Genomic DNA, 144179 nt, shown 5'->3' on the forward strand with positions numbered 1-144179 from the left:
AATTTGCATCCTGGTGTTACTACCTAGGAGTACTCTCCTATGTTTCAAAACTACCAGTAATTGGGGCTCACTGTAATCTCCATACATTTTATTCCTGAAAAATTCTGGTGGTATTGATTTCTTTACACTGAGCTGGTCCCTTTCTCCTAGCGGATTTCATGAGACCTTGCATGTCAGCCCAATATTTCTCCCTTGTGACAATCTTACATGCATTGAACCTAACCTCGTGTAGCACCCAAGTCTTCTCTCTTCTGGGTTAATCATTCCTAGATCCTTCAGCCATTTCTTAGGCAAAACACCTTAGGGACCAAACATTTAAATAGTTTACAGAATCCAGGCAAGTAAAATAGAGGAGTTAAGTGGGCCAACTCTCTGCACTAAACATACAGAAATATTATTCACTTACACTTAGAAGTATTCAATTTTTCTCTTTTTGATAAACGTTAATGCAGAGAGATATCTATCTACTAGAAGAAGAGTGTCACACATCTGAGGGTAATTGATAACTGACTGGCTGTCTTAGTGCTGAGGAGACACATGCAAGTGACAGTCTGAGTCCAGCTGGGAGTGTATACCCTACCTAAAGCAGCAGGTCTTCTCCTCTCTGGCCCATGATTGCTTCATGGGAAAACAGAACAGTATAATTAGTTCTTCTGATTGTTTATGATTAAAAAACAAAACCAATCAGATTCCAGATTTGTATGTGACATAGTCTGAATTTTAGATGTAAATTCAATTCATGTTTGAAACCCTGTTTGGGCTGAACAAAGTGGCAGTTCCCCCATTCTGCCTCCAAGTTAATCAAACCTGCTTGTTTCCTTCAGTGTGCTCCAGGAAGCCCATCTCTTTCTTGGCATATGCTTCTCAACTCAGGATGCTATTTTCCTGCTCTTGTGTGGTCAGTGTGGATTAAAGTCATTCTAGATAAATTGACATCTAAATTTCCTAAACCATTGGGAGGGGTGGGGGAAAGATAGAAAGAAACACAATCTCATACTGGACTCATACTGAATTTCCTGAATCCTACAATCTCCAAACCATTTTTTGGGTGGGTGGGTGTGGGGTCATGTTGAAATATTGTTTCCTTGATCCTGTTCCAAGCACTCATGAAACTTTTGACACAGGATCAGAAGTTTAAATGACCAAAACTACCTCTTAGGTAAGGGGCAGTACCTTGGCAGAGAGGCATGGAAATGCTTTTGTCAACCCAGCTGGAACGAAAATAGCCAACCCTTGGTTACTGATCCCCATTAAGGCAATTTATAATATTTCTTTCCAAGGGATGACAAGGATACATTCCTGTATGGAGCCCAGCAACTCCCACTGACCTCAGTCCCCTAGACCCTCCATCTTCCTTCTTTTATTCTGTATGGTTGGTTTTGGAGGAGGAGGGTCATGCTATTTACGATGACCATGGGCTTATCCTCTGGGGATTTCAGGATAGACTATGCTGGACTTCCATGCATTGGTTGCCCTGTGGTGTGCTCATATCTCACTCAGTCTCATGGAATAAGAAGCAGAAGAGAAATCAGAGGATACATTATCTTTAAAGGCCACGCTATGGCTGTATATTTAACTTTGCAGTAAGAGAATGGGAGAGGAGAAACCTGACTCAGGGAAAATCAGCTCCACTCTGAGTTGGGGCTGAATCACTCTGTTAATTGGTATGTATGCATGAGTAGAAAGCTTACAGAATTCTGGTGTCAGGGGACCCTCTGCCAATAGACACTGATCTTCCTCCAGAAAGATGCACACAATATATACAATCTCTGTATGCAGATATATAATTACAGCAAAAACAGGAAACAATGAAAGCCAATGTGGTCAATAGTTAAAGGATGGAATCATCTCTCATGCTCAGCAGGCTGCTAGTATCAGCATAGTTGTAATGAGCTTGGTTGCTATGGTATGCTTAACTTGAATGATTAATAATGCATTTGAAGTCTGTTTTTGTCCATTCTGTATAAGTAAACACATTAAGGTTTACATATATACACAGATATATGCACATTGAAGCTGAGTTTCTGGGATATCAGTTAGAATGTGGGTTTCCATGGGGCACCTGGATGGCTCAGTCCATTGTGCATGTAACTCTTGATTTTGGCTCAGGTCATGATCCCAGGGTTGTGGGATCAAGGTCTGAATCAGGCTCAGCGCTGAGTGTAGAGCCTGCTTAAAATTCTCTCTCTCCCTCCCTCTGTCCCTCTCCCTGATCACATGCTCTCTCTTTCTCTCTCTCTCTCAAAGGAAAAAAAAATGTGGGTTTCCACAAACCTGTTGCAAATTTCACTGCAAACTCTCTCCTTCATTTCCCCTAAACTCTTATGAGTTTTTTTTTGTATTTCCTCCCTGCATTATCAGATGGTGCTTTACACAGCATGTAGATCTCAGCATAGTGACATGGAGCTGCTGGCTTCAGCTGGGAGTGTGGCATCTGTGATCCTTTCATGACTGCCTGGAGAATGAAATAAGGGCCCCAGGTGTTGCCTGTGACATCAGTGCAGGAAGAAAGAGTATATTCCAGTCTGTTTATAGACTATATGGTTGCCCAGGTTTCCCAGACACCTGCAACCTCCTTTTCCCCATTGTTAAAGGGGCATCTTAATATTTACTCTACTGGGCTCCAGTGACCACTAAATGAAAACTATGCATGTGAAACAGAAGAGGCTTTGTAGATGCCAAGAATTTCTGTTAACAAGCACTGGTAGCCTGATAGGGGCCAACAGCTGCTATTAACAGCTGCACTGAATATAAATGAAGATAAGCTGGAACAGACAAAGGTTTGGAACCTCTGGGATGTTGCTCTTAAATCCAGATAACCAAACCATACTGTAAAGTGTGTATATCACAGAGTGTTTTATAGACAAGGCTTTGTTGATTGTTATGGAGAAAATCCCAGTGTTGTAAAGGGGGTTATAATAATGACATCTCTTTATTTTAAGACTAAGAATACTTCATGATAAATAATATGAATGGGTTTTCATAACATTCAGTAAATCAAGGAAACAATGACCTCTGACATCTGCTTTCTTGTTGACTCTCAGCTCCACAGAACATTCCACTGTTAAATGAGATAAATAAATAGGCAGTGTTAGCAATATGGAACTGGAAATGGTTGAGCAAAACTCAACCACTCCATGGTTGCTGGAGCCTGCTGTCTGTGCTACCTGGGAAAGGTCCTTGGGGGAGAGTCCTGGCTTTTCACTGATGACAGACCAAGAGTGAACAAGTAAAGGGAGCCTGCGTGACTCAGTTGGTTAAGCATCTGACTTCTGCTTAGGTCATGATCTCACCATGCTTGATCTCAGGCTCTGTGCTGGCAGCTCAGAGCCTGGAGCTTGCTTCAGATTCTGTCTCCCCCTCTCTCTGACCCTCTGTTGCTTGTTCTTTCTCTCAAAAATAAATAAGTAACCCTAAAAAAAAGAGTGAACAAGAGAATGAGGCATTTTTTGTTCCTATAGAACATGAGCTGCCATGGATCTTTAGGGGAAATTAGGGAGAGAGTTTGCAGTGAAATTTGCAACAGAACAGACTTGATGCTGGGCCAGCACAGGCTAGATCCTGGGGTGTTCACAAAGGTCATCCATAGCTGGAGTGGGAAAAAGCGTGAGGATGGGTGGGGGGTGGGGACTGTACACCATGTCCACCCCTTCTCCTTGGCAGGAGAATGAAATATGGCCCTTTTTGAAAAGTGGCTGAATCCTGGTCTAAAAATAAAAAGAAGGGAATAACACGGTGTCAGTTCACACTTTTGATACCTGCAGTGTGCCAGCACTCTTCCTCCATCCTCACATCTGATATCATCTGCTTGGGCAACAGGAGACACAGAACATTCATTCACTTGGAGCCACAGGACTGAGCTTGAGGCTTGCTCTTACACTGGTTAGCTGGGTTCCTTGTGCAAACTCCTAACCTCCCTTTTTTCAGTGAACTTAAATGCACTCCTTTGTTGAGCAAGGAGAATGATACCAAAAGAACAGTGCACAGGAGGTGCCCACCTCAATGGTCTCAGCCTCTGTCTGATATGTAGGGGAATGGTTGGCTGATCTGGCTGGCCAGACATCAAAGGGGACAATCTCTGTCTGGCAACCTCCTGAATCCTCTGAACTTTTGGATTCTTTCATTTTTTATTCCTTAAACAAACAAACAAACAAACAAATCCACCCCCCCCAAAAAACAAACAACAACAAAAAGGCCCTTTTATTCCCATGTGCATATAGACTTTCTCGTGTTTTTGCCTGCCCCATACACCTCAATTCAGCAAGTGACTGAAAATTTACACCATGCTTGTCTAACACACATCATTGGCTGATTGAGATTTCATTAACACCAACAATTTAATGTTTCTTCTGAGACATTGTGTAATTCCATTCAGTAAAAAGGCACCGATAAAGGACAAAAAATAAAGCAAGAAGGCATAACTGAAAGGTGAGTAAATCCTTGGATAGTTTTTTAGGACTACTGCTACAAAAGCAGATGAATTGTGCATGGACTGATACATATTCATGGAACTGTTTTTTGACAAAGTAAACACTTTGGTCCAAAGTCCAACTTGTTTACATTTGCTTCTTGCTCTAAAAAGTGAAAAATGGGGTTGTCTGGGTGGCTCATTTGGTTGAGCATCCAACTCTTGATTTTGGCTCAGGTCATGATTCCAGGGTGGGGGATAGAGCCCTCCATCAGGCTCTGCACAGAGCATGGAGCCTGCTTAAGATTCTGTCTGTCTGCCTGTCTCTCTCTCTCTCTCTCTGCCCCTACTCCCTCCTTCTCACGTGCTCTCTCTTCTTCTCTCAAATAAAAAATATAAACAAACAAACAAACAAACAAACAAATAAATAATGAAGTGTGTGTGAAAAATATCATTTGATCATTGGCTACCTGTTTCTATTGATTGAAATATGATGATTCATATGACCATCATCTTAACTACTGGCAAAGGAACATCAACATAAAGATGTTTTCTCCCTTGGAGCTTACACAGTAATTGGGAGGTCAATTATGTAATTGGATGATGCAGGTGTACCTTGGTTAGCTAGAAACACAGGGTGGTAAATAAACTATTAGGGGGGATTCTTAACTCAGCTCAAGAACAGCATCTAGTGAAGAACAGCAGGAGCTGGAGTGGGGCTGGTAGAGTGGAAAGAGAGGAGTATGCCTCTTGCCTTGGGATGTGTTGTGGCTGGGAAGTTCTCTGTGACTGGGGAATACATTATGGAACATGTAATGATGAGTGATGAGGTTGGGTTCATCTGAAGGAGATAACACTTATCTGATAGGAACAGGGAGGCACTGATGGAGCTTAGGCTGGAGTACCATGGCTATACCTGTGCTATAGAAAGCTCCCTTTAGGTGCTACATGGATAACAGGCTTGAGGAATGTATTGGATTATTGGGGTTTCAGAGACCAGTTTTTAAGTCTATTGTATAATCAAGGCAATAATTTATGAGGCCATGAACTGAGGTAATGTCGTAGGGACGCAGAGCATGGGGGACAAGGATCATATTTGTTATCTTGCCTGAACACACTTCGGTAAGCTCTGTATCCAAATAAACGCAGAACAGAGAATACATAGCAGTTTTTTTTTTCTTTTTCAAAAAGTTATAAACAGTTGAAATAGGAGTGGATAATAAAGTATGACATTTTAATACCATTGTAGAGAACCCAGCTTCAGAACACGGGGGGAGGTACCACGTTACACTGACACAATGACAAAAAGAACATAGCTTTAGGTGATGAAATTACACTTATTAAACAAAGACCCTAACTTAGGCACCACATTCCATTTGACAGGGAGCCAAAAACAGATGGTACATTGCAATTTACTGGACTACAGTTTTCCAAAAGTATGTCAACTTGGAACTTGGAATCCTTCAATTTGCCAAATGCTGACAACTCATCCTGCCTATTCCACTGCTTATTAATATGCATCCACCTCAGCTGTTTAGATTTTAATTATAGAAGAAATACAAACATATGGTAAAAAATTGAAAGAAATAATTAGAGAAGAGTATAAATTGAAAAAGGAAATGTATCCTTCCCTACTTCTACTTTCTTATTTTTTAGCTATCACTACAATTAATATTTTGTGGATTCTTTCACATTTTAATGATTATAAAATGTTCATACATATATACATGTTAGGTGGACATCCCCGTACATCTTTGTTTAGCTGGAAGGAAACTAATTCTCAGAAGTAGAACCTTGTGTCTAAGACTGTGTTCACTAAATTTTTAATAGTTTTCACAAAACTATTCTCCCAAAATATTGCATAAATTCCTCTCTTATCCACAACTATTAATTTATTAATGCCAATTTATTAATTCCAATATCACTCTTGCACAGTGATATTTCATTGTGATTTAATTTGTATTTCCCTAATATGATGTTGTGCATATTTTCACCTGCTTGTATGCCATCCATACATCTTCTTTGGTGAAATGCTGTGCAGATCTTTTGCTCATTTGTTATTGGGTCATTAGTTTTCTTTTTCTTTTTTCTTCTCTTCTCTTTTCTTTTCCTTTTTTTTAAGCTTTTAATTTAAATTCCAGTTAGTTAACATATGGTGTAATATTAGTTTCAGGAATATAATTTAGTGATTAATCACTTAACCTATAACATCCAGTTCTCATCACAAAAAACGTCCTCCTAATACCCATCACTCATTTATCCCATTCCACACCCACTTCCCTCCCTCCTTCCCTATAGTTAAGAATCTCTTATGGTTTGCTTCCCTCTCTGTTTTTTTCCCCTACGTTCATCTGTTTTGTTTCTTAAATTCCACACATGAGTGGAATCATATGGTATTTGTCTTTCTCTGACTGACTTATTTCACTTAGCATAATACACTCTAGCTCCACCCACATCATTGCAAATGGCAAGATTTCATTTTTTCTGATGGTTGAGTTATATTCCATTATGTATATGTATACCACATCTTCTTCACCTATTCATCAGTTGATGAACATTTGAGCTCTTTCCATAATTTGGCTATTGTTAATAAACATTGGGGTGCATGTGCTCCTTCGAATCAGTATATTTGTATCCTTTAGACAAATACCTAGTAGTGAAATTGCTGGGTCAGGGTAGTTTTATTTCTAATTTTTTGGGGAACCTTCACACTGTTTTCCAGAGTGGCTGCACTGGTTTTCATTCCCGCCAACACTGTAAGAGGGTTTCCCTTTCTCCACATCCTCGCCAATACCTATTATTTCCCTTTAGGCATTCTGACAGGTGTGAGGTGATATCTCACTGTAGTTTTGATTCATTTCCCTGATGGGTCATTAGTTTTTTAATTGGGTTCTGGAAGTTCTTCATGCATTCAGTACATAATATTTTTGTCTTATATGTTTTGCAAATATTGTCTCCTAGTCTGTGGTTTATATTTTTATTGTCATAAAAATGTGTGTTGTGAAACAGAAATTTTTAGATTCTGATAATTCCTAATTTATTAATTTATTTTTAATGGATTATGTTTTTGGCATTATATCTAAGAAATCATTGCCTAACCCAAAGTCACAAAGATTTTTCTCCATGCTTTCATGAAGCTTCATAGGTTTAGGTTTTACTTTTAGGTCTATTGTGCATAATTTTAGCATAAGATACCAAATAATAAGATATGGGAAAAGATTGTGCGTGTGTGTGTGTGTGTGTGTGTTTGTGTGTGTGTGCGTGTGTGTATTTGTGTGTTTTGCATATAGACATCCAATTGTTCCAGAACAATTTTTTGAGAAGTCTAATTTCTTCCCCTGTATAAAAAGTCATTGACCACATATGTATAAACAGGTCTATCTCTAGATTCTATTATATAGGCATACCTCATTTTATAGCATATTGCTATACTACACTTGACAAATATTGCATTTTTATAAACTAAAGGTTTGTGACAACCCTGTGTCAAGCAAATCTATTGGCACCAGTTTTTCCAACAACATTTGCTCACTTCATGTCTCTGTCACATTTTGGTAATTCTCACAATATTTCAAACTTTTCCATTATTATTATAATTGTTATGGTGTTATGTGATCAGTGATTACAACTTGCTGAAAGCTCAGAGGATGGTTACCATTTTTAGCAATAAAGCGTTTAAAACTTTTAAAATATTTATTTATTTATTTATTTATTTATTTATTATTATTTTTTTATATATATGAAATTTATTGACCAATTGGTTTCCATACAACACCCAGTGCTCATCCCAAAAGGTGCCCTCCTCAATACCCATCACCCACCCTCCCCTCCCTCCCAACCCCCATCAACCCTCAGTTTGTTCTCAGTTTTTAACAGTCTCTTATGCTTTGGCTCTCTCCCACTCTAACCTCTTTTTTTTTTTTTCCTTCCGCTCCCCCATGGGTTCCTGTTAAGTTTCTCAGGATCCACATAAGAGTGAAACCATATGGTATCTGTCTTTCTCTGTATGGCTTATTTCACTTAACATCACACTCTCCAGTTCCATCCACGTTGCTACAAAAGGCCATATTTCATTCTTTCTCATTGCCACGTAATATTCCATTGGGTATATATACCACAATTTCTTTATCCATTCATCAGTTGATGGATATTTAGGCTCTTTACATAATTTGGCTATTGTTGAGAGTGCTGCTATGAACATTGGGGTACAAGTGGCCCTATGCATCAGTACTCCTGTATCCCTTGGATAAATTCCTAGCAGTGCTATTGCTGGGTCATAGGGTAGGTCTATTTTTAATTTTCTGAGGAACCTCCACACTGCTTTCCAGAGCGGCTGCACCAATTTGCATTCCCACCAACAGTGCAAGAGGGTTCCTGTTTCTCCACATCTTCTCCAGCATCTATAGTCTCCTGATTTGTTCATTTTGGACACTCTGACTGGCGTGGGGTGATACCTGAGTGTGGTTTTGATTTGTATTTCCCTGATAAGGAGCGACGCTGAACTTCTTTTCATGTGCCTGTTGGCCATCCGGATGTCTCCTTTAGAAAAGTGTCTATTCATGTTTTCTGCCCATTTCTTCACTGGGTTATTTGTTTTTCGGGTGTGGAGTTTGGTGAGCTCTTTATAGATTTTGGATACTAGCCCTTTGTCCGATATGTCATTTGCGAATATCTTTTCCCATTCCGTTGGTTGCCTTTTAGTTTTGTTGGTTGCTTCCTTTGATGTGCAGAAGCTTTTTATCTTCATAAGGTCCCAGTAATTCATTTTTGCTTTTAATTCCCTTGCCTTTGGGGATGTGTCAAGTAAGAGATTGCTACGGCTGAGGTCAGAGAGGTCTTTTCCTGCTTTCTCCTCTAAGGTTTTGATGGTTTCCTGTCTCACATTCATGTCCTTTATCCATTTTGAGTTTATTTTTGTGAATGGTGTGAGAAAGTGGTCTAGTTTCAACCTTCTGCATGTTGCTGTCCAGTTCTCCCAGCACCATTTGTTAAAGAGGCTGTCTTTTTTCCATTGGATGTTCTTTCCTGCTTTGTCAAAGATGAGTTGGCCATACGTTTGTGGGTCTAGTTCTGGGGTTTCTATTCTATTCCATTGGTCTATGTGTCTGTTTTGGTGCCAATACCATGCTGTCTTGATGATGACAGCTTTGTAGTAGAGGCTAAAGTCTGGGATTGTGATGCCTCCTGCTTTGGTCTTCTTCTTCAAAATTCCTTTGGCTAGTCGGGGCCTTTTGTGGTTCCATATGAATTTTAGGATTGCTTGTTCTAGTTTCGAGAAGAATGTTGGTGCAATTTTGATTGGGATTGCATTGAATGTGTAGATAGCTTTGGGTAGTATTGACATTTTGACAATATTTATTATTCTAATCCATGAGCAGGGAATGTCTTTCCATTTCTTTAAATCTTCTTCAATTACCTTCATAAGCTTTCTATAGTTTTCAGCATACAGATCCTTTACATCTTTGGTTAGATTTATTCCTAGGTATTTTATGCTTCTTGGTGCAATTGTGAATGGGATCAGTTTCTTTGTCTTTCTGTTGCTTCATTGTTAGTGTATAAGAATGCAACTGGTTTCTGTACATTGATTTTGTATCCTGAAACTTTGCTGAATTCATGTATCAGTTCTAGCAGACTTTTGGTGGAGTCTATTGGATTTTCCATGTATAATATCATGTCATCTGCAAAAAGCGAAAGCTTGACTTCATCTTTGCCAATTTTGATGCCTTTGATTTCCTTTTGTTGTCTGATTGCTGATGCTAGAACGTCCAACACTATGTTAAACAACAGCGGTGAGAGTGGGCATCCCTGTCGTGTTCCTGATCTCAGGGAAAAAGCTCTCAGTTTTTTCCCATTGAGGATGATGTTAGCTGTGGGCTTTTCATAAATGACTTTTATGATCTTTAAGTGTGTTCCTTCTATCCCGACTTTCTCAAGGGTTTTTATTAAGAAAGGGTGCTGGATTTTGTCAAAGGCCTTTTCTGCATCGATTGACAGGATCATATGGTTCCCTCTTTTTTTTGTTGTTAATGTGATGTATCACGTTGATTGATTTGCGAATGTTGAACCAGCCCTGCATCCCAGGAATGAATCCCACTTGATCATGGTGAATAATTCTTTTTATATGCCGTTGAATTCGATTTGCTAGTATCTTATTGAGAATTTTTGCATCCATATTCATCAGGGATATTGGCCTGTAGTTCTCTTTTTTTACTGGGTCTCTGTCTGGTTTAGGAATCAAAGTAATACTGGCTTCATAGAATTAGTCTGGAAGTTTTCCTTCCCTTTCTATTTCTTGGAATAGCTTGAGAAGGATAGGTATTATCTCTGCTTGAAACGTCTGGTAGAACTCCCCTGGGAAGCCATCTGGTCCTAGACTCTTATTGGTTGGGAGATTTTTGATAACCGATTCAATTTCTTCACTGGTTATGGGTCTGTTCAAGCTTTCTATTTCCTCCTGATTGAGTTTTGGAAGAGTGTGGGTGTTCAGGAATTTGTCCATTTCTTCCAGGTTGTCCAGTTTGTTGGCATATAATTTTTCATAGTATTCCCTGATAATTGTTTGTATCTCTGAGGGATTGGTTGTAATAATTCCATTTTCATTCATGATTTTATCTATTTGGGTCATCTCCCTTTTCTTTTTGAGAAGCCTGGCTAGAGGTTTGTCAATTTTGTTTATTTTTTCAAAAAACCAACCCTTGGTTTCGTTGATCTGCTCTACAGTTTTTTTAGATTCTATATTGTTTATTTCTGCTCTGATCTTTATTATTTCTCTTCTTCTGCTGGGTTTAGGCTGCCTTTGCTGTTCTGCTTCTAGTTCCTTTAGGTGTGCTGTTAGATTTTGTATTTGGGATTTTTCTTGTTTCTTGAGATAGGCCTGGATTGCAATGTATTTGCCTCTCAGGACTGCCTTTGCTGCATCCCAAAGCGTTTGGATTGTTGTATTTTCATTTTCGTTTGTTTCCATATATTTTTTAATTTCTTCTCTAATTGCCTGGTTGACCCACTCATTTGTTAGTAGGGTGTTCTTTAACCTCCATGCTTTTGGAGGTTTTCCAGACTTTTTTCTGTGGTTGATTTCAAGCTTCATAGCATTGTGGTCTGAAAGTATGCATGGTATAATTTCAATTCTTGTAAACTTATGAAGGGCTGTTTTGTGACCCAGTATATGATCTATCTTGGAGAATGTTCCATGTGCACTCGAGAAGAAAGTATATTCTGGTGCTTTGGGATGCAGAGTTCTAAATATATCTGTCAAGTCCATCTCATCCAATGTGTCATTCAGGGCCCTTGATTCTTTATTGACCATGTGTCTAGATGATCTATCCATTTCTGTAAGTGGGGTGTAAAAGTCCCCTGCAATTACCACATTCTTATCGATAAGGTTGCTTATGTTTATGAGTAATTGTTTTATATATTTGGGGGCTCCGGTATTTGGCACATAGACATTTATAATTGTTAGCTCTTCCTGATGGATAGACCCTGTAACTATTATATAATGTCCTTCTTCATCTCTTGTTACAGCCTTTAATTTAAAGTCTAGTTTGTCTGATATAAGTATGGCTACTCCAGCTTTCTTTTGGCTTCCAGTAGCATGGTAAATAGTTCTCCATCCCCTCACTCTCCATCTAAAGGTGTCCTCAGGTCTAAAATGAGTCTCTTGTAGACAGCAAATCGATGGGTCTTGTTTTTTTATCCATTCTGATACCCTATGTATTTTGGTTGGCGCATTTAACCCATTTACATTCAGTGTTATTATAGAAAGATACGGGTTTAGAGTCATTGTGATGTCTGTATGTTTTATGCTTGTAGTGACGTCTCTGGGACTTTGTCTCACAGGGTCCCCCTTAGGATCTCTTGTAGGGCTGGTTTAGTGGTGACAAATTCCTTCAGTTTTTGTTTGTTTGGGAAGACCTTTATCTCTCCTTCCATTCTAAATGACAGACTTGCTGGATAAAGGATTCTCGGCTGCATATTTTTTCTGTCTAGCACACTGAAAATCTCGTGCCAATTCTTTCTGGCCTGCCAAGTTTCAAAAGAGAGATCAGTCGTGAGTCTTATAGGTCTCCCTTTATATGTGAGGGCACGTTTACCCCTTGCTGCTTTCAGAATTTTCTCTTTATCCTTGTATTTTGTCAGTTTCACTATGATATGTCGTGCAGAAGATCAATTCAAGTTATGTCTGAAGGGAGTTCTCTGTGCCTCTTGGATTTCAATGCCTTTTTCCTTCCCTAGTTCAGGGAAGTTCTCAGCTATTATTTCTTCAAGTACCCCTTCAGCACCTTTCCCTCTCTCTTCCTCCTCTGGGATACCAATTATGCATATATTATTTCTTTTTAGTGTATCACTTAGTTCTCTAATTTTCCCCTCATACTCCTGGATTTTTTTATCTCTCTTTTTCTCAGCTTCCTCTTTTTCCATAACTTTATCTTCTAGTTCACCTATTCTCTCCTCTGCCTCTTCCATCCGAGCCGTGGTGGTTTCCATTTTGTTTTTCTTTTCATTTAAAGCGTTTTTCAGCTCCTCGTGACTGTTCCTGAGTCCCTTGATCTCTGTAGCAAGAGATTCTCTGCTGTCCTGTATACTGTTTTCAAGCCCAGCGATTAATTTTATGACTATTATTCTAAATTCACTTTCTGTTATATTATTTAAATCCTTTTTGATTAGCTCATTAGCTGTTGTTATTTCCTGGAGATTCTTCTGAGGGGAATTCTTCCGCTTGGTCATTTTGGATAGTCCCTGGTGTGGTGAGGACCTGCAGGGCACTTCCCCTGTGCTGTGGTGTATAACTGGAGTTGGTGGGCAGGGCCGCAGTCCGACCTGATGTCTGCCCCCAGCCCACCGCTGGGGCCACAGTCAGACTGGTGTGTGCCTTCTCTTCCCCTCTCCTAGGGGCGGGATTCACTGTGGGGTGGCGTGGCCCATGTGGGCTACTTGCACCCTGCCAGGCTTGTGATGCTGGGGATCTGGCGTATTAGCTGGGGTGGGTAGGCAAGGTGCACGGGGGCAGGAGGGGCGGGCTTAGCTCACTTCTCCTTAGGTGATCCACTTCAGGAGGTGCCCTGTGGCAGCAGGAGGGAGTCAGATCCGCTGCAGGAGGTTTGGCTCCGCAGAAGCACAGAGTTGGGTGTTTGCGCTGAGCGAGCAAGTTCCCCGGCAGGAACTGGTTCCCTTTGGGATTTTGGCTGGGGGATGGGCGGGGGAGATGGCGCTGGCGAGCGCCTTTGTTCCCCACCAAACTGAGCTCTGTCATTCGGGGGCTCAGCAGCTCTCCCTCCCTTTGTCCTACAACCTTCCTGCTTTCTGAGCAGAGCTGTTAACTTATGACCTCCCAGACGCTAAGTCGTGCTTGCTGTGGGAACACAGTCCGTCAGGCCCCTCCGCTTTTGCAAGCCAGACGCGGGGGCTCTGCTTGGCCGGTGAGCCGCCCCTCCGCCCTGCCTCTCTCCCGCCAGTCTGTGGAGCGCGCCTCGCCGCCCTTCCTACCCTCTTCCGTGGGCCTCTCGTGCACTTGGCTCTGGCGACTCTGTTCTGCTAAACCTCTGGCGGTTTTCTGGGTTATTTAGGCAGGTGTAGGTGGAATCTAAGTGATCAGCAGGACATGCGGTGAGCCCAGTGTCCTCCTACGCCGCCATCTTCCAGGAAATTCCAAGCATCTGATTCTTGATTTCAGCTCAGGTCATGATCTTGTAGTTCATGAGTTCAAGCCCCACGTCAGGTTCTGCACTAATAGTGCAGAACCTGCTTGAAATTCTCTGTCTCCCTCTTTCTCTCTCTCTGCCCCTCCCCTGCTCACTCTCTCCTAAAATATTTATTTTTGAGAGAGAGAGAGAGAGAGACAGAGACAGAGACAGAAAGAATGAGTAGGGGAGGGGCAGAGAGAGAGGGAGCACAGAATCTGAAGCAGGGCCCAGGCTGTGAGCTGTCAGCACAGAGTCCCATGCAGGGCTCAAACTCAGGAACTGGGAGAACATGACCTGAGCCAAAGTTAGTTGCTTAACCAACGAGCCACCCAAGTGACCCAAGCATTTTAAAATTAAGATATGTACATTGTTTTTTTTAAACATAATGTTATTGAACACTTAATAGTCTACTATATATTATCAACAACTTTTATATGCACCCAGAAACCAAAAAAAAAAAATATTTGGTCACTCTATTGCCATATTAGCTTTACTTTGGTGGTCTGGAATCAAACCCACAATATGCCACGGTGCCTCTCTTTGTTCTTTGTGTCTATCATTCTAACAATACCACACCATCCTGACTAATATAAGTTGTCAGTAGGTTTTTAAGTGAGATAGTGACAGTCCTCCAAATATATTCTTTGTTTTCAGAATTACTTTGGATGTTCTAGTTCCTTTTACTTTCCATATAAACTTAATATTGGTATATTATAATATTGGATATTGGCTTTAATTGTGTTTAATTTATAGATTCATTTTCAGAAATGTCTTCCAATACATGAGTTTACTACAGCTATATGCATTTGCCTTCATTGGTTTCTACTTAATTATTTAGTTAACTATTAATTAAATGAATGTTTTGTAGTTTTCAGATTTCAAACACTGTGCATATTTTGTTAGATACCTCTTTCATGTTTTGGAGTGGTGTTGAAAGTGGTATTTTTTAAATCTCAATTTCCAGTTTTTCATTGCTAGTAGGTACATATATATATGTGTGTGTGTGTGTGTGTGTGTGTGTGTGTATAATTGATTTTTGAATATGACCTTATATCTTATGACTGGGCTAAACTCACTTGTTCTAGTACTTTTTTTTTTTATTGCAGATTCCTTGGCATTGTGTATGTAGATAATTATGTTATCTGTGAAAAGTGACACTTTTATATCTTCCTTTCCAACACTTATCCCTTTTATTTTTTTTTCTTGCCTCATTGCACTGACTAGAACCTCCAGAAGTGGTGCAAGTGTAACTCTGCTTTGTTTCTGAACTTAGGAGCAAAGCATGCAATTTTTTGCTATTAAGTATGTGGTTAAGCTGTAGCCTTTTCATAGATGTCCTTTATTAGGTTGAATAAGTCCCTTTCTGTTCCTAATTTGCTGAGAATTTTTATCATGAATGGATATTGAAATTTTTTGAGTGATTTTTTTTTCTATTTATTGAAACCATCATGTCTTTTTCTTCTTTATTCAGTTGATATGATGGATTACATTCTGAATGTTAAACCAGGAACATAAACTTGCTATAAATCTTAATCATGATTTATTATTTTCTACATTTAAGGTGGGTTTCTTATAAACAGTATATAGTTGAGTCATATTTTTCTAAATCTAGTTTTTAGTGTTCTTTTCTAATACATATGTTTAGATCATTTACATTTAATGTAATTAGTGAGATTGTTAAATTTTGTTCTACCATTTTAAAATTTGTTTTCTATTTAGTCTGTCTGGTTTCTGCTCCGCTATTCCAACTGTACTGTCTATGCATTATTTCAGTATTTTTAGTATATCATTTTCCTTATTTTTTGGATATTTTTTAAAAATTTTGTTCATTTTAATGGTTGCTCCAGGGATTATAATATGCATACATAACCTTTCAGTTTCCTTAGAGTTCATATTTTCACATCAGGTAAAAGCAAAAGACTCATAATCATATTTGTCATTAATACTCCTTCCAATTATGTTATAATTTTCCTATAGAGCACAATAACATAGAAGATGCTACCATACATAAAAAATAAACATAAAAAATAAAAAGAAAATGCCACCATACAATGTTATAAGTTTTGCTTTCAATAGTCTTATATATTTTATTTTGTTATTTTATTTTATATTATTTTATAGAGAAAGAAAGTGCAAGGAGGAGGGGCAGAGGGAGAGAGAGAGAGAGAGAGAGAGAGAGAGAGAGAGAGAGAGAGAATCTTAAGCAGTCTTCATGCCCTGCATGGAGTCTGACATGGAGCTCAATCCACCACCCTGGGATCATGACCTGAGCCAAAAATCAAGAGTTGGATGCTTAGACTACTGAGCCACTCAGACACCCCAAGTCTTATATATTTTAAAGACTTTTAAAAGTGAAAAACAGTGTTTTATTATTAATTAAGTATAACTGACATATATTGTTATATTAGGTTCAAATATATGACATAGGGATGCAATTTTATATATTATTCAATGCTTACCATGATTAGTCACCATCTGTCATCATATAATGTTATAATATTATTGATCATATTCCCTATGCTGTACTTTTCATCTCCATGACTTATTTTATAACTGGAAGTTTGTACCTCTTAATCGCTTTCATCTATTTCACCCATTCCTCTCCACACACCCACTCTGGCAACCACCAGTTCTCTGTATTTTAGAGTTTGGGTTTTGTTTCTTTGTTTGTTTGATGAATAACATAATTTAACCTATATTTGGAATATTAAAAACAAAAAAAATTGTTTTTTATATTTATCCAAACACAATCATTTCTGAAGCAGTTCTTTTATTCCTTAAATTCAAATATCCCTTTAATCCTGAAGTATGTCCTTTAAATTGTTCTTAAAAGAAATTCTGCTGGTGACAAATTGTCTCAACTTTTTCATTTGAGAATACATTTACTTTTCCTTCAGTCTTGAGAGATTCTTTTGCTGGGTATAGAATTCTGGGTTAAGACTCCTTTTCTTTCAACTCTTTCAGTGGTTATGTTTCACTGTTTTCTGGCTTGTATGCTTTCTTTTCTTTTTTTTTTCTTTCACTCTATTGAAATATAATTGACATAATGACATTGTGTGAGTTTAAGGTGTACAATATGGTGATTGTATATACATATGTATTGTGAAATAATTACCACCGTAAGATTCCTGAGCATATCCATCACCTCACATGTTACTGTGTGTGTGTGTGTGTGTGTGTGTGTGTGTGTGTGTGTATGGTGAGAATTTTAAAATTGACTCACTCAGTAACTTTCAAATACACAAAATGATATTATTAATTATAGTCACCATGCTGTACATTAGAATCTCAGAACTTATTCATCTTATAACTGGAAATTTGTGCCTTTTCACCATTTCCCTTATACTCCTGCCAGTGCCAAACACTAATATACCCTCTATTTTTCTGCATTTGGGTGTTTTGAAGATTCTACTTGTAAGAGAAATCATATGATATTTGTCTTTTTCTCTCTGACTTATTTCAGTTTGGCCCTAAAGGTCCATCCATGTTATCACAAATTGAAAGATTTTCTTCCTTTTATGGATGCATACTATTCCATCGTTTCCATTGTAATACACACACACACACACACACACACACACACACAAATATGTATATTTGTTTATCCATCAGGAACCTAAGTGGTTTTATGTATGGCTATGGTAAATAAGGTCTGCAGGTTTCCTGATGAGAAATATGTGGTAATTTGTACCATTGTTACTCTGTATGTCTTCCTTTTTCTGTAGTTGTTCACATGATTTTCCTTTATCTTTGCTTTTGAGAAGTTTGATTTTGTGTTTGGGCATGCTTTTATTTAAGTTTATCTCATTTGAGGTTCAATGAACTTGAATCTGTACATTTATGAATTTCAACAGCTTGGGAAAGTTCAGGGTCATTATGAATACAGTTTTTTCTTCACCAATTTCTTTCTCTTCTTTTGCTAGCATTCCAGTGATGTGAGTGTTAGACAAATGTATCATTAATATTTTTTCCACATAAATTGCACTTCCTCAAAGTTCTATTTATTTTTTCTACACGTTTCTCTCTTCTCTTTATTTAAAAATTTTTTTAATTTAATTTTTAAATTTACATCCAAATTAGTTAGCATATAGTGCAACACTAATTTCAGTAGATTCCTTAATTCCCCTTACACATTTAGCCCATCCCCCCTCCTACTGCTCCTCCAGTAACCCTCTGTTTGTTCTCCATATTTAAGAGTCTCTTATGTTTTGTCCCCCCCCTCGTTTTTATATTATTTTTGATTCTCTTCCCTTGTGTTCATCTATTCTGTGACTTTAAGTCTTCATATGAGTGAAGTCATATGATATTTGTCTTTCTCTGACTAATGTCACTTAGCATAATACGCTCTAGTTCTATCCACATAGTTGCAAATGACAAGATTTCATTCTTTTTGATTGCGAAGTAATACTCCATTTTGTGTGTGTGTGTGTGTGTGTGTGTGTGTGTGTATCACATCTTCTTTATCCATTCAATCATCAGTGGACATTTGGGTTCTTTCCATACTTTGGCTATTGTTGATAGTGCAGCTATAAACATTAGGGTGCATGTGTCCCTTTGGAACAGCATACCTGTATCCCTTGTATAAATAGAAAGTAGTACAATTGCTGGGTCATAGGGTTGTTCTATTTTTAATTTTTTGAGGAAACTCCATACTGTTTTGCAGAGTGGCTGCACCAGCTTGCATTCCCACCAACAATGCAAAAGAGATCCTCTTTCTCCCCATTCTTGCCAACATCTGTTGTTGCCTGAGCTGTTGATGTTAGCCATTTTGACAGGTTTAAGGTGGTATCTCATTGTGGTTTTGATTTGTATTTCTCTGATGATGAGTGATGTTTCATGTGTCAGTTGGCCATCTGGATGTCTTCTTTGGAGAAGTGCCTATTCATGTCTTCTGCCAATTTCTTCACTGGATTATTTGTATTTTGGGTGCTGAGTTTCATAAGTTCTTTGTAGATTTTTGATACTAACCCTTTATATGATATATCATTTGCAAATATCTTATCCCATTCTGTAGGTTGCCTTTTAGTTTTGCTGATTATTCGCTTCGCTGTGCAGAAGCTTTTTATTTTGATGAGGTCCCAGTAGTTCATTTTTGCTTTTGTTTCCCTTTCTCTCTGAAGATTTTGATGGCTTCCTGTCTTACATTGAGGTCTTTCATCCATTTTGAGTTTATTTCTGTGTATGGTGTAAGAAAGTGGTCCAGGTTCATTCTTCTACATGTCGCTGTCCAGTTTTCCCAGCACCACTTTCTGAAGAGACCGTCTTTATTCAATTGGATATTCTTTCCTGCTTTGTCAAAAATTAGTTGGCCATATGTTTGTGGGTCCATTTCTGGGTTCTCCATTCTGTTCCATTGATCTAAGTGTCTGCTTTTGTGCCAGTACCATACTGTCTTGATGATTACAGCCTTGTGGGATAGCTTGAAGTGTGGGATTCTAATGCCTTCTGTTTTGGTTTTTTTTTTCAAGATTACTTTGGCTATTCTGGGTCTTTTGTGGTTCCTTACAAATTTTAGAATTATTTGTTCTAGCTCTATGAAGAATGATGGTGTTATTTTAATGGGGATTGCATTGAATATGTAGATTGATTTGGGTAGTATCCACATTTTAACAATATTTGTTCTTCCTGTCCAGGAAGGTGGAATCTTTTTCCATTTATTTGTGTCTTCTTCAATTTCTTTCATAATTTTTCTATAGTTTTGAGTGTATAGATTTTTAACCTTTTTGGTTAGATTTATTCCTATGTATTTTATGGGTTTTGGTGCAACTCTAAATGGAAGTGGTTCTTTGATTTCTCTTTCTGTTGCTTCATTGTCGGTTTATAGACATGCAACTGATTTCTGTGCATTGATTTTATATCCTGCAACTTTGCTGAATTCATGGATCAGTTCTAGCAGTTTTTGGGTAGAATATTTTGGGTTTTCCATATAGAGTATCATGTCATCTGTGAAGAGTGAAAGTTTGGCCTCCTTCTGGCTGATTTGGATGCCTTTTATTTCTTTGTGTTGTCTGATTGCAGAGGTTAAGACTTCCAATACTATGTTGAATAAAAGTGGCAAGAGTGGATATCCTGTATTTTTCCTGACCTTAGGGGGAAAGCTCTCAGTTTTTTCCCCATTGAGGATGATATTAGCATTGGGTCTTTTGTGTATGGCTTTTATGATCTTGAGGTAGGATTCTTCTATCCCTACTTTCTTGAGGGTTTTTGTCAAGAAAGGATGCTGTATTTTGTCAAAAGCTTTCTCTGCATCTATTGAAAGGATCATATGGTTCTTGTCCTTTCTTTTATTGATGTGATGAATCACATTGTTTTGCAGATATTGAATCAGCCCTGCATCCCAGGTATAAATCCCATTTGCTCGTGATGAATAATTTTTTGATGTATTGTTGAATCAGGTCGTCTAATATCTTGTGGAGGATTTTTGAATCCATGTTCATCAGGGAAATTGGTCTACAGTTCTCCTTTTTAGTGGGGCCTCTGTCCGGTTTTGGAATCAAGGTAATGCTAGCTTCATGAAAGAGTTGGAAGTTTGCCTTCCATTTCTAATTTTTGGAACAGCCTCAAGAGAATAGGTGTTAACTCTTCTTTAAATGTTTGGTAGAATTTCCCTGGAAAGACACCTGGCCCTGGACTCTTGTTTTTTGGGGATATTTTTGATTACTAATTTGATATCTTTACTGGTTATGGGTCTGTTCAAATTTTATTTCTTCCTGTTTCAGTTTTGTTAGTGTATATGTTTCTAGGAATTTGTCCATTTCTTCCAGATTGGCCATTTTATTTGCATATAATTGCTCATAATATTTTCTTATTATTGTTACTGCTGTGTTCGTTGTAATCTCTCCTCTTTCATTCTTGATTTTACTTATTTAGGTCCTTTCCTTTTTCGTTTTGATCAAACTGGCTAGTGGTTTATCAATTTTGTTAATTCTTTTAAAGAACCAGCTTCTGGTTTCATTGATCTGTTCTACTGTTTTTTGTTTGTTTGTTTGTTTGTTTTTGTTTTTTGTGTGTGTTTTTTTTTGTTTGTTTCAATAGCATTAATTCCTGTTCTAATCTTTGTTATTTCCTGTCTTCTGGTTTTGGATTTTATTTGCTGTTCTTTTTCCAGCTCCTTAAGGTGTAAGGTTAGGTTGTGTATCTGAGATCTTTCTTCCTTCTTTAGGAAGGCCTGGATTGGTATATACTTCCCTCTAATGACCGTCTTTGCTGCGTCCCAGAGGTTTTGGGTTGTAGTATTATCATTTTAATTGACTTCCATATACTTTTTAATTTCCTCTTTAACTGCTTGGTTACCCCATTCATTCTTTAGTAGGATTTTCTTCAGTCTCCAAGTATTTGTTAACTTTTCCAATTTTTTCCTGTGGTCAATTTCGAGTTTCATAGCATTGTGGTCTAAAAATATGCATGGTATGATCTCGATCTTTTTGTAATTATGTAGGGCTGATTTATGTTCCAGCATATGGTGTATTCTGGAGAACATTCCATGTGCACTGGAGAAGAATGTATATTCTGCTGCTTTAGGATGAAATGTTCTGAATATATTTGTTAAATCCATCTGGTCCAGTGTGTCATTCAAAGCTTTTGTTTCCTTGTTGATTTTTTGATTAGGTGATCTGTCCATTGCTGTGAGTGGGGTGTTGAATTCTCCTACTATTATGGCATTACCATCAATGAGTTTCTTTATGTTTGTGATTAACTGATTTATATATTTGGGTGCTCTCACATTTGGTGCATAAATGTTTACGATTGTTAGGTCTTCTTGGAGGATAGACCCCTTAATTATGATACAATATCCTTCTTCATCTCTTGATACAGTCTTTATTTTAAAGTCTAGATTGTCTGATATAAGTATGGCTACTCCTGCTTTCTTTTGTTGACCATTAGCATGATAGATGGTTCTCCATCCCCTTACTGAAGGTGTCTTTAGGTCTAAAGTGGGTCTCTTGGAAACAGCATATAGATGGGTCTTAGTTTCTTATCCATTCTGTTACCCTACATCTTTTGATTGAAGCATTGAGTCCATTGACATTTAGAGTGAGTACTGAAAGATATGAATTTTTTGCCATTATGATGCTTGTAGAGTTGGAGTTTCTGGTGGTGTTCTCTGGTCCTTTCTAGTCTTTGTTGCTTTTGGTCTTCATTTATTTGTCTTTTTTTTTCACCTTTTCTCCCCTCAGAGAGGCCCCCTTAAAATTTCTTGCAAGGCTGGTTGAGTGGTCACAAATTCCTTTAATATTTGTCTGGGAAACGTTTTATCTCTCCTTCTATTTTGAATGACAGCCTTGCTGGATAAAGAATTCTTGGCTGCATATTTTTCTGATTCAGCACATTATATATATTCTGCCACACTCATTTGTGGCCTGTCAAGTTTCTGTGTATAGGTCTGCTGCAAACCTGATCTGTCTTCCTTTATAGGTTAGGGACTTTTTTTTCCCTTGCTGATTTCATGATTCTTTCCTTGCCTGAGTATTTTGTGAATTTGACTATGATATGCCTTGTTGAGGGTCGGTTTTTGTTGAATCTAATGAGAGTCCTCTGTGCTTCCTGGATTTTGATGTCTGTGTCTTTCCCCAGGTTAGGAATGTTTCCACTATGATTTGCTCACATAACACTTCTACCGGTATTTTTCTCTCTTCCTCTTCTGGGACCTCTATGATTCTGATGTTGTTCCCTTTTGATGAGTCACTTATTTCTTTAATTCTTAAATCGTGCTCTTTTAACCTTAATATCCCTCCTTTTTCTGCTTCATTATTCTCCATAAGTTTGTCCTCTATATCGCTGATTCTCTGTTCTGCCTCATCCATCCCTGCCACCGTGACAGCCTTTCAAAATTGCAGCTCATTTATAGCATTTTTTATTTCATCCTGACTAGCTTTTACTTCTTTTATCTCCACAGAAAGGGATTCTAATCTATTTTAGACTCCAGCTAGTATTCTTATTATCGTGATTCCAAATTCTAGTTCAGATATCTTGCTTGTATCTGTGTTGGTTAACTCCCTGGGTTTCGATTCTTCCTGCTCTTTCTTTTGGGGTGAATACCTTCATTTTATTTTTTTTGAAGGGATAAAAGAATTAATTAGGTAAAAAAATTAAAATTAAAAAATATTAAAATTTAAAAATTAAAAACAAACACACACAATAAAATAGAATAAATGATGCTTGATCCTAGGTGTGTTTTGGTCTGGGTGTTGAAAAGGGCTTGATATATTAGAAAAAAAGGAGGAAAGAATAAAAAAGAAAATCATCTGATAATTTTAAAGAAATGAATACACTGAAGTAGATTAAAATGAAATGCTGGAAGTAAAATAGGATTTGAAAAAAATTACAGAAAAGTAAAAAACTATGGTTGAAAAAAATTAAAGAAAATTTTTAATAAAAATTGAAAATAAAAATGAATTTTTTTCTCTTTCTGTATTCAAGAAAAATGAAAGAAACGAAAAAGAGAATAAAGAACAAAGAAAAAAGAAAAAATAAAGAAAATTGAACAAATGGATCAGCGAACAGACTGATATACGACTGAAACTACTTCATTTTCACCTACTAGTCAATCTATGAAGTGGTTTATAGTTCATAAACTAAGCAGGCAGAGAGACTTGTGTTCCTGAAGAGCGAGGTTGGCCCAGTTGGGTGGGGCTTATTATAAACGGCTCCATTCTCCACTAGATGGTGCTGCTTAGCTTACTGGGGTGGATTGTTGAGGAGATTGTAGGTGTGTATGCACATGTGTGGGAGCAGTGAAAATAGCGTCACCTAGCTACCCCGTCTCTAGTATCAGAACTCTGTTCTCCCTATCAGCAATTGAGCACCCATCCTTTGTTTTCAGCTTCCATCCACTCCCCGCCTTTACACAGTCTGTGACCAAGCCCCAGGCAACATCTCCCTCCTGAGTTTTGTCTCCAATGCGGCTGTTTTTCCCAACCCCTTACTTCTGAGGTACTGTGGCTTAGACCAGTTCTGCCCCTCAGCAGGAGGGTCTCACCCAGCAATGGTCAGGTGCCAGGCTGCACCCAGGAATGCTTGCGGGACCGTGCTGCTGGTGATGCCCAGAGACTGTAGCCAGGTGCCAGCCCTCCCCAGAAAAAGTTCATGAGATATTTCAGCAGCAGCATTTCAGGGATTATGGAAAATCACAACACTCATCTGGTACCAGGCTTCACCCTTAATGACCTTGTTCCAGCACCCGCAAATGTTGTTGTTCTCCTGGGTCCACTGGGGCCTTGCCTTTGGGGGACCCACACAGCCTCTACCAGGTGTCATCCCAGCAGGGGAACTGCCTCTCCCCCTGTGGCCTGAAGAATCCCTGACTCCACTCAGCTCTTGGGGATTTGCCTTCCCACCCGAGCACTGCTAGGTATTGAGCTGTGGAGTTTTAGACTCTACGCTCCCTCTGTTTATAGTCTTAATGGAATTTAAACCCTCTCCTTTCTCCTTTCTCCTTTCTCCTTTCTCCTTTCTCTTTTCTTTCTCCCTTTTTAGTTCAATCCCTGTGGCTGTTTCTACTTTTTCACTTTCTCTACAGCTACTTTTGGGGCGGTGCTTTTCCCATATTCTCCCCCTGCCCTGCCCTGTCTCCATCCTCTCTCCCCATGCAAAAGCACCTCCCTACCCTCCACAGCTTATCTCTCCCTCAGTTCATCTCTTTGCACCATGTACCTGCTGAATTCTGTGGTTCGGATTGTGCAGATTGTTGTGTTAATCCGTAGATAAGTTTCCTAGGTGTGCAGTATGGTTTAGTGTTGGTCTGTCTGTATTTCATGGACCTGAGACACACAAAAAAAGTTTCCATGCTGTTCCTCCATCTTGGTTCCTCCTCTCTTCTCTTTAGATTGATAATTTACATTGACTTATCTTCAAATTTGCTGATTCTTTAGTCATCTCTATTCTGCTTTTGAGGCCATCTAGTGAATGTTTTATTACAAATATTGTATTTTAAAGTTTTTAAATTATCATTTGCTTCTTTTTTTAGTTTTTATTTCTCTGCTGAAAACAGTTTTCAATCTATTTCAATTGTGTATCTTTATCTCATTGATATAGTTACATTTCCTTCTTTAAAGTCTTCGAGTATTATATTGAGCTGTTTTAGTCCTGTTAAAATTCCTGGGAAATGTTAATATTTTCACTTTAACAGCCCATCAATCCAGATAGGTCCAATATTTGGTTCTATCCTATTTTTTGTGAATTCTGGTTCCAATCTTAGATTTGTTCCAAACATTTTGTTTCACTCTTTTGGTTCTATTCTTCACATGTGTCACTAATATGTTCATTTAAGATTTCAGTGATGATTGGGGCACCTGAGTGGCTCATTGGGTTGAGTGTGAGATTCTTGATTTCAGCTTAGTCATGATCTCAGAGTAATGGGACCGAGTGCCATGTCAGACTCTGCACTGGATAAGATTCTCTCTGTCTCCCCCTACCCCTTTACCTGGATAATGCACTCTCTCTCTCTCTTTATCTCTCTCAAAATTAAAAACAAAAAAAGATTTAGGTGATGATTTAAATCTTTTTATTTTTATTTTTTAAGGTTTATTTACTTTTGAGAGAGAGAGAGACAGAGTGTGAGCAGGGAAGGGGCAGAGAAAGAGGGAGAGACAGGATCTGAAGCAGGCTCCAGGCTCTTAGCTGTCAGTACATGTGAAGCTCAAACTCACCAACTGTGAGATCTTGACCTGAGTTGAAGTAAGAGGCTTAACCAACTGAGCCACCCAGGCACTCCAGTGATGATTTAAATCTTAGTTTGATTCTCAAGCCTTTGATATTTTGTTTTGGGTATGTCCTGCACATTCTGTAGCTCAGGGATATGTGGGCTTATACACAGAATTAAGGAATCCCCTTCTTCAGCTGTCTCTTCCATTGGATTACCCACTTTGTTCTGAAAGGGTGCTCGTTCTGGTTCCTCTGGCTAGAAAAAATTTAAGTATTTTGCCATTGCTGCAGCAACAGCTCCATTGTAGGGGCCTACTCTTGGGGAAAAACTACAGGAATAAAAAAAGGTAACTAAATATACACACACACAGAGGCTACTTCTACTATCTTCAAATCACAAAAGACACTTTTCATGATTCCTCTAGGTAAAATGGTGGAGTTTTTCTCAGAGTTTTAGCCTTCTTAGCTGATGCATGATTTCACAGTGGGAATACTCACTTAAAAGCCATGAGAATAAAATGGTATGAGAACTTCACCCCCTTCCAGGTTGCTACTCAAGTTTTAGCTCCTTTCCACATTCCACCTGCTTTTGTTTACATAATTGACAGTTTTCAGGTAGTTACTTATTGTATTTTGTCCAGACATTTTAGTTGTAATTATAGGGGGAGAGAGACCAGAAAGAGCTCACTCAATTTCAGTAGGAACTGGAAACCTTTTTGTTATAATTTTATTTCTTCTTTTAAATTATAAGTGAAGTCATCTGTGATTGTTGTTAGTCAAATTTTTGTTCATATGTTTTCTTCCATTCATTTTTTTTTGGATGTTTGAAATCAAATATCTTCATTTGTAGCATGGTAATATAAAGTTTTCCCCCCAATTGTTCCAATAATTTGCATTAAAAGTATGAGTTTGGGGGCGCCTGGGTGGCGCAGTCGGTTAAGCGTCCGACTTCAGCCAGGTCACGATCTCGCGGTCCGTGAGTTCGAGCCCTGCGTCAGGCTCTGGGCTGATGGCTCAGAGCCTGGAGCCTGTTTCCGATTCTGTGTCTCCCTCTCTCTCTGCCCCTCCCCCGTTCATGCTCTGTCTCTCTCTGTCCCAAAAATAAATAAACGTTGAAAAAAAAATAAAAAAAAAGTATGAGTTTGTATAATTTTTCCCTAGCAAGTATTTTGATTTAAAAAATGTTTTAATAGACTTTACTTTTTAGAGCAGCTTTAGGTTTAAAGCAAAAATGAAAGTTCCCATATACTCCCCTCCTTCCCCCATATGCATAGTCTCCTCCACTGTGAACATTCCGTACAAGTGGTACATTCTTTACAATTGATAAACCTACATTGACACATCCTTATCATCCAGACTCTATAGCTTATGTTAGAGCTCACTCTTGGGTGCACTCTGTGGGTATGGACAATTGCATAATAACCATTAGTATTGTACAGAGTAGTTTCAATGTCCTAAAAATCTATTCTTCTCTCTTGCTTTCCATTAACTCTAACTTTCCATTAACTTTTAATGGTGGTCTTTGTGTGTAATTATTAGTTTTTAATATAATTTTCTAATAATCCCACTTAGTAAAGTGTTTTATACCTGTTATTATTGTAACTGATTTCTCTGTTACTGTACAAGGATGTAAGCATATCATTTATAAATAATGATAATTTTGCCACATACTTTCCAGTATTTTCATTTCCTTCACTTATTCCTCTTATGAAATTGTTTTGACTAGAATATTCAGAAAAAGTAATAATAGTGGTGAAAGTTTTCATCCCTGCTGTATTTCTGTCTCAAAATTGAGGAATTATAGGAGAGGATAATTTAGGCAAAGGACTAATTATTAAAAGTGTAAGCAGGGATTTGGCAAAACATCAAGGGAAGATGGCCTATCCTGGGCTAGTAAAAGTGGGAAGCTTTGTCTTCTAGGCCAGAAGTTCTACAAGGAGTGCTGTGCAGTAATCGACCCCATGGGGAGTGCTCTAAGGAGAAGACCACCTAGGCAGACAATATCATGGTCTTCCTTTCTTTTCAGTTAAACATTACTGAAAGGTAAACAGAATAATGTAATATACTCACCACCCACAATGACCAACTGTTAACATTTTAACATGATTTATTCGAATCCAACAAAAATCCCATTACAGATACATTTTCAATCTTCCTCCCTTTGTTCTTCCTTTCCCAGGCCTAATTCTTCCCTTTGTCTCCAGAGGTATTCACTATTGCACATTTTTGTGTATTTATACTTTTCACATAGATGTAGATACGGAATAAAACCTGTGGAAAAGCATTTTTTTGAACATTGAAGAAACGAGTTTTTTGAACACTGATTGTTATTGTTTTAGAAGATCTCAATTTAGAAAAATTATTTTAAAAATTGTTTCATCAGGGGCAGTAACATGAGGATAGAAGTGCAGAGATCCATATGTTTAGGCCCACCTCCGTCACTAACTGTAGGAGGATGTTGGGCAAGTCACTAAACCTATGTTCTTTGAACTTCATTTTCTTTTAATATATTGGTAAAACATTTCAGGCTTTGTGAGCCATAGTCTCTATGCCAACTACCCAGCCCTGTTATTGTAGTGTAAATGCACCCATAAATATGTAAATTGAGTGTGGTCACATTCTAACAACATTTTGCTTATGAACATTGAAATTTGAATTTCATATAATTTTCACATGCCAGAAAATATTATTCTTCTTTCCATTTATTTCAACCATTGAAAAAGGTAAAATCCTTTTCTTAGATCTGGACAAAAAGAGGGAGTTGACCAGAATTGGCTCATGGGACATAGTTTGCTGAATCTGTGCTCCCAGAAGTTTAGCAATTGTTAATATTATTTACATATTTTATGTGTAAAACACTTAAATGTAAGAAATGACATTTCTCGAGGTATAAATATTTCAGTACATGTCTGCTAAGAATAAAAATGTTTTCCTACCTAACTACAATGCTATTACCATAACTAAAGAAATTAACGCTTATTCTTGAATATTATTTAATTTTTGAACCATACTGAATTTGACTTACTGTCCCCCATGTGTTCTCTAGCATGTTTTTCTCCTAATAAGCATCTATCCAAAGTTTACTCATTAAATTGCATTTTAATGAGTCTATAGTCTCTTTTAATCTAGAATAGTCCATGCTTTCCCCCCATGATCTTTAGTTTTGAAAAGTCTGAAAGTATCTTTACCGTGTCCAACATTCTGGATTTGTAGATTATTTTTCCTTGTTGGATAATGTGTCCCTCTATTTGTCATGTTTTCTGTGAACTGACAGATCTAGGTGATTTTTTTAGATTCAGGGTAAACTTTTGGCAAGAATGTTTCATAGATGATGCTGTGTGCTTCACGTTCATTAGGAAGCAAATAACACCTGTTGTCCCAGGTGGTGACTAGCAGATTCTCCATCATGAAGATACATTGTCCTTTTGCAATTAGCAATGATTCTCTGCAGGGACTCTTTGGCACCTTCAAATACCTTGTTTTTCAACCACCATTCCTCTAATGGCTTGGGTATTCAGTAATCCTCATCTGAATCATTATATTGAAAAATTATTTTTAAATGCTTTAAGGGAAAGGGATATTTAATTCAAAGGGATGTACAGGAATCACCACTACTCGGTAGAAATTATTTCTAAAATACGTTCATGTGAGACAGCTGTCCTGGTCTTACCTATTGAGGGCATCTGTGCCCGGACTCAAGGTGGTAAAAGGCAGAGGGAGAATGAGAAGCCATGCCCACAGATTGGTTTTATAAAAGATTCGAGGCATTTGTAAGAAATCTCCACCTTCCTTCTGCTGTCACCATGACAACATAAGTAAGCCTGGCTAGAACCTTCCCATGGCATTTAGGTCCTTCTATGCTTAGGCTCCCAGTCCTATTAAGTGGAATGTCCTTGATGTTTATTATATTCAGATTAAATATAAATTTCAGGGGAGCTGAAGGAGGGATGGCATGTCAAGATGTGTGCTGTGGACCCTACGTTTCACCAAAGATGGCCTCATCACAATTTCTTCTTTACTTAAAATGGTAAGGTTATTATTTGGTACAGTAGTATTAGCTACTTGTTATTTTAAAGGTACTTTTTTCCATTGTTTGGCATTGCACTTGATTTGATGGTGTTCATGTAAAAAAGAGAGAAAATACTTTTTGGAGAAATCAAGCATCTAAGTGTAGGAAAGAAAACTTGGGAAGACTTTAGAACAGTATAGAGTAGAAATGCTTCTATCTATGTGTCCCACACAAAAAAGCTAAAATCCCACCCCTGGATATTGTATACACAACAAACATAAGACTTGGAAAGGTGGAGAGGAAAAGGCAACCCTCTAGGAACCTTAGGACTGTGAGAGGTCATATCCCTGAGTTCTTTCAGTTTTCTTTTTGCCTCATATATGCTGGACCACATTCTGGAGAAGTCAGTAACCCAGAAATGTCAATGAGGACAGAAGAAAAATTCCAAGAAAAGCTTGCTTGCCCCTATTTAAAGGGCCAGAAAAGGCGTAGCCTAGAAAGTCAGAGAATTTTAGACAAAACCCCAGCCAAACACCACAGTAAAACCACAGACCCACCCCAGTATCAGCTCTCCAGTGGGGGACCTGACCCCCCCCACACCCACCCAGCAGTAATGAGGTACCCCAGTCCTGGGTTTTGATATCAGATTCTCATTATGAAAAATGCAACAATGGAGGAAACAGGGTGAAGGATACTCAGGACCTCTCTGTGCTATTTTTGCAACGTTCTATGGATTTATCAATTAATTAATTTTAAATTGATGTATAATTGACATACAATGTTATAATAGTTTCAGGTGTACAGCATAGTGATTTGACAATTCTATACATTACCCAGTGCTCACCCCGATAAGTGTAGTTAACCATCAGCTATGACAGTATTATTGACTATATTCCCTATGCTGTGCTTACCATATCCATGATTTATTTATTTTTATAACTGGAAGTTTGTACCTCTTAATCCCCTTTACCTATTTTGCCCATCCCCCCACACTCTTCCCCTCTAGCAACCACCAGTTTATTCTTTGTATTTATGATATATATTTTTTTGTAATTTCGAAGTGAAAAGTTAAGTTAAAAAGGCCAACTGTTGGGTAATTAAAAAAAAAAAATTCATCTCGGTGCTCTCTAGTCCCTTCAGTGTGCATTGACCAGGTTCAGTGTCTTATAGCAAAACAGTTAGAATAAATAGCTGCTTGCCTATTTAATTCTGGTACAGTGTCCCTAAATAATAGGTTTGAAGGACTGACATTTAGAACTGGGAAAATTCAATTTTAAATGGAAGATTTAAGGGAAAATTTGGTGTTTCTATGGAAAATTAGGTTATGTTTATAAGCAAAAGCATCCAAAAGAGAAGGCTATCGAGGGCAAATATAGGAAGCCATGGAAACACTTTTATAACAAAACTCCATTCATTTCAAGAAAAATTAACACGGTTTCCCTTTCTTTATTTATTTCAATATACTTTAATACAAAATGTAAGTAAGAACAAGGACTGCTGAGAGGGATATTAACAAAGAGAGCTCTGCTTTCAGCCTACAGAAAATATTTACTTAGCACCTACTTACTACTCTAGGACACATCAGCAACCACAAGAGGTAAGTCTCCCGTGTTCGTGGATATTGGGAATGCTCACATCTAGGGTGCAGCCTGGAACCTTCTAGAAGCAAAGTAATGTGACAATTCAGGGTTTCTAGCCTGAAACAGAACAAAACATAACAACCATGAATACCTATGAAGGCTATAATGTGGACAGTGGATTAAACTTGCCTTTCCTAATTAGAATTATGGAAAATGACAAGGAAGTTTTCTAGCCTCCAGAATTATTCACAAAGAAACAGACTGACACAAGAACTGTTCATCACCCTTTCATTACACATTTTTTGAGCAAGAGAGGGATTACATTTTGTAAAGACTGTGGTTCAGAAGGAAATGTGATGAGTGAAAGCAGGGCATGAAGGACCAGTCATAGTTCTGGATGAACAGTGTGGCATTGAGCACACACTGTCAAAGCACAGCCAAATGTCTGAGACCCTTTTGACTTTTTCTGTGAGGGCTTCCAGGTGTAACACAGGAGGCAGTTCAATTTGACTCTTGGATCAATAGCAAACAATTTTTTAGTATATATAAATACCATCGACTATTTGCCTTCTAATTATACTTGCTCAATCTGGCAACCCCAGTTGCATTGCACCCCTATTCCAGCCCCTTTGTTCTATAGATAGCACCTGTAGCTCCTCAGTAAGAAAAAAAATAAGGTCAGAATATTGCTGGAGCCCATTTGCCCTCAGTACAGACAGCCTGGGGTGCTTGAGAATTGACCTTCTCCCAGAGCAGTCTTAGCCAACTACCAAATGGTACAGGAGACACGACAACCCAGCTGTCACCTTGTGTGGAGACAGGTCTGAAGTGTAATTCATATATCAGAGCTCCCCAGAGGACAAGGCTCAGGCTGGGGCTTTGTCTGAAATTGCACCTTTGTTTGGTTCCTTCCTCTTCCCTCTTTTGCTCCCCCCAATTGTGCTTTCCCACAATTCTTGTGGAAGAAATTACTTAATAAATGATGGGCATATTAATCTTATCATTAGGGTCCACTTCTGGGGAACTCAGCAATGACAGTCCTGAAATAAGAGATGTGAATATACATTTGGCCTTGAAGAATTTGTCCCCGTGGTAAAATACATTGCCTAAATAGATAAGAATGCTAGAAATTCCTTCCTCAAATTATTGTTTGATGTCAGTATATTTGTCTTTGAGTAAAATCTGAGAATCCAACAGTGTTGTCTATAAAAGGAAAGTCTTTGATAGTTAAAAGTATTATATCCAAGAGAAGAGCCAAGAGTCTTAAACATACCATCTATTGAAGAGCAGGGCCTGGCCTTTCATCTCTTGCAAGATCTCACCCACAGACTGTCCACCCAGATGACCTTGGAGGCTCTGACTGGGGGAACCTGGCCACTCCTCTAGGGACACCTAAATTTAGCACATCACAAAACTTGAATTATGCAATCAGAGCTTTGTGGATGAAGGGTCAGTGAAATGCCAAAGATCCTCATCTAATAATTATCTTTGTAAAATTATCTTCTTGTGAAATATGTTAACATGATTTTAGTTCTTTGTTTGCTTTTTCTGGTCTTATCACAAAATGGGTTCCAGGAAACTTTGATAATCTTTCCCTCACACCCACCCTCAACCCCTTACTGATGCTTAGCTGGATTTGCACAGAAAGGAAAAAATTAGATCTAGAAAAATGTAGTATCCTTAGGAAGCATGAGTAAATTACTGAGTTTCCATTTATTGAATACCAACAAAATACTAAATACTTTATTACTTAGTATATGTTATTTCATTTATTATTCTTGTATACATTTTATAGAATGGGAAATAAAGACTTCAAGAAATAAAGAACTTACCCAAGTTCATTTAACATGTAACCTTGCACAAAATTGTCCACCTAAAAAATAAACCCAGAAAGGTGCTCTAAAATAAAAGCATATTTCTTCAGCTCCCACTGGTGGTCTCAGCTTCACTTTCCATGATTTATTTTTTGTATATAAAGCTTGAATGTGTGCAGTCAGTATTTCAATGGCCAACTATAATGTATGCATACTGCAGAAGAAATAAGAGAAATATAAGGTTTTCAGGGATATAAGACTTCTGCAGATAAAACAGAGCAAAAAGATAACACAGTCTCCTTGCTTTGGATGAAAAGGGAATTGTCCCCATACAAGTAAAAGGGGGCTTATTTTGGATGAACATGTTTGTTATTCAACAAAGGCATCATCAAACATAAACTGGAATAAAACACCCTCTATGCCAGGAGATTTCACAGTTCTGGCATATTGTCTGAGCTATCACTGCACTGATGAGCTTATCTTTTAATATCCAGCAGCACACTGAGACACACCCATGCAGTATCCCAACAAATTTCTTGCTTAAGTGTTATAGAAACTTGTTTACCCTTCAATTTTTTTTTAATTTTTGCTTTCCACTCTCAAGATTGCACCAAGAGGATGACTGACCTATTTTTGCTGCAGTGTTTGATTTGCTTTTAATTATAGCAATTACAGTGCCCTAATCACTGGCATCATCCCCAGGATGTTTTTTTTTTTTTTTTTTCTTAATGTTATTGTTACTCAGATTACACAGCTTTGGTGCCAGCGTGAAGCTTGCTAATGATCTAGGGATGGTGCTAGTGGTCTTAGGGATGCATTAGAGGTCAGTGAGAGCCCTTTTTTAAAGATTTCTCCCGTGGCTTCTGAGCTGACCTCATTGTGGAGAGCTGCCCTTTGGCATGGCCTTGGGAAACCTGAGTTGCCTTGATAATTTCCTGGAAAAAGAAGGATTCATTTAGGAGACCCAGAAGAGTAAGCCATTTGAGTTCTACAGAATAGAGTTTTCAGAGTGAAATTAAAATTTTTCCAGAAAAAAAAAAACTGTTTTCTAGATGTCTTGTTCTATTTCTCTCCCCTCCTTTCCTGTCTTCCTATTCTTAATCTCTGTCTTAGTCAGTTTAGAGAGCTGTAACAAATATGCCATAGACTGGGTGACTTAAACAATGAACACATATTTCCCACAGTTTCAGAGGCTGTGAAGAGCAGGTCAAGGTGCTGGCAGGTGTGGTGTCTGGTGAGGCCCTCTCCCTGGTTAGCAGACCAGCTCTCTTCTTTTTGTAACCTCACATGGCAGACAGCAGTGAGAGTAAGCAAACTCTCTTCTGTCTCTTCTTATTAGGCCATTCATGCTGTCATGAGGGTTCCATCTTCATGACCAAATTGCTTCCCACAGGTTCTATCTCTAAATGCCATCAAACTGGGGATTAGGATTTCAACATATGAATTTTGAGAGAACAGAAACATTCAGTTAATAACAGTCTCCAAATTCAAAACGTTTATTGAAAACATGTATAGAATTGCTAGCAATAATAATAATAGATTTATGGGGGCTAACTATATGCAAGTATTAACTCCTTTCATCTTCCCATCAATCCCAGGAGGTAGGGACTCTTAACATCCCTGTTTTTAAGATAGGAAGCCTGCCTCAGAGACAGGATACATAACTTTTCTGCATTTCAGGGCTGGATTCCAATTCAAGTGATCTGTGACCCCTCCAGTGAACTCTTCTCATGCCAGGATGCAGTAGGGGCACCCATTAGTGTAAAGAGACATGTCAGGGTAAGCTCCATTCTCATGAGGCTCAGGGGAGGCTGGGAGTCTAACATAACAAAGCTTTACCACTCATTGGGAAACCAGCCTCAAGTTAATTAAATTGATAGTATAGAAAAAAAGGGTGGCGATTAATGCTTTTTATTCTTCTGGTTTGATGAATTGTACACAGTCAAATCTAATTAATTTTCACCTTCACAATGGTGGAATGATGAGTCACTGCTCTTTATAGAAAGGCTGAGCACAGAACCCTACCTAACCCAACTTATTTTTTAAGCCCCCTTCTGTATATGGAAGCACTAATTTAGTTAGAGATTGTTGATACACTAATTACAATCACACTCACCTACTCATTAGAGTAACTCCTCCAAGGAATTACTCTATGCTTTTAAATCTGTACTAATTGCAGGTCTATTTTTAAAGTACAACACAATGATAAAGAATAAGACAGACCTGGGTTGGAATAAAGACTCTTCAGATTACTGACTCTGTAATTTTAGATAAGTTACTTAGCCTCTACGAGTCTCAGTTTCTTAACCTGTAAAATGGGGATAATCATGTTCTTCCCTGGTCTGAAGGCTTTGAGGAAGAAATGACAGCCAACCCCCTCCCCCCCCAACAGTGCTACAATAAGTTTACAGTATAAGTTTCTGGTCCGTACTCTTGCATTTAACTGATTTGGATTTTCACTTTTTGCTAATTTCAGCTGATCTCCTTTCAATAAACACAACCAGAACAGGATTTTTCATTTCTTGTTGTTGGACTAGCAGTATAGCTTTCTTTCTATGGAAGTCTAATGTGTAGTGATTTTTATGGCATGCTATTGAAGCCAGTTTAACTGTAAAATGGTGAAACTGGTTTCAGAAGTGAGACTGGAGCCTTTGCAAATTGGTAAGTATAGAGTAATGTGTCTCCCATGACATCAATTAGTCTAATTTTAAGGAGGCTATATGGATTTTTGTGTCTTTATCCAGGCATCTTTTGTTCTTTGATATTTGGAAGAGATTTTTCTTGCCTTTTTGGGGGGTATTTCAAGAGAATAATCCTTAGTCTTTATTAAGTGGCTTTTTTTGACCATCTACTCTATGAAGCACAGGGATTTGTCAGACACTTGTTCAAGGTTGTCTTTCAATCTAAATGAAGGTAGAGCATAGTGAGTTTTCCAGGGGAAGTAAGGCAAAGTGCAGAGAGGTTCAAATATGTGAGGACTCAATCCGGCTGAGGGGTGAGGGAAAATCTAATGGAGAAGATTTGTTTGAAACATGAGTTGAAGATCAAGAAGGGTCTTGGTAGCCTGAAAGGAAAAGGCAGGAAATCCCAGAAGAAAGTCTTTAACAGCAATGACACAAATATGGGAAACTCTGGCAAATGCTTAGCCATCACAGAAAGGTGACAGTTCTTTGCAGCAGAGGGAAGCTGCAATGCAGAATATGGGATTCAACTTGTAAGAAATGTTGATTGAGCTATTACCAGATTTTGAGAGCTGCCATTCATTAGAGGGGATGTTTCTTGTGGCCCAGGAATTGTGAGCTATAGACCTCTGTTCTTGCTGTCCATGAGCTTCAAGTCCCCAGATGCTAGGATTCCTGGGAGGGTATAAGAGCATCACCTATTTTGATTTGCCAGCTGGGGGACAGCTAAGCTTACCCCAAGGATGTTAGAAAAGAGATGGATGAAATGGATGAAACAGGTCAGGTTAGATGGAGCAGAATGTGAAAAAGTGAGAGAGAACTTGGTGATTTGGAGAGCTGAAAATAGTTTGGTTTTCTTAAAAAAACTGAGGCAATTTATTAACATAGCATCACTTGTTCTAATGCTTCTTATTGGCAGCTGGAAGAGATCTGGGCTGTCAACATCGATTTGAGACACTTTACCAAATGTAAGTTGAAAGCAAGAAAGGAATAAGATCCTCCCAGTGAATATGTGGCTCATGAGTTGTAGGCCTAGGGCATCTGTGAGAAACCAGTGCTGGAGGGACCAGTGTGGTTATACAGGCAGGACAAAATCTACAAACGGAAGTTGGGTAAAGACAGTGCACTGGCACTCTCTACCTTCACCTCACCTTCTTTCCAGTGTGAGAACTTAGAGAGGGTAAAAGTAAAAACAATCCAAAATATTTCCCAGAGGCTTACATGCAAGGATATTGAGATACACCAATGCAGTACATGGACAGTTGCAGGAAATAGAGGCTATATTCCTCCTGCTGGCACTACTGGTGAACAATCTGTGAAGTCATGGGTGTTGGTGGCAGTTAAAGTGGCTGGAATAAGCTTTCCAATGTGTAGTCACCAACTTTGTACATTCCTAGAGGCAGGTGTGGAGGACACAAGTGTGGCAGCTGCATTTTCCTTATCTCTAAGATCATTGCTTTGGTGATGTACTCTCAAACCCTGATCCCATGGGAGACCACTGACTTCTGCTTTTCTAGTCCATCTGTGAATTTTGTTAAGAAACTAATATCCTAGATTAAAATCTTTTTTTTTCTTCTCAAAATGCCTAGAATTTCTGTATTCTTTCATGGAACTGGGATTGGTAAAAGAACTTTGAGGAAGCCCAGAGAAGAGACTATTTCAACAAGGAGGGTATGTGCTACAGTATCACATGTCACCAAGAGCTAATAAAAGTAAGAAGCAGGGGTGCCTGCGTGGCTCAGTCAATTAAACATCTGACTGTTGATTTCAGCTCAGATCATGATCTCAGGTCATGAGTTCTGGCCCTGCGTTGGGCTCTGTGCTGACAGCGGGAGCCTGCTTGGGATTCTTTCTCTTCCCCTCATGCATGGTCTCTCTGCCTCACTCATGGGCTCTCTTTCTCACTCTCTCTCTCTCAAAATAAATGAATAAACAAACATTTTTTAAAAAGTAAGAAGCAAAATATTTTTACTGTATTTGCAAGTTGTGTTCTATCAAACAGGCTCCCATGGTGCCATAGGTCAGGCAGCAGGGCCACCTGGACAGGTGCCTGCCCCATGACAGGCTGACAATTTTGTGCTCCTTCAGTGTTCCTTAATTAACAATGTTTTTTTTTCTATTAATAGATATTAATGCATATATCAGCTATTACCTAAGTCTGTTCATTGGACTCTTCCAAAACAAAATCTTTTTGTATGATAGCATTTTAAAGATGGAAAAATTAATGAAGACTCTGCTGGGGATATAGAGAAGGTTTATGCTGCATAAAGATTTCACATGGGGACATTTTTTATAGACATACTTCCTTCCCAAGATTCTTTGTTTCAGCAGCATAGCTACTATGTCGGCTCTGCCTTTCTCTTGCCTCAGCTTTCAAACCAAAAAGCCCTTAAATCTTCCTTTCCAGATTGCTTCTCCTCCTTTTAAAAATCTCTTTTTATTTCATTCAGAGCAATTTAGCATTGTAGAAGCATCAGTCTCCAAGCCTGCATACATCCACCATTAGTTAATACTTGTAAGTATGCCTAATTTGCTCTGATTAATCCAAGTTTCTAGGATCAGTTCTCCCTACATGCCAGTGGGCCATTGTAAAAGTCAACAAAAAAAATTTGCCTGTTAAGTGTTCAAATCCATATAAAGAATTTATTACATTCACTGAACAGGCATAGAAACAATATGCATTTCATTGGTTATATAAGAAGACTCCAGTAAATACTTGTGTTAATTGGTATGATATTTCTAATTTTTTATCATGAGTTTTAGTGCTTCCTTATAAGGAAATGGGTAATGGAGAAAAAATGAAAGTTGTTAGCAAATGGGGTCAAGGAATCAAGAGGCTAGATTTTGCATGGGTCATCTGTAAGAATGGTGAAGTTAATAGCATCACTGTGGGTGGAAAGGAGGGTAGTGGACTAAGGGCTAATTTGTTTAATGAATAAGTGAGAGCACCGGGGGGAGGAATGGATGGCAAGAATTTGGAGAGATAGATGGTAGCAGAAGAGAGTTTTTACATGACTATGGAGGAGTATTACTATGAAAATTACATTGGGGAGGAAGAAAGATCCTCATGATACTGATGTTTGGGGAAATAAAGATAGTGTCCAGGTTATCAAACAATATGTAAAAGAACAATAATCAGGGCTTGTTTAGGAAGCTAGGTCAGTGGTCCAGAAATGAAACAATGAGGGAGTTAAGCATGTCAGTAAGAGGGTTTGAGCAGAGGATGTGCTATGTGCTAAATTCTGTGTTAGGAATGCTTCTATCATATAATTTCAATGGCAGTCGGTATTGAAAAAGAGGTCAGGATAAGATGGAGTTGTGTGGTAAAAAACTCTCAAATTTCATAGTAGAGAACAATACAAGTTGAATGCAGGTTTATGCAAAGCCCAATGGTGGCCAGAGGGGGTCTTCTCCATGATGTGAATCTGGGCCAGAATTCCTCCATCTTGTGATACTCCTATCTTATTGCTTCTTCCAACTGAAGGCAATGTATAGAATAGTAAATTGTGTGGGTTTTTAACTGTGTAAGAAAAAAAGAAATACTATAAGAAAAATAGGGATAAACAAAAGAAAATAGTTAACTACAGAGTGTGGCAAGCAGTGGAGTGAAGGGGATAAGGCTGGGATGGAGACACCTTTGAAAATACTTTTAAGATGATTTTGACGTTTGAACTATGTATATGTGGGTATGCATATGTGCATATATGTGTTGGTATATATGTTCATCCATAAATATATAAAATATCTAAAACGTTAAGTCAAAGAAAAAAAATAAGCCCTAATACTGAACACAAACAGAAACAAATCTAAATATATAAAATTGATAACAAATATATAGAGAAAATTATCAGTTTATGTAATCCTTAATATAGTTCTCTAAACAGGTTTTGTAATGTATATTCTATAGGCAATGAGAACTAAAAATAATTTTTAAAACTCGTTTGGTAGTTTTATTGTTAGTAATAATATTGGTGTTGTAATTTTGAAATTTTTAATGAATATTACAGGATAAAGCAAATGAATAAAAGTGTAAACATTATTATTTTTTTTCTGTTTGTCTGTTATTTTTTTTAATATATGAAATTTATTGACCAATTGGTTTCCATACAACACCCAGTGCTCATCCCAAAAGGTGCCCTCCTCAATACCCATCACCAACCCTCTCCTCCCTCCCACCCCCATCAACCCTCAGTTTGTTCTCAGTTTTTAACAGTCTTTTATGCTTTGGCTCTCTCCCACTCTAACCTCTTTTTTTTTTTTCCTTCCCCTCCACCATGGGTTCCTGTTAAGTTTCTCAGGATCTACATAAGAGTGAAACCATATGGTATCTGTCTTTCTCTGTATGGCTTATTTCACTTAGCATCACACTCTCCAGTTCCATCCACGTTGCTACAAAAGGCCATATTTCATTTTTTCTCATTGCCACGTAGTATTCCATTGTGTATATAAACCACAATTTCTTTATCCATTCATCAGTTGATGGACATTTAGGCTCTTTCCATAGTTTGGCTATTGTTGAGAGTGCTGCTATGAACATTGGGGTACAAGTGGCCCTATGCATCAGTACTCCTGTATCCCTTGGATAAATTCCTAGCAGTGCTACTGCTGGGTCATAGGGTAGGTCTATTTTTAATTTTCTGAGGAACCTCCACACTGCTTTCCAGAGCGGCTGCACCACTTTGCATTCCCACCAACAGTGCAAGAGGGTTCCCGTTTCTCCACATCCTCTCCAGCATCTATAGTCTCCTGATTTGTTCATTTTGGCCACTCTGACTGGCGTGAGGTGATACCTGAGTGTGGTTTTGATTTGTATTTCCCTGATAAGGAGCGACGCTGAACATCTTTTCATGTGCCTGTTGGCCATCCGGATGTCTTCTTTAGAGAAGTGTCTATTCATGTTTTCTGCCCATTTCTTCACTGGGTTATTTGTTTTTTGGGTGTGGAGTTTGGTGAGCTCTTTATAGATTTTTGGATACTAGCCCTTTGTCTGATATGTCATTTGCGAATATCTTTTCCCATTCCGTTGGTTGCCTTTTAGTTTTGTTGGTTGTTCCCTTTGCTGTGTAGAAGCTTTTTATCTTCATACGGTCCCAGTAATTCACTTTTGCTTTTAATTCCCTTGCCTTTGGGGATGTGTCAAGTAAGAGATTGCTACGGCTGAGGTCAGACAGGTCTTTTCCTGCTTTCTCCTCTAAGGTTTTGATGGTTTCCTGTCTCACATTCATGTCCTTTATCCATTTTGAGTTTATTTTTGTGAATGGTGTGAGAAAGTGATGTAGTTTCAACCTTCTGCATGTTGCTGCCCACTTCTCCCAGCACCATTTGTTAAAGAGGCTGTCTTTTTTCCATTGGATGTTCTTTCCTGCTTTGTCAAAGATGAGTTGGCCATACGTTTGTGGGTCTAGTTCTGGGGTTTCTATTCTATTCCATTGGTCTATGTGTCTGTTTTGGTGCCAATACCATGCTGTCTTGATGATGACAGCTTTGTAGTAGAGGCTAAAGTCTGGGATTGTGATGCCTCCTGCTTTGGTCTTCTTCTTCTAAATTCCTTTGGCTAGTCGGGGCCTTTTGTGGTTCCATATGAATTTTAGGATTGCTTGTTCTAGTTTCGAGAAGAATGTTGGTGCAATTTTGATTGGGATTGCATTGAATGTGTAGATAGCTTTGGGTAGTATTGACATTTTGACAATATTTATTTTTCCAATCCATGAGCAGGGACTGTCTTTCCATTTCTTTAAATCTTCTTCAATTTCCTTCATAAGCTTTCTATAGTTTTCAGCATACAGATCCTTTACATCTTTGGTTAGATTTATTCCTGGGTATTTTATGCTTCTTGGTGCAATTGTGAATGGGATCAGTTTCTTTATTTGTCTTTCTGTTGCTTCATTGTTAGTGTATAAGAATGCAACTGATTTCTGTACATTGATTTTGTATCCTGCAACTTTGCTGAATTCCTGTATCAGTTCTAGCAGACTTTTGGTGGAGTCTATCGGATTTTCCATGTATAATATCATGTCATCTGCAAAAAGCGAAAGCTTGACTTCATCTTTGCCAATTTTGATGCCTTTGATCTCCTTTTGTTGTCTGATTGCTGATGCTAGAACTTCCAGCACTATGTTAAACAGCAGCGGTGAGAGTGGGCATGCTTGTCGTGTTCCTGATCTCAGGGAAAAAGCTCTCAGTTTTTCCCCATTGAGGATGATGTTAGCTGTGGGCTTTTCATAAATGGCTTTTATGATCTTTAAGTATGTTCCTTCTATCCCGACTTTCTCAAGGGTTTTTATGAAGAAATGGTGCTGGATTTTGTCGAAGGCCTTTTCTGCATCGATTGACAGGATCATATGGTTCTTCTCTTTTTTTTTGTTAATGTGATGTATCACGTTGATTGATTTGCGAATGTTGAACCAGCCCTGCATCCCAGGAATGAATCCCACTTGATCATGGTGAATAATTCTTTTTATATGCCGTTGAATTCGATTTGCTAGTATCTTATTGAGAACTTTTGCATCCATATTCATCAGGGATATTGGCCTGTAGTTCTCTTTTTTTACTGGGTCTCTGTCTGGTTTAGGAATCAAAGTAATACTGGCTTCATAGAATTAGTCTGGAAGTTTTCCTTCCCTTTCTATTTCTTGGAATAGCTTGAGAAGGATAGGTATTATCTCTGCTTTAAACGTCTGGTAGAACTCCCCTGGGAAGCCATCTGGTCCTGGACTCTTATTTGTTGGGAGATTTTTGATAACCGATTCAATTTCTTCGCTGGTTATGGGTCTGTTCAAGCTTTCTATTTCCTCCTGATTGAGTTTTGGAAGAGTGTGGGTGTTCAGGAATTTGTCCATTTCTTCCAGGTTGTCCAGTTTGTTGGCATATAATTTTTCATAGTATTCCCTGATAATTGTTTGTATCTCTGAGGGATTGGTTGTAATAATTCCATTTTCATTCATGATTTTATCTATTTGGGTCATCTCCCTTTTCTTTTTGAGAAGCCTGGCTAGAGGTTTGTCAATTTTGTTTATTTTTTCAAAAAACCAGCTCTTGGTTTTGTTGATCTGCTCTACAGTTTTTTTAAATTCTATATTGTTTATTTCTGCTCTGATCTTTATTATTTCTCTTCTTCTGCTGGGTTTAGGCTGCCTTTGCTGTTCTGCTTCTAGTTCCTTTAGGTGTGCTGTTAGATTTTGTATTTGGGATTTTTCTTGTTTCTTGAGATAGGCCTGGATTGCAATGTATTTTCCTCTCAGGACTGCCTTCGCTGTGTCCCAAAGCGTTTAGATTGTTGTATTTTCATTTTCGTTTGTTTCCATATATTTTTTAATTTCTTCTCTAAGTGCCTGGTAGACCCACTCATTCGTTAGTAGGGTGTTCTTTAACCTCCATGCTTTTGGAGGTTTTCCAGACTTTTTTCTGTGGTTGATTTCAAGCTTCATAGCATTGTGGTCTGAAAGTATGCATGGTATAATTTCAATTCTTGTAAACTTATGAAGGGCTGTTTTGTGACCCAGTATATGATCTATCTTGGAGAATGTTCCATGTGCACTCAAGAAGAAAGTATATTCTGTTGCTTTGGGATGTAGAGTTCTAAATATATCTGTCAAGTCCATCTGATCCAATGTCTCATTCAGGGTCCTTGTTTCTTTATTGACCGTGTGTCTAGATGATCTATCCATTTCTGTAAGTGGAGTGTTAAAGTCCCCTGCAATTACCTCATTCTTATCAATAAGGTTGCTTACGTTTATGAGTAATTGTTTTATATATTTGGGGGCTCCGGTATTCGGCGCATAGACATTTATAATTGTTAGCTCTTCCTGATGGATAGACCCTGTAACTATTATATAATGTCCTTCTTCATCTCTTGTTACAGCCTTTAATTTAAAGTCTAGTTTGTCTGATATAAGTATGGCTACTCCAGCTTTCTTTTGGCTTCCAGTCGCATGATAAATAGTTCTCCATCCCCTCACTCTCAATCTATAGGTGTCCTCAGGTCTAAAATGAGTCTCTTGTAGACAGCAAATCGATGGGTCTTGTTTTTTTATCCATTCTGATACCCTATGTCTTTTGGTTGGCGCATTTAATCCATTTACATTCAGTGTTATTATAGAAAGATACGGGTTTAGAGTCATTGTGATGTCTGTACGTTTTATGCTTGTAGTGATGTCTCTGGGACTTTGTCTCACAGGGTCCCCCTTAGGATCTCTTGTAGGGCTGGTTTAGTGGTGACAAATTCCTTCAGTTTTTGTTTGTTTGGGAAGACCTTTATCTCTCCTTCTAGTCTAAATGACAGACTTGCTGGATAAAGGATTCTTGGCTGCATATTTTTTCTGTCTAGCACCCTGAAAATCTCGTGCCAATTCTTTCTGGCCTGCCAAGTTTCAAAAGAGAGATCAGTCACGAGTCTTATAGGTCTCCCTTCATATGTGAGGGCACGTTTACCCCTTGCTGCTTTCAGAATTTTCTCTTTATCCTTGTATTTTGCCAGTTTCACTATGATATGTTGTGCAGAAGATCGATTCAAGTTACGTCTGAAGGGAGTTCTCTGTGCCTCTTGGATTTCAATGCCTTTTTCCTTCCCCAGTTCAGGGAAGTTCTCAGCTATTATTTCTTCAAGTACCCCTTCAGCACCTTTCCCTCTCTCTTCCTCCTCTGGGATACCAATTATGCGTATATTATTTCTTTTTAGTGTATCACTTAATTCTCTAATTTTCCCCTCATACTCCTGGATTTTTTTATCTCTCTTTTTCTCAGCTTCCTCTTTTTCCATAACTTTATCTTCTAGTTCACCTATTCTCTCCTCTGCCTCTTCAAGCCGAGCTGTGGTGGTTTCCATTTTGTTATGCATTTCGTTTAAAGCGTTTTTCAGCTCCTCATGACTGTTCCTGAGTCCCTTGATCTCTGTAGCAAGAGATTCTCTGCTGTCCTGTATACTGTTTTCAAGCCCAGCGATTAATTTTATGACTATTATTCTAAATTCACTTTCTGTTATATTATTTAAATCCTTTTTGATCTGCTCATTAGCTGTTGTTATTTCCTGGAGATTCTTCTGAGGGGAATTCTTCCTCTTGGTCATTTTGGATAGTCCCTGGCGTGGTGAGGACCTGCAGGGCACTTCCCCTGTGCTGTGGTGTATAACTGGAGTTGGTGGGCGGGGCCGCAGTCAGACCTGATGTCTGCCCCCAGCCCACCGCTGGGGCCACAGTCAGACTGGTGTGTGCCTTCTCTTCCCCTCTCCTAGGGGCGGGATTCACTGTGGGGTGGCGGGGCCCGTGTTGGCTACTTGCACCCTGCCAGGCTTGTGATGCTGGGGATCTGGCGTATTAGCTGGGGTGGGTAGGCAAGGTGCACGGGGGCAGGAGGGGCAGGCTTAGCTCACTTCTCCTTAGGTGATCCACTTCAGGAGGGGCCCTGTGGCAGCGGGAGGGAGTCAGATCCGCTGCCGGAGGTTTGGCTCTGCAGAAGCACAGAGTTGGGTGTTTGGGCGGAGCGAGTAAGTTCCCTGGCAGGAACTGGTTCTCTTTGGGATTTTGGCTGGGGGATGGGCGGGGGAGATTGCGCTGGCGAGCGCCTTCGTTCCCCACCAAACTGAGCTCTGTCGTCAGGGGGCTCAGCAGCTCTCCCTCCCTTTGTCCTCCAGCCTTCCTGCTTCCCGAGCAGAGCTGTTAACTTATGACCTCCCAGACGCTAAGTCGCGCTTGTTGTGGGAACACAGTCCGTCAGGCCCCTCCGCTTTTGCAAGCCAGACTCGGGGGCTCTGCTTGGCCGGCGAGCCGCTCCTCCACCCCGGCTCCCTCCCGCCAGTCAGTGGAGCGCGCACCGCCTCGCCGCCCTTCCTACCCTCTTCCGTGGGCCTCTCGTCTGCGTTTGGCTCCGGCGACTCTGTTCTGCTAATCCTCTGGCGGTTGTCTGGGTTATTTAGGCAGGTGTAGGTGGAATCTAAGTGATCAGCAGGACATGTGGTGAGCCCAGCGTCCTCCTAAGCCGCCATCTTGAACCTCAAGCTCAAAAGTGTAAACATTATTAAGAATCAAGAGTTTAAGATTCAACTTTAAAAGATTAAATAAAACAAGGAAGGTAAGAAAAATTGGAAATAGGGGTATGAACTCCCAGTTGCTTCTTTTAAAAAATATCTCCTAGTTCTGTCCACTGAAAGGGCCCAGAAGCAAAGACATGTCAGTAGCAATGAATCTACACAGTATCTAGTTTCCCACATAGAAGTGACTAGGCCTCCTTTGTGAAATGCTGAGTCGAGGTTGGGGCAGGAAAAGAATGAGTCTGAAGTATCATGTTGAGCCAGAAAGCAAGCTAGTACAGAAAGACTCATCAAGTAACGTCAGAAAGACTTGGGCACCAGTTTGAAAAGACTCATGCAGCAGGAATTGGGACAATTTAAACATCAAAAAGATTAACTAATGTAATTGATAGCAGCATCTTATGGCTGGTAAATAGTATTTTCCATGAGGGCTGTGTGTGTATATGTGTGTGTATGTGCATGTGTGTTTGTGTGTGTGTTCTCTCATGCTCTGCCCTCCTAATACAATGTAACAGAAAGTCTTCCTACAGGAGATGAAGGGTTTACTTTTCTTTCCCTTGAACCTAGATCAGTTTTTGTGGCTACTTGGACCTGGAGAAAATGAGTGACTTCTGAAGCTAAGTCATAAAAAAGATAAAGCTTAAAGCCTATCTCTTTCCTTTCCTTCCTAATGCTTGCCCTTGACACCACACTGTGAGGAAGCCAAAACAGTTATATTCAGAGAGACCACCTGAAGAGGACTGTGTGGATAGGAACTGAGGTACCTAGCCAACAGCTAGGATCAACAGTCAGACATGTGAGTGAATGGCCCTTCAGATCATTCTAGTTCCTATCCTTCAATTTGCCAACTGAGATGTGCAGAGACAAGCCATTCCTGCTGTGCTCTGTTCAGAGGCCTAACCCATATAATCAGTAAAAACAATAAATGATTGTTTCATGCCAGTGCATTCTGAGATAATTTTTATTTATTTATTTATATTACTTTTAAAAATTGTGATAAAATATGCATAACATAAAATTTACCATCTTAAATTTTTTTTTTTTAACGTTTATTTATTTTTGGGACAGAGAGAGACAGAGCATGAACGGGGGAGGGGCAGAGAGAGAGGGAGACACAGAATTGGAAACAGGCTCCAGGCTCTGAGCCATCAGCCCAGAGCCCGACGCGGGGCTCGAACTCACGGACCGCGAGATCGTGACCTGGCTGAAGTCGGACGCTTAACCGACTGCGCCACCCAGGCGCCCCTAAAATTTACCATCTTAACTATTTTTAAGTGTACAGTTCATTGGCAGTAGGTGTATTTACATTGTTGGGCAGTCATTGCTGCCAATCATTTCCAGAACTCTTTCATGTTCCCAAACTAAAACACTTCACCCTTTAAATAATAACTCTCCATTTCTCACTACCCCTGGCAACCACCATTCTACTTTCTGTCTCTATGGATGCAACTACTCGAGGCACCTTATATAAGTGGAATCATTTAGTACTTGTCCTTTTGTGACTGGCTTATTTAACTTAGATTAATATCTTCAAGCTTCATCCATGTTGTAGCATGTGTCAGAGTTGCCTTTCTTTTTAAGACCAAATAACATTCCATTGCAAGTGTACACACACACACACACACACACATACACACACGTATATATATACTTTATTTTATTTTCCATCGGTATAACATTTTACACAGCCATAATAACTAAAACAAACACAAAATAAACAAAAATTCATGAGTTCAGAATGCTATTCCAAAAAACAGAAAAATAGGAAATCTCTTCTGTATAAAAGAAAATCACCTAATAAATGCAAAAACAATAATATGATGTGAAAATATCTTGAAAATCCAAATATAAAACCTGATTTGAGCAAGAATTATCAATGGATGCTGAAATTGTTATGTGAAAGATTTTTGGGGAGCAGTGTGTATCTAATGCTGACAAAATATTATCTCACCAAATCCATATGGATTTCAAAAAGGAAGATATAGTGTTAAAGCTGACAGATCAAGTAGTTACCACCTTAACTAAAAGATTATGGTTAGCATTAACTATGATGGGCAAACTGACATTATACACTTTCCATTGTACCTGTGTAACCTGTGTAGTATTTTTGCCAAAATGCCTAATCCAGAAGTATCACATCTCTAGATATAACTTAGAATTCATGGAGAAAATCAAGATGACAAAAACGTACATGAGGAATCATACAAATCCAGAATGTGGAACAGTCTATCCTGGACTTTCAGAAAGTGAATATCTGGATAAGTGGAGGAAGGTTCTAGATTCTAGATTCTAAAAAACTAAAGAGGTTTAATAGTTTGATGCATGCATGAACTTTGATTGGATTATTCCTGTGAATCAGGAGAAAAAAATAACTATAAAGCAAATTCTGGGTATAATTTGGAAAATGTGAATATGGAATGTGTATTAAATGATATTAGAAAATTATGGTATTCTTACAGGCTAAGACATATTTGGAGCTCAAATATTGGAATACCTACAACATAATTTCCAATGAGTTTGAACATACACCACAAATGCACATATATTTAGAGATAAAGCAAATAGGGCAAGATGTTAACAAGTGTTGAATCTAGATGAAGAGTACTTTGACCTTCATTATATTCTTCTTCCAACTCCTTTGTATGTCTGAAAAGTTTTATAATAAATTATTGGAAAAAATAATAATAAATCCAGGAATATTGAACAATCCCAACTAGTGTGGAGAGATAGGCTATTTATTTGGTCAATCTGAAGGCCTACTGTTCATACTGAAGTCTATTTGAATACCCATTCTCTGTATCTTGTGAGATGACCCACTATTTGTTGTAAACTCTAGTACTAGGGGTTTTTAGGAGATAGGATTTTACAGTAGTTCTCTCTCTCTTACTTTCTGAAAGAGGGTCTGGGAAATATTTGATTGAATTTCTTTTCATTTGACCCTATTATCTGGTAATTTCCACAGTCAGCCTACTTTCTGTTTATTTTCTCTCTACCACAATAAAAATCATCACTATAATTATTTGTTTACATTGTTCTAATCATGATACTTAACATCATGGTACAATATCTGTATAACAGTAAAATATAATCTCTAGAAATTGCTGTTAACATCTGATTCTAGGGATGGAATTCAAGTTTCTCAATTTTAGGATCAATTTGTTTTTTCTTTCCCCTATCCTTTTATAAACCTAAGAATAATTTTGGGAGCCTTATTAAAATTCATATTTTGGGTCCTACATCCAAAGATCTGTTTTGATAGGTCTGAGCTCAGACTCTGAGGTCTGCATTTTTAACCAGCAGTCAGGTGATCCTGAAGGCATCCACACTTTAAAAAGTATTACAATATTTTAGTTTGAAAGGGAGTCCATGACACAGAGGAAAAACCTAAACAAGGTCTGTGTTGGTAAGCTGATTTATTGGCAGGGGGCGGGCATGCTGAGGGTTGAAGCTAATGAAACCAGGGAGAGAAGTACAAGACATAGCACTTGTTGGGCTGGAGCTTTTTGTCATGATGATGATGAATGGATTGGGGCCAGTGTTGGATGGGTGTTGGCTGTGGCTAGAGGAGGGATTTTCAGAATACATTACTTGGGTTTGGGGCAGTGTTCAGTGATTGCAAGGCAGAGTGGAGACTATCCCTGCTCCAGAAAGAAAGGAACCTCCCTTCTGAGTTGAGTGCATTTGGGCAGGTGCTTTCACAAACAACATTCCTTTAAGCCCTATTGGAATTTATTCAAATAGGAAGATGTTATTATTTTTCCCATTTATAGATGAAAATAGGTTCAGAGACATTAAATAACATTTTCAGGGTTATGGCAAGTGATGGGTTTTCCACTCATTAGCACTTCCCACTGTGCCATGTTATTCCAGAGTAGAAGCCATTGGAACCTGGAAAGCTTGGATGTGTGTTTGTGAAGCACTAGATGTAGCTGTTAGAACACAGACAGAACTGGGTCCTTTGATTTCTTCATTTGAAAACAGGAAGAAGTATCATACCTCCTTCACATTGTCATTGTGAAGATAAAATAAAATAAAACAATGCTCATTAAGCCTTGATATGGTCCCTAGCATATTTTAAATATTCAGTAAATATTAGTTATTATGTTATGTAGCTAGGAAATCTGGTGATGGTGGCAGGAGGAGTGGAGAATAAGGTAAACTCTCCCTTTGTTCTATCTTTATCATTTAAAAACTGAGACCTGAGAAGAGGTGGAAATAGAAACAAACTGACAAATCTGGTATCTAGCAATTCTTTGAAAATAGTGTTCAATGTAAAGAAAAACTTGCATACTTGCCTGATCTTTCCATCGTGTCTATGAAATGCAGGGCACCTGTAGGCTGCCTTTGTCCCCTTCTGAGCCTCCCAGGAGCATCTTGTAAAGTGCTTGTCAAGCAACAGGTCCTCAGTGCAGTGACCTTGAGCTGGCTAAAGTCAATACAATGAAGAGTATTTCAAGATTTCTCTGCATTGCTGTCTCGTTTTACATCTTCCTCTGCTCCTGTTTTATTCTCTTTCAGACAGCCTCATTTTGATTCCTTTTACACTCTCTGCTATTTACTCTGCTGAAACTAATTTTTACCTCCATTTTTATGCCCTTATTTAAAAATTGTCCCCAAACTCTAGCCCTGCCAGACAGATAAATCTGACTATTGAAAAATGTTAAAATTATGTTTGATTTCATTTGAGTCTGTGTGTGAAAAATAAATGGGGACAAGATGAAGGACATATTCTTCATTTGTAGTTGTTTCATTTGAGAAAATAAATAAACACGGTTACTAATTTGGAAAGTTGGATCCTAAAGAAAAAATCCAATCTTGATGATTCAATATTAGCATTATTTATAGACAGCTAAAGCATGAGTTTGACAGTTTGTAAATCTGTGTTAATAAAATCAATAGCATTTCACATAAGAATATTTTTAGTTTGATACTCATGCAATTTAACAATACTGTATCCTTTTTACTTTTATTACTTCATTTTAGTCTCTGTGCTTTGCTGTCATTAATGTACATTAGTTACTATGGCAATGACAGTGTAAAAGATGTGGAAGGCACACAGTGATACCCAAGGCTACAAATGAGACACGATTTATATGCCAGATGAACACTAGAGCATAGGATATGAAATTATTAAGGAAGTGACTTCTATAAATTCCTTTTGTAAATATTGTGGATTTTCTGCTTGATTGTGTGATGAATAAATTTAAATTAGACCATTATTATTCACCACTCATTGCATAAAGCAGCATCCCTGAATGTTTTCTATTTGATTGTGACACCATCCTTTGATGCAGCATTTTTTGGTAACCTTCCCCATGTTTTCTGATGACATTCTGAGAGATTATCTTTTGGGCTGAGATTTACTGTTGTTCATTCAAGCAAATACCGAATGCTTGTAGGTCAAAGATGTTCACATGGATTTTATGGTGTAGAAAATGTTTCATCATTGTTGTAGTGGTTGTGATTAACAGTTTAATAGTGAATTCAGTAGAAACAATCCACTGTATGGAATGGTGAAGCAGGGAGAGCAGCAAGATCATATTTTTCTCCTTGAGGAACACTTAACCATCTACTCCATTGTTTGCCACACTGCACGCGAGGAAGGACCAAATCAGAGAAAGGGCAAAAATGCTATTTCAAATTACATGTTCCTCCTTGTCTCTTTATCCACTTCTGCCATGATGTGTAGGGCATTCAGCAACCAAGTACCATCACTGAGGGTGGGGATGTTGCCTTTTTACACAGCCAAGCCATGCTTTTTCCCACCAACACACAGCAACTGAAAATAGTACAACTTAATCATCATCTGGAAGATCAGAATTGTACTTTTTTTTTCAATTGTATTCAATTTCTCCTGGTTGGTCTTAATTCTTACATCTGCTTACCTCCCTGTCAAATGGATGGATTTTCCTATCTAAATGTATTTCACGTATCACAACATCTATTGTCGTACATGTCCATTTGTCAAGAATTAGGAATACTTTCCACAGAAGACATACATGTATATAGGACCATTTTGATTACCTATGAATGCCTGAGGAAGAAGTGAGATGGCAAGAAGATTTGAGCACCAATGGTACCAAATTTCTAATTAGAACAAGAACAATTTCAGGAATAAAAGAGTTCATGGCACAAGAAGTGGATAAAACAGATGTTGTTACAAAACACCTAGAAAAAAATTCAGACAAATAGTCACTGATATAGAAGCTTCAACATTTAAAGTTCTCTAGCAGTGATGTAAAGTTAGAAGATATATAAAGTTAGTAGAGACAGGAAATGTTAGATTGATTGTTAGAATAACATAAGAGACAATGAACCATGATTATATTTAGAAGGGAAAAATTCAATAGTCAACAAGGCAGGTGGAATATGCCTGTTCAAAACCAAGAACATGTAGTTTTTGTCTGCAAAAAAAAAAAAAAAAAAACCTTTCCATAGTTATAATACTACTCCCGAGATGTAGATTGTGTACCCTCAGCTCTTAAAACATATCCATCCTTTGAGTTAGAAGGAACATTTGCTTTATTGCATTTATTAAGTTATTAAGTTATTCTCTTTATGCATTTCCATTTATTTCTTCCTTTATTTTTATTTTTTTTTGTGTGTCTTTACTTTGAGAGAGAGACAGAGTACAAGTGGGGGAGGGGAAGAGAGAGAGGGAGACACGGAATCTGAAGCAGGCTCCAAACTGTGAACTGTCAGCACAGAGCCTGATGTGGGGCTTGAACTCATGAACTGTGAGGTCATGACCTGAGCTGAAGTCAGATGCCTAACCTACTGAGCCACGCAAGCGCCCCTGTATTTCCATTTAGAATCCGTGTACATGAACATCAAAATAGCTCGGTTTTACTTTTGTAGGTGCTTGAGTTCTTTTCCAACCTTGAACCCTCAAAGAATTTCAAGGACTGTAGTTTTAGGTTATGTCACCATAGACCAATCATTCACAGGAGTTTCATCAGGAGATGTCCCATCTCAACAGCAGATGACAAGTTATATCTGGTTACCAACTCTTTTCTTTACCAGCTTTTTATGTGACTGGAGATACTTCATCTTAATTTATTCATATGAGATGTGTGATGTTTGTGTGTGTGAAAGCCAGCAATTTATTCGATATTGGCATTTGACCAGTAGAGGCAAGATAGTCCTGAAATTGAGACAGGACTTCCTAAAACCAAAGATCCTGCTAACAAAAATCTCCATTTTAGTTGCCTTTGAGGATAGTAATGATTACTTCTGGTTGTTTAAATTAAATGCTATACATGCTTTGGCTTTGCTTGGTGACCACCACCCCAAAGCAATAAGTGAATAAATAAATGAAACATTGTCCATACAGGAGATGCTCACAACATGTGCTGAGTTGGATGTCATTTTATCAATGAAGTTTTTCATAGGTTCTTCAAGGAACCTGTTAAATGCTACCTGTGACCATTTCCCTAGAAATCCTTAAGTACTTCAGTGACATGTGAAACAGTCTGCTATAGTGGAAAGAGCTTTGGGTTTGCAGTCAGATTCAAGGTTCATCTTCTTTCACTAAGAACCTCACTTTAGGCAAGCCAGTTCTTTCCAGAGCCTTATCCTCTGGTAAATTGTGATAATTCTTGCCCTGCCTCTCTCACAATAGTTGTGAGAACAAAAAGCCTCAGTGGAGAACATGCTTTGAAAATGTGTGCTTTTTGGTGGATCTATTTATGCATATTTTATATAAGAATTCATTCTGGTTGTTTTATTTTTTTCCCAGTGATTCTGTTTCAGTCCCCAAGTTTTCTCTGTTCTATTCCTCCACAAAGTTCTCTACCCATCTCAACTGCTCTAGAAGAAACTATAAGAGTATTTTTTCCTGTGTATACTATGGAATAGTAATATGCATTACATAATTAAAAATTGACCCCATGACCAAAATATGTCTGGGAAATTTTATGTTAAAGAAAGTTAAGAAATGTTCTTCTACTGAGGGCTTTCTGTATCTCTGGTATGGCAATATGTTGTAAATCTCCAAAAGGTGAGTGTAGGATATAGCATCCAAATGTCCCTGAGCTTATCTGCTTGAGCCTCTTACTCCCCAAAAAACACTTTCCATAAACAGATTTCTAAGGAACCCTCTTGAGAGGTAAAGCTCTCTTTCATGCCTCCAGATCATTTTACATCATGACACATGCAGAAGGGGATAATATTTGCCCAGATGGGCAGTGACAGAAGAGTTTGCTGTGGCTAGATGGCATGGTCTAGGGGCTCCATACAGCCTCATTGAGGGTTCAGAGGAGCCACATTCAAGGCACACTTGCCACTCCTTCCTTTATGGCATGAATTTGCACAGGCACACAAGCTAGACAGCTCTGCTCTGTCAGATTTTTTCCCTATTTTAAATATAACCACAAACCATTAACTTGAGGCTGTTGGTGTGATGATATCATTTCGTCCTAACTTTCCTCCTCTTCTGGCTCTGAGGCTTTGTAATAGCTGCACTGAGGCAAGAAACTCTCACAGCTAGGCACAACTGTGGTCAAACAACGACCACTTTTTTTTTTCCTTCCTTCAACCTCATCAGAAAAGTTAGAGTGATGCTATTCAAAACATAAATGCCATGGTGACCTTTCTGCCAAATACTCATTCACCCAATCCATTCACCCACGATGGGCTTTTGCACTCACCCTTCCCTCAGACTAAATGCTTTCCTTTTTTTTTTCTTTGCAGAGGAAATGCTAAATGCTCTTCAGGGCTAAACTCTTGTCCTTCAGGGTGGCTCTCTCTGACTGTTGGCTGAAGCAGGCCCCTACTTCTGATGTTCTCTCTCAGAGCATGAGCCAGACCATTGCCCCTTTGAACCCCTTGTTTGTCAATTTCATTGCATCTCTCCCAGGGGGCCCACTAGTTTCTTTCAGTATTTTCTTGTCAATGCTTGGCACTTTGGTACTTGATAAACATTTTTTTGAATGGATGAAAGAATGAAAGGAGTACTCAAAGATAAATCACATGCAGATATTTCCTACTAGGAGCTTCCAAGCCATCTGGGGAAACACTTATGTGCACAACTATGCTGTGAGAAGTGAGGCCTTGGCAAATGAAACTGGAACACACTAAGTACTACAGAAGCACGGTGGTCAGTGGCGTAGGGAGAGATGACTGTGAAGTCTGAAAAGCATCACGAAACAGGTGACATATGAGTTCTTAAAGGACTGCACATCTGGAAGGGTGCTCTTAGGGGTTTAAGAAAAGTGGAAGACATATTAAATCTTCCCTGAATAAATCAGCTATCAAGGGGCTGACCACATGTTAAATATTGTCAGCATTTAAACTTATATGAATAAAAATAGATAATTAGAAAACACATTTCCTGGTATTATGTATATAACTTGAGTGTCATCTGTCCTTAATCTAAAGAGAATGTTATGCTTGCCTGCTACAGAATGACCAATGCATCAACATTTATCTTTTCAAGCCATTTCTTCCCTTCTCTTCCCTTCCGTTCCCTTCCCTTCCGTTCCCTTCCCTTCCCTTCTCACCCTTCTCTTTCCTTCCCTCCCCTCCCCTTCTTCCTTCCTTCCTTCTTTCCTTCCTTCCTAAAAAAAAATATTTATTCCTAAAAAAATCTACCCCAAAACAATTTGTTTCTTATTGAATTATGTTAACACCTTTATTTAAAAATCAACTGATCCTATACATGTGATTATATTTTGTGTGAATCCATCATGATGCATTAATCCATATGCCTATTCTTATGTTAATACCACACTGTCTTGATTAGTAAATCTTGAACCCTGTTAGTGCACCTTCTCTAATTTTGTTCTCCTTCATCAAATTTGTTTGGCTATTCTAAGTTCTTTGCATGTTTATATAAATTTTAGGATCAGTTTATCAATTTTTATTAAAGAGGTATCAGTATTTTGATTAGCACTGAGTTTAATTTATAGTTCAATACGTAATCTATAGATCAATATGACACATTAACAGTATTTCATCTTCTAATCTGTAAACATAATATAGCTCTTGATTTCCTTGTCTTCGATCATTTTTATCAGTCATGTTTTATAGTTTTAATGTGTATCCCTTCACTGATTTTTCTGTATTGACCTTATATTCTGTGGTCTTACTAAATTCACTTATTTTAATAGCTGTTTGTTTAGGTAAATTCATGTGTTCCCTTTCCATATCATCTTCCAGCCTTCCCAAACCAGTCCTCAGGAGTGGTTCACCAGGCAACATTGCCACTATTCCCACTAGGAAACATTATTGAAATATTTTCTTGACATGGTTACCAATCTCTGCATATGGCTGGTGTGCTGCAAACTGTGATCGCTAAAAGTAGAGCCGGTAGTGGAGGGTAGGCCTGGAGCAAAGCCCCATTTCCTGGTCTCCCCAGACTGGTGAAAGAATATCTAGAACACCTAGCTCAATACCCAGCTCTAATAAGGAAGGGCTCAGTAAGTGGTTGATTTAATTATTATAACTATTAGAATTGTTCATATGATTATTTTTGTTATTATATAAAAATTGAGTTTTGGGAAATTTAAATCAGAGACAAAACATCATGTATTTTTTTCTTCTTCTTAGCCAACTCTAGAGCATTACTGCAACATGGTGGGTCTTTCCTCTAACTAGGGGTGCCCCACCTTGGGAGCAGTCAGAGAAGTGGGAAGGTCAGACAAGGCAAACAATAGACGGGCTGCTTCTGGGTAGGCATCTTCCTGATCTGGCTTTCAAGTGAAGTATCTCTCCTGTAAAGGCTATCTGCCTGATATCTCTCCTTGGTGCTGTTGCATTTCTACAACTGTCCATCTGTTGTCCGGCACAAGAAGGGTTTTAAGAGCATAGTCCATGAGATTTCCCACCCACGATGCTGGAGAGACTTGGAATCACTGCATCCCACAGCTCACCCTCAGGCACCCAACTTCTGTCATAGTGTGTAAGGCTTGGCCAGGTATTTATAGTCTTTCTTCCCCCAAAACAAAGCCCAGCTGATTATCCATGCTAATGATTTCAAGCAGTGAAGGCTGAAGTGGTCTCCATGGTGATGATTTACGCTTGGGTCTCCTAGGAGACAATTACACGTGTGACAGACTTCAGATTCATTTTACTGCCCCAAATGTGCAGTGATTTTCCTTTTACACTGAACCATGCCCAGAATTCGTAAGTTAAAATTTAATTTTTTCTAACAATTTTTTTCCCATGGCGTAAAAAAGATGAATATTCCAAAGAGGAAAGAGAGGCCTTAAAGGTAAGAAAAAACATACTGTTTCTTGCATTATATTATAAATAACCTGAAAGAGAAAGTGATGAGCCCAAGGTGAGGTGTTTATGTTGAACTTTGGGGAGAGTTTGGTCCAGTAAATTAGGTTCTCTATTTAAATTTGGTATTTACTTCAATTTGATTTGAGGTAATTTATAACACACAGCTCTGATTGTGGCTGGGTTTAAGAACATGAGAGACTTCATACACAGTATTTATTAACAGACTGAAGTTGCTAATCACCACCAAAGTTGTTGCCTTTCCAGTGTCAGAAGCATGGAATTTCTTGGCCAAAGCACAGAAATATGTCATCCGGGCACAAAATTCCATTTATCTGAAAGAACAGACATGAGCCAAGTTAACAGAGATAGGCCTCACAGAGTGACACCCCGAGATTCCTGTGAGGGGTCAGTGCTGAAACATAAAGGTGGGACAGGAATGGTGGTGGCAAAATACCATGTGTGTCTAATCAGGAAACCTTTTCTGTTTTTTTGCAAAAATAAGAACTGGTTCATCTCACATTCATCCACAAGAGGGCTACCTGTTATTGTTCCTTGCTGCAAAATCACTCTGCAGCACTTCAGAAAGACAAGAAGGCAGATGGTACCAGGGCTGGTACAGAGGGTGGATAGCAGCCCACAGTCAACGGCTCTTCTTCTGTTTGGGTCAATACAATCCAGGACATATTTTTTAATACCTATAGTGGACCAGATGCCTTGCAAGGACATAGAATGGCTGATTTCTTCTTTCCAGAAGGTCATCTTCTATTCAGAAGCCACAACTGTAATGAAATGAGGTGGCTGCTATACCAATGCATGTTCTAAGTGTTTGGGAGCTCAAAGAAGGGAATGATGGATTTTTCCTGGAAGGAGGTTGAGGGTAGTGTGGAAAGTGTGATGAAGGAAGAAGGATGAAGGAAGCCCTTAGAGAAAGGGTCATATTTGAACAAGTTGTCAAAGAACAAGTTTAGATTCATCCATTGCTTGAGTCCAGGAAGGTGGTTGTAGGAATTGAGTTCAGATTGAGCAAAGGCTCAATAGTGCCTAAGTGCCTGGCACGATAAATTGAGTATCTGGATGTCTGAAATCCATGCCGTGCTCTGGGTTTCACTATATCTCCTTATATGGCATTGTGACTCTAGTAGCCTATCTCTTGGACTAGACTATGAGGTCCCAGAGAGCAAGGCTTTTGTTTCAATCTCCTTTGACTGACACATAAAATATATTCAAATTTGTTGAATAAAAAATTGAAATAATGAATAAATAAATGTCAGTATAATTCATGCAAAAATAAGAAATTTCATTCATTGATTTTTTTTTTTTTTTTTTTTTAATTTTTTTTTTTTCAACGTTTATTTATTTTTGGGACAGAGAGAGACAGAGCATGAACGGGGGAGGGGCAGAGAGAGAGGGAGACACAGAATCGGAAACAGGCTCCAGGGTCTGAGCCATCAGCCCAGAGCCCGACGCGGGGCTCGAACTCACGGACCGCGAGATCGTGACCTGGCTGAAGTCGGACGCTTAACCGACTGCGCCACCCAGGCGCCCCTCATTCATTGATTTTAAGATGGTCATTAGTTACAATAGATCAGGACACAAGGTTCCAGATTTTTTTCTTATCAAGCCTGTTATTGGGGTGCCTGGGTGGCTCAGTTGGTTGAGCATCCGACTTCAGCTCAGGTCATTATCTCACAGTTCGTGTGTTCAAGCCCCGTGTCAGGCTCTGTGCTAACAGCTCAGAGCCTGGAGCCTGCTTTGGATTCTTTGTTTCCCTATCTCTGCCCCTCCCCTGCTTGAACTCTCTTTCTTAAAAATAAATAAACATTAAAAAACAGTTTTAAAAAGTCTGTAATTTAGCATATGAAAAAATTGCACCATAAATCTACTGCACCTCATGTCTGGCTAGCCATTTTCCCAGTGTTTTCCTTTGTTTGTTTGTTTAATAAGAAATAGAGTAACCAAATATGGGTTGCTTGACTCCTATAAATCCTCCCTTAGTTGCAATTCAATTAGGGGAACTTACATTATTTTGGTAGTATATTTATGTGATCCATGAACACATGTGCACACACACAGGAAGAACCCACTATGCCATGCAGCTTTGACAGCTTATGTGCTGATATCAATTAAAAGAGAACCGAAAGAGTATCAAGAATGCATTGCTATTTGTATCACATCTCTCTTCCATTTTCTCTAGTGAACCAATTACCTGGGATGAAGTTTATACCTTTTAATTAGCCGAATTATTCAATATGCCGGCACATCAACCCATACACAAATGGAAAAAAAAAATTAACTGTTGGACCAAAGCAAAAATTAAGCAAAAACATTTATACATATGTATAAAACAGACCAATTTCATAGTATTCGACTTGAATAAAAATTAACATTATGAATAGAATGTTTAAAAATATATCAGGACATGTTCTCTGTAGTGATGCAGACACAATATTTGTGAGCTGTAGTTGGACACTTAGGATAGTTTTCTTTTCCTGAGATTTACCAGGAAACATTACTAAGAGCAGAAGACCTGGAATATAAGCTTTAACAAACCTTTAAAAATTCATGTCAGTAAAATGATCCTAGTTCAATAAAGTCAGAATTAGAATGAAAAACTCCAGAAATAAAACTTATGATTTGAATCTGACGGATTGCATATATATTTTTATGGTATTTTGATGGAATATGAGAGAAAGTATAGTTTTAAGAATAAACACCAGAATTAGAACTACAAGGAAGGGAGGAAGAGTGGAAGGAAATAAGGAAGGAAGGAAAGAAAAAGAAATGGGAGAAAAGAGTAACAACTTTAAAACTATACAAAGGATGAAAATAACTCTGTGACTTTAGTGGCTGCTGGGCTATACATCCAACAGGATGCTACATAGCTGCCTGGAAAAGATTCTTCTGCCACATGTAAGGTTGTAATAAAAATTGTGTGCATATTTCTAAACTGGTGATGGCCATTGAGGGTACATGGTAGTAACAGAAACAATTACAACAGTCTTGAAGGTAACTCCATATTAAAAACAGTAAATAATTTATCCAAAGTTAATAAGAACAAACTGAGGTATATTAACCCAAGACCTCCTGATTTTCTAATTCATGTTATTGTCCATTGTATAAAATAGTCAAAATTTAGATCAGAGAAACAATGAAGTAAAAGAGACTTTGGTTCGTGTTTCTTGAAGAATAAGTACCATGTGTGTCTGTTCCATTTGTGTTTGGAATACCTACATCTATTAATATGGAGTATTTTCCAAACTGCATATTCTTGGGTCAACCTCAAGCCAATGAATCAGAATCTCTGATGATACAGCTAAGGGCACCACATTTTAAGTTTACCACTTGATGGATACGTACACTGAAGCTTGGGAACCACTGACCTAATCAAAATAAAGAAGTCACTGAGAATCTGTAATATTGAAGGTGAGCAATGGTACACCAGGGCGGAATGGGGAGGGATGATCAATGTGCTAACTCCATTTCCCATCAAGGATGTAGTGCATTCTTGGATTTGATTTTATAGCTTCACCAGTTTTTAGATTTTTTTTCTTAATAATGAGGCACATGCTGATACTCTGCCTGAATGCTCCTGCGTTTGGAGCTGTTTCCTAACTCTGGACCTATAAATGGATCAAGTAACCCAATATCACAGTCTTTTTAAAAATTGTTTTTAATATTGTTTTTATTTTTAAGAGAAAAGGAGTGGGGGGAGGGGTCAGAGAAAGAGACAGAATCCAAAGCAGGCTCAAGGCTCCGAGTTGTTAACACAGAGCCTGGGGTTGAACCCACAAACTGCGAGATCATGACCCAAGCCGAAGTTGGACTGACGCTTAACCAGCTGAGCCACCCAGGCATTCCACCAATATCACAATCTTTATGTGAATATTTTATGTTGTCACTTACAGAAAAGATTACTTAACATAGTCACAACTAATTATTTAAATTAAAGTTAAAAATTTCATTCCAAGTATACTTAGGGAGCTATTTACAATCATTCAATTAAATTTGTATGCTAAATACAGTACCAGTTCTAAACAGTTGCATGATGGCAACAAGAAGCTATTTTATTTATTTAAATAATATTTATTTATTTATTTATTTATTTATTTATTTATTTATTTATTTTTCAATATATGAAGTTTATTGTCAAATTGGTTTCCATACAACACCCAGTGCTCATCCCAAAGGGTGCCCTCCCCACCCACCCTCCCCTCCCTCCCACCCCCCCCATCAACCCTCAGTTTGTTCTCAGTTTTTAAGAGTCTCTTATGCTTTGGCTGTCTCCCACTCTAACCTCTTTTTTTTCCCTTGTATTCCATTGTGTATATAAACCACAATTTCTTTATCCATTCGTCAGTTGATGGACATTTAGGCTCTTTCCATAATTTGGCTATTGCTGACAGAGTGCTGCTATAAACATTGGGGTACAAGTGCCCATATGCATCAGTACTCCTGTATCCCCTGGGTAAATTCCTAGCAGTGCTACTGCTGGGTCATAGGGTAGGTCTCTTTTTAATTTTTTGAGGAACCTCCACACTGTTGTCCAGAGTTGCTGGAATGTACCAGTTTGCATTCCCACCAACAGTGCAGGAGGGTTCCCATTTCTCCACATCCTCTCCAGCATCTAGCGTCTCCTGATGTGTTCATTTTAGCCACTCTGGTGTGAGGTGATATCTTAGTGTGGATTTGATTTGTATTTCCCTGCTGAGGAGTGACGTTGAGCATCTGTTCATGTGCCTGTTGGCCATCAGGATGTCTTCTTTAGAGAAGTGTTTATTCATGTCTTCTGCCCATTTCTTCACTGGATTATTTGCTTTTCGGGTGTGGAGTTTGGTGAGTTCTTTATAGATTTTGGATACTAGCCCTTTGTCTGATATGTCATTTGCAAATATCTTTTCCCATTCCTTCGGTTGCCTTTTGTTTTGTTGATTGTTTCCTTTGAAGTGCAGAAGCTTTTTATCTTGATGAGGTCCCAATAGTTCATTTTTGCTTTTAATTCCCTTGCCTTTGGAGATGTGTCAAGTAAGAAATTGCTGCGGCTGAGGTCAGAGAGGTTTTTTTCCTGCTTTCTCCTCTAAGGTTTTGATGGTTTCCTGTCTCACATTCAGGTCCTTCATCCATTCTGAGTTTGTTTTTGTGAATGGTGTAAGAAAGTGGTCTAGTTTCATCCTTCTGCATGTTGCTGTCCAGTTCTCCCAGCACCATTTGTTAAAGAGACTGTCTTTTTTTCCATTGGATGTTCTTTACTGCTTTGTCAAAGATTAGTTGGCCATACTTTTGTGGGTCTAGTTCTGGGGTTTCTATTATAATCCATTGGTCTATGTGTCTGTTTTTGTGCCAATACCATGCTGTCTTGATGATGACAGCTTTGTAGTAGAGGCTAAAGTCTGGGATTGTGATGCCTCCTGCTTTGGTCTTCTTCAAAATTACTTTGGCTATTCAGGGCCTTTTGTGGTTCCATATGAATTTTAGGATTGCTTGTTCTAGTTTCGAGAAGAATGCTGGTGCAATTTTGATTGGGATTGCATTGAATGTGTAGATAGCTTTGGGTAGTATTAACATTTTGCCAATATTTATTCTTCCAATCCATGAGCACGGAATGTTTTTCCATTTCTTTATATCTTCTTCAATTTCCTTCTTAAGCTTTCTATAGTTTACAGCATACAGATCTTTTACATCTTTGGTTAGGTTTATTCCTTGGTATTTTATGCTTCTTGGTATAATTGTGAATGGTGTCAGTTGCTTTATTTGTCTTTCTGTTGCTTCATTATTAGTGTACAAGAATGCAACTAATTTTTCCACGTTGATTTTGTATCCTGCGTCTTTTCTAAATTCATGTATCAGTTCTAGCAGACTTTTGGTGGATTCTATCAGATTTTCCATGTATAATATCATGTCATCTGCAAAAAGTGAAAGCTTGACTTCATCTTTGCCAATTTTGATGCCTTTGATTTCCTTTTGTTGTCTGATTGCTGATGCTAGAACTTCCAACAGTATGTGAAACAACACCAGTGACAGTGAACATCCCTGTGGTGTTCCTGATCTCAGAGAGAAAGCTGTCAGTTTTTCCCCATGGGGATGATATTAGCTGTGGGCTTTTCACAAATGGCTTTTGTGATGTTTAAGTATGTTCCTTCTATCCCAACTTTCTTGAGGGTTTTTATTAAGAAAGTATGCTGAATTTTGTCAAATACTTTTTCTGCGTCAATTGAGAGGATCATATGGTTCTTATCTTTTATTTTATTGATGTGATGTATCATATTTATTGATTGGCGAATGTTGAACCAGCCCTGCATCCCAGGAATGAATCCCACTTGATCACGGTGAATTCTTTTTATATGCTGTAGGATTCGGTTTGCTAGTATCTTATTGAGAATTTTTGCATCCATATTCATCAGGGATATTGGCCTCTAGTTCTCTTTTTCTACTGGGTCTCTGTCTGGTTTAGGAATGAAAGTAATGCTGGCTTCATAGAATGGGTCTAGAAGTTTTCCTTCCCTTTCTGTTTTTTGCAATAGCTTGAGAAGGCTAGGTATTATCTCCACTTTAAATGTCTGGTAGAACTCCCCTCAGAAGCCATCTGGTCCTGGACTCTTATTTGTTGGGAGATTTTGATAATTGATTCAATTTCTTTGCTGGTGATGGGTCTGTTCAAGCTTTCTGTTTCTTCCTGTTTGAGTTTTGGAAATGTGTGGGTGTTTAGGAATTTGTCCATTTTTTTCAGGTTGTCCAGTTTGTTGGCATATAATTTTTCATACTATTCCCTGATAATTGCTTGTATTTCAAAAGGATTGGTTGTAATAAATCCATTTTCATTCATGATTTTATCTATTTGGGTCTTCTCCCTTTTCTTTTTGTGGAGCCTGACTAGAGGTTTATCCATTTTATTTTTTCAAAAAACCCACTCTTGGTTTCATTGATCTGTTCTACAGTTTTTTAGATTCTGTATTGTTTATTTCTGCTCTGATCTTTATTATTTCTCTTCTTCTGCTGGTTTTGGGGTGTCTTTGCTGTTCTGCTTCTATTTCCTTTAGATGTTCTGCTACATTTTGTATTTGGGATTTTTCTTGTTTCTTGAGATAGGCCTGGATTGCAATGTATTTTCCTCTCAGGACTGCTTTTGCTGCATCCCAAAGCGTTTGGATTGTTGTATTTTCATTTTAATTTGTTTCCATATATTTCTTAATTTCTTCTTTAATTTTGGTTGACCCATTCATTCTTTAGTGGGGTTAAATGTTCTTTAACCTCCATGCTTTTGGAGGTTTTCCAGACTTTATCCTGTGGTTGATTTCAAGCTTCATAGCACTGTGGTCTGAAAGTGTGCATGGTATGATCTCAATTATTTTATGCTTATGAAGGGCTGTTTTGTGACCCAGTCAGTATGTGATCTATCTTGGAGAATGTTCCATGTGTACTCGAGAAGAAAGTATATTCTTTTGCTTTGGGATGCAGAGTTCTAAATATATCTGTCAAGTGCATCTGATCCAATGTATCATTCAGGGCCCTTGTTTCCTTATTGATCCTGTTTCTAGATGATCTATCCATTTCTGTAAGCTCAGTATTAACGTCACCTGCAGCTACCACATTCTTATCAATAAGGTTGCTTATGTTTGTGAGTAATTGTTTTATATATTTGGGGGCTCCTGTATTTGGTTCATAGACATTTATAATTGTTAGCTCTTCCTGATGGATAGACCCTATAATTATTATATATTGCCCTTCTTCATCTCTTATTACAGCCTTTAATTTAAAGTCTGGTTTGTCTGATATAAGTATGGCTACTCCCACTTTCTTTTGAATTCCAGCAGCATGATAGATAGTTCTCCATCCCCTCACTTTCAATCTGAAGGTGTCCTCAGGTCCAAAATGAGATTCTTGTAGACAGCAAATAGATAGGTCTTGTTTTTTTAATCCATTCAGATACCCTGTGTCTTTTGGTTGGAGCATTTAGTCCATTTACGTCCAGTGTTATTATAGAGAGATATGGGTTTAGAGTCATTGTGATGTCTATAGGTTTCATGGTTGTAGTGATGTCTCTGGTACTTTGTCTCACAGGATCCCCCTTAGGATCTCTTGTAGTGCTGGTTTAATGGTGACGAATTCCTTCAATTTTTGTTTGTTTGGGAAGATCTTTATCTCTCCTTCTATTCTAAATGACAGACTTGTAGGATAAAGGATTCTTGGTTGCATATTTTTTCTGTTCATCACATTGAAGATCTTGTGCCATTCCTTTCTGGCGTGCCAAGTTTCAGTAGATCACTAGTCTTATAGGTCTCCTTTATATGTTAGAGCATGTTTATCCCTAGCTGCTTTCAGAATTTTCTCTTTATCCTTGTATTTTGCCAGTTTGACTATATGTCATGCAGAACATTGATTCAAGTTACGTCTGAAGCGAGTTCTCTGTGCCTCTTGGATTTCAATGCATTTTTCCTTCCCCAGATCAGGGAAGTTCTCAGCTATGATTTCTTCAAGTATACCTTCCGTCCCTTTCTCTCTCTCTTCTTCCTCTGGAATCCCAATTATGCATATATTATTATGTTTTATCGTATCACTTAATTCTCTAATTCTCCCCTCATACTCCTGGATTTTTTTATTTCTTTTTATCTCAGCTTCCTCTTTTTCCATAATTTTATCTTCTAATTCATCTGTTCTCTCCTTTGCCTCTTAAATCCGAGCTGTGGTCGCCTCCATTTTATTTTGCAGCTCATTTATAATATTTTTTAGCTCCTCCTGACTGTTTCTTAGTTCCTTGATCTCTGTAGCAATAGATGCTCTGCTGTCCTCTATATTTTTTTCAAGTCCAGAGATTAATTTCATGACTATTATTTTAAATTCATTTTCTGTTACATTGTTTAAATCATTTGTGATAAGTCCATTAGCTGTCGCTACTTCCTGGAGTTTCTTTTGAAGAGAATTCTTCCGTTTTGCCATTTTGGATAGTCCCTGAATTGGCGCAAAACTGTAGGCCTCTTCCTCTGTGCTGTCTGGAGTAACTTGCATTGGTGGGTGGGGTGTAGTCAGACCTGATATCTGCCCCCAGCCCACTGCTGGGACCATAGTCAGACTCGTGTGTACCTTATCTTCACCTCTCCCAGAGGCAGGACTCACTGTGGAGTGGTGTGGCCCCTGTCTGGGCTACTTGCACACTGCCAGGCTTGTGGTGCTTCTTCTATGGGATCTGGCACATTAGCTGGGGTGGATCTGCAATGTGCACAGGGACAGGAGGGGCAGACTCAGCTCATTTTGCCTTCGGTGGTCCACTTCGGGAGGGTCCCTGCGGCACTGGGACGGAGGCACACCCATCCCTTTGGAGGGATGGATCCACAGAAGCACAGCTGTGTGTGTTTGCAAGGTGCAAGCAAGTTCCCTGATGGGAACTGGTTCCCTTTGGGATTTTGGCTGGGGGATAGGTGAGTGAGATGGCACTTCCCAGCACCTTTGTTCTCTGTTAAGCTGAACTCTGTCCTCCAGGGCTCAACAACTCTCCCCCCTGTTGTCCTCTAGCCCTCCCGCTCTCAGAGCAGAGCTATTGACTTATAACATTCCAGATTTGAAGTCCCGCTGGCTGTCAGAACACATTCATTCCAGCCCTTCCGCTTTTGCAAGCAAGACTCTGGATCTCTGCCTTGCAGGGTGGACTGTCCATCCACTGTCCTGGCTCTCTCCCACCCGTCTGTGTAGTGCGCACTGCCCTCTGCCCTTCCTACCCTCTTCTGTGGGCCTCTTGTCTACGCTTGGCTCTGGAGAATCCGTTCTGCTAGTCTTCTGGCAGTTTTCTGGGTTATTTAGGCTGATGTGGGTGGAATCTAAGTGATCAGCAGGACACGGTGAGCCCAGTGTCCTCCTATGCTGCCATCTTCCCTGCTCTTCACAATTCATTTAAACTATGTCCCAGGTAACAGTAACTAGATAAATATGTGAAGTAGTGCTGTTATTGGGACTTTCTTCAATGATGGGAATGTTCTGGATCTAGGCTTCCAATATGAGAGCCACTAGCAACATTTAACAATCAAAATGTACCTAGTGCAACAGAGAAACTAAATTTTAATTTTACTTAATGTAAATTGAAATGGACGTTTGTAGTTAACTACTGCTACATTGGCAGGTGCAGCTCTCTAAGGTAGTTTCGTCCAAGTAAACTAGTCCAGATGCTTAAGATGTTTCCCCTTTACAACATGGCATGTTTTAAAAGTACATATGTAAGAAGGTGGTATAAAAGTAGTTTCCTAAACGAATTTTCATGAAAGAAAATTTAACATCGTATAAATGAAATGTAGACAATTTTACACAATGCAAGGTTGAAAAACATCTCTAACTTTGGGAATGTACCAATGTCAAACTGTTCTAGGATTGCCATGTTGAGCTACAGGACTTGAGTAAATATACCACTTTGGCTAATAACTGGTTTCTTCTAAAGTGTCCAGATGTTCCTATATTCATTAATTCTAATAAGAGATTAATTTTGAGGCAGGAAATAAGGACTTGAATTCAGGTAAGGGAGAAAAAAAAGCTCCAAATTTAAAAAATTTTTTTTTTTCGGAATTAAAATTATGTTTGGACTCTTCTCATTTACTGGATATAGAATTATAGCTTGACAATTCTTTTAGCACATACAAATATGTCATACCACTTTCTTCTGGCTCCCACAATTTCTCATAAGGAATCCATTGTCATTCAATTTTTTTTTCCTATAGCTAAATTGCTATTTCTCACACTTTCAAAAAACATTTTTTTTCATTGAGTTTAGTTTTCAGAAGTTTGACTATTATGGGTCTTGGGGTGGATTATTTCAAGTTCATCCAGTTCTGATTTGTGCAGCCTCATGTTTCTCCAGGTTTACGGCCTTTGCAAAATTTGGGATGTTTTCAGCCAATATTTCTTTGAGTGTTTTTTTGAGCTTCTCCTTCCCCACCCAGCCTTCATCAACACTTGAGGAAAGGAACACTTCCTCATAAGGAATGGGTGAGGTAGGAGTTGTAGCTCCACAGTAGACCTCTGCTGATGTCACCTTGGCTAGAATGCATATAACTGCCTTTACTGCTATCCATATGGCCTCTACGGGGATGAGAGAGGTGTGGTGTGGTCTTATTACTACTGGACAGTGATGGAAGTCCTGAATATCCTTCAGCTCTCCTCTGATTCAGCCACAGCTGGAAGAGGTGCTTGATACCACCATGATGACCAGGAAGTCCAGGCTTCTTTTATGGTCTCCACCAACATGATGGTTAGGGGAAAGAGGAGAAGGGGTCATTACTACCCATTGGGGATAAACATCCTTGTTCCTTATCAGGTTTATCTGATGCTAACTCAGTGGGAATAGGATGCTGGTCCTTTCATTATACCTGGTGAGCATGGAGGTTTAGACTCCCCATCTGGCCTCTGCTATCCTGGGTAGATATAGGTCTACAGTGGTTAGCTGCAGTAGAGAGGATATCGTGTAAAACTTTTCTGTCCTACTAAGCTACCCCTTTCTTGCTGTGTTGGTTAGAGAAGGTATTTTTCCTTGGGGATTTTTTTTTCTGTTCCTATTGACATTTGTGGCTCACCAGCTTCTTCAGCTCTAAGTTGCGGCTATATGAGGCAAAAAAGTAAGCCCAGAGAACTCACCATTGTGTTCCTTGGGTGCCCTGGTCCCTAACCACTCTTCCATTTGCTATTCACCTTTCAGAGTCTTCTTATGATTGTTTCATATATAATCTCCAGTTGTACTTAGTTGTACTTAAAGGAGAGAATAGGAACATGAATGGATACTCCATCTTCTTTGAAGTGGAAATAATTGGTATTATTTTTTAGTCTAAAAATAATCAAATGGTGTTCTTGTTATGAGCCAGGCATGCTTTTGAACACATTACATGTATATGTATACATTTTATCCTCATGATAAGTTTGTGAGGCAATTATTTTTTATTAGCCCAGTTTTCTCAAAAAGACACCAAGTCCCAGGGAGGCTGAGTAAGTCTGCAATGAAGGGTTAAGCAGGCTTAGGGACTCACACTCTGCACATTCCAGGGAAAGGACTGGTCCTTGGCCAAGTCCTGGGAGATGACCTCTGGGAGCTGATGAGAAGGGTTTTCTATGACTGAGGCCCTGGACCAGGTTGTGTCAATGTGACCAGAGAGTTCACGCTAACAATGTGACTTAGGGTGATTATCTGTTATTGTATGCCTGAGGCTTTAGGCATGTTGTATCTGTTTCACTTATGAGGGTGCTAAATATTGAGTGGCTGTCAGTCTTGTCGTTGCTGCATGACTCTATGACAGATATCCAATAAAAGCCCTGGACACCAAGGCTCAGATGAGCTTTCTTGATTGGTAACACTGAGCAGGTGTTGTCATACATGATTGTCAGGAGAATTAAGCACCTTCTATGCAACACATGGAGAGCATAGCTATTCACTGTGGAAATTTGTGCCTTTTTGTTCTGGACCTCATCCTTTGTGCATTTCCTCTTTGCTGGCTTTAACCTGTGTCCTTCTATGGTAATAAACTATAACTTGAGTATAACAGATTCTTCTGAGTGCTGTGAGTCCATCCATCAAATTGTTGAACCTGAGCGTTGGTGGTATAGTCGTGAGCATAGCTGCCTTCCAAATTGTTGAACCTGAGAGAGGTATTAGGGGCTACCAGTGTACCAATTCAAGGTCTGGTAGTGAGGAAATAAAAGATTCATCTTTCTCTGGAACCCATGTACCTAACTACTCCCAGGGTACTCACTTCTTCAGTTACATGGGATCAGGGTTAAATCTTTGCACCTACTATTGCTTCTTTTAGATAATGTCTGACATGTGATGTGTGATAGACCAAAATCACTGGCTTCATATAAACAAATCCTTTTATCTTCACAATGATATCTCAAACCCTTACTATTCTTGCTTGCATATATCTCTTTTCCCTTGAAAAATAAAATATTGAAGAGCTTCCGTAATCTGGAAGCAAAATAAGCCTCAAACCCCCCACCATTTATGAATTTTAGGGAGGAAGACAGACTACAGATGATATCACAATGAGAATGCTTTGAATCACAACTCAAGGCTTGTGGCCTGCAACAGAGTATGGAGTTTCAGCGTTAAACTTATTCTCCATGCCATAGATCTCAAAATTATATGAGAAATGGACCAGAAGACAGCTAATTATTGCAGTAATTTGGATAGTAAATGCATCATCAAATCTTACATTTAGGAAATATCATCATGATATTTAAAAAATTTCCCTTTGTGTAATGTAAGACCGAAAAAATGTATAAAGTAGTCATAAGGCTTACTTTTGGTTCTTGAAAGGATTTTCTTGCAATCCAAAGGTATTTGGGAACAGGTGTTACTCTTCCATCCTCACTACACTCCACGAGCCCAAGAATCTGAGACATCTACATTCATACCTTTTATGTGTCCTATGTTTCCTGAATCACAGTTCAGACCAAAGAGGGCATCATTCTGGGGCTGAATGTCAGTCTGACACTGTTTTCTCCCTGTGGGTCTCTCTAGGGACTGCATACTTCTTAGACATCATTTCCAGAAGGATCATTGGGCTATTAAAATTAATTAATATAATTTTATAATTAACTTTCATAATATTAATCTCTTAATTATCCTTTAAGCAGTAATTATGGAGCTCATGGTTCTTCTGCCACCACCTCCATGACTTATATGTGGAAATTAGCATTTTAACGTGAAGTTCTGCTACTTTATTGAGAACTCAGGGTCTTTGAGATAATTGAAAATTGCATCTCATTAAAGGGCAAGTGAGAGAGTGGAACTTTTATCCTTGAAAACTGAGTTCTGGACTGTTATTTTGGTAACTTAAAAAAACCTATTTGGTCAGTCATGTCCAAGTCAGCTCTCTAATTATTGCTCCTGAATTTTGATCCTGAATCTATATTTTTGTCCCTCTGTCTATGATGATTTGCAGTGTATATAAATTGAAGTTGTTAAAGGTTTCAGGCACCATACATCTTTCATTATCCTTCTACTTTCACTGATATTTTGGCACTGTGTACTTTATTTGGTATCAGGAGTGACAGTATGCCTCCCTTCCCCCATGCATTTATTCATTCTGTGTTGAGGGTGAAAGAGGGGTTTATCTGACTTTGAATTGCAGAAGGCTAGATCCAGAATGCTCAATTTGGGTCTATCCTCTCTCTCCTCTGAAAAGAGGAGCATTTCCTCCCCTCTCCTCTCAGCCATGGGGATGATTGGGAACATGTTGTCTTGTTCTAGAGTATCATTTGAAAAGTTCTCATGTCCACTGATTTAGGACACATTCTTCCATACCTATTGTTGTTCTGTAAAATTATGGTATATTGGTTCTCCATCTGATGTCTTTTGCTTTAATTCTCAGGTGGTTTAGATATTAGGTGGGTAAGAAAGGACATCTTAGATGCCCAAACCCAGTCTCTTCCACTGGTCAGTTGGCACTGGCTACTGTCTGTGGAAGCAGAACACCAGAGCAATTCTTGCAGTGTTCTAACCACTGCAGCTGGGCTATACACCTGGATTTATAAGCAAAACACTGAACTTTATTTTATGTAACATATAATAATCTGAAAATTATAAAAATGTGTACTGATCTCTCCTATTTTTTGTAACATATATTGTGTTTCCAATCATAATCTAAAATCCCAAAGGATGGTAATTATGCCTTATGCCTCTTTGTATCCTCCCCAGATCTTAAAATGATGCTTCAACTATAGTAGACATTTGTTCAGTGTTGGTAATGATTTTCCACTTGGGGTTACAAGTGTAGGTGTATGGAGATCTACTAATGAATGAAATAATATTTAGATATGTGTCATCTAACTCCCAATTCACAAAGTAGATTTATAAATTTACGTACAAATTTACAACCATCGTTAAAAGGTGCATGGTTACCATTATCAAATCATAGTTACCAAGATAGTTGTTTGCAGACATCCCTCTGGTAGTTCACTGTCTTCTCCACCAACAATTCATAGCAGAAATTTCAGTTGTAGTCTAGCAAGGATTCAATGGTACAATTATGAGTCCAGTTTATATGTTATACAAAAACACAACACCCTCCTTCTTTCCACCCCTTTGCCACTTGTAACACCTCCCTGGAAGCCACCTCTCTGGATATCTCGCAATTGAGTGCCAGCTGTTAGAAGCCTCCCATGCATTTACTCTTTTCTCTGTTATGCCTTTTATATCCCATTCTAATTATTACCTGGAATCAAATAAAATTGCTTATTTTTGATCCAGGGAAGCTTATTTAGTAGTGTAAACTATTAGTAATTCTTCCTCTGAATTACAATGAATTACTAATTCAGATGATGCAGTGTATCAGCAGAAACACTTGTTCTCTTGTGTCATCGGTTAATATATTATTAACTCCCGTGCTGCTCTTCCTCTTTCCACCAAGTTTTGAGAAGTGATCACTTGTGCTGATTAGCTCTTCTTGTCTGCTATTTTTTGGTACTTATGTGTCTGGCTTATGGTTCACCCTGTGTTCTTCCTTGGAAATGAAAATGAAAGGTGATCCCTCTTTATGCATATAGTGAGAAACGAATATACTTTAAACATTTATTACATAGACAAAATTAAGAAACAAACAAACAAACAAAAAAGAACAAAGCTGTCTATAGAGAAAAGTGCATCCATAATCTCTAGAGCTATAATAGAGAGAGTCAGTAATATACATGTTGGGATTTTAATAAATGTATGCTTGATAACAAGGTCCTAAACTCAGTGTTTTCAGTGCTGTTTCATGTGTCTCAGAAGCAATTTAAGTTCAAACCTTGTTTTGAGAAAGAAAGTGTGTCCAGAAGGAAATTAATATATGTATACTCAGACCTCATTATTCACATATTCAATATTTGCAAAACTTTCTTACTCACTAAAATTTGTCTCTCCCAGATCTATACCCTCAGTGCTTTTATGATCATTTGCAGACATGCACAGAACAGCAAAAACTTGAGTCTCCCATGTACATATTCCCAGCTGGGGTTGAAATAGATGTCACTCTGCTTTCTTGTTTCAGCTCTCATACTGCAAACAAGTGACCTTTTTTGTGGCCTACTTAGTGTCACTTTTTGTAGTTTTGTGCCATTTTTTTTCAATATATGAAATTTATTGTCAAATTGGTTTCCATACAACACCCAGTGCTCATCCCAAAAGGTGCCCTCCTCAATACCCATCACCCACCCTCCCCTCCCTCCCAACCCCCATCAACCCTCAGTTTGTTCTCAGTTTTTAACAGTCTTTTATGCTTTGGCTCTCTCCCACTCTAACCTCTTTTTTATTTTTCCCTTCCCCTCCTCCATGGGTTTCTGTTAAGTTTCTCAGGATCCACCTAAGAGTGAAACCATATGGTATCTGTCTTTCTCTGTATGGCTTATTTCACTTAGCATCACACTCTCCAGTTCCATCCATGTTGCTACAAAAGGCCATATTTCATTCTTTCTCATTGCCATGTAGTACTCCATTGTGTACATAAACCACAATTTCTTTATCCATTCATCAGTTGATGGACATTTAGGCTTTTTCCATAATTTGGCTATTGTTGAGAGTGCTGCTATAAACATTGGGGTACAAGTGCCCCTATGCATCAGTACTCCTGTATCCCTTGGGTAAATTCCTAGCAGTGCTACTGCTGGGTCATAGGGTAGGTCTATTTTTAATTTTCTGAGGAACCTCCACACTGCTTTCCAGAGCGGCTGCACCAATTTGCATTCCCACCAACAGTGCAAGAGGGTTCCCATTTCTCCACATCCTCTCCAGCATCTATAGTCTCCTGATTTGTTCATTTTGGCCACTCTGGCATGAGGTAATATCTGAGTGTGGTTTTCATTTGTATTTTCCTGATGAGGAGCGACGTAGAGCATCTTTTCATGTGCCTGTTGGCCATCCAGATGTCTTCTTTAGAGAAGTGTCTATTCATGTTTTCTGCCCATTTCTTCACTGGGTTATTTGTTTTTCAGGTGTGGAGTTTGGTGAACTCTTTATAGATTTTGGATACTAGCCCTTTGTCCGATATGTCATTTGCAAATATCTTTTCCCATTCCTTCGGTTGCCTTTTAGTTATGTTGGTTGTTTCCTTTGCTGTGCAGAAGCTTTTTATCTTCATAAGGTCCCAGTAATTCATTTTTGCTTTTAATTCCCTTGCCTTTGGGGATGTGCCGAGTAAGAGATTGCTACGGCTGAGGTCAGAGAGGTCTTTTCCTGCTTTCTCCTCTAGGGTTTTGATGGTTTCCTGTCTCACATTCAACTCTTTTATCCATTTTGAGTTTATTTTTGTGAATGGTGTGAGAAAGTGGTCTAGTTTCATCCTTCTGCATGTTGCTGTCCAGTTCTCCCAGCACCATTTGTTAAAGAGACTGTCTTTTTTCCATTGGATGTTCTTTCCTGCTTTGTCAAAGATGAGTTGGCCATACGTTTGTGGGTCTAGTTCTGGGGTTTCTATTCTATTCCATTGGTCTATGTGTCTGTTTTTGTGCCAATACCATGCTGTCTTGATGATGACAGCTTTGTAGTAGAGGCTAAAGTCTGGGATTGTGATGCCTCCTGCTTTGGTCTTCTTCTTCAAAATTACTTTGGCTAGTCGGGGCCTTTTGTGGTTCCATATGAATTTTAGAACTGCTTGTTCTAGTTTCGAGAAGAATGCTGGTGCAATTTTGATTGGGATTGCATTGAATGTGTAGATAGCTTTGGGTAGTATTGACATTTTGACAATATTTATTTTTCCAATCCATGAGCTGGGAATGTCTTTCCATTTCTTTATATCTTCTTCAATTACCTTCATAAGCTTTCTATAGTTTTCGGCATACAGATCTTTTACATCTTTGGTTAGATTTAGTCCTAGGTATTTTATGCTTCTTGGTGCAATTGTGAATGGGATCAGTTTCTTTATTTGTCTTTCTGTTGCTTCATTGTTAGTGTATAAGAATTCAACTGATTTCTGTACATTGATTTTGTATCCTGCAACTTTGCTGAATTCATGTATCAGTTCTAGCAGACTTTTGGTGGAGTCTATCGGATTTTCCATGTATAATATCATGTCATCTGCCAAAAGCGAAAGCTTGACTTCATCTTTGCCAATTTTGATGCCTTTGATTTCCTTTTGTTGTCTGATTGCTGATGCTAGAACTTCCAACACTATGTTAAACAACAGCGGTGAGAGTGGGCATCCCTGTCGTGTTCCTGATCTCAGGGAAAAAGCTCTCAGTTTTTCTCCGTTGAGGATGATGTTAGCTGTGGGCTTTTCATAAATGGCTTTTATGATCTTTAAGTATGTTCCTTCTATCCCGACTTTCTCAAGGGTTTTTATTAAGAAATGGTGCTGGATTTTGTCAAAGGCCTTTTCTGCATCGATTGACAGGATCATATGGTTCTTATCTTTTCTTTTATTAATGTGATGTATCACTTTGATTGATTTGCGAATGTTGAACCAGCCCTGCATCCCAGGAATGAATCCCACTTGATCATGGTGAATAATTCTTTTTATATGCTGTTGAATTTGATGTGCTAGTATCTTCTTGAGAATTTTTGCATCCATATTCATCAGGGATGTTGGCCTGTAGTTCTCTTTTTTTACTGGATCTCTGGTTTAGGAATCAAAGTAATACTGGCTTCATAGAATGAGCCTGGAAGTTTTCCTTCCCTTTCTATTTCTTGGAATAGCTTGAGAAGGATAGGTATTATCTCTGCTTTAAACGTCTGGTAGAACTCCTCTGGGAAGCCATGTGGTCCTGGACTCTTATTTTTTGGGAGATTTTTGATAATGATTCAATGTATTCACTGGTTATGTGTCTGTTCAAGGTTTCTATTTCCTCCTGATTGAGTTTTGGAAGAGTGTGGGTGTTTAGGAATTTGTCCATTTCTTCCAGGTTGTCCGATTTGATGGCATATAATTTTTTCATAGTATTCCTGATAATTGTTTGTATCTCTGAGGGATTGGTTGTAATAATTCCATTTTCATTCATGATTTTATCTATTTGGGTCATCTCCCTTTTCTTTTTGAGAAGCCTGGCTAGAGGTTTGTCAATTTTGTTTATTTTTTCAAGAAATAAACTTTCGGTTTCGTTGATCTGCTCTACAGTTTTTTTTAGATTCTATATTTATTTCTGCTCTGATCTTTATTATTTCTCTTCTTCTGCTGGGTTTAGGCTGCCTTTGCTGTTCTGCTTCTATTTCCTTTAGGTGTGCTGTTAGATTTTGTATTTGGGATTTTTCTTGTTTCTTGAGATAGGCCTGGATTGCGATATATTTTCCTCTCAGGACTGCCTTCTCTGGATCCCAAAGCATTTGGATTGTTGTATTTTCATTTTCGTTTGTTTCCATATATTTTTTAATTTCTTCTCTAATTGCCTGGTTGAGCCATTCATTCTTTAGTCGGGTGTTCTTTAACCTCCATGCTTTTGGAGGTTTTCCAGACTTTTTTCTGTGGTTGATTTCAAGCTTCATAGCATTGTGGTCTGAAAGTATGCATGGTATAATTTCAATTCTTGTATACTTATGAAGGGCTGTTTTGTGGCCCAGTATATGATCTATCTTGGAGAATGTTCCATGTGCACTCGAGAAGAAAGTATATTCTGTTGCTTTGGGATGCAGAGTTCTAAATATATCTGTCAAGTCCATCTGATCCAATGTGTCATTCAGGGCCCTTATTTCTTTATTGACCGCGTGTCTAGATGATCTATCCATTTTTGTAAGTGGAGTGTTAAAGTCCCCTGCAATTACCACATTCTTATCAATAAGGTTGCTTATGTTTATGAGTAATTGTTTTATATATTTGGGGGCTCCGGTATTTGGCACATAGACATTTATAATTGTTATCTCTTCCTGGTGGATAGACCCTGTAATTATTATATAACGCCCTTCTTCATCTCTTAATACAGCCTTTAATTTAAAGTCTAGTTTGTCTGATATAAGTATGGCTACTCCAGCTTTCTTTTGGCTTCCAGTAGCATGGTAAATAGTTCTCCATCCCCTCACTCTCAATCTAAAGGTGTCCTCAGGTCGAAAATGAGTCTCTTGTAGACAGCAAATAGATGGGTCTTGTTTTTTTATCCATTCTGATACCCTATGTCTTTTGGTTGGCGCATTTAATCCATTTACATTCAGTGTTATTATAGAAAGATACGGGTTTAGAGTCATTGTGATGTCTGTATGTTTTATGCTTTTAGTGATGTCTCTGGGACTTTGTCTCACAGGACCCCCCTTAGGATCTCTTGTAAGGCTGGTTTAGTGGTGACAAACTCCTTCAGTTTTTGTTTGTTTGGCAAGACCTTTATCTCTCCTTCTCTTCTAAATGACAGACTTGCTGGATAAAGGATTCTTGGCTGCATATTTTTCCTGTTCAGCACATTAAAGATCTCGTGACAATCCTTTCTGGCCTGCCAAGTTTCAAAAGAGAGATCAGTCACGAGTCTTATAGGTCTCCCTTTATATGTGAGGGCATGTTTACCCCTTGCTGCTTTCAGAATTTTCTCTTTATCCTTGTGTTTTGCCAGTTTCACTATGATATGTCGTGCAGAAGATCGATTCAAGTTACGTCTGAAGGGAGTTCTCTGTGCCTCTTGGATTTCAATGCCTTTTTCCTTCCCCAGTTCAGGGAAGTTCTCAGCTATTATTTCTTCAAGTACCCCTTCAGCACCTTTCCCTCTCTCTTCCTCCTCTGGGATACCAATTATGCATATATTATTTCTTTTTAGTGTGTCACTTAGTTCTCTAATTTTCCCCTCATACTCCTGGATTTTTTTATCTCTCTTTTTCTCAGCTTCCTCTTTTTCCATAACTTTATCTTCTAGTTCACCTATTCTCTCCTCTGCCTCTTCAATCCGAGCCGTCGTCATTTCCATTTTGTTTTGCATTTCGTTTAAAGCATTTTTCAGCTCCTCGTGACTGTTCCTTACTCCCTTGATCTCTGTAGCAAGAGATTCTCTGCTGTCCTGTATACTGTTTTCAAGCCCAGCGATTAATTTTCTATTATTCTAAATTCACTTTCTGTTATATTATTTAAATCCTTTTTGATCAGTTCATTAGCTGTTGTTATTTCCTGGAGATTCTTCTGAGGGGAATTTTTCCTCTTGGTCATTTTGGATAGTCCCTGGCGTGGCGAGGACCTGCAGGGCACTTCCCCTGTGCTGTGGTGTATAACTGGAGTTGGTGGGTGGAGCCGCAGTCAGACCTGATGTCTGCCCCCAGCCCACTGCTGGGGCCACAGTCAAACTGGTGTGTGCCTTCTCTTCCCCTCTCCTAGGGGCGGGATTCACTGTGGGGTGGCATGGCCTGTCTGGGCTACTTGCACACTGCCAGGCTTGTGGTGCTGGGGATCTGGCCTATTAGCTGGGGTGGGTAGGCAAGGTGCACGGGGGCAGGAGGGGCAGGCTTAGCGCACTTCTCCTTAGGTGATCCACTTCAGGAGGGGCGCTGTGGCAGCCGGAGGGAGTCATACCCCTGCCAGAGGGGTGGCTCTGCAGAAGCACAGCGTTGGGTATTTGCGCAGAGCAAGCAAGTTCCTGGCAGGAACTGGTTCTCTTTGGGATTTTGGCTGGGGGATGGGGGAGGGAGATGGCACTGGCGAGCACCTTTCTTCCCCACCAAATAGCTCTGTCCTCCTGGGCTCAGCAACCCTCCCTCCCTTTGTCCTCCAGCCCTCCTGCTTTCTGAGCAGAGCTGTTAGCTTATAACCTTCCAGATGTCAGGTCCGGCTTGCTGTTGGAACACACTCTGTCCGGCCCCTCCGCTTTTGCCAGCCAGACTCGGGGGGCTCTGCTTGGCCAGCAGGCTGCTCCTCTGTCCCGGCTCCCTCCCGCCAGTCCCTGGAGTGCGCATCACCTCTCTGCCCTTCTTACCCTCTTCCGTGGGTCTCTTGTCTGCGCTTGGCTCCGGAGACTCCATTCTGCTAGTCTTCTGGTGGTTTTCTGGGTTAGTTAGGCAGGTGTAGGTGGAATCAAACTCACTTCATTTGCCAGTCTGAACAAATGTAGACTTCGTTCCTTCCCACGTGGTCCTTTGTCTCAGGGACAGAGGCGAGGGGTGCCTCAGCCTCACCACAGCTGCTGGGATCCTTCCAGTGCTGCCTTGGTCCACACGGGAGCTGTAGTTTTGTGCCTTTTTGATAATTTCACTATTTAAAATGGTTCCCAAGTGTAATGCTGAAGTGCTGTCTAGTGTTCCCAAGGGCAAGAAAGCTGTGATGTGCCTTGCAGAGAAAATCTAGATAAGCTTCCTTCAGGCATGAGTTATACTGTTGTTGGTCAGGAATTGAATGTTAATGAATCAGCAGTATGTATTTAACAAAGTGTCTTTATTTTTTTAGAGTTTATTTATTTATTTTTAGAGAGAGAGATAGTGAGAGCACAAGTTTGAATGGGGCAGGGGCAGAGAGAGAAGGAGAGAGAAAATCCCAAGCAGGTTCCACACTGTCAGTGCAAAGCCTGATGCTGGGCTCAAACTCATGAACTGTGAGATCATGACCTGAGCCAAAACCAAGAGCTGGATGCTTAACTTATTGAACCACTTCTGTGGCCCTAATAAATTTTCTTTAAACATACACTGTTTAGATACATAGTTATCTATCAATCAGTTAATAAAAAATTGTGACCAGAGACTCATAGGAAATTCACCCTGTATTTCCCCTAGAAACAGCAGTTCAGTGTTCATTGATTCAATGTTTGTGGTAACCTTATAAGACGAATCTATTGTGAATAAGAAGAATTAACTGTATTATGTATTTTACTTTGATTGGTTTTCAATTACTGATTAAACAACAACTATATATATATATATATATATATACATATATATATATTGTGGTTGCTATCCATAACAAGAATAGCCAGTAGCTTTTTTCAATATCAATATTTTGAGATACAGTACAACCATTTCCAGTTCAACATGGAGATATGTAAATGTAAGACCTATTAATACAGAAGTAGATTGCTGCCACAAATGACCTGGGCCAGGTGCCTGGGGAGGGTTATAAGGAAGAATGACAATTATTACAGTCATTCCCCATAGATAAAAATACTGTTTACTTTAGGAAGATCAAAACCCCACTTACTCTTTGGTGTGGTGCCTACGTGGGACCTTAAAAATTGGCTAAATAGCTTAAGAATGAAAGGGTGCTCCTCAATACATATAAAATAATTGGGATCATAGCATGTACACTTTAAGATCACAATGCTATGAAACTTGAAATAAATCACAGGAAAAAGTTTACAAAACCTCCAAATTCACAGAGGTTAAAGAACATCCTACTAAAAAACAAATGTGTCAACCAGGCAATTAAAGAAGAAATTAAAAATATATGCAAACAAATGAAAATGAAAACACAACAATCCAAACGCTTTGGGATGCAGCAAAGGCAGTCCTATGAGAAAAATAAATTGCAATCTAAGCCTATCTCAAGAAACAAGAAAAATCCCAAATACAAAATCTAACAGCACACCTAAAGGAACTAGAGGCAGAACAACACAGAAACTCCAAGGTCATCAGAAGAAGAGAAATAAAGACCAGAGAAGAAATAAACAATATAGAATCAAACACACACACACACACACACACACACAAACACACACACACAGTAGAACAGATCAATGAAACCAAGAATTGGTATTTTGAAAAAAATAAGATTGATAAACCTCTATCCAGGCTTCTCAAAAAGAAAAGAGAAAGCACCCAAATAGATAAAATCATGAATGAAAATGGACTTATTACAACCAATCCCTCATAAATACAGGCAATTATCAGGGAATACTATCAAAAATTATATGAGAACAAACTGGACAACCTGGAAGAAATGTACAAATTTCTAAATACCCACACACTACCAAAACTCAAATGGGAAGAATTAGAAAATTTGAACAGATCCATAACTAGTGAAGAAATTGAATAAGTTATCAAATATCTCCCAACAAATAAGAGTCCGTGACCTGATGGCTTCCCTGGGGAATTCTACCAGACATTTAAAGCAGAGTTAATATCTATCCCTCTCAAGCTGTTCAAAAAAATAGAAATGGAAGGAAAACTTCTAGACTCATTCTATGAAGCTAGCATTACTTTGATTACCAAACTAGACAGAGACCCAGCCAAAAAGGCAAACTATAGGCCAATATGAATATGGATGCAAAAATTCTCAACAAGATACTAGAAAATTGAATTCAACAGCATATAAAAAGAATTTTTCACCATGATCAAATGAGATTCATTTCTGGGCTTCAAGCCTGGTTTAATATTTGCAAATCCATCAATGTGATGCATCACATTAATAAAAGAAAGAATAGGAACCATATGATCCTGTCAATCGATGCAGAAAAAAGCATTTGACAAAATATAGCATACTTTCTAAATAAAAACCCTCAAGGAAGTTGGGATAGAAGGAACATACCTAAACAACATAAAAGCCATTTATGAAAAGCCAACTGCTAATATCATCCTCATTTGGAAAAACTGAGAGCTTTCTTCCTAAGATCAGAAACACCGCAGGGATGTCCACTCTCATGACTGTTGTTTAACACAGTGTTGGAAGTCCTAGCGTCAGCAATCAGACAAAGAAAATGATATCAGAGGCATCAAAATTGGCAGGAAGAAGTCAAACTTTCACTTTTCTCAGATGACATGATACACTACATGGAAAACCTCTGATAGACTCCATAAAAAATCTGCTAGAACTGATACATCAATTCAACAAAATCACAGGGTAAAAAATCAATGTACAGAAATCGGTTGCATTTTTATACACAAATAAAGAAGCAACAGCAAGAGAAATAAACTGATCAAATTTACAATTGCACCAAGAACCACAAAAGACCTAGTAATAAACCTAATCAAAGATGTAGAAGACCTGTATGTTGAAAACTATAGAAAGCTTATGAAGGAAATTGAAGAAGATACAAAGAAATGGAAAAACATTCCATGCTCATGGATTGGAAGAATAAATATTGTTAAATATCTATGCTACCCAAAGCAATTTACACATTCAATGCAATCCCAATCAAAATTGCACCAGCATTCTTCTCAAAGCTAGAACAAACAATCCTAAAATTTGTATGGAAGCACAAAAGACCCTGAATAGCCAAAGTAATACTGAAGAAGAGAAGCAAAGTGGGAGGCATCACAATCACAGACTTTAGTCTCTACCACAAAGCTGTAATCAGAAATACAGTATGGTGTTGGCACAAAAACAGACACATAGACCAATGGAATAGAATAGAGAACCTGGAATTGGACCCACAAATGTATGGCCAAATAATCTTTGACAAAGCAGGAAAGAATATCCAAGGGAAAAAATACAATTTCTTCAGCGAATGGTGCTGGGAGAACTGGACAGCAACATGCAGAAAAATGAAACTAGACCACTTTCTTATACCATACACAAAAATAAACTCAAAATTGATGAAAGACCTGAATGTGAGACAGGAAACCATCAAAACCCTAGAGGAGAAAGAAGGAAACAATCTCTTCGTCCTCTTTGACCTCCAAAGGCAAGGGAATTAAATGCAAAAATGAACGACTGGGATCTCATCAAGATAAAAAGCTTTTGCACTGCAAAGGAAACAATCAACAAAACTGAAATGCAACCAATGGAGTGGGAAAAGATATTTGCAAATGACATATTGGATAAAGGGCTAGTATCCAAAATCTATAAAGAACTCACCAAACTCCACATGCAAAAAACAAATAATCCAGTGAAGAAATGGGCAGAAGACATGAATAGACACTTTTCCAAAGAAGACATCCAGATGGCCAGCAGGCACATGAAAAGATTCTTAAGGTCACGCATCATCAGGGAAATACAAGTCGAAGCCACACTGAGATACCACCTCACGCCAGTCAGAGTGGCTAAAATGAACAAATCAGAAGACTCTAGATGCTGGAGAGGATGTGGAGAAATGAGAACCTTCTTGCACTGTTGGTGGGAATGCAAACTGGTGCAGCCACTCTGTAAAACAGTGTGGAATTTCCTCAAAAAGTTAAAAATAGAATTACCCTATGACCCAGCAAAGGCACTACTAGGAATTAATCTAAAGGATACAGGAGTGCCGATTCATAGGAGCACATGTACCCCAATGTTTATAACAGCACTTTTATCAATAGCCAAATTGTGGAAAGAGTCTAAATGTCCATCAACTGATGAATGGATAAATATGTGGTTTATATATACAATGGTACCACGTGGCAATGAGAACAAATGAAAACCTGCCATTTGCAGCAACATGGATGGAACTGGAGGGTATTGTGCTAAGTGAAATAAGTCAGTCAGAGAAAGACAGATACCATGTTTTCACTCATATGTGGATCTTGAGAAACTTAAGACCATGAGGGAAGGGAAGGGGGAAAAAATGTTACAGAGAGGGAGGTAGGCAAACCATAAGAGACTCTTGGGTACTGAGAACAAACTAAGGGTTGATGGGGGGTAGGGGAGAAGGGATAATGGATGATGGGCATTGAGGAGGGCACTCACTGGGATGGACACTGGGTGTTGTATGGAAGCCAATTTGACAATAAATTATATTAAAAAAAAGAATGATGGGTTGTTCTTTTATCACTTCAAGTATGTACAAAGTAAGAAGAGAAATGGAAACAGAGTGATTATGCCTCCAAAAATTGTAAAACAAATCATGAAAATTCTTAGTGTTATATTTTAAGGCAGAAAAATGGAAGTAAGCAAACAGCAAAAAAATTAGAATTTTCTTACTTTCCAAACTTTATTCTCATCTAAACCAAATCTGTTTTGTTACTTTTTTTCAGGCACCTGCATAGGTTCTCTCCCTTTCTCTCATAATTTGAAGAGTCTAAAGTTATGTTTTAATTTTTTGTAGGTACAATAAGTTATCTTTGAGAGAAAGAATTAAAATATTTCAAGTCCAACATTCCATCAATTATTTAATGTATGGTCAAGATATTAAAACTTTTGGAGAAAAAATACATTTTATATTAAATACACTTAAAAATATGCATAAGGATAGCACACACCTTTGCATACAATTACCTCCAACTTTCCTAATCTCCATAATTAAAGTTTGATTCTAAATTATGTTTGTATTTGTAGACTCAATGTTTTTCTGAATTACTTTTGGTCATTAGCAATTATAAAAAGAATCCTGTATATAATTTTCTTTCCTTATCTAGTGCTTGAGATTTCGACTTCTTTATAACCTTTAGGATTGACTGTATAATCTTCAAAGGGAAATCAAAGAATACCAGAGAAAATTCTGTACACATTTCTGTCAAGCTAAACCCATTTCCATTTTTTCTTTAACTGAATAACATGTTGCTAAAAGTTAAATAGTTTCTCTTACATGTCAAGAACTGTGAAGGGTCTGCAATTTCACCATATTTGTAAGCTTTCATGTTAGCCTTTTATTGCTTTATGGATGCTGGCAGGATACACAAGACTCCTGGGTCAAAGGTGAAGAACAGTGTATTACAGTAATAGCAATAGCCAGAATATTAGCATTTTTGTGATAATTCGTTGAACCCCGGTCCTACAGGGTAGCACTGAGAACCTGATGATACCTGCCTATGCAGCGGGTAGTCCTACAGTAAAGGAACTCTAATATTAAAAACTCAAATTATTTATAGTTGGCAGTAAGCATGGCTTCCCTGTGTGTGTGTGTGTGTGTGTGTGTGTGTGAGAGAGAGAGAGAGAGAGAGAAACAGACAGAGACAGAGAGACAGAGAGAGACAGAGAGAGACAGAAAGAGAGAGACTATCTCTGTCTTCCAAGACTGCTGACTCTATGAACATCCCAAAAAAGGTAGTCCAAAACAAAGGTAATCAGGGCTGTCAACACCTTTCTCACAAGACATGAAGAAACACAACAGACCCGTAGAGAATTGTCACCTAACAAAATCTACGCATCATTTCTACGCCATCATGACTCTTGGCAAATATCCCCATGGCTACATCACTCTGTCAGCCACTCTGATTGGCAAAGGCTGGGACCAAATCTGTTCAGTTTGTCTCATACAGAGTTTAATTAAGGCTACTGCCAACAGGACCCCCAAGTAAAAGGCTACTGCAGTGTTTGTCTCAGCCATGTCCCCTGCATCCCCAAGATCCCAGAGTTTAGAGTTGAATAAATCTCATAAACTATCAGGGATGTTTTAGAAAGCTAGTTGTCCTTCTCCTTAAGTTTCATCACTGACCTTTCTACTCACCAGAAACACTAGTTCAGGTTAGGCAGGATATAGTAGCAATTGCACAGACTCTACCTTAGCCTACCAGAAGGAAGTCTAGGGGGCAATTCTATCATTCATAATAACTGTGGCCCGAGACTTAATCCTGAGCTGAATGCTTTCCAGGCTTAGGGAGAATCACAACTAAAATCATAGAAGATTGTCATCCAATATTATATAGAATCACAGTGTTTTAGAAGAGTTTTCCAATTCTAGAACAATGATACTTGAAGATATCAACCTCAACTAACTGAAATTTCTACATTCTCTTCCAAGAGGCTTGGCAATGTCTACTGCCCAGAGTTTCACTGCTGGCAACTTTATGCATGCCCAACTTTTTGTTTCAATAAATAATGATAATGTCATCTCATGGAAAGCATTTTAAATAATAACAAGAGTTATAAAAAACTCTACAAGTCCACTCCTTATGGAACTACCAATGAAGATCATCATGGAAATCAAATGAAAGAAAACTTCATCTCAGTGGGTGTTTTCCCTTGGAAAAAGGACTTGTCCCAAGGTGTTACAACTTATCCTCCCTTTATAGCAGACATTTTTCTCAAGTTCAGAAATATTAAACATAAAAATAAAAACATGCATACTAGAATTGGAGAAAATGTGGAATGTGTGATTTTTAGAATGCTGAGGTTGAGGAAAACAATAGGACCTTAAGACTTCATAGGTGAAAGGAATTTAAATAATCTCAACCAAATATGACTTGACACCATTTTCTTTTCTTTTAGCAACCCTCATTATAAATATCTTTTTAGCCAAAATAACATATTGTGGCATTTCAAATAACCACATGTTGCTGTAGGTTTTGAAAAGATTCTAAATGCATTTAAAATCAAGGGCAGTTGAAGATTTTCTAGATCTATGTGTGTCTTCAGTATTACTCATGGCATTCTCAATTTCCTCTTACAGGATTTTGCCAGGAACTAAATCTGTTAATAGCTAGAGGATTCTGTTCTTAACCAACAGAAAAGTACTAAATGAAGAAAAACAGTGTCTCTCATTCATTCATAACCCGTGAATACATGTAAATGTTATTTTCCTTAAAGTGAAGCATACAAAATTCATAATGACTAAAAATATACTTATATCACCATTCAAATGTTATTCATTCATTATATAATGTGTTATCTGTGTACCAATTACATATAAAAAACAAAAGGAAGGTTTCATATTATCAAAAGCTACACAAGCATATTGTTTTCTTTTACATGCAAACACATACATTGTAAAACCAGAGCAGCAAACATTGTTACTCCCTAAAAATAATTGTTTCATTTCTATTTTTTTTATTCTTTAAAAATATTTTATTATTTATTTATTTTGAGAGAGAGAGAGAATGAGCAGGCGAGGTGCAGAGAGAGAGAGGGGGACAGAGGATCTGAAGTGGATTATGTGCTGACAACAGAGAGCCTGATGCTGGGCTCGAACTCACAAACCATGAGATCATGACCTAAGCTGAAGTCATATGCTCAACTGACTGAGCCACCCAGGTGCCCCATTAAGTTTTATTTTGGTATTTAAAAGCCAATACTCCATTTCATCACAAGCAGCTATAATTAATTTTTCCATATTGGATGCTACCAAAACCGAAGTGGTTCCAAGAAGCACATACTGTTTGGGGGAAAAAGAAGAAAAATGATACAACTTCACATGTGAATGCTAAAAATTGATTCTTTAATTCGTAGTTTCTTTTCCTGTTTGAAATGTTGATAAAGTATTTTGTGATTTGTCTTTAAATAGAAATTACAAAATCTATAGTGTGTAGACGGAAAAAGGACTCCCTAGAAAACATTTATGTCCTAATCCCCTAATCCCTGGGACTTGTTAGAAGAAAAAGTGGGAGGTGGAAGGGGAGGGGGGAAAAGGGAGGAAGAGGGAGAGGGAGAAGAAAAAGAAGAATAAGGAGCAGTACCTGAGTGACTCAGTTGGTTTAGGGTCTGATTCTTGACCTCATGGTTGTGAAATTAAGCCCCAAATTAGTCTCCATGCTGGCATGAAGCCTACTGAGGGGGGGAAAACAAGGAGGAGGAAGGATGGAAAGAAGAAAGAAAAGAAAGAAAAAAATCTTTTCAGATGTGATCAATTAAGGATCTTGTGATGGAGAGATTATTTTCCTGGGTTATCTCGGTTGTTCCTAAAGACAAACACTGGTATTTTTATCAAAGGAAAGAAGAGGGAAATTTGACATGCCCACATAGGGGAAGGCGAAAAGAAGATGGAACAGAAAGAATATTCTGGTCTTGAAGACTGGAGTGATGCAGCCCAAAGCCAAGAAATGCTGGCAGCCACCAGAAGCCTGAAGAGACAAGAAATGGTTCTACCCTACAGCCTCTGGAGGGAGTGTGCCCCTGCTTCCATCTCGATTTTGGCTCATTAGTGCTAATTTTGGGTTTCTAGCCTCCAGAACAATGAGAGTATACATTTCTGTGGTCTTAAACCATGAAGTTCAAGGTGTTTTGTTGTAGAAACCACCAGAAACTATGTATATAACTTCTAAGCAAGTTCTACTTAGGTATTAAAGATACACTTAGTGGACACCTTGCTGTCTCCTGTAGCCCTCATCTTAAACAACAATACAGGTAGGCTCATTTATAAACCAGAGGTTTTGAGTTTGAGAGAAGGCAGTGGACCGAGGTCTTAGGGGCTGGTGACAGGTCTTGTGAGGAGAAAGAGCTGCCTGGGAGTTACAGAAACATCACAGCCATCCTGACTCACACACTAATTTTATCATTCATGCTACCCATTGAGCACCTGTCACAGCACTGGTCCCTACTCAAGACACTGGACATGGATAACTGCGGCAGGCAGGCAAAGTCACTACTCTGGTAGTTTGTGTTCTGGTGAAGGGGGAAAACTTGTGTATAAATAAGTAATCATAAATATGTTAGTTAGGATAGGTGTTATAAGGGATAAAAGAGGGAAAGAGAATAGAGGGAACTGGGGCAGGTTGGGTGCTGGTGTCTACTGGATATTCACATGAGGGTTAAGGTAAGGAGTATTGGGTAAGCAAACCTAAACGCAGTGACAAAAACTTATGTCTGTGGGTGTCAGAGAGAGAACATTCCAGAATGATGTGATGGTAAATGCAGAGGACCTGAGGCTGGCATATACTTGGTGCCTGATGCATCTGGAAAACATCAACTGAGGAGGAGAGAAGGTAGCAGAGGGACAAAGAGGTTGCCATATCCAGGTACTGAAGACCTTGAAGTCCATGGAAAGCCTGGGCCTGGTCTACATGCAGGATTTGCAGCAGTGGAATAGTATATCTGACAGCTATTTTGAAAGGGGAAGAAAGGCACATGTGGCTAGTGGCTACTGCACACATTGGTGATTCCTGCTTACCCTTGACATGTCGCTTCAAGTGGCTGTGGTATTTCTTCCTTCACAGCCCCCGGTATTCCTTTTCCCACTGCAGCATCTCTCTCTTACATGATGGAATCACCTTCCTCTCCCTAGGGTAAATTCTCTCCTCTCCTGGTTTAGAGGAAAGCATAGGATTCTCTCTCCTCTTGCCAAGTCAGAGGGTCTGACACAAACCTGGGGGCTTTAACACACAGGCAACATCAATGTCTTGTAGACTTGACATTTGAAAACACGATTGTCTTCTTCAGATCAGGTTCTGCAAGGCCAGTAGATTATTTATCAGCCTATGTTATCTAGAGGGCAGGGGCAAGAATGGACAAATTGTTCATGTCTATCTTCTTAGGAATTTTATAATTTCAAAACTGACTAGAAGAAAGGTACTTTCAGTTTATTTATGCCTTCAGGTTTTGGCGGGGGCTGTGCAGACTGTTGGTGAGAGGTTTTCTTTAATTTAACAAGGTTGAAATGATTTTACAATCTTCTAGTGCAGCATTCCTCCGACTTTACCATGGACAGAAAACACCTGTATCCTTTTAAAATGCAGATTCTAACTTGAGCCTGGTGGGCTGAAACTCTGTTTTTCTTTTCTTTCTTCTTCTTCTTTTATTATTATTATTATTGTTATTTATTTTTAGAGATAGAGCAAGAACACATGAGCAGTGGGGAGGGGCAAAGGGAGAAAAGAGAAAATCTTAAGCAGGCTCCACACTCAAGGTGGAGCCCAACACGGGGCTGGATCCCAGACCCTGAGATCATAACTTGAGCCAAAATTAAGAGTGAGATGCCCAACTGATTGAGCAACTCAGGCTCCCTGAGACTCGGCAGTTCTAACATACCTCCCAGGTGAGGCTGATGCCACTGGTCCACATTTGAGTAGCAAGGTCTCAGTGTTGAGTCAGGTTCCATTTATGTATCAGTGGAAATTCTGAGAGTATAAGGATGCAAAACCTTAGCCAAAATTAGAATGGCTATTGTTTTGTAAGCTGTGTACTTCATGCTTTCACAATGTCTTTGCTGTTTCTTTCCCTTATCATCTATTGAACTGCTATACTGTTTCAATGTAGGGTCTTTGTTTTTATTTGCTTTGATCAGTTGTTTATCTGTATTTTTACAATGACTGCTCAACTTCGAAAAAAAATCTTAAGAAAATTTCATTCAGTAATTAATTGAAATGAAAGAATAAGTGCTAATGACTAACATGGTCAATAACCTCTGATGTTTATCAATATTATATAAGTCAGAAACATTTCAAGTGTTTCTTCTCTAATATCAAGCATGCTATAATACCATACTCTAATACTAGGTCTACTAATATATACACTTTTTAAAACAACATAAAAATATTTCAGTTTGTATTTCAATTCATAAAATTGTAAGCCAGATATCTTGCCTTAATTGAACTAAAGTGGATTTGGGTTACATGGCCTCATTATTGCATTACAGGGCACTATGAGAAGATGCAGCCCCTCTCAGCCTGGATCTCAGACAAATAGAGCTCTCCCAACCTCTCCTCCCCCATTCCCACTCTTCACAACCTCTGAAGGACATGAGGCCCAATCAAGGAATAAACTCTTGTTGCTTAAACCCACTGAGATTTGTGTCTTGTTTGTTACATAGCATCATCTAATCTGTCCTGACAAATATAGTGATTGTCACATGGAACAAGGCTACAGCTACATCCAAAACATAATTATGTGGCTAACAGTGAGGACACTGATGTGAGAGCTTTAAGAGAAGACTGTTTTTATTATGTAGTGTCAAAGCATTTGTTGAAATTCTCACCTCTGATAACTTCAGAGGAGTTGTGCCTAGTGAACCTAATGAACTATGAACCTAATATATTTATAGCTTTAGAAGTTAATACACATGACAGTAATACTATTATTGATAGCTGTCAGCTTTGTTTGGCAAGGTATTACAAGATAAATGTTAACTTAGGAAATAATTGGTGTTTAAGCAGAAGTAAAAAGAAATGTAAAGCATCCCCAAACTCAGAGTCTGGCAAGTTAGACAATAATATTTTTGACCCAAAATAGTAAAAGACAAAATTAAGAGTGGCTTCCAGGTTAAAATGCCCTGTATAATCTTTCAACCAACTAAGATGTTTCAGAGAAAGAATCAGAAGTAGAGTGTGACACGCAGTACATTTTCAATTGGATTAAAATCAGGATAGAGGATAAATCACAACTGTTGTGGTCCTCCCAACATAAGCTAGATATATTCATGGTCTTAGCCTCTAAACTTAATAAAACTCTTCTGAAGCCAAGATAAAAAAAAATTAGCACTCTATACACCATCTCAAAAAATGATATAAGTAAGACTATTGGCTGGCATCTACCACTCACTGGAATCAAACTGATAAAGAAACTGGCTAAATTTTTGATGAGGGAACCAGGAAGCTGAGATTATTCTAGGTGTAAGGTCACCCTTGAGCACATATCCATCTAGATAGACATGTAGAAATTCTCACAGCCCTTCCTTCCACTAACTCCCCATGACAAAGTTCATCCTCAGCACCTACTTTACTGTAGTTGAGGAAGCAAATGAAAAGGAAGACTCCCCAAACTGAAGGCAGAAAATGAAGAAACATGAACAATGTTTTTTTTGAATAGTGGAATTGAGACTTCTTCCCAAGGAGAGGAATTAAGATATACTCTCCCTTCACAGCTCAGGAACTCTCACATCATCTGCCTAGCAGGGTTTCAGTGTTGCTCTGTACCAGTGACAATGTGTGCCTATTGTTTCCCTCTCCAAAGAGGAGTGTTTGATGCAGAGATCCTATCCTTGTTTCACCTTGGTAGGGTGGTTCGATGGGAAAAAAAGAAAAAAAAACACTTTTTGTTGTTATCGTTGTTGTTCATTGGTCAAAAGGAACAAAAGAAGCCGTATTCACACCCAATGAAGACATTTCTATGTATCCTTGAGAGCTTGGTGATGTACTAAATGGGACTTTGGGTACTTTGTAGAGAGAGGATGAGTATTGACTAGTTGTATGTGGAAAATCCCTTTGGTAGATTGTACTAGACATTAGTAGGTTTAATTCATTACTGTTTCTCCCCTCTCCTGAGGCACACCCCAACCCCCTTGATGTTAAGGTGACTTTATGGCTTGCTTTGATTAAGGAAATTTGAGGTAAAGAAATGTATTCCTTCCAAGTGGATATAGTTAAGAACTGGAGACCAATTTTCCAAGCTCACTCCCTCAACCACAGCATACCCTGAAGTTTGAGTTGAGATAACAAATGGAACATTTGTCACCTGAGTGCCCAGGTAACAGTGAAATAAGAAGAGACTTTCTGTGAAAACATACTCTATATATGCATGTTGTAAGCAATTTGGATTTTGAGTTGTTTGCTACTGCGGCATGACCTATCTTGACTAATACATCACTCATACACTGTAGTATCATAATAACTTGTAAATGCACGTACTAAATCCCTAGGAATCTAGTTTAAAATATGAAATGTCAGAATCAAATATTTACTTCTGGCAAGTCTTAGTGGCCTTTGACATTCATTTGGTATTGATCCCATAAAATTTTAATTTTTAGTTGAATTGTGCATTATATACTCCATCCTCTTGATTATTGTGTATGTGTCTTGAGAGGATTTTCTACAGTGTGCTTAAGAAAAACTTCAATACCCAAAGATCTAAGCATCATAATTATGCAGAGAACAGAATCAGGGGAATTGAATTTCCAAGGAAATCACAATTTTCTACAGAAGATCTTTGAAATAGAGATAGAAACAAGACAAGTATTTGAAAATGACATTAATAGAACTGAGATGGAAAATTTCTTCACTGCATCTCATAGTTTTCCACATATTGAGGTTATTGGAATTATGGGTCATGCTATATTGTTTCACATATAACTTCCCCACAAGACTCTGAGCTTTTTGAAGTGTGGGAGAGTGCTTATTCTTTTGTGTGTTTACATCATATAGTAAGTTCTTCATACATCACAGGCTGAAGTACTTCAATGGAAACTTACATGTATTATTTTACTTGCTCCTCACCATACCCCATGATGTAGGGATTGTTATACACACACCATAAATACAGAAACCTGGGTTCTAGGAAGCTGGGACACTTATCCATAATAAAGTGATGAAGCCAAGGTTCTTACTCAGGAATATCTTTATTTATTTGTTTGTTTATTTTTTAAGTTTATTTACTTATTTTGAGAGAGTGGGGGGTGGGGAACGGCCAGAGAGAGACAGAGAGAGAATGTCAAGTAGACTCCACACTGTCAGTGCAGAGCCCGATGCAAGACTCTATCTCATGAACCGTGAAATCATGACCTGAGCTGAGATCAAGAGTCAGACGCTTAACCAACTGACTCACCCAGGTGCCCCAGAAATATTTTACTTTAAACTAATATCACTTATTCATTTATGATTCAACATTGTTGTATAAATGAATAAGATATCTATAAAACATATTTCAATCTATAGAAGAGTATGGAAAAAGCAAGAGGCAATTCCTCTATGGTAAAGATTTTTAAAAGGAGCCTCTTTGGTTGAAAATTAATTTAAAGAATATTTTCATTAATACCAATTCCCTCACAATTTTACTTCATCATTAATGGGTCTCTTTGTGGAGGCAGAGTACAAGACCACCACTTGTGGCTCCCTCCTCATGACATCACTAGCTACCAACTTTGCCTCTGGGTTCTCATTGAATATTCTTCCCTAAAGAGACATATCTTTTTAGGCAACCAGAATGCCCTCCATCAATGCATTTGGACACAAAAATGTTTAGATCATGACATGTAGGTCACTTACAAAAAGAGGACAACTATTTATGGTAACATTTTAAATTTATTGTGATGAGTCAAGGCTAATGCAAGGTGAACTCCTTTTACCATCATCTGCACGGCTACATTAGCTCATTCATGTATTAAAAAATGTGCCTCTGGACAGTTAGTTGGCAATTTGGCAAATTGCTCATGTATAATGCAAGAGAAGAAAGTCTAGTTTCAACTCATACCGATTCCATCTCTACTTTTCATGAATGATTTTGATTTTATCATAAAATGAGTCATGGGTTTACTCAACAAAATGGGAATGAAAAAAATTCCAGCAATAAATTAATTTCCATTATCATTTGCTCAATTTGTTATAGTCACAGATTATGTTAAGGGTGCTTGCCTTTCACTGTTAGAATTATATATTTTTTTTTTTCTGAGAAACTAATACATTGATTTAAGATGTTGACTTTATTTTTTGTTCTTTTTCATACTACATGCTTTATCAGTCTTTGCATCTATGAGATGGATAAATTCTAAGTTCCTTGGGACAAAGAGTATTTCCTAAGCTTTTGGGAAAAAACAAGTGGTTTATTAGCCAGCATATTTTCCATTCAGAAATCACATTGAACCATTGCCTTGATGAACTTTTACATTAGGTAACAAATTACCTAATTTTAATTTTCAGTTTCCTTCAGTCATTCATGTATTTATTGGCAAACTTATATTGAGCACTTGCTTTGGAGTAAGGATGGTACTGGCATTGGGGTTCCTATAGTCATAAATGAGACAGATCCTTTCCTACCCTTACCCTTATGGATGATTCAGGAAGAGATATTCTTAAAAATATGACAGGGAGAAAATATATACAAAGAAAGTCCCTACTTACCTTTCTAGGATGAAGTGCAATTAAATTTCCTCCTCAGGGCACTGGGGTGGTTCAGTTGGTTAAGCATCCGATTTGGCTCAGGTAACAATTTCACAGTTTGTGAGTTCAAGCCCTGCATCAGGCTCTTTGCTGTCAGCACAGAACCCAGTACAGATCCTCTGTTTCCTCTATCTGCCTCTCGCCCACTCATCCTCTCTCTCTTTCTCTCTCAAAAATAAACATTTAAACAAACAAACGAAAAGTTTCCTCCTCAAGGTATTACTAAAACCAAAGTGTTTGTTTTGGTGTCTAAGTGAACACAGTGTTTCCATTGTATGAGGATGACTAAGGCATCATCTGGCACAAGATGTGCAGCACCAAGTCTTTGAAAGTGAGCCTGTAGGGAAGGAGGTAAGCTGAGTGGTTACATCTCTGGCACCTTGTTCTCTGTAAAGTTAGCAACTGAACCACACTCACTGTTCCCATATACCTCCACAGACTCATCTCTAGAGACCACTGTGGTGATTATTTGTTACCCAGAATCATTCTCACATGATTTAAAGAATGAAGTGAGGCTTCATGGGGCTTGTGATCCACATGTATATAGGATTAAGGCACACTTCTCTTTATTAAGGCCTTCCAGAAGACAACAGCAATCATCTTCTTCTTTGTTTATTGAAAATCTTTTAAAGATGTTGATGATCATGATGATACAAATAAGGAGGAAAGATCTACATTCACTTTAAGTCATTTCTATCTGGGAATAAATTCCCAGGAAGATTAGTTTTCCTCTTTTTATTAAACATGAAAAAATGATTACAATTATTTCTATGACTATGTTCTTAGATTTCTCTAAAATATTCAGAGATAAATGCTCTGAATTCTTCTCCAGGTAGAGGTAAGAAAGGGCTGGAGTGGACAATGGAGACAATATTTTAGGAGGTGAGATGGTGTATTGTGTCTATATTCACACACAAGCACAACTGCATGGAAGGAATTCCATTATCAAGCCTCATTACCAGGAAGCTGGACTGTGCCATCTAATTTGAGCATAGTATCCAGTTGGAAACAATCTCACATCCAAACTAGGGTTCTCTTTCTCATCCTTCAGTGATTCATCCTTATCCATTGGTCCTGCTCCTGAATGCTTGTCAATATGTTAACCCAGGTCTTCTCTAGAATCATTCTTGGGGCGCCTGGGTGGCGCAGTCGGTTAAGCGTCCAACTTCAGCCAGGTCATGATCTCGCGGTCCGTGAGTTCGAGCCCCGCGTCAGGCTCTGGGCTGATGGCTCAGAGCCTGGAGACTGTTTCCGATTCTGTGTCTCCCTCTCTCTCTGCCCTCCCCCGTTCATGCTCTGTCTCTCTCTGTCCCAAAAATAAATAAACGTTGAAAAAAAAATTTTTAGAATCATTCTTGATTTTAGTTGACAGAGAACCTGGGCATTTTATTTGCTTTTTGAGCCTAATTAACATTATATATTCTAGGTACATTCCATAGTATTTGATACTTCAGCATTGATTCCATACACTGTTTGAAGAAGCCTGATAAGGAGGTAAGAATCTCATACTCAAATGCATATGTCTTTTGTAGGGGTACCCCTGGTTCTACCAATCTACCCTTAATTTCCAAAACATGCCATACATTTCTTCATTAGTATTGCCTTGATTGCTTTTCTATATATCTAGAATTTCCTTTGTCTTTCTTAGAGTGCTATTATCCTAAAACCTACCAAGAAATCCCCACCCCCTAAGAATGAGTTTCATCCTCTCAGTTGAGCCAATAGTAAAAATATAGTATTAATTGTAGTATTCTGATCCCATTTTTGTTCCATTTTAGTTTATTCTTAGTTATGGTGCACATTACGATGACCAGGAAAACTTTAAAATGCACAAACATCTGTGTTAAAACCAAGATCCAATGAATCAGATCTATGGAAGTGGGGACAAGGCATGATATTGATAAAATTGATATATGATACATATGATGATATAGATATATGATAAAATAAAACACCAAATACCTAAGTGATATGTAACTTGTAACATGTGTAACACATTGTAACATGTTTCCAGGATGAAGATAGTTCAATCAAAATGTTAATAGGACAAGTGCCAACACCCGGTAACCCATTTAGCTTTGAACAGAGACAATATAACCAATAGCTTCTTAAAAAACCCTTAAAACATAATCAACAATGAGTCACTTGTCACAAAGAAGAACAAGCACATTCAATACAATTTGTTTCCAGCCCTGTAACAAACAAAGCATAAAATAAAGCCTTCACTATGCCAGATTAGGATTCTTTTCATGTAGAGTCATCCGAGCTACAAAATTGTGCATTTGAACAGTAGAAGATTATGGAAGGCTATAACCAGAAGTCTGGCAGAACTGAAGGTCATGAAAAAAAAACAGGTTATCTGAACACAGGAATGAGAGTAATATTTGGTTGTGTTTGGGTAAGGCATTTAAAGGCATAAAATCTGAAACTGGATTATCGGTTTAGGATGACAAGGAAAAGTAGGGCATAGAGACAAATATCATAAGACCCTGACTTAACATAAGAACTGGGAGAGGACATAGCAGGTGAGTAATAGAGATGTAAGGCAAAGATTCCAGCAAGGAGGAAACTTATGCTCAAGTAAGATAAGGGACAACTATAGAAGATGTGTGCCCCCCCCGCACCCCACACCTCCAGCCATAAACAAATTGGCTTTGAGTGTAGGGCTGTCAGATCAACTATAGTATGCCTAATTAAATTTGAATTTCAGATAAACAGCCCAATTTTTAGTATAAGTATATCCCAAATATTGCATGGGATCTTCTGTCAGGATTGGGGGGTTTGTGGGACAGAAGGAGCTATTCATCTAATTCACTCCTAATGACCAATTCCTTCTTGCAGAGAATACTCTTTCTCTTCTTGTATGTCCCATGTCCAGCTGGTTGTACCATCACCTAGTTGACTCCCATTAAATCAACTGCAATATTATAGGAATATTGTTAGTAACAGATGGGCTTGAACACTTAGTTGTGGGAGTCTAGTTTCAGTTTCCCAGTGAAAGGAAGTGTGCTCTGAGTTTAAATCAGATTTGGCTGCATGTCTAAGATTTCTTTAGATAAATTTTTATAATTCTGGGGAAAAAATCCTAAAAATTCATTTGATTAATTTTTGACTTGAATTTTCTATGTGTAAGTATGAAAAGGTTACTTTGAATGATGTACTCTTCATTCTAATAGTAGTATAGCCTTTTAAACTTGAGGTCTCTTTAATCAATAGAAATTGACAGAAATGGCTTTTAGCTTTCCATTGATTTAGCATTGAAAGTGCCATCTTCAAAGCTCTAAGGAATCTAACTTTAACCTCCTTCAGTCATTGATAAGTAAATCACTGTCTGCTTGGAGAAATGGTGGTACAAAGAACACAGGAAGGAATAAGGTGAAGAAGGGATCTAGTGCCACAAAACAAGAAAACATTTAAAGACCAATGAGGTCACATAAAATGGACTCAAATGTTTTATTATAGTAGAGTGGAATACATTTAAGCAATAACATACATGGGTTCATGGAACTCAGGGAAGACAGCACCAGAAAAAAAAATAATTAAAAGTCATGTTACTGCTTTGAAAATCAGTGTCTTTATTTTGCTTTTTTAGTAGGAACTACAGGTGAGGTGAACAAATAAACCTAGGTGATAATGAAAGCTCTTTGTTATATGAGAAAACAACTAATAGTGATAAGAATGAAAGAAGTCATAGAATTAGAAACATCATCATTATGACACCACATTTTATTCATGGGCAACTGGATTTCCACAGAGTGTTAGCATAATACCACATAGATTAGTTTCAAGGAGCAAGAGAAACAGCTTAATTGCACAAGGAAGGGTAATATTGTCATAACCTCCATTCAGTTTTTGATTTCCAATCACTAACCATTGGTCAACCAGATGTCCTGCCTCCTGCTGTCCTGCATTACAAAGTACACAATATCACAGAAAATGAATACTGGCCAATAATGTTTTGCATGAACTTATCAAGCTTGCAGATCTACCTGCCAGTTTGTAGAAACTATAGGAGCTAGAGAATTAAACTGAGAAATGCTGCAAGGACATAACCAGACAAATTCATAAGGCTGAATATTTCTCTTGGGATACTTAGCTTTGGAAATTTTTTCTATAAGTTGGTGTCATGAATAAAGACAAGGGAAAGAAGGTGTACTGTACCAAAGTAATAGAGATGTAAGAGTCATCACCACAAAATTCAAGGTATAGTTGTGGATTTGAATCCTGATTTGGACAAGACAACCATAGAGGAGATTTTACATACAACTGAGGACAGATGATATTTCATAGAATAAAAAAAAATTAAAGTTTATTTATTTATTTTGAGAGAGACAAAGTGTGAGTGAGAGAGGAACAGAGAAAGAGGGAGAGAGTCCCAAGTAGGCTCCATGCCATCAGCATGGAGCACTATGCAGGGCTCAATCCCACAAACTGAGAGATCATGACTTGAGCCAAAATCAAGAGCAGGACACTAACCGAGCCACCCAGGTTCCCTGAATAAAATTTTTGACATGACAAGATGTACATATTTTTCAAATATAATATGTGGTATGGCCTTATTTTGGTAAAACTATAATGGTAGATGGTCATATACAAAGAAAAAGATCTAGAGACATCCACTGTGGGCAGATAGTGTCACTTCTGAGTGACAGAGTATATTATCACTGTCTTAGTTTTGTTGATTTCTATTTTCTAACTTTATATAGGCAGTAGACAGCTTTTGAAATTATGTAAAGATTTTTTAAATTAAAATACATATTCCTGATAAATACATTATCTACATTTTGGAAAAAAAAAGATTAATTGTTGGATTTTGCTTTCTACAACTTTGGCTTAGGTTTTAAGCTGAATACATTCTACTCAGAGTTTCTGAATGGTTCAAATAACGTTTTTCTCCTCCTTTTGATTTCACATGGTTTTTCAACCTAGCCTAGAAGAAATCCGTTCTAAATCCCTTGAGAAAACTCTATTTTCACTGAACTTTGATCCTACCAGAAGCAATATTTGTAAAGAGAAGCCTACTGCTTCTCTTTACAAATTCAGTCTGATGTTACATCAAAGAAATTCAGATAAACATTGGAGAAATAAGTTTCAAGTTCAAGATAAATTCCTAATTTAAACTTCTAAAAAAGTTTTTGAAGCTTTTACATAACTATAACAAAAACTTCAGGAAATAGAATAAAAGATAAGCTTAACAGTAACAGCAATAACATTAATAAAATTATTAAAACCTTAACAAGCTTCATTAATATGTTTAACAATAAAGATAAACTGAGGCCAAAAATTCACAAACAAAAACCTTGAGTTGATTCAGAAACATGTGGAAGAGTTACAATTCTAAGATTTATGTAAAAATTTTCAGTGGAGGTAGTAATTTTTTTTAATATTTTTTTTAGCATCTATGTAACCAGTAGTTTTGTTTTTCCAGTAGTACCTGGGACAGAGCCTTGTAGGGGATGATACACTTAACACGTATTAAATAAATTAATGCATTTCCTTCAAATGAACACAGAGAAGTTTTCCTGCTGTATATTAAAGCTGTTTATATACAACTGTCTGAAAATGAAAAAAGTGTAGTTGGGCAGTGTTCATGTCTGAAAACAACTTGCAACTACCTTTACTTTTGTATTGATTTGTTCACTATACTGAGTAGCATATACACAGTATTTAAATGTAACCTTGCAAATAAATCTTGAATATAGAGTATTATTATCTATGCATCAATAGTACCTTACACAAAACTACTATAGCAAGATAAGTTTGAGAATTAAAAAAATTGGGACCTAAAAAGTCATTTGGTACATATCACCATGTATATTGCTTGCACCTTAGCAGTATCAGAGACAGCATCATGTAATAAAACGCATTAATATTCTTCAGTGAAAATAGAAATATCCAAAAGTTGAATAAATGAGATCTACCTATAGCTTTCCATTAGTTCAGATCACGTCTTGTTGGCAAGTTTTTGTGCCAAATTTAAGACAGATTTGGGTTTTCAGAGCTTTGAGGATTGTGCAATTGCAGATAAGTATTAGTATTGTGGACTATCATCATCAATCAATAACCTGGTAAAAAGTAAACTCTACTCCCTTCCTTTTCAGGCTGAAATATATTATATTTCAGTGCTTAGGATGTATTTTAAATATGTCATTGCCTTAATAATAAACAGATTCTCTCAGACTTCATTTTTTGTGTGTTATTTCTTGAGAAAGCTTACAGAGAGAGTGATTAGTGAAGATTCTGACCAAAGGATTCAAGAGATCAGAGGTGGTAGGTGGTAGAAACAAGTAGGCAACAAGAGCTGCTCTCAGTCTCTGACATGGCACTTGCTCATGCCATAGCATAGAGGCAGAGCTGGACAGGTATCTGGCCAGAACTATACACCAAATGTCATATTTCATTGCCATTTGGGAATAAATGACTTTCCACAAGTAGACCATTTTGCCATTATTAAGAGTAATTGAAATAAAGTACTGCCTCAAACAATGGTTTCCAATGTCTTTGAAGAATAAAATAACATTTGAAGATAATGTAGATCATATCATAGATAGCATATTTATTATTGAGATCTGTAATCAGTGTAAAAAGTTTGCCACATGAGAGAAATAGATTCACTCACTGAAACCCAAATTACATAAACATTTAGCACTTTTAGAGGGAGTTAAATCTGATGTCATGTAATTCCCTGATGCTGGAAATATAAAAGGAATTCCTTTCCCTAAGAGTAATCTATAGACAAGGTTAGCACTACATTGTATTTCACTAATTTCAGCCTTGGCTCTATACTTGGGACAAAGGATCAAAGAGAATGGTAGGACTCAACATGGACCTGGAAATGGGACAAAGATTAAATAGGGAAATTTATGTAGTTTATTGGGGAAGAGGTACAACTATCTTCTACCCAGGGAGCAGATGGAGTGGGAGGCATTTCCCTTCCTTTCTCCTCCAACATCTCCATGCCTCCAAGTGAGGGTAGGAACCTAGATAGGATGGAAGGAGAAAGAACTGGTGTGACAGACCACAGAGACCTCTGAGCCTGTGAGGGCCTTTAAAGTAGGAGCCTCCTCCTTTAGGAGGGAGGAGACATTCTTGTTTCTGTAGAGATAGAGATGATCCAGGAGGAGGAGCATAAAGCAGGATTTACTCTGGCATTGGGTAGCTTATCTGACTGCGTTTACTAAGGTCAGGCCATGAAGCATATGCCTTTGACTGAAAAGCCCTGTGTAATTTATATCTTAAAATCTTAGTGTTATGAGCTGAATTTTGTCCCCCAGAATTCATACTTTGTAGTCCTAGCCCCTAATTCCTCAGAATGTGACTGTATTTGGAGATAGGGCCTTTAAAGAGATGATTAATTTACAAAGAGGCCATTAGGATGGACTGCAAATGAATATGGCTGGTGTCCTTATAAAAAGAAGCAATTTGGACAAAAATACAGCAGGGATGGACACAGAGAGGAAAGATTTTGTGGTACAGTGAGAAGACATTTGCAAGACAAGGAGAAACCAGACCTGTTTGCACCTTGATCTTGGACTTCTGGCCTCCAAGACTATGAGAAAGTAAATTTCTGTTGGTTAAGCCATGTAGTCTGTGGTGCTTTGTTTTGGGAGCCTGAGCTGAATAATATACTTAGTATAATAAAAATTCTACAAAAGTATGGTCAACCCCATTAAAAGAAAGTATTACTTGAATGAACAGGAAGTATAATCAGAGAATTCCTCAAGAATCTCAGAAAGTAAAAAGAATTTACCAGCAACTGATAATTCATTTATTTAAAACAATCCCTTCTGTAGGGGGCATAATAATATCCATCCAAAGATGTCCATGTCCTAATGCCTAAAACCTATAAATGTTAGTTTACGTGGCAAAAGGGCCCCTTGAGATGAGGAGATTATCCTGGATTATCCAGGAAGGCCCAATGTAATTACAAGGGCCCTAAAAAGTAGAAGACCTTTCTTGGCTGGTCAAAGACATGTATGTGGTGACAGCAGGGTCAGAGAGATGGCACACTTTTGGTTTTGAAGAAGGAGGGGGAATCAAGAAGCATGAAATGTGGTCAGCCTTTAGAAGCCGGGAAAGGCAGGGGAACAGATTCTCAAAGTCTCCAGAAGAAATGCAGCCTTGCCAACATCTTGATTTTAGCCCATCAAAAATATGTATCAGACTTCTGACCTCCAGACCTTTAATTAAGGTAATAAATTTGTGTTGTTTTAAGCCACTAGGTTGGTGGTGGTTGATGCAAAAGCAATAAGAAACTAACACACACACCTTCCAATTTGTCCCCTAAGTTTTGTGATTATTCCAGGGGCAGGAGGGGGCTTCTGGTGGAGGGGGATCATTGCTTCAAAGGCAGTACTTCCTATTGTTGAATTGCTCTTTCTGTTGGAAATCTTTTGTTTTCCATCTCCAAGTTGTCACGTCTTCGGTATAAGACAAAATTAATACAATCTCTTTCCTCAAGTGAAGTGGGAAGTTGTTGATCTTTAATTAGAAGTGGTGCTTTTGTGTGTGTGTGTGTGTGTGTGTGTGTGTGTGTGTGTGTGTGTTAGACTATACATTATAGTTTATTTTCAGTAGTTATTGCATGGGTAGCTGGACAAGTGACCACATTTCAGTTTTCTTTTCTGTAAAATGAGCTGATAACCATTTGAACCTCACAGTGTTGTTCAGAGGAGTAAATGAGTTAATACATATGCATATGGTTTATAAACTTCTGAGTGTTAAAACTTTTGTTTATATATCTATTAATGTTTTCTTTTTCCAGGTGGTCTTTAAAATACATATAGACAGGTGTGATGTAGCCTCCTAATATCCTCTTTTCTTTGAGTATCTTCAACCTCTTCAACTGTATGCAATCCACACAATTTCTAGTCCATTTGCCAAAAAAACACTTTCTACTTAAGTATTAGCCAATTTCTTCATGAAAAAAAATTATACAAATTAATCACAGAAAATGTAGAACTATATGCTCATTTTTATTTGAAACCTCTAGCCAAAGAGTTATGAAGGACAACTGCGTCCAACTATCTTCTTGAAAGCAGGAGTTATCCCAGTGGTGTTGTAGCCCCTGAACTGAGGACAGGCTTTGTCCCTGGATAGTGCCTCAGTGTTTGTTGGCTTACAGACCTGGAGAGGCACAGGCGGCAACCGTCAGAGTCTTTGGCCAGCTGGAATTCTGAGCCTGATCACAGCATTACTCACTATCTATTCTTCTGTCTCCATTCCTGACCCTTCTCTTTCCTTTGCTAAAGGTCTAAATCATTGCAGTGGCAAAGAGAGAATGTATGAATATTCCCTGTAGAAAGCTTATTTTTATGGTACCTTGTAAAATATATATATAAATATGACCTACTTTTCACATCTATGCAGTGTCAAAGCCACTCATTCCCTAGTAAACTTGCATTTCTTCAAGGGCATACCAGTGAAAGAAATTAAGGATGACCATGGAATTTATATATTGAGATAGGGGTTTCATTGACACTTGTTACTCATGTGTGAAGAAGATTTTTAATGTTGTTAGGAGTAAAAAAAAATGTTTGATGCTAATGTCCCCCCAGGAAGGGGGAACAGAACAAGACAGCTAAATAATTTTGAGTTTGAGAAGGTGCTATTTACTCCAAGAATACAGATATATTTCTTAAGACATGAGGCTTGTTTAGACAATGGCTCTAACACTGGTAGCTGAGTTGGAACTGCAAAAAATCACCAAACACCAGTGCTGATTAGTTTGGAAAGGTTTCCAAGACTTCCAGCATCCAAGTCTTGACAAATGACCTGTAGCATTGTCTTCTGTAGCAGAGTTAATGATTCTGAATATGGATAAGAGGGGAAAATTGAATAAAGAAAGAAACTAAGTAGAGAACATTTTCATACACTGTATAAGTATCAAATACATTTCTTTGTTCATGAAGTTATTTTAGCCGAATCCATTAGGTCAGAAGGAAAGGCTTTTCGTTGTTGTTGTTTTGTTTTGTTTTGTTTTGCTTTTTCAAAGGCGGTTGCAGAAGTTAAAGCATGATTTTAAATGCCTTTCTTAAGACTACAGGTGGATATTCAGTGACACAGCATGACGTCAGGGACTGTGTCTTCTGCATTTCAATGACTTCACACTGAGTTACACAGTAACTGTTTGATTGTGTGCATGTTTCAATTCTCTCTACATAGATTGAAGAAATAGTATTGAATGTTCAAAGGCACTCTATTAAATATAATTGGAGTTATAAAGGAGCGTTACTTGTTGACTCCTTCCCTCAAGGAATGTAAACATATACAAAATGGAAAGGCAGGCAGAAAAGTGTTAGAGAACAGCAGTGCAAGAAAGATCCCCAGGTGTTAATCAAAATGACTGCTGTGGTGATAAGGTATGGGTGGGCTGACAAAGGATACAGATGGTTTGCTTGGCTTAGCTTTTCACCATTGCATAAAACAAATGGGTGTCTGCATCTGTAGCTGTCCCTCTACCACAGGACTCTGTGGGAACTTTGTGGAATCCACCCTGTTGGTTCAGGATTAGAGTTAGTGCCCATAGCATTACTTGCTATCTCCCACAGTCTGGTTTGGGTTACTTTATTTATATCTAGCTGCCACCACATTCTCATGAGTTTGGTTCTTCAGTGTCTATATATACTGGAAAAATTCAGGGCCAGGATCTCTAACAGCATCACACATGAAGTAGAGGGTTTGGAGTCACAATCCTCAGCTCTAAAATGGTGTCCCTTTATTGTGAAAACCAGTACTTTATCTGTTGTCCTTAAATTTACCATTTCAGGAGTCCCTCAAAATATGTTCAAAGACTCAACAATTTAAATTAAGATGCTGTAATTTACTAAAAATCTATTTGTAAGAAGGAGTGAAACAAGAGTCAGGGAAAGGCAGAAACACCAGTGAGTGTGCACTGCATGCAGGCTATCAATCTCCTCTATGTCACCTACCCAGTACCTCAGAGTGCCTGAAGGTGTTTGGGTCTTTGGTCAGGAGCTTCCTTTGACCATGATGGAGAGAAGTATTGCTTTCCCAGAAAATTTCTATTTCTCTATACTGTGCTCAGGGATCCTTTGTGACACAGGAGAGCTTTGGAGAGAGGTATTTTGTAGCAAGAGAGGTTATGGACCTCTGACAAGGGTGAGTTGACATTTCATCACATTTTTCTGAAACTTTGTGTTCACAAAAAATGGGTGTCTTAGTGGTGATATTCCATGGGCACTGGTCCCTTTCAGGGGTGCTGCCTTTCTGATTAGGACTACGACTGCGCACAAACTGTTGACACACTGAAATCCTTGATGTATCAAAGCCATGTGAGCACAGGACTCAGTATCTCCAGAAAAGAGCACCCAGAAAGAGCCAGGAAATGTCTACAACACCAGATCCTATAGATGGAGAAGCCAGCTCAAGTACTAATGCACTGGTTGCATGCAATTTGAAAAGCATTCTGGAAGACAACAAGGAGTGTGGGACTTGCAGAGACAACAACAGAAACAGAAAATGAGGAGAACACACCTGATCCCAGGAGCGAGACCATTCTTTAGCTACACTTGACTAAAAGATTTTGTTGTTTCTACTATTTTTAAAAATACAAAAAAACAGAAATCAATATCAAACCCCAGTGTAAAGTATTAAGGACTATAACAGTTTTTTAAAGGACTATAACAGTTTTAAAAAATCTAGAAAATGATACGCAGGTCTCATTTCATAGCATGAATCCATCATCATTCTCAATGATTCCATTGCTTGCTCCATGGACTGGGTGGGCTACACTGATTTTTAGGGTTGACCTTCTATTGCCCTGAAAGCTTTCTTGAAGACTTGTCTGTGGTCAGACAAGGTGAAGGACAATTTATAACAAATTCTGATTACAGAGGGATATTTTTAAACCATAAGATAATTCTTAGCTTCAAAAACAAAGCTTGTCAAAAGAAAAGGACATTCCCCCCCCCACCAATATTCAGATTTGTTTCAATAAACATTTGTTATGCCCTTCCCATATGCCACATGTAGAGGGAAGAGCAGAGAATGTCAATTAGAGACATTCAGTGCCCTGGAAGATCCAGGATTGTTTTCCTCCTATGAACAACACCCACACGGAAGTGCACAAGTACAAAGAGGCAGAATTGTGTGAGGTATTTCTTATGATATCAAAACAAAATGTTTCAGAGAAGGTGTTTACATGACAACTGCATTCTCCACAATATTACATTGCATAACTAGAAGTGTGGAATTTTTTAGTGAGCAAAACATATTTTCAGGAGAATTTCCTAAGCATCAGGGAACTATAATAATAATAGGTAATAAATATATAGTGACCACAGTTCCAGGAGGACACAAGCAGCCCTAGACTTTGCAGTAGCTACTGGAAATATCCAGCATTTGCTGGACCATTTGTGCCTCTCATAACTGGGGCAAATATAACTGCCACATCTGCAGCTGTAAATGTGTGGAGCCAATTCCCAGGAGAGAACTGGGAGTGACAAAGATCTTTCCCTCCTTTGAAGTAAAATCTTTGATATCTGAATGTTTCATAAACACTCTGGTAGCTTTGTGTCTCATCATGTGGCTACTTTAACATAACAATGTGTGGGTCTCTTCATTATTTATTCTTCCCACATTCTGGACCCTGTGTGCTGGAAACTTAATAAGGATATGCAATTTCTTCATACACATTAGGAAATAGAAAGGGATTTAAATGGTGTTCATTTATTGGGTTTCAGATGACAAAATAAAGATCTAGTCTAAGATTGCTAATTGGTTAAACAAGTATAGTGCATTCTGTCATCTGATTTCACAAAGCTATCTATTAACAAGTCAGCAATCTGGGTCTCTTTGCGACATTTCATGCATCCTTCCACACTTTCTTTTCAAAATCCCTCAACCTCTCTTATTTTTTATGCTAAATATTAATCCAAAAGAGCAATAATTGGGATGTCTGGCTGTCTCAGTTGGTAGAGTGTGCAATTCTTGATCTCTGGGTTGTGAGTCCCATGTTGGGCATGGAGATTATTTTTTTTATTTATTATTTTTTAAATATAATTTATGGACAAATTGGTTTCCATACAACACCCAGCGCTCATCCCAACAAGTGCCCTCCTCAATGCTCATCACCCACTTTCCCCTCTCCCCCACCCCCACCAACCCTCAGTTTGTTCTCAGTATCCAAGAGTCTCTTATGGTTTTCCTCTCACCCTCTCTGTAACTTTTTTTTCCCCCTTCCCTTCCCCATGGTCTTCTGTTAAATTTCTCAAGATCCACCTATGAGTGAAAACATATGGTATCTGTCTTTCTCTGACTGAGTTATTTCACTTAGAATAATATCTTCCAGTTCCAACCACGTTCCTGCAAATGGCCAGATTTCATTCTTTCTCATTGCCTAGTAGTATTCCATTGTATATATAAGCCACATCTTCTTTATCCATTCGTCAGTTGATGGGCATTTAAGCTCTTTCCATAATTTGGCTATTGTTGAAAGTGCTGCTATAAACATTGGGGTACATGTACCCCTATGCATCAGCACTCCTGTAACTCTTGGGCAAATTCCTAGCAGTGCTATTGCTGGGTCAAAGGGTACTTCTATTTTTAATTTTTTGAGGAACATCTAGATGGCCAACAGACACATGAAACAATGCTCAACATCACTCCTCATCAGGGAAATACAAATCAAAACCACACTGAGATACCACCTCATGCTGGTCAGAGTGGCTAAAATGAACAAATCAGGAGACTATGGATGCTGGCAAGAATGTGGAGAAATGGGAACTCTCTTGCACTGTTGGTGGGAATGCAAACTGGTGCATCTGCTCTGGAAAACAGTGTGAATGTTCCTCAAAAAAATTTTTTTTCAATGTTTATTTTTAATGTTTTTTTTTTTAATTTTTTTTCAATGTTTATTTTTGGGACAGAGAGAGACAAAGCATGAACGGGGGAGGGGCAGAGAGAGAGGGAGACACAGAATCAGAAACAGCCTCCAGGCTCTGAGCCATCAGCCCAGAGCCTGACGCGGGGCTCGAACTCACGGACCGCGAGATCGTGACCTGGCTGAAGTCGGACGCTTAACCGACTGCGCCACCCAGGCGCCCCAAAAAAATTTTTTTAAAGTAGATTACTTTAAAAAATAGCAATAATCATTTTACTTTTTAAAATTGACCTAAAACATTTTATTAGTTTCAGGTGCACAGCATAATTATTTGGCATATGTGTATATTGCTAAAAGAATACCACAGTAAGTGTAGTTAATATCAATTATCACAAATAGTTACAAACTTTGTTTTCTTCAGATTAAAACTTTAAAGATCTAGTCTTGTATTAACTTTAAAATTTGCAATACAATGTTGGCAACTATTGTCACATTGTACATAACATCCTCAGAAATTGTTTTTCTTTCTTTTTTTAAAAAAAATTATTTTAATTCCAGTGTAGTTAACATACATATTTGTTCCAGGTGTATAAACCACTCTCTGGAAGACATTTTACCTTTCATTAACAGATGATCCCTGCTGATAACAAGAGGAATAAAGGGAACACCAAATTCAGAGCACCCAAGCTCCTCTGCTAACATACAGATCCAAGCATAGCTTAGAGGAAGTGCGGATGTCACAGGCCCCCAGGTGGAGTCCTGTTTCTCTCTTTAAAGAATTACTGGAAGGTTTTTGAGTAAATGGAGTTTTCCAAACCTTATCTATAGCTGGAAAGAGAAATTTTTAGGCCACTGACACAGATGTGGTTCAGAAAGACCCCAGATAAAGACCATAAGCAATAAGACCAGCGAGACGAAGGAAGCCATTTACTTCAGGCAGCAATTCTTTCAGGAAAGTCAAACTGTGAAATCTCCCAAGCTGCACATAGATCAGAATTCTAGCCTTGCAAATCTCTAGCCCTGGGCTTCCTAATTCTCTGGCAGCATAGTCTCAGTTTCCATCTCTATTTAAAACATTTTTTAAATTCCTTCAGGAAATGCAGTATTCCCTACAGGAATTGCTTTACACGTTTCTCATGAATGGAATCTTTTAAAGGATTCCTGGGAATCCATAAAGGAACCTAAACTTTTAGTATTTAGCACATTTCTGTCTGAAATATTCTGAGATGGCAATTCTCTGAAGGTCAAGTTAGGTTAATCTTGGCTATGCCATACAATCTTGATATATTTTTCTTCATAAAAAGCTTGATGCTTAGATATATAATGTGCATTTTTAAAGATTATTATTCTTATACGATTGGCAAATTCTATAATAGAGTAAATACAGTGGAATGTGTGTGTTTAAGAAGAAAAAGTAAGTGCGAGGTATTTTTTCCTGTCATGTATGATGGCCAACAGCCATTGAAACCCTTTATTTCAATATACTTCATCCATTTTCACAAAGGTAACAGGTACACTCTCTAAAGGCTCCCCAAGAAAAGCCTACAATTACAATTTTCAGCCTGGAAGTCTATTATTGTTTAAATATGAATATTTTCTCCTCTTTCCTGTTGAGTAAGCAGCAATCACCTCAGGATAAGTGAGAAAGTATGTACAAGCAAGGAGAAACAGCACCAGGAACAACAGGACTAAGAGCTACATATTTGAAGCAAACAATATGGTTTCATCCCTTATAATTACAGTGTGGTTTGAAGGTTTATACTATGTTTGTGAGGAAATAAACAAAGTGTAATTGGGTTGCAGTCATACTTAATAGTCTTTGCTGATATGTGCCTAAATATGACAGGGCAGCAGGGGAAGACATATCTGAGACATGATAACTCTGAGAAAGATGTTGAAAGCCCCAAAACATGGTTTTTGGAGATAGACTTTTGCAGAAACTCAAGCACTGAAAATAAGCCCTCGAAAAAGATGATGGACTCTGACCACTGTGCTTTTCACACAACTGACATACATCTCTATAACTAAGAGCTGCTAATATAGGTGGCTCCATTGACTTGTTGCTTAGACAAAAAGGAGTTGATAATGAGGGAGCTGTGTGGGATAACTCCTAGACTGGCATTGACAGGGATCAGTGACTAAACAGGTGTATTTTCTTTATATTTTTTAAAATTTGAATCCAAGTTAATTAACACATAATGTAATAATGATTTCAGGAGTATAATTTAGTGATTCATCACTTACATGCAACACCCAGCGCTCATCACAAGTGTCCTCCTAATACCTATCACTCATTTAGCCTATTCCACACCCATCTCCCTTCATTAACCCTGTTTGTTCTTTATAGTTAAGAGTCTCTTATGATTTGCTTTTGTCTGTGTTTCTTTTCCCTATGTTTATCTGTTTTGTTTCTTAAATTCCACATATGAGTGAAACCATATATTTATCTTCCTTTGATTGACTTATTTAGCTTAGCATAATATACTCTAATTCCATCCACATTGTTGCAAATGGGAAGATTTCATTTTTTTTAAATCACAGAGTAGTATTCCACTGTATATATGTATATATCATACACATAATTAGATATGTATATATATATCACATCTAATTAATTTATTCATCAGTTGATGGACATTTGGTCTCTTTCCATAATTCAGCTATTATTAATAGTGCTGCTATAAACATTTGAGTGCATGTGTCCTTTTGAATCAGCACTCCTGTATCTTTTGGATAAATTCCTACTAGTGCTATTGCTGGGTTGTAGGGTAATTCTATTTTTAATTTTTTTGAGGAACTTCCCTACTGTTTTTCAGAGGGGCTGCACCAATTTACATTCCCACCAAAAGAGCAAAAGGATTCCCCTTTATCCTCATCCTCACCAATATCTGTTATTTCCAGAGTGGTTAATTTTAGCCATTCTGACAGGTGTGAGGTTTTGATATGTATTTTTCTGATGATCAGTGATGTTGAGCATCTTTTCCTATCTGTTGGCTATCTGGATATCTTCTTTGGAAAAGGAGGGCACCTTTTGGGATGAGCACTGGGTGTTTTATGGAAACCAATTTGACAATAAACTTCATTTATTGAAAAAAAAAGTTTCTATTCATGTATTTTGCTCATTTCTTCACTGGATTATTTGGGTTTTTGTTTTTGTTTTTGTTTTGGGGGGGTGTTGAGTTTGATAAGTTCTTTATAGATTTTCGATATTAACCCTTAATCCTATTTTGGATATTTTGAAAATCCTATTTTGGAAATTTTGGATATTAACCCTTTATGACCTATTGGTCATTTGCAAATATCTTCTCCCATTCTTTAAGTTGCCTTTTAGTTTTGCTGATTGTTTCCTTCACTGTGAAGAAGCTTTTTATTTTGATGAGGTCCAAATAGTTCGTTTTTGCTTTTGTTTCCCTTGCCTCTGGAGACATGTCTAGTAAGAAGTTGCTGCAGCTGAAGTCAAAGCTGTTGTTACCTCTTCTCACCTCTAGGATTTTGATGGTTTCCTGCCTCACATTTAGGCTTTTCATCCATTTTGAATCTGCTTCTGTGTATGGTTCAGAAAGTGGTCCAGGTTCATTCTTCTGCATGTTGCTGCCCAGCTTTCCCAACACCATTTGCTGAAGAGACTGTTTTCTTTTTCCATTGGATATTCTTTCCTGCTTTGTCAAAGATTAGTTGGCCATACGTTTGTGGGTCCATTTCTGGTTTCTGTATTCTGTTCCATTGATCTATGTGTCAGTTTTTGTGCCAACACCATACTGTCTTGCTGATTACAGCTTTGTAATACAGCTTGAAGTCCAAAATTGTGATGCTTCCAGCTTTGGTTTGTTTTTCAAGATTGCTTTGGCTATTTGTGGTCTTTTCTGGTTCCATACACATTTTAGAATTGTTTGTTCTAGCTCTATGAAGAATGCTGGTGTTAGCTTGAGAGAGATTGCATTGAATATGTATACTTTTTTTGGGGTAGTATGAACGTTATAACAATATTTGTTCTTCCAATCCATGAGCATGGAATGTTTTTCCATTTCTTTGTGTCTTCTTCAATTTCTTTCATAAGGTTTCTATAGTTTTCACTGTATAGATTTTTTACCTCTTTGGTTAGGTTTATTTTTAGGTATCTTATGATTTTTGGCGCAATTGTAAATGGGATCTGTTCTTTGATTTCTCTTTCTGTTGCTTCATTATTTGTTTATAGAGATGCAACTGATTTCTGTATGTTGAGTTTATATCCTGCAACTTTGATGAATTCATGTATCAGTTGTAGCAGTTTTTTGGTGTAGTCTTTTGAGTTTTTCACATAGAGTGTCATGTCATCTGCAAAGATGAAAGTGAAATTTTGACTTATTCCTCGCTGACTTGGATGCCTTTTGTTTCTTTTCGTTGTCTGATTGCTGAGGCTAGGACTTCCATCCAGTACTATGTTGAACAACAGTGATGAGAGTGGACATCCCTGTTGTGTTCCTGACCTCAAGAAAACTTTCAGTTTTTCCCCATTGAGAATGATATTAGCTCTGGGTCTTTCATATATGACTTTTGTGATGTTGAGGTATGTTCCTTTTATCCCTACTTTCTTGATAGTGTTTATCAAGAAAATATGGTGTATTTTATCAAATGCTTCTGCATCTATTGAGAGAATCATATACTTCTTATCCTTTTTTTTTTTTTTTTGATTAACGGGTGTATCACATTGATTGATTTGTAAATATTGAACCAGCCCTGTATCCCAGAATAAATCCCACTTGATTATGGTGAATAATTCTTTTAATGTACTGTTGAATTCAATTTGCTTTCTTGTGGAAAAGTTTTGCATCCAGTCTCATCAGGGATATTGGCCTGTAATTCTCCTTTTTAGTGGGATCTTTGTCTGGTTTTGGAGTCAAGGTAATGCTGGATTCATAGAATAAGTTTGGAAGCTTTCCTTCTATTTCTAATTTTTGGAACAGTTTGAGAAGAATAGGTATTAACTCTTCTTTAAATGTCTCGTAGGTTTCCCCTGGGAAACGATCTAGTCCAGGACTCTTGTTTGTTGGAAGATTTTTCATTACTGATTCAATTTCTTTGCTGGTTTTGGGTCTGTTCAAATTTTCTATATCTCCCTGTTTGTGTTTTGGTAAGTGTGTGAATGTCTAGGAATTTGACCATTTCTTCCAGATTGTCCAGTTTGTTGGCATATAATTTTTCATAGTATTCTCTTATTATTGTTTGTATTTCTGTGGTGTTGGTTGTGGTCTCTCTTCTTTCACTCATCATTTTATCTATTTGGGTCCTCTGTGTTTTCTTTTTGATAAGTCTGGGTAGGGGTTTGTCAGTTTTGTTAATTCTTTCAAAGAAAAAGTGTTTGGTCTCATTGATGTGGTTTACTGTTTTTTTTTTTTTTCTTGTTTGTTTCTCTGTCGTTTATTTCTGCCCCAAACATTTATTATTTCCCTTCTTTTGCTGGCGTTAAGCTTTATTTGCTGTTCCTTTTCTAGATCCTTTAGGTGTAAATGTTTGGTTGTGTATTTACAGCCGTTCTTTCTTCTTGAGATAGACCTAAATTGCAACGTACTTTCCTCTTAGGTCTGACTTTGCTGCATCCCAAAGGGTTTGAGCAGTTGTGTTTTCATTTAATTGGCTTCCATGTGTTTCCTTTTTAATTTCTTCTTTAATTTCCTGGTTAACCCATTCATTCTTTAGTAGGATGTTCTTTAACCTCTGTGTACTTGAGGGCTCTCCAAATGTTTTGTTTTCTTGTAGTTGATTTGAAGTTTCAGTGTTGTGATCTAAAAAATATGCATGGCATGATCTCAATTTTTTTTTTTTTTTTTTTTTTTTTTTTTTTTTTTTTTTTACCTATTGAGGGCTGATTTGTGACCTAGTGTGTGATCTTTTCTGGAGAATGTTCCATGTGCACTCTAGAAGAATGAGTATTCTGCTGCTTTAGGATGAAATGTTCTGAATATACCCTTAAGTCTATCTGGCCCAATGGGTCACTGAAAGCCATTGTTTCCTTGTTGGTTTTCTCCTTAGGTGATCTGTCCATTGGTGTAAGTGGGGTGTTGAAGTCCCATACTATTATGGTATTATTATCGATGAGTTTTTTTTTATATTTGTTAATTGATTTATATATTTGGGTGGTTTCAAGTCTGAGACATAAATATTTACAATTGTTAGATCTTGGTGGATAAACCATTTGATTATTATATAATGCCTTTCTTCATCTCCTGTTACATCTTTGTTTTTTATTTATTTATTTATTTATTTATTTATTTATTTATTTACACTGTTTTAAAACTTAGTTTATCTCATATAAGTATGGTCACTGGCTTTCTTTTGACATCCATTTGCATGATAGATGGTTCTTCATTCCCTTACTTTCATTCTGCAGGTCTAAAATGAGTCTCTTGTACGCACTCATATAGATGGGTCTTATTTTCCTATCTATTCTGTTACCCTATGTCTTTTGATTGGAGCATTCATTTCATTTACATTTAAAATGATTATGAAAAGAGATGAATTTAGTGCCAATATGTTGCCTGTAGAGTTGGTGTTTTTGATGTTCTCTGGAACTTTCTAGCCCTTATTGCTTTTGGTCTTTTTTTTTTTTTTTTTTTTTTGTCTTTTCTCCAGTCAGAAAATCATCCTTAAAATTTCCTAGTTTGGTGGTCATGAACTCCTTTAGTTTTTGTTTTTCTGGGAAACTCTTTATCTCTCCTATTTTGAATGACGGCCTTGCTGAATAAAGGATTCTCGGCTGCATATTTTTCCTATTCAACACTTTGAATACTTCTGCTACCCCTTTCTGGCCTGCCAAGTTTCAGTGGACAGATCTGCTGCTAACTTTATGTGTCTATTCTTATAGGTTAAGGACCTTTAGTCCCTAGCTACTTTCAGAATTCTCTTTTTATATTTGTATGTTTCAAGATTCAATATGATATATCATGGTGTTGACCTGCTTTTGCTAACTTTGAGAGGAGCTCTCTCTGTCTCTTGGACATGAATGCCTGTTTTTTTCCCTAGATTAGGGAAGTTCTCAGCTATAATTTGTTCAAATAAATGTTCAGCCCCTTTTTCCCACTATTATTCTTCTGGGACTCCCATGATATGGTTATAATTTTCTCTTCATAATATCACTTAGTTCTCCAAGTCTCCCCTCATGGTATAATAATTTCCCTTCCCTCTTTATTTTCAGCTTCATTATTTTCCACGATTTTATCTTCTATATCACCTATTGTCTCCTTTGCTTCTTCACTCCTCATTATGACTGTATCCAGTCAGTTTTGCCTGTCAGTTCTAGCATTTTTTATTTCAGCTTGACTAGGACACTTGGTACATGTGGGGTGCTGCCTATGCTAGTCTTCTGGAGGAGATGCTGGCTGTGTTGGCTCAGAGTCAGTCTTGCCCCAGTAAATAAGCAGTTGCTAGAGAGTTGCTGCTAAAACAGCAAAGGTTATATTCCCTTTGGGTGTGCCTCTGTTCCCTGCTGATGAAAAGCTTTTTGCTGGTACCCGCAGGATCTATTGTCCTTGGGGAGGCAATATACCCTCTTCCAAAAATCTTCCAGAAAGGGGAATGTTCTCTCCCAAAGTGCTCCAGAGATCCCTACACCATGCTATGCACTCCAGGGGCAGATACCTCTACCCTGGGTGTTGCAGCTCTGCTCCAGAGAAAGTTGCACACTTCTAAAACCTCAGAGTTTGAGCTCCAAGCATTGTTTGCAAACAACAACAATAACAACAACAACAACAACAACAACACCCAACCTGTGACACTCAGTACTTATTGCTCCCCAGTCCATGGTCCTTCTTCTTGTGTAAACTCAATGCTGCACTTTCTTAACCCTTCTCTGTCTCTCCCTTTCTCCATGGAAAGGATTCTCTCCCCTCTGCAGTACCATGTTTCTTTCCCAATTCACTTACACGCACCTTGTACTTGCCACACTATCTCCCTGCAACCATGAAGATCCTTCTGCCAGTCCACAGATGGATTTCCTGGATGTCTCAAGTGATCTGACCTCAAAACAGCTATGTTTGAGGGACAATGAAAGCCTAGGGTGTCCCTACTACTCTACCATCCTAACTCCTCAATGATTTTTATTTTTTAATATGTTTATGTGATGGATGACATTGATTGATTTTGGATGCTGACTTAGTCTTTCAGAACTAGAATAATTCCCACTGGGTCGAGGTATGTAATCCTTTCTTTTTAAAAAACAATTTGGGGGGCGCCTAGGTGGCTCAGTCAGTTAAGTATCTGACTTTGGCTCAGGTCATGATCTCACCGTCCTTGAGTTCAAGCCCCACATCAGGGTCTGTGCTGACAGCTCAGAGCCTGGAGCTTGTTTCAGATTCTGTGTCTCCCTCTCTCTCTCTGCCTGTCCCCTGCTCATGGTCTGTCTCTCTCTGTCTCAAAAATAAATAAAAATCTTTTAAAAATATTTTTTGTTTAATGTTTATTTTTGAGAGAGAGAAAGAGAGAGGAGAGAGTGAGAGCATGAGTGGGGGAAGAGCAGAGAGAGAGAGGGACACAGAAGACACGGGGCTCGAACTCACAAACCATGAGATCATGACCTAACTCGAAGTCAGACACTTAACCGACTGAGCCACCCAAGCGCCCTGAGGTGTGTAATACTTTTTATACACAGTTGGACTTTATTGCTAATATTTTGAGAAGTTTTTCATCAAAGGTAATAAATATTGATCTATAGTTTCCATTATATAATTTCCTTTCTCTCTCTCTCTCTCTCTCTCTCTCTCTCTCTGTCTCTCTCAAGCCTTTTTTTTTTTCTGCATTTGCTATTAGGGTAATAATGTCCTGAGATAATAAGTTGGAAATATTCTCCTCTTCTCTTATCTGGAAGAGACTTTGTGAAATTATTAATTCTTTTAAAAATGTTTAATATAATTTTGAAATGAAATCATGTGGGTCTTTCTTGAATTCTTTTTCAGGAGCTTTTAAATTACAAATTTAGTTGCTTTAAAGATGGCAAGACTATTCTGATTCTATTTCATCTTAATGGAGTTTTGGTAGTTTGTGGGTTTTGAGGAGCTGGTCCATTTCTCCCAAATTGTCAGATTTATGAGTGTAAATTTGTTTGTAGTATTCCCTTATCTTTTTAATGGCTGTAAAATCTGTGGTTGCATCCACTATTACTTCCTAAAATGGGTGATATGTCTTTTCTTTTGTTATGGTTGTCAGTCTCTAGAAGTTTACAATTTTATTGATTTTTGGAAGAAACACATTTTGTTTTTGTTTAATTCTTTTTTTTTTGGTATTCCTATTTTGCATATCATTGATTTCTATGTTTATGTTTACTCTTTCCTTCTTTCTGCTTCTTTGAGTTTATTTCCTCCTTTAAAAATTAAAAAAAATGTTTTATTTATTTTGAGAGAGACAGAGCATGAGCAGGGGAGGGGTGAGAGAGAGGCAGAGAAAGAGAGAATCCCAAGCAGGCTCTGCACTGTCAGCACAGAGCCCGAACAAGGGTTCAAACTCATGAACCATGAGATCATGACCTGAACCATAATCAAGAGCCAGCTGCTTAACCAAGTGAGCCACCAGGCACCCCTAAAAAAATTTCTTGATGGAGTTATTTGGATTGTTGATTTGAGACTTTTTCTTGTATCTAGTGTCAGCACCTAGGCTTCAGTGTCCTCTCTGTACAGCTATAGCTGCCTCCCACATATTTCCATATGTTGTATTTTCATTTTCATTCTATTGTACATATTTGTATTTCCTCTGAGACTTCCTCTTTGATCCATGAATTGTTTAAAAATGTGTTGCTTGATTTCCATATGGATAAAGATTTTCCTACTGTTATTCTGCTATTGATTTCTACTTTGATGCCAGTATAGTCAGAAATACAATCTTTATTACTTTAATTATCTTAATTTTGTTCAGGGTGGTTTTATGTTTCAGGATGTGGTCTATCTTGTTTAATGTTGCATGGACACTTGAATAAAACATGTATTCTGCTTTAGTTGGGTGGAGTGTTCCTGCTGATTGATTTTGTTGTTCAGATCATCCCTATTCTTGTTGATGTGTGGTCCAATGGATCTACCAGTTGGTGAGAGGGAGTGTTGAAGTCCCCAACTATAATTGTAGATTTGTTTGTTGTTCTTTTCAGCTCTATCAGTGTTTTGCTTCCCATAGTTTGTGTTTTCTGTTTGTTATATTCTGTTGTCACGCATATTTTGTTGTTTGATGCATAAACATTTAGGATTATTATGCCTTCCTGGTGGTGTAATAATTTTATCATTATGAGTAATACCCCTCTTTATCTAATAAATGACTTTACTTTGAGGTTTTTCTGGTATTAATATAGTCACTCTTGATGTTTTAAAACTATTTTCATGGTGTATCTTTTTCCATCCTTTTATTTTCAACCTATGGATTGGATTAGAAAAGAATTTCTTTTTATAGCACTTAGTTGAGTTATATTTTATTAAACATGTTTTGTTATACATTATGGCAATCTCTGTCTTGGGTTTGTTAAATTTAAACTACATTTAAAATAATTACTGACATGTTAGGACTTAAGTCTGTCACTGTACTATTTACTTTCTGTATGTTTTTTCTGTTTGTCATTCCTGTTTTTTTCTTGCTTTCCTGTGGAATGTGTGTGTGTGTGTGTGTGTGTGTGTATTATATATATATATATATATATATATATATATAATCTTTAGAATTTTACCTGATTTACTTAAAAGGTTTTTGAGTGTACCTCTTTGCATAGTTTCCATAATGGCTGCTTTGTGTATAACCATATACATATGTGACTTATCACAGTTTACTAGTATCACCATTTTACCACTTCAAATGAATTGTGGAAAATTCACTTCCACTTAGTACCTTTTATTTTTCTCATTTTAAAATATTGTTTGGAGTATCACACTGTGCTATAACTTTTGTTTCAATCATCAAATGTGATTTGCAAATTTCATGAAGAAAAGGACAGCCTACTGTATGTATCCATATTTCTGCTCTTTCTTCTGGTCCTTCTTCCTTTCCAGTGCTCCTTCTTCCTTTCCAGTGCTCCAAGATTCCTTCTTTTATTATTTCCTTTCTATTGAAGAGCTCCTCTGGCTTATCTTCAAGAGCAGGTGTTTTCATCACAAATTATTTTAGTTTACCTCTAAGAATATCTTTATTTCCTTGTCATTCTTTTTTTTTATTTTTTTTTAACGTTTATTTTTGAGACAGAGAGAGACAGAACATGAACGGGGGAGGGTCAGAGAGAGGGAGACACAGAATCTGAAACAGGCTCCAGGCTCTGAGCTGTCAGCATAGAGCCTGACGTGGGGCTTGAACTCACGGACGGCGAGATCATTACCCCAGCCGAAGTTGGCCGGTGAACCGACTGAGCCACCCAGGCGCCCCTCCTTGTCATTCTTAAAGATGGTTTTGCTAGACACAGAATTCACTCTTAAAAGTTCTTTTTTTCTAGCACTTGAAAAGTGTTGAGGTGCATCCTTCCAGTTTCCATGTTTTCACATGAGAAATCCACTCTTGTTTGAATTGGTGTTTCCTATAGGTAATGCATCATGCATCTCTCTTCTATAGGTAATGCATCATACATTTTTCTAGGTACTTTAAGGATTTTTTCTTTGTCTTTATTTTCACTATTTTAGTTTATGACTTGGGATGGATTTCTTTGGGTTTATTCTGTTTTTCACTTCTTGAATCTGTAGATCAGAAATGTGCTAATGGATGAATGGATGATGGATGTCTTAAAATCCTTGTGAGGTATTTCCAACATCTGGTTCATCTTAGTGCTGGTGGCAACTGATTGTTTGTGCCCATTTGGTTTGTAGTTATATCCCAAAGTGAAAGAAATACTGTCTGGCATTAGTGAATGGATTACTAGGCAGAATTTTCTTTGGCTAATAGCACCACAGAGAAATTACTTGCTTACACCTGAAGCGAATATACTTCTAGGCGTAAAACACAGGAAGAAAGAACTCCTAGAGTTTCCATGATACATTAACAACAAATGCTATTAGAAACAGAAAAGAAAACGTCTTGCCACACTCTATATAAATTGGCCAGGAGACATCTCTTTTGGGAAGCCCACAGATATATCAAAGTTCATTAATCTTTTCTTCCAAATCTTTCCTTAGTTGTCCAATACCTGTCTGAGACAGATTAAAATACTCATTTAACTGAAAGAAACTATAAGTCATCCTGGACATCTTTTTCCTTATCATCAACATGCAACCTGTCACCAAGTCTTGGTGAATTTTCTCATAACTATATTGGTATAATATTTTTCTTTTATATTTATTTTCTGTTCTCTCTTCTCTAGTCTACTTTTTATTTTGTAGTTTCTTTCTTGGTAAACTCCAATGCTGACTTCTAATCTCTGAACCTCTTCTCTTGCTCCTCCCCCATCCACCTCCCATACTGTCTCCTTGAGGATCTTCCTAAAGTCTGTAAAAAGCCTTTCCTCTTTGCACAGTAACCTTAAATATAAAAATATCAACCATTTAGTCTGGGACTGCTACTTAGTAGTTAAGAGGTGGCTAGTCTAAACAGAGATGCACAATAAATGCAAACTACACACCAGATTTCAATGACTTGGTACAAATAAAGGAAGTAAAGTATCCCACTAATAATTTTTTTTTAATTTTTTTTAACGTTTATTTATTTTTGAGACAGAGAGAGACAGAGCATGAACGGGGGAGGGGCAGAGAGAGAGGGAGACACAGAACCGGAAGCAGGCTCCAGGCTCTGAGCCATTAGCCCAGAGCCCGACGCGGGGCTCGAACTCACGGACCGCGAGACATGACCTGAGCTGAAGTCGGACGCTTAACCGACTGAGCCACCCAGGCGCCCCTCCCACTAATAATTTTTATTGAATGTATATTGAATTGATGATTTTGAATATATTATATTAAAATAGTATTAAAATCAATTTTATCTGTTTAATTATTTGTTTTTTATTTACTTGTTTATTTTTATATTTAAATGTGGTATTACAACATTTTAAAGTATACCATGGCTTTCATTCTATTTCATTACATTTTCATTGGATATTCGTTATATATCTACTGCTCTAGAGCCTAATGCCTTTCCTTTTTCTCTAATCTAGTCTTTGCCATTTTCCTACAGAATTCTGAATTCAAGTTTGGCAGACCATAATGTCTCTGAGTCTGATTCCTCACTTAAAAGCTGCACATAATAATAACACCTTCTTCATATGGTATTTGCATAGGAAATCTTCACAAGGATTAAATGAGATAATGCATATAAAAAGTCTGAGGAGTATCTGGCTTTAGTACTCAACAAATATGAGCCATAAATGTCATTAAGAAAAGATCTACTGAATTCCACTTCTGGAATGGCAGGGTGAGGAGGTCTGCAGAACTGCTTTCCAGTAAAACAAACACAATTGGTGAAAATTATCTTTTTAAAATAGTTTAAGTTTTTGGAAGATTTCAGTTTCAGAGGTCCAACATGTAATGAGCTTGGAAGTGTCACTCCTATCCTTACTACAAGAGAAAAAGTTGAATAACTTGAAAAATCACTGAATTTTCTTGAAACCACCAGAGAATGGCAGTCACAGTTCAAACCACCACACTGAAATGTAGAAAGACAGAAGAATACAAGACACAGTGAGATCTGCTTACCTGGAACAAAAGCCACTGGAGCCATAAACTGGTAGGAACATTCAAAGGGTAATTTTGTTTTGTTTGCTTGTTTGGTTGGTTGGTTTTTGTATTGTATTGTATTGTATTGTATTGTATTGTATTGTAATGTATTGCATTGTATTAATACAAGTGTAGATAGTATCATAGTTTCTGGCGTACAATATAGTGATTCAACATTTCTAAACATGCTCAGTACTCATCACAATAACTGTACTCTTAAACCCCTTCAACTATTTCACCCAGCATCTCACTCATCTCCCCTCTGATGATCATCAGTTTGTTCACTGAAGTTAAGAGTCTATTTCTTGGTTTGCCTCTCTGTCTCTCTTTTTTATTTTACCTTGGTTCACTTCTTTGTTTCTTAAATTCCACATATGAGTGAAATCATATGGTATTTGTCTTTCTCTGACTGAGTTATTTCACTTAGCATAGTACACTCTAGCTCCATCCATGTTGTGGCAAATGACAAAATTTTATTCTTTTTGATGGCTGAATAATATTACGTGTGTGTGTGTGTGTGTGTGTGTGTGTGTGTGTATAATGGACTCTTGGGCTGCTTCCATAGTTTAGCTAATGTAAATAATGATCAATAAACATGGGGTGCATGTATTTCTTCAACTTAGTATATTCTTTGGGTAAATACCAGTACTGTGATTACTGGAACATAAAGTAGTTCTATTTTTAATTTCTTGAGGAACGAAGCCATATTAGCTTCCACAGTAGATGCAATAGTTTGCATTCCTGCCAACAATGCACAGGAGTTCCTCTATTCAAAGGATAATTTTTTTAATATGAAATTTATTGTCAAATTGTTTTCCATAAAACACCCAGTGCTCATCCGAACAGGTGCCCTCCTCAATGCACATCTCCCACCCTACCATCCCTCCTATCTCCCATCAACCCTCAGTTTATTCTAAGTTTTTAAGAGTCTCTTATGGTTTGCCTCTTTCCCGGTCTGTAACTTTCTTTTCCCCTTCCCCTCCCTCATGATACTCTGCAAAGTTTCTCAGGGTCCACATAAGAGTGAAAACATATGGTATCTTTCTCTGTATGACTTATTTCACTTAGCATAACACTCTCCCGTTCCATCCACATTGCTACAAAATCCATATTTCATTCTTTCTCATTGCCATGTAGTATTCCATTGTGCATATAAACCACAATTTCTTTATCCATTCATCAGTTGATGGACATTTAGGTGCTTTCCATGATTTGGCTATTGTTGAGAGTGTTGCTATAAACATTGGGGTAAAAGTGCCCCTCTGCATGAGTACCCCTGTATCCTTGGGTAAATTCCTAGCAGTGCTAATTCTGCGTCATAGGGTAGATTTATTTTTAATTTTTGGAGGAACCTACACATTGTTTTCCAGAGTGGCTGCACCAGTTTGCACTCCCACCAACAATGCAAGAGGGTTCCAGTTCCTCCACATCCTCACAGCATCTATAGTCTCCTGATTTGTTCATTTTAGCCACTCTGACTGGAGTGAGGTGATATTTCAGTGTGGTTGTGACTTGAATTTCCCTAATGAGGAGTGATGTTGAGCATCTTTTCATGTGCCTGTTGGCCATCTGGATGCCTTCTTTAGAGAAGCGTCTATTCATGTCTTCTGCCCATTTCTTCACTGGATTATTTGTTTTTCAGGTGTGGAGTTTGGTGAGTTCTTTATAGATTTTGGACACTAGACTTTTGTCTGATATGTTATTTGCAAATAATTTTTCCCATTCCATGGGTTGCCTTTTAGTTTTGTTGATTGTTCCCTTGCAGTGCAGATTTTTTATCTTTATGAGGTCCCAATAGTTCATTTTTGCTTTTAATTCCCTTGCCTTTGGGGATGCATCAAGTAAGAAATTGCTGCGGCTGAGGTCACAGAGGTTTTTTCCTGCTTTCTTCTCTAAGGTTTTGATGGTTTCCTGTCTCACATTCAGGTCCTTCATCCATTTTGAATTTATTTTATTGAATGGTTCAAGAAACTGGTCTACTTTCATTCTTCTGCGTGTTGCTGTCCAGTTCTCCCAACACCATTTGTTAAAGGACAGTCTTTATTCCATTGGATATTCTTTCCTGCTTTGTCAAAGATTAGTTGGCCATACATTTGTGGGTCCAACTCTGAAGTCCCTATCCTATTCCATTGGTCTGTATGCCTGTTTTTGTGCCAATACTATGCTGTCTTGATGATTACAGCTTTGCAGTAGAGGCTAAAGTCTGGAATTGTGATGCCTCCCACTTTGGTCTTCTTCTTCAATATTACTTTGGCTATTCGGGGTCTTTTGTGGTTCCATACAAATTTTAGGATTGCTTGTTCTAGCATCGAGAAGAATGCTGGTGCAATTTTGATTGGGATTGCATTGAATGTGTAGATAGCTTTGGGTAGTATTGACATTTTAACAATATTTATTCTTCCAATCCATGAGCACGGAATGTTTTTCCATTTCTTTGTATCTTCTTCAATTTCCTTCATAAGCTTTCTATAGTTTTCAGCATACAGATCTTTTACATCTTTGGTTAGGTTTATTCCTAGGTATTTTATGCTTCTTGGTGCAATTGTGAATGGGATCAGTTTCTCTATTTGTCTTTCTGTTGCTTCATTATTAGTGTATAAGAATGTAACTGATTTCTGTACATTGATTTTGTGCCCTGCAACTTTGTTGAATTCATGTATCAGTTCTAGCAGACTTGGTGGAGTCTGTCAGGTTTTCCATGTATAGTATCATGTCATCTGCAAAAAGTGAAAGCTTGACTTCATCTTTGCCAATTTTGATGCCTTTGATTTCCTTTTGTTGTCTGATTGCTGATGCTAGAATTTCCAACACTATGTTAAACGATAGCAGTGAGAGTGGACAACCCTGTCGTGTTCCTGATCTCAGAGGGAAAAATCTCAGTTTCTCCCCATTGAGGATGATATTAGCTGTGGGCTTTTCAGAAATGGCTTTTATGATGTTGAAGTATGTTTCTTCTATCCCGACTTCTCGAAGGTTTTTATTAAGCAAGAATGCTGAATTTTGTCAAATGCTTTTTCTGTATTGATTGACAGGATCATATGGTTCTTTTCTTTTCTTTTATTAATGTGATGTGTCACATTAATTTATTCGTGAATGTTGAACCAGCCCTGCAACCCAGGAATGAATCCCATTTGATCATGGTGAATAATTCTTTTTATATTCTGTTGAATTTGATTTGCTAGTATCTTATTGAGAATTTTTGCATCCATATTCATCAGGGATATTGGCCTGTAGTTCTCTTTTTTTGCTGGGTCTCTGTCTGATTTAGGAATCAAAGTAATGTTGGCTTCATAGAATGAGTCTGGAAGTTTCTTCCCTTTCTATATTTTGGAACAGCTTGAGAAGGACAGCTATTATCTCTGCTTTAAATATCTGGTAGAATTCCCCAGGGAAGCCATCTGGTCCTGGACTCTTATTTTTTGGGAGATTTTTGATAATGATTCAATTTCTTCACTGGTTATGGGTCTGTTAAAGTTTTCTATTTCTTCGTGTTTGAGGTTTGGAAATGTGTGAGTGCTTAGCAATATTTCCATTTCTTCCAGGTTGTCCAGTTTGTTGGCATATAAGTTTTCATAGTATTCCCTGATAATTGCTTGTATTTCAAAAGGATTCGTTGTAATAATTCCATTTTCATTCAGGAATTTATTTGTTTGGGTCCTCTCCCTTTTCTTTCTGAGCAGCCTGGCTAAAGGTGTATCAATTTTATTTATTTTTTTTTTTCAAAAAAACAACTCTTGGTTTCATTGATCTGCTCTTCTGTTTTGTTTGTTTTATTTTGTTTTGTTTTGTTTTGTTTGTTTTTTAGATTCTATACTGCTTATTTCTGCTCTGATCTTTATTATTTCCCTTCTTCTGCTGGGTTTGGGGTGTCTCTGCTGTTCTGCTTCTAGTTCCTTTAGGTGTGCTGTTAGATTTTGTATTTGGGATTTTTCTTGTTTCTTGAGATAGGCCTGGATTGCAGTGTACTTTCCTGTCAAGACTGCCTTTGCTGCATCCCAAAGTGTTGGATTGTTGTATTTTCATTTTCATTTGTTTCCATATATTTTTAAATTTCTTCTCTAATTGCCTGGTTGACCCATTCATTCTTTAGTCGGGTGTTCTTTAATCTCCATGCTTTTGGAGGTTTCCAGATCTTTTCCTGTGGTTGATTTCAAGTTTCATAGCACTGTGGTCTGAAAGTATGCATGGTATGATTTCAATTCTTGTATACTTATGAAGTGCTGTTTTGTGACCCAGTATGTGATCTGTCTTGGAGAATGTTCCATGTGCACTCGAGAAGAAAGTATATTCTGTTGCTTTGGGATGCAGAGTTCTAAATATATCTGTCACGTCCATCTGATCCAATGTATCATTCAGGGCCCTTGTTTCCTTATTGATCCTGTGTCTAGATGATCTATCCATTGTTGTAAGTGGAGTATTAAAGTCCCCTGCTATTACCACATTCTTATCAATAAGTTTCCTTAAATTTGTGATTAATTGCTTTATATATTTGGGGGCCACCATATTTGGTGCATAGACATTTATAATTGTTAGCCCTTCCTAATGGATAAATCCTGTAATTATTATATAATGCCCTTCTTCATCTCTTGTTACAGCCTTTAATTTAAAGTCTAGTTTGTCTGATATAAGTATGGCTACTCCAGCTTTCTTTTGATTTCCAGTAGCATGATAGATAGTTCTCCATCCCCTCACTCTCAATCTGAAGGTGTCCTCAAGTCTAAAATGAGTCTCTTGTAGACAGCAAATAAATGGGTCTTGTTTTTTTTTTTTTTTTTTTTTTTTTTTTTCTATTCAGATACCCTGTGTCTTTTGGTTGGAACATTTAGTCCATTTACATTCAGTGTTACTATTGAAAGATATGGGTTTAGAGTCACTGTGATATATGTAGGTCCCATGCTTGTTGTGGCGTCTCTGGTACTTTGTGGTCCTTGCAACATTTCACTCACAGAGTCTCCCTTAGGATCTCTTGTAGGGCTGATTTAGTGGTGATGAATTCCTTCAGATTTTGTTTCTTTGGGAAAACTTTTATCTCTTCTATTCTGAATGACAGACTTTCTGGGTAAAGGATTCTTGGCTGCATATTTTTTCTGTTCATCACATTGAAGATTTCCTGCCATTCCTTTCTGGCCTGCCACGTTTCAGTAGATAGGTCTGCTACTACCCTTATATGTCTACCTTTGTATTTTGGACCCATATTTCCTTAGCTGCTTTGAATGCTGTCTTTATCCTTGTATTTTGCCAGTTTCACTATGATATATCATGCAGAATATCAATTCAAGTTAGGTCTGAAGTGAGTTCTCTGTGCCTCTTGGATTTTAATGCCTGTTTTCTTCCCCTAATCACGGAAGTTCTCAGCTATGATTTTTTGAAGTACAACTTCAACCCCTTTCTCTCTCTTCTTCTTCTGGAATTCCTATGATATGGATATTGTTCCCTATGATATGGATATAGTTCTCTATTTCTCCCCACATACTCCTGGATTTTTTTGTCTCTCTTTTTTCAGCTTCCTCTTTTTCTATAATTTTATCTTCTAATTCATGTATTCTCTCCTCTGCCTCTTCAATCCGTGCTATGACCACCTCCATTTTCATTTGTACCTCATTTATAGCGTTTTTTAAAAATTTCTCATGACTATTTTTTAGTCCCTTGATCTGTAGCAATAGATTATCTGCTGTCCTCTATGTTTTTTTCAAGCCCAGAGAGTAATTTTATGACTATTATTCTAAACTCTTGTTCTGTTATATTGCTTAATTCGATTCTGATCAATCAGTTAGCTGTTGCTACTTCCTGGAGTTTCTTTTGAGGAGAATTCTTCCATTTTGTCATTTTGCTTATTTTTCTGTCCTTTATGTGTTTTAAAAGCTTTCATGCTCTGTACCTGCAAGCACTGCTATATTAAAGGAGGGTCATACACTATCCAGGGCTTTGCCCTTTAGTAGGTGTTTTTTTGGGGATTGTTCCTTGCTCTGTGTTGTTGTGACTTTGGTTATTTTATTACCCTACTGGTAGTAATATTATGTACCCTCTACTAGGTGTGCTTTGATTTGTTCCTTGGATTAGCCCTGTAAAGGAAAACAGATAAACAAACAGGAGACAAAAACTCACAAACAGACAAGCAAATAACACAAACAAACAAATAAAAACCTAAAGACTAAAAACAAACAAACAAACAAACAAACAAAAACCCAAAACACCAACTACAAGTAAAGAAGAGGGTGGAGGCTGTGCTGAATGAAGAGCACATACAAAGAGAGAAATGACAGGAGGTAGGGATGGGGGTATGGGAATTAAACACTGATTAGGCAGAGAGACTAAAAGGCTTAATCCAGAGAGAGAGAAAGGAAAGTAAAAAAGGAGGCAGGAAAAATGAAACGAAGATAAAATTACCCAGACAGAGAAGCTATATGGCTTGATTATTCCAGGGAAAGAGAAAGGAGTGTAAAGAAAGAGGTGTAGAACAAGATAATGGATTAAATATGCCTGTTTAGACAGACCAGTAACCAGAGTAACCAGCCTAGGGGAGGGAAGAGACAAGGAGGAGAAATGGGGTTGGAGGTGAATATATCTATATATCCAGAACTGACCTAGAGTTAATCCAGGCATTGCTGCATCACTTGTAGGTAGTAGCTGTCCACAGGGTCTGTGCTGCTCTGGTGGATATGCAGTTACCTAGTATAAGGGGATGTGGTTTGGTGTATTCTGAACCCACCTCCACTATGGGCCCTGGGAGTGATCCCTGAGGCCCCACCTTGGTGGTGGTGGTGGGGGGGCAGGAGGGAATGGTGATCTCCCAGTCTCTTTTCCACGGAGCTGGACTCGGTGGATTGAGTTGTTCTTCCTGTGCCATGGGTACAGATGGGGGCAGTCCTTTTCACTCCACCAATTCACCTGACCCTGCGCTTGGCTAGGATTCAAAGTCGCTCCATGCACTCTGTTGCTGGGGAAGTACCTCTCCGTTCGGGTGTATGTGCTCCAGTCTGGCTTCGTCTGTGCCTCTGCACTACAGGGAGGGGACCACCTTCTGCTTGTGGACTGAGAGCCACCACCCTTGCCAGGAGCCCCTGGGTTGGTGGATGCAGGCAGGCTTTGTGTTTTCCCACAGCACTCCAGGGAAAAGGCAGCCTTATCCTCCTGCAGACTGTGCCTCCGCCCAGCCACTGAACCCAGGGGGTGATGGATGCAGGCAGGTCCTGTGCTATCATGCAGCCCTCCAGGGAGGGAACTACTTTCTCCAGCTGTGGGCTGAGTCTCTGGCCTACAACCGCACCCAGGCCTGGCTCCCCTCCTCCCCAGTGTGCGAACAGGGAGCAGGCCCCAGTCCAAAGAAAGCCCGGCAGTTAGAGATCAGATCCCTCTCAGTCTTAGTCTGAGGTGTTTCTCCTGTTTGGCTATAGTCCTGCACTTTCCTAGCTACTCTTTCTCTTCCCTTTGTCTCTCCGCAGAATGAAGTTTCTCTGCAGAAGGGGGTCTCTCCCCTCCATGCTCATGTGGCCTTTTTTATTTCCCCCAGTTTGCAGTTACCCACCTATCTTTTTTCCAGCTTTCCCATTTTCTTCCTAGTAGATTCAGTCTCTTTTCCTCCCAGGCTCTGGTGTTCAAAGTCCTCTGGCTTCTACACTTCTTTGTTCGAGAGACGCGGGACGTATGGATCCCCCTGACTCTCTGCCATGTTCAGAACTGTCCTCAAAGGGTAATTTTGATGAATTACTGGATACTGAGTGTATTGGTCAGGGTTCTCCAGAGAAACAGAACCAATAGAATGTATACATGTACATATACATCTGCATACATATACACAGAGAGGGAGAGAGAAGGAGAAATTTTAAAGAAACAATTCACAAAATTGTGGAGGCTGTTAAGTCCAAACTCTGTAGGGCCAGGCCATAGGCTGGAGGTCAAGGGAAGAGTTGATGTTGTGGCCCAAGTTCAAAGACAGTCTGGAGGCAGAATTCTTTTTTTTTTTTTTTTTTTTTTTTTTTTTAGTTTACTTATTTATTTTGAGAGAGAGTGAGTGAGTGGGGGAAGGGCAGAAAGAGAGGGTAAGAGAGAGAATTGCAAGCAGGCTCCATGCTGTCAGCACACAGTTTGATGCAGGGCTCAAACTCAGGAATCCTGAGATCATGACATGAGCCAAAACCAAGAATTGGATGCTTAACTAACTGAACCACCCAGGAACCCCTGGAGGCAGAATTCCTTCTTGCTCAAAGTAGGTCAGTCTTTTTCTCTTAAGGCCTTCAACTGATTAGATGGGGCCCACCCAAATCATGGAAGTGAATTTATGTTACTGGAAGTTTGCCAATTTAAATGTCAATATCATCTAAAAATACCTTCCCTGTAATATCTAGATGAGTGTTTGAAAAAACAACTGGGCACCATAACCTAGCCTAATTGACACATAAAATGAAACATCATACTGTGTATGAAATACCCTATGAAAGGGAAAGTTTGGAGGTTCCAGGCTTAGTGAAGCCACCACCCATTTGTGTGTTTTACCTCCAATAATTCCATCAGGTTCTCACTGTGAAGAATTAAGGAAGATCCCTTCAATGCTCTAGCATAGGGGAAGGAAAAGTAATCTTTGGGATGCATACACAGGGTGGAGTATTCATATCAAAAGCCTACTCTCCAGGGGAAAGATTTTACTAAAGTCTTAACTGAGGTGGAAGACTCCTCCCTTCCTATCTCATGTAAGGGGGTAGAGAGAGCTAAGGGTGACTGGTGGGTCAGTGTTGTTGCTGGGCATGTGCGTGTCTCTGCTTCTTAACCATAAACAGCAAGATTTAGGATTCTAAAGATCAAAGATAATACAGACAATTCTGAGCTTCCTGTGAGCTTCAATCATCCAACTATGTAAATTTAGAACAAGTCTGACATTCAGATGCTGCAGCAGAATGCTGGCTGTTCCTTTGATGAGACCTGCAATGTTCCTTGGAATCTCTGAGCAGCCTCTGAACAAACAGAGGGGCCCCTAGTCACCTAGGCCTTTCATCTAAGCAGCGCCCCCACCTTGCCAGTGAATCCTTTTATTATGTAAAAATAGTACGTCATTACTGGAATCAGAAAGGAAAATACCAGCTGTTTTTGTCCTCCAGGAAGGACTAATTAGCCAGCAGCCACCCTGATCTCCGGCAACAATGAAACGTGTGCAGGCTAATTACAAGCTGGCTGCCTCTTCACACTGGGTGGCTCAGGCTGCAACACCTGCCCTTCGGAGCTGAAATATTTTTAGGATCTGGAATTTCCCCCTGGCCCTTATCTTGCTTTTGATGTCTTCATTACACATCTCCTGCAATAGCTTCCTCACTGGTCTCTGAATTCTAGCCAACCCATCTTACACAAAACAGCCAAACTGGTCTTCTTAAAACACAGTTCCAATCATATAATTTTCCTACCCCAAATTTGTCAGCATGATCCCTGTGCTGCATGTAAATTACAGTCTGGTCCTCAATGCTTTAAATAAAGGAACCCAAGCCCACTTTTCCAGACTCCTGCCAGCCCTTGCCTTACATAGCCTTCTCACCTAGCCACTGGGTTCCCCACCCAGGTTCTCCTAATCTGTTCTTTCACCTCTGGTGTGCTCACATCATCACCACGGGAGCTTTAAAGACAAAACCAAAACTGTGTCCAGACCAATAAAGAATCTGGGGGTGTGGGGAAAGGATATTGGTAGCATGCTATAAGCCACCCAGGGGATTCCAGTGCTCAGCTAGGATGGAGGACTGCTGCCTGAAGCCAACACTGGCACAGGCAGGAGTTCAGGAAAGGTTGGAATCAGGTTCATGAGTAGTTGTCTTTCACCCATATCCTGAAACACAACCCTGTCCCTCCATTATCGCCATGACTAGGGCTTTGTCTCCTCCCCTGATAAGACTTACATCCTTCCTTTAGCTTTGACCACACAGGTGAGACCTGGCTTCCTGCTTCCCTCAATTCTGGATTCATCCATGTCTGCCTACCACTGTGCAGCATGTTCTGTTCATGCTGGGCCCTAGTTTGTTATACTCTCTTGGACACTATCTACACTGCATTCCAAACTGCAGCCTCAAGCTCCCCCCATGTGACCCAACTCCCACCTTCTCTCTGCTCAGGCCTTTTACTGAGTCTACTACATGAAAATACTTGTAACAGTATGCTAAAATACAAGTTTCCTATAAGCACTGAGATACATTTGAAGTGTGATGGCAAAGTGATGTGTCAGACAATCCCATACAGAATCTACAAAAGAAAAACCTTACAGGTTTAACACTCTCATCCTGTTGAGAATAAAACATGGAGAAGAGAGAGAGAGAGAGCAGGAGCAGAGAGCCCTGGAGGGGTGATCTTCCTGGGGTGAATACGGCTGTGGCACAGTGGGTCCCCATCACTTCCATGAACCCAGAGGTGTGTGTGTGTAGCTCTCTGCTTTCACTCACAGAGCTGGGGAGAGGCCTTCTAAGATGCCTCAGGAAGTTTGGAGCTGGGAGACCTCTCAATATGGGTCTGATGGTCCCTGGGTTAGAGGCTGGGATGGCAGAGGATGGCCCTGGTGGCAGAAGCAGGAAAGTGAGTGGCTTGGTCCAGCCCCTCTCTCAGTCTGTCAGTGTCAGGAAGTTGGTGTTTCCTATGGAATAGAGTAGAGAGCAGGAGCCACTCCAAGGATGGCTGGGAGAGAGATCAAGAAACATGGACTCCTGGGGAACACAATAGTGTGCCTATCATAGGAATTGCAGGTCCCCAGGTGTGTGAATCTCTCAAGAAAACCTCTGGAAGAGCCAACCTCCATCATTTGTAGGTCTTTGGGCAGATATAACTGCCCTTTGTGGCCAGCTGGCCCACTCGGAAGACAGATCCTCTCTGAGCCCGTCCCCTTCCTGGTTCTGGCCTCAGTGGCAGCTGGCCCAGGCTGGTATTCTCTTTATGGTCTTCTTATGACTGAGAAAATAAATTTATTCAAAGCCATAATTATTCTGAAATTAAACAGAAGAGACTAATCATCAAAAATGAAAGGGGTAAAGAAAAGAAGAGAAGAAAAAGAAGGGACAAGAAAGAAAAAAGAATGGAAAAAGGAAGAAAAAGGAAGGGAAGGGAAAGGAAGGGAACAGAGAAGAGAGAAGAGAAGAGGAGAAGAGAAAAGAGAAGGGAAGGCAGGGGCAGGGCAAGAAGGGAAAGAGGTATAATTCTTCCATCTTCTTATATTACCTCCAAATTCCATTTCTCCCAGCATGGCCCAGTCACATCTGAAGAGGGAAGGGGTTCTGCCAGCTGCAGGCTTCAGGTGCAGATTGAAGTCCTGATGAGTGTCAACTAGGGAGGGCTACCAGTACCTGGGACTGTGAAGTGAAGCCAGAAAACAGCCCAGCTTCTCATGTTGACTCAGAGAGAGGCTCCTTCCACCGGATAAATCTCAAAGGGATAGTGATATCTTCTCCCGGTCTTTCAAGTCTCAGGGATACAAGGACACCACTTTAATACCAGCCCCTTCATGAGGCCCTCTCTTTGTCTCCAAATCCTTGCTTCATTGTTTTTCCCTCCTCAAAGGGTTTTACATTTTTACCTTTTTTGTTTGGCACACCTATCCTTTCTGGTGTCTAAGTCATATGCCCATCTTTCTCTCACAGAGATTCCCAATCACAGCCCCCAGAAGGAAGCAACCCTTGATTTCAGACTTCAGGCCTCCAGACTATAAATTTCTGGGTGGTTTGAGTCACCCAGTTCTGGTACTTTGTTATGACATCCCTAAGAAATTCACGTAAGCATAATGCATTTTCACATTAAACAACGCTATAAATTTCCCCCATGAAAGGGAGACCTTGGAGCTCCCTGCCTCACTTTGTTAATTAGAGGCTTAGTGTGAAGGAGCAGGTGCACGTGTATCTTTTAAATGACAGGTAGTATTGGGAGCATCACTAACGATTCTTTAATTAATAATTGCCTTGTCACCTTTTCTTTTAATTACCTTTACTTGGGGTCATCCATGGGTGACAGCACACACTGATCACTGGCTTGCAGTGCCTGCTTGCTCTTCTTTCATGGTATACACCTGCACCTCCTTATCTGCACCCCAAAGTCTTCCAGTTCTTCCCACCATAGCCTTCTCCCCCCCTACAGGCTTCTTTGGCTAACTGTGTGTGTGTGTGTGTGTGTGTGTGTGTGTGTGTTTACATTCTTGGTTTATACCCCCTTGTGTTCATCATTGTCTCCTGGGGGCTGTCTTGTATCTCTTGATTGATGCAGTTTTGAAAAATGACCCCAAGATCCTCTCCTCTGGCTATTAAAGCAGATGCTAATCTAGGGGCTGCTATGAGGAGATTTTCTAGTTTTAACAGTATTCCAAGTCAGTTGACTTAAAATATGATACTAATGTTATATAGTCAGCTTGGACCAATCAGGCGAGCCTTCTACAAGTATAGTGTTTTCTGAAATTGGCAGCAGAAGAGGAAGTCAGCCTGTAAGCATAAGAAGGATTTGACATGCTATCGCTGACTTGAAAATTTGGGGAGAAAGGTGGTATTACACTTGCCAAAGAATACAAGTGGCCTCTAGAAGTTGGGAGCAACCTCTGACTGCCAGCCCACAAGGAAACAGGGACCCCAGTACTACAGCCACAAGGAACTGAATTCTGCTACCCACTTGAATGAACTTCAAACTAGATTCTCCCCAGTCTCCAGATAAGAGTCTCATCCAGACAACACTTTGATTTAGGTTTGTAAGACCCACAGCAGAGAACCCAGATGATCCCACTTGAACTTCTGCCTTATAGAACTCTGAGATAATGAGTGGGTGTTGTTTGAAGTTGCTTCATTTATGTTAATTTGTTCAACAGCAATCAATAACTAATACACTCCCAAACATGACAAAGCTGTAGAGGGCACTGACTGTTTCCCCTCACCTTCCATACAACAGTGCAGGCAGAGTACCGAGCCCCAAGCTGGACCTTTACACTGACGGATGGAGCTTTTTAGTAATCTCATTTTCTACTGCCTGATGATGGTTGCTATGGTTTTTCTGTGTTTGCCATTGAAAACCTACCACACAGCAATATATCCACAATGCTTTCTGGAACAAGGTCTCCTATCGGTTGAAAATAAGTGACACTCTGTGAGTATTTATAAGCTGAAACTAGCTCAACTGTAGTCAAATTAAATGACTTTAATAATTAACATCAACTCTGAGATGTGAAAATAATCTGAGTGGAAGAAAAATAATAACAGAAGAAAATCACCTTGCTGCTGCTAAAATCAAAGCTCATTTATGTATGTTGCCTCCCAGAAAATAAGAATGTTTATTGCTTTGACACGGACACTGGTGAAAAAATCAACTAGTTCCATCCACCCCAATCAAGAGCTGAGGTCTACCTCCCTGCCCTGATTCATAGGCAAGGTATCCAAGCTCCCCACCCTCTGTTGAGAGACACACATATCCAGGGCTGCAGATTGGTAGACCATAGGTAAGGGGTCTCCTGGGATGTATTGTTACATCTAGACTTGAGGAGTGCTCATCTTCTGAGTAGTGTCTACCCTGTTTTGCTCCTGCTGCCTGCAGGTGGTGGTCTCCCTGCCTTGTCCTCCTTCCACCCCCTTTCCTTTTAGCATCTTAAAAAAAAAAGTTTATTTATTTATTTTGAGAGGGAGAGAGAGAGAGAGCTGAGGAGGGGCAGATTGAGAGAGAGGGAAAGAGAATCCCAAGCAGGCTCCACACTGTCAGTGCAGATCCCTATGTGGTGCTCAATCTCACAAACTGTGAGATCATGACCTGAGCTGAAATCAAGAGTTTTTAACCAGCTGAGCCATGCTGGCACCCCTAGTATCTTTTTCTTACTCTGCTTTTCCTATACTTTTTAGACTTACCTGTCCTGCAGGCATGCTTTTGAGAATATGGGATACTCACTAGGCTCATTATTTCTTTGCTTATTTCTGCTCAGTGGGCTGGGAGAGGAAATGGCAAATGAGATGGGGGTTTTTGGGGAAGCAAATCACAACCACCAGATGGTGACACATGACCCACCAAAGAATGTGTAATATAAGCCTACCCTAGCCCACAATGCCACATTGAACATGTTGACATTTTCTGTCTTTAAAATTTTTTTTGATATTTATTTAGTTTTCGAGAGAGAGACAGCACGCCATCAGGGGAGGGACTGAGGGAGAGGGAGACACAGAATCTGAAGCAGGCTCCAGGCTCTGAGCTGTCAGCTCAGAGTCTGATGCAGGGGATGAACTCTCCTACTGCAAGATCATGACCCGAGCCGGTCGGACACTTAACAGGCTGAGCAACCCAGGCACCCCAGAATTTTCCCTCTTTTTAAACAAGTTATTCACTCTTACAATTGGGGTCGTACTAGCCATCACTTCACAGACTTGTGTGAGATTTACAAAGCAATACAAATAAATTGATCGTCATATCTTATAATGGGTATATGGTAAGTACTGAGCAAACATCAGCTATTTTAGCTATTAAACATGTCACATAAAAACAATGTGACTTCAAAAAAAATAATGTCACTGCACTTTGTTTAAAATATTTTTTAAGTATTTTTTCCCTAGTGTCCCTTTATCTGTCTCATTTTATTTGGACTATTTTGAGAGCAATGAAGTGCAAGGACTCTTTGTAAAAATAGTAGAATGAAGCCTTAGTGCCTTCTTTTGTTATTTGTGTGACAAGGAAACTCCCTCACTCTCCTGTTCTGGTTCTCTCTGTCCCCAGATCAAACAGAATGGACTTGTTGACCCCACACTGCCTGTGAAAGCAACTTTTACCCTGCAGAGGGCTGCTCCAAGAGAAGTCTTTAGGTGTACCCTCCTTGCTTATACAGAAGAAGTGAGGGAGCTGTCCTAGGTCACAATGTGTCAGTGCTGTTGGTGACTTTCAACACTGTGTGGCTCCTGAGCTAGAGGACTTCAATTTTTCTACTTACCTTGGCATGCATCACATGAAGGGAAGTGGCAAGCTTCTAAAAACTGCAAACATTCTAAAAACAGAAGAGGAAGGCTTTCTTTCAGCGTGGCTTTTCATATTGTTAGCTTATTTCTTCCTTGAGTTTTATTTAAATCAGGGATTTTAAAAGCAAGACAGGATGTCTGACTTCCTGTGTAATCCTCCTAAAAGAATGACATTCAGTGATTTCTTTCCTCTTTAGTCAGTTCTCTTTTTTTTTAAGGCTTATGTATGTATGTATGTATGTATTTTCATTTTCTTTAAATCAATGTTAGTTAAAATACAGTGTAATATTGGTTTAGGAGTAGAATTTAGTTATTCATCACTTACGATACCCAGTGCTCATCCCAACAAGTGCCCTCCTTAATGCCCATCACCCATTTAGCCCGTCTCCCTACCCAATACCCTTCCAGCAACGCTAGGATTGTTCTCTGTGTTTATTAGTTCTTAACTGCTTGCAGTCAACCTCAGACTTTGGTATGCCACAGAAGTTGCTCTAACAAATCAATGGCATTTTGAGCTGCAAAAGCCAAAGTTTACTATACTGTTTCTGTGACTTCTCTGTGGCATTTGGTCTTTCAATACTCTAAGATCTTCTCTTCTCTTGCCTCCAGGCAGAACATTCTCTTGGTTTCTCTCTTCCCAGCCCAACCAGCTGCTCCAAGAAGCTAGGTATGTGTTAGGGCATGCTCAGATTCAATTGTTCATTTTCAGACATTTTGCTAGCCAGTTGGTGTCATATCAGTGTTTGAAATTGGCAAGTGCTACAATTCAGGGCCTTTTATTGTCTGTTCCCATAGAACGAATGTTAAACTACTTCCAGTATATCACTCTGTTAAGGGCTCATCTTCCTCTGTCCACTTTTTAAATACTGGGGTTCATTAGGTTTCTGGCTTCAGGTCTCTTCTATTCATACCCTCTCCCATGATTGGTTTATTCTGTACTTCCTTTCTACATACTTCTGTTTGTGAATAAATCCCACCCCTACCCTTCTTTTCTTTTATGTTCAGACTTATATAACCAATTGACTATTGTCCAATTCTTCTCTGAGGGTTGAACATCCAAATCCCACTCACATATCCACATATGCATATATACAAGCCTGCTCAGGCCCCTGGATCTCTGCTGTGGGGGATGATTCCATATCTGCAGGAAGCCAGGAGGACCTTTCCCTCAACCTGCCCCTCATCTCCCAACATCCAGTCCCCTACCATTCCTACTTCCTGAAGAGCTCCTGAATCTCTCTTGAAACTCAAAATGACCAAGTTCAAATCATCATCGTCTCCTCTCGACACCAACCTCCTAACAAGTCATTTTGTATCCACACTTGACCCCCTCTTGTTGTTTTTCTAGGTGGTAGAAAGATTACCTGTTTGACACTCCAAATCACTCTCCTCCTGTTTAAACCTTTCCCATGGCTACCCATAGTCCTTCAAATGAGAAGTCCTTGGCAGCTGTTTATGGCTTTCTGTCCAACTGGTCAGCAGCAGCTCCTTCCCTCTCTCCCCAGCAAAGTCCACCAAACTCGACCTTGTGCAGGCTGATGCCACTGGCTGGAACCCTATCCTCCACATCTGCTTCTGTACCCTTTCACCAGATGGACACGTACTCATTCTTCATTCTTAGCCTACACGCTACTCACTTGGGATATCTTCTCTTCCTCCCCAGGCCACAGGAAATCCTGCATACACTCCCCAGCAGCGCCCACATCTTCCCTGTTATAACATAAGCTCTCATTGCTTATGATGTGTCTGATATCTGGAAGGTGGAGACTGCCCTGTACACACACAGAGTGCCAGGCCTTGGACCTGGCCCCATGTCTTGCCTGGTAATTGAAGTCATGGTTTTTCTAGTCCATTCTTTCTTTTGTTGTCAGGAGCTCTTCTCTGGGGTCAGGACCTCCTGGATTTTGCATGAGATAGATAGCTGCCTGCATGCCCTCAATCATTCAGCCATCCAGACTATTTCCCACACAGTTTCCACAGTTCAAGTGCAAAACTGATTATGTTATTCCTATGCTAAAATTTCCTATGATGAGAAACACAATTCCTGGACACAGCAGAAGATAGCCAGCTGACCAAGTCTGGCTGTTGTCCCCTTAGCATCTTCCTTTGCATGGTGTTCAAGCCACAGCACTCAACACCCCATAATCTGGGGTGCCTGGATGGCTCAGTTGGTTAAATGTCTCACTCTTGATTTCAGCTCAGGTCATGATCTCACAGTTTGTGAATTTGAGCCCCACAGAGAGCTCTGCACTCATAGTGCAGAGCCTGCTTGGGATTCTCTCTCTCTCACTCTCACTGCCCCTCTCCCACTCTCACTCTCTCTTACTCTGAAAATAAATTTAAAAACTTAAAAAGAAAACACCCCACAATCCAATGTCTCACCTTTACCCTCACTTTGGCAATTCTTTTCTCATGTCTTCAGGCATCATCTCCTCCAGGGTGATGTCACCAGTTCTCAAAGTCTGGTCAGACATGCCTCTGGGGCCCATTTGCTGGCCTGAAGCAAGAACCTCCCTTTATACACCTTATGCCTCAGCTGAAGGCTCAGTGATAGGCATAGAATAGATGCTCAATGCAAGCTGTTGACTGGGTGCCATAAAAGATGAAAATTGTGTGCTTGGAATAAACCACTGATCCTTAAAACAAAACGAGAAGCTCATATTTTATCCTTTCAAAGAGTATCCTGTGCTTCAACTCCGTGGTGTGACTTTCACAAAACTAAACTTCCTCATAGCCATAGAGGGACACACCCCTCCTGATTTCAAAGTCACCCACCAAAAGGTATATATTTCTTTAAATTTTTGTTTTTTAACTTTTTATTTTAATTACCTGGTGTTCATCATGAAAAGTGCACTTCTTAATCCCTATCAGCTATTTCACCCATCCCCCCACCACCTCCCCTCTAGAAACTCTCAGTTTTTTCTCTATATTTAAGACAGTTTCTTGGTTTGCCTCTCTCTCTCTCTCTCTCTCTTTCCCTTTGCTCACTTATTTTGTTTCTTAAATTCCACATGTGAGTAAAATCATATGGTATTTGTTTTTCTCTAACTTATTTTACTTACCTTTATACTCTCCAGCTCCATCCATGATGTTGCAAATGGCAAGGTTTCCTTCTTTTTTAAGGATGAATAATATTTCATTATATATATACACCACCTCTTTTTTATCCATTCATCTATCAATGGACACTGGACAGCTTCCATAATTTGGCTATTATAAATAATGCTGCTATAAACATAAGAGTACGTGTATCCCTTTGAATTAGTGTTTTTGTATTCTTTGGGTAAATATCCAGTAGTGTGACTGCTGGATCATAGGGTAATTCTACTTTTTAACTTTTTGAGAAACTTCCATACTGTTTTCCACAGTGGCTGCACCAGTTTGCATTCTCACAAACAATGTATGAGAGTTCCTTTTTCTCCACATCCTCACCAGCACCTGTTGTGTCTTGTGTTTTTGATTTTAGCCATTCTGACAGGTGTGAGGTGATATCTTGTTGTAGTTTTAATTTGAATTTTCTGGATAATAACTGATATTGAGCACCAATTCATGTCTCTGTTGGCCATCAGGATGTCTTCTTTAGAGAAATGGCTGTTCATGTCTTCTGCCCATTTTTAATGGGATTATTTGTATTTTGAGGGTTGACTTTTATAAATTCTTTCTGTATTTTACTTACTAACCTTTTAGCAGATACATCATTTACAAATATCTTCTCCTATTCCCTAGGTTGCCTTTTAGTTTTGTCAATTTGTTTGCTGTGTATAATTTTTTATTTTGTTTAGGTCCTAAAGTTTTTTGTTTGTTTTTGTTCTTTGTTTTTATTTTTGTTTTGTTTTCTTTTGTTTTTGCTTTTGTTTCCCTTGCCTCAGTGGACCTATCTAGAAAAAAATTGCTACAGCCAGTGTCAGAAAAATTACTGCTTATGTTCTTTTCTGGGAGTTTTTTGGTTTCAGGTACACATTACATCTTTAACCCATTTTGAGTTTATTTTTGTGTATGGTGTAAGAAAGTGGTACATTTCATTCTTTTGCATGGTGCTGTTTTCCCAATACCATTTGTTGAAGAGACTGTCTTTTTCCCATTGGATAATCTTTCCTGTGTTTCAGAGATTAACTGAGCATGTAATCGTGGGTTTATTTCTGAATTTTCTATTCTGTTCCACTGATCCATATGTTTAATTTTGTACCAGTACCATCCTCTTTGGATTATTACAGCTTTGTAATGTAACTTGAAGTCCAGAATTGTGATGCCTCCAACTTTGATTTTCTTTTTCAAGATTTCTTTGGCTGTTTGGGGTCTTTTGTAATTCTATACAAATTTTGGGAATGTTTGTTCTCATTCTTTGAAAAATGCTGTTGCTATTTTGATAGGGATTGCATTGGGTAATGTAGACCCAATGTGCAAATTGCTTTGGGTAATGTAGACATTTTAACAATATTTGTTATTCCAATCTATGAGCAAGGAATGTCTTTCCATTTCCTTATGTCATCTTCAATTTCTTTCACCAATGTTTTATAGTTTTCAGAGTACAGGTCTTTCACCTCTTTGGTTAGGTTTATTTGTAGGTATCTTCCTATTTTTGGCACATTGTAAATGGGATTGTTTTCTTAATTTCTCTTTCTGCTGCTTCATTATTGGTGTATAGAAATGAAACAGATTTCTGCACATTGATTTTGTATCCTGGGACTATTGAATTTGTTTATCAGTTCTAGCATTTTTTGTGTGTGGAATCTTTCAGATTTTTTACATAGAGTATCATGTCATCTGCAAATAGTGAAAGTGTTACTTCTTTCTTACCAATTTGGATGCCTTTTATTTCTTTGGTTTTGCTTGATTGCTGTGGCTAAGACTTTTACTACTATGTTGAATAAAAGAGGTGAGTCAACCATCCTTGTCTTGTTCCTGACCTTAAGGGAAAGTCTCTCAGTTTTGCCCCTCTCAGGATAATGTTACTGTGAGTTTTTAATGTAAGGCCTTTATTATGTTGAGATATGCTCCCTCTACACCTACTTTGTTGAGGGTGCTTATCATGAATCATCACTGTACTTTGTCCAATGCTTTTTCTACATCTATTGAAATGATCATATGGTCTTATTTTTCTCTTATTGATGTGATCTCTCACACTGATTGATTTGCAAATACTGAACCACCCTTGCAAACCAGGAATAAATCCATCTGATCATGGTGAATGATTTTTTTAAATGTATTGTTGGATTCAGTCTGCTAGTATTTTGTTGAGGATATTTGTATCTATGTTCATCAGAGATACTGGCTTGTAGTTACATATATATATATATATATATATGTGTGTGTGTGTGTGTGTGTCTGTGTGTGCGTGTGTGTGTGTGTGTGTGTGTGTGTCTTTATCTGGTTTTGGTATCTGGGTAATCATAGCCTTATAGAATGAAATTGGAAGTTTTCCTTCCTTTCATATTCTTTAGAGTAGTTCGAGAAGAATGGGTATTAACTCTTCTTTAAATATGTGGTAGAATTTACCTGTGAAGCCGTCTCGTCCTGGACATTTCTTCGTTGGGAGTTTTTTGATTACTGACTCAATTTCTTTTCTGGGAAATGGTCTGTTCAAACTTTCTTTTTCTTCCTAGTTCAATTTTGGAGGTTATATGTTTCTAGGAATTTATCTATTCTTCTAGGTTGCCCAATTTGTTGGCATAGTTTTTCATAATATTCTCTTATAACCCTGTTTGTGTTTCTGAAGTGTTAGTTGTTAGTTTTACTCTCATTTATGATTTTATTTGAGTCTTTTCTCTTTTTTTTCTTGTTAAGTCTGTCCTATTGTTCAATCTTAATGATTTTTTCAAAGAACCAGCTTCTGGTTTCATTGGTCTGTTCTTTTGTTTGTTTGTTTGTATATCATTTATTTCTGTTCTAATTTTATTATTTCCTTCCTTGAGCTGGTTTTAAGTTTTGTTTGTTGTTCTTTATGTAGTTCCTTTAGGTGTAAGATTAGGTTGTTTATTTGAGATGTTTCTTGCTTCTTGAGGTAGGTCTGTATTACTATAAACTTCCCTATTAGAACCAGTTTTGCTGCATCCCAAAGGCTTGAGTCATTGTGTTTTCATTTTCATTTTTTTCATGTAATTTTTTATTTCTTCTTTATTTTCTGGTTGAGTTATTCCTTATTTAGTATTATGTTATTTAACATCCATGTATTTGTGGTCTTTCCAGATATTTTTCTTGTGGTTGCCTTCTAGTTTCATAGCATTGTGGTCAGAAAAAGATACATGACATTATTTTGATCTGCTAGGATTTGTTGACCTATTCTGGAAGACATTCCATGTGCACTTGAAAAGACTGTGCATTCTGCTGTTTTAGGATGGAATGTTCTGAATATATCTGTTAAATCTGCCTAGTCTGGTGTGTCAATTAAAGCCATTGTTTCCTTGTTGATTTTCTGTTTAGATGATCTGTCCATTGTTGTAAGTGGGATGTTAAAGTCCCCTACTATTTTTGTATTATGACCGATTGGTTCCTTTATGTTTATTATTAACAGTTTTATGTATTTGGGTGCTTTCATATTGCGTGCAGAAATATTTACAATTGTCATATTGTTTGATTGTCCCCTTTATTATTATATTGAGCCCTTTGTCTCATTAGAGTCTTTATTTTAAAGTCTATTTTGTGTAATATAAGTGTTACTACTCTGGCTTTCTTTTGATATCCACTTGCATGATAGATGTTTCTTTATTCCTCCACTTTTAATCTACACGTGTCTTTAGGTCTGAAATGAATCTCTTGCAGGCAGCACATAAATGGGCATTGTTTTTAATCCATACTGCCACCCTCTTTTGTTGGAGCATTTAGTCCATTTACATTCAAAGTAATTTTTGATAGATATGTATTTAATGTCATTTTATTACTTGTTTTGTGGTTGTTTCTGAATATTTTCTCTGATTCTTTGTTGTCTTTTTCTTTCTTGATTTGCTGGTTTTCTTTAGTGTTATATTTGGATTTATTTCTCTTTATTCTTTGCATATTTATTAGTAGTTTTTGATTTGGGGATGACATTAGATTTATATGCCATCTCTTCTGCATATAGCAGTCTGTTTTAAGTTGATGGTCATTTAAGTTCAAACCTATTCTTTACTCTTCTCCTTCCCACATTTTGGTTATGTGGTGTCATATTTTACACCCTTTTATTTTGTGAGTTCCTTGACTGGTATTTTACAGAAATATTTTACTGATTTTGTGTTTCCTATCTTCATACTGTCATTTCCGTTCTTTTCTTTCCACTCAAAAAGTCCCCTTTAATATTTCTTGCAGGATTTGTTTAGTGGTGGGGAACTCCTTTAGTTTTTGTTTGTCTGGGGGACTATGTCTCTTTCTATTCTGAATGAGAACTTTGCTGGATAGAGTATTCTTGGTTGCAGGTTTTTCCCAATCAGCACTTTGAATATACCATGCCACTCCTTTCTGGCTTGAAAAGTTTCTACTGAAAAAGCCACTGATAGTCTTATGGAGTTTCCTTTGTATGTAACTGTCTTCTTTTGTCTTGATTTTTAAAAATATTTTTCCTTTATC

This window comes from Prionailurus viverrinus, chromosome B3, assembly GCF_022837055.1.
Source record: "Prionailurus viverrinus isolate Anna chromosome B3, UM_Priviv_1.0, whole genome shotgun sequence".
NCBI classification, from domain to species: domain Eukaryota; kingdom Metazoa; phylum Chordata; class Mammalia; order Carnivora; family Felidae; genus Prionailurus; species Prionailurus viverrinus.